At 40.5% G+C, this 144,179-nt stretch overlaps 2 protein-coding genes across 2 annotated transcripts in view; one reads left to right on the plus strand and one right to left on the minus strand.

The window, feature by feature from the left end:
- Positions 1-18,824: 18,824 nt before the first annotated feature.
- Positions 18,825-119,017, plus strand: LOC118836223. Its single transcript, XM_036743567.1, is given in 14 exon segments — positions 18,825-18,948; positions 19,874-20,149; positions 21,888-22,187; positions 22,912-23,211; positions 23,660-24,158; positions 24,850-25,035; positions 68,943-69,022; positions 69,972-70,247; positions 71,384-71,683; positions 71,996-72,295; positions 74,679-74,966; positions 117,081-117,380; positions 117,828-118,109; positions 118,950-119,017. Coding segments are annotated over 14 exon segments (3,579 nt in total).
- A 20,929-nt stretch (positions 119,018-139,946) lies between these two features.
- The window catches only part of LOC118836224 (immunoglobulin superfamily member 1-like), a 4,764-nt gene continuing 531 nt past the window's right edge, over positions 139,947-144,179 (minus strand). The window contains exons 3-6 of the mRNA XM_036743568.1: positions 142,982-143,281; positions 142,373-142,672; positions 140,497-140,784; positions 139,947-140,080 (exon numbers count right to left, since the gene is read on the minus strand). Of these exons, the coding sequence (XP_036599463.1) occupies positions 139,947-140,080; positions 140,497-140,784; positions 142,373-142,672; positions 142,982-143,281 (1,022 nt within the window). The remainder of the gene's footprint in view (positions 140,081-140,496; positions 140,785-142,372; positions 142,673-142,981; positions 143,282-144,179) is intronic.

Raw genomic sequence — 144,179 nt, forward strand, 5'->3', positions numbered from 1 at the left:
CATCTGCCTTCCTTTCTATGATCCCACCATTTATATCTTCTTCCTCCTTCTTTCCTGGGGGTTAAGATACCCAACTGAGTATGTATGGTATTCCCTCCTCAGGTCAAATCTGATGAGGGGAAAATTTACTCATTTCCTCTCACCTGCCTTCTCTTCTCTTCCTACACAACTACTTTTTCTTGCCACTTTTGTGTGAGATAATTTACCCCATTCAATCTCTCCCTTTCTTCCTTTCTCAATATATTCCTCTCTCATCCCTTAATTTGATTTTATTTCTTTTAGATATCATCCCTTCATCTTCAACTCACGTTGTGGTCTCTCTCTCTCTCTCTTTCTCTCTCTCTCACTCTACATATATATATATATATATATATATATATATATATATATATATATATATATATATATATATATATATACACACACATACATATATACACATACATATATACATACATACACACATATACATGTATATACACACACATATGCATGTATATATATAAACATATATATATATATAAATATATATATGCATATTCCCTTCAGCTACCCTAATCCTGAGGTCTCATGCATCAAACACATCATCTTTCCATGTAGGAATGTAAACAAAACAGTTCAACTTTAGTAATTCCTTTGCGATTTCTTTTTCTTGTTCTATTTCTTGATTACCTTTTCAAGCTTCTCTTGATTCTTGTGTTTGAAAGTGAAATTTTCTATTCAACTCTGGTCTTTTCACTGAGAAAGCTTGAAAGTCCTGTATTTTGTTGAAAGTCCATATTTTGCCTTGGAGCATCATACTCAGTTTTGCTGGGTAGGTGATTCTTGGTTTTAATCCTTGCTCCATTGACCTCTAGAATATCATATTCCAAGTCCTTTGATCTCTCAATGTAGAAGCTGCTAGATCTCAGGTTATTCTGATTGCGTTTCCACAATACTCAAATTGTTTTTTTTCTGGCTGCTTTCAGTATTTTCTCCTTGACCTAGGAGCTCTGGAATTTGGCAACAACATTCCTAGGAGATTTCTTTTTGGGATATCTTTGAGCAGGCGATCTGTGGATTCTTTCAATTTCTATTTTGCCCTGTGGTTCTAGAATATCAGGGCAGTTCTCCTTGATAACTTCTTGAAAGATGATATCTAGGCTCTTTTTTTGATCATGGCTTTCAGGTAGCCCAATAATTTTTACATTATTTCTCCTGGATCTATTTTCCAGGTTTTTCCAATGGGATATTCAAAATTGTCTTCCATTTTTCATTCCTTTGGTTCTGTTTTATAATATCTTGATTTCTCATCAAGTCACTAGCTTCCACTTCCTCCAATCTAATTTTTAAGGTAGTATTTTCTTCAGTGGTCTTTTGGACCTCCTTTTCCATTTGGCTAATTCTGCCTTTCAAGGCATTCTTCTCTTCATTGGCTTTTTGGAGGTCTTTTGCCATTTCAGTTAGTCTATTTTTTAAGGTGTTGTTTTCTTCAGTATATTTTTCAGCATTTTTTTTGGGTCTCCTTTAGCAAGTCATCCACTTGTTTTTCATGGTTTTCTTGCAACCTTCTCATTTCTCTTCCTAATTTTTCCTCTACTTCTGTAACTTGCTTTTCCAAATCCTTTTTGAGCTCTTCCATGGCCTGAGACCTTTTCATGTAGGCTTTTAGACTTTGTTGACTTCTTCTGACTGTATGCTTTGGTCTTCTTTGTCACCAAAGAAAGATTCCAAAGTCTGAGACTGAATCTGGGTGTGCTTTCACTGCCTGGCCATGTTCCCAGCCAACTTACTTGACCCTTGAGTTTTTCGGCATGGTGTGACTGCTTGTAGAGTTGAGTACTATGTTCCTAGTGTGGGGGGATGTGCTGTTGATTTCAGAGCTATTACAGCCAGCTCTGCCACACCAGCACACCTCCTTTCCCAAGAACCCCAACCTGGACTGGACTTAGATCTTCAGCAGGCTCTGCACTCCTGCTGTGATCCGCCACTTAATTCCTCCCACCAGGTGGGCCTGGGGCCTGGAAGTAATGGCAGCTGTAGTTCTGTAGCTGCCCCACCTCCACTGCCCCCAGGATAGTGGCTGAACCGAGAACTCTATCCCCCTGTCCCCAGCAGCTTTTCCCACTAACCTTCTCTGTTGTCTTTGGTGTTTGTGGGTTGAGACGTCTGGCAACTGCCACAACTCACTGATTCAAGGCACTAGGGCTCGCTCCACCCTGCTCTTGGTCTGCTCGGTCCGTGCGGCCCATGCTGGGCTCTGCTCTGCTCTTCTTACAGCTCCATGCACAAAAGACCTCCCCCAGCAACCATCCAGGCTGTCCTGGGCTAGAGCCCTGATTCCCTCAGATATTTTGTGGGTTCTGCAGTTCTAGAATTGGTTCAGAGCCATTTTTATAGGGTGTTGGAGAGACTTGGTGGGGAGCTCACGCTAGTCCCTGCTTTCCAGCTGCCATCTTGGCTCTGCCCCCCCAAATTTTCATTTTTAATGAAGTGTTTTCCTCAGTTAGCTTTTGCACCTCCTTTTCCATTTGACCAATTGTACTTTTTAAGGACTTTTTTTTTCTTCATTATACTTTTTATTTTCCATTTTGTGAATTGTGTTTTTTTAATTTTTTCTTTTACTGCTATTATATGACTTTTAAAATGCTTCTTGAGCTCTACCAAGAAGGCTTTTGAGGCTGGAGATCAATTCATATTCCCCTTTGAGCTTTTAGATGTAGGTCTATTGACCGTGGTATCCTCTCCTGAATGTGTGTTTTTGATCTTTTCTCTCACCAACATATTTCTCTATGGTCATTTTTTTTATTCTTCTTCCACGTTTGCCTCTTTTCTTGCTTTTTAATTTGATTTCTCCTTCTGGGAATGAGGGGGCACTGTCCCACTTATGCTGGGGGCTATGGGCCAAGTTACTGGGTTTCTGTTCTGAGGCCTCATGTACTTGCAGATGGATGTTGTAGTGCTCTGATTGTTTACCTGGGGCTGAGCTGAAGGTGGTGTGTGCCTGGTGTTGGTGCTAGCCTCCTACACCCTGGGGCTCAGGATCTTCTGTGGTCCACTTAGTTGGGGCTTGCTGCTAGCTTACAGGGATGCCTCCCACCCTGTAATGGTCTGCTTCATCCATAGCAAGAAGGAGCTGTCCCATTAATCCCCCTAGCCTCCCCAGCTAGAGCTAAATGATTGGTGTACCTGTCTTTCTGCCAGCTCCACTATTCCAGGATTTTTCTTGGAGCAATATTCTCTGGGTTTTTCAAGGTCGACAAGGGAGGCTGAGAGCAACTGACTATTTATTCTGTCATCTCGGGTCCTGGTAGTTTAAATTGGTGATTTTCAAACATTTGGTCTGTGGCCTGATAGCTCCAGCAGTAGCTGCTGTCAGTGCTGCAGGCCCTGCAGAGGACTATGCCTCTCTCTCACCCAGTTCCCACAGACCCCCCTCCTTATCTGAGATTTCTGGAAATTGCCACTGCTGCCAGTGATTCAGTCCTTTGTGGTCTTCTCCAACCTCACTATGATTGGGTCTGCGGTGGTGCAGACCATGTACTAGACTACATTCCTCTTCCAGTCCCCTGTAACAGATCCCTCCCTTCCACTCTCTAGGTTCTCTTGGACTGGAAATCTGCCACACTCTTGTCTCTTTGTGGATTCTGCCACTCTAAAATTTGTTCAGGTTCATTTTTTAGATGTATTTGAAGGAGTTTGTATGAAGGCTAAGGTAAGTCACTGCTTTCAAGGGACAGGTAGGGCCATAGTAATTAGTCAACACAGGAGAACATAGCCATGATAAAGTGGGTAACCTCACCTTCAGCCTCAATTTTGTGCAGGGCTCAGTGAGAGAGGTGGAGAAAGTGGGAGCACCGCCAAGCCCCAGGGTTTTCCCTCCTTCCGAGTCTTTATAAGATTGGAGGACAGGGTACTGGGAGGTGGCTCTACCACTTTTCCAAAGTTGGAGATAATCCTTCCTCCCAGTCCCTCCTGGTCACAGGCTGGGAAAGATGTGGGAGGCGTGGATCCTTGGGGCTTCCTCCGGGGGGGTGCCCTAAAGGAGCACTCCTTGGACCAGTGACCCTCCTTGTGGTATCTAAAGCAGGTTTCCCCACTGCCTAAGTCACCAGGATTCCTCCAAAGGGCAGCCCTGAAGGGGTGCTCCTTTGGTCTTTTCCTGGTCATAGCAGCAGCCAAGAATTGAGCATGTCCTCTGTCTCTAGACCTTTCCCTGCATTCTCTTTCCTCTGCTGCAACCAGGTCTCTATTGTTAAATACTACAAAGGCCACCCCCAATAATTGGGCCTGAGGTGTTTGGGGCCCCAGTGCCAATTTCTGCAGTTTCCTCCTAATATCTGGGGAAGCCTGATTAATGGAATACATGTTAAGGATTTCCATACCTTCTATAGAATGTGGATCCAAATTTGTGTACTTCTTAACAGCTTCTACTAGCTGATCTTGGAAAACAGCAGGATTTTCTTTTTCTCCCTGAGTAATTTCCTTAATTTTTTGAAAAATTATTTGCTTTTGAAATGCACTTCTTAGGACTTATAACAGGCAAATCACCATATGATATCTCTTTCCCCATCCTCACTCTTTGGTAATCTGATCCTGGGTGACTAGTAGGAACAGCAACTCTTCCTGGGGGATATTTTGTGGGGTCATTGCTAGCCAAATGAGACCCTCAATTTTTGGGCTTGTTCCCAGATTTTCCTCTTCACCTGGATCTATTTTCCAGGTCAGTGGTTTTTCCAATGAGATATTTGACATTGTCTTCCATTTTTTCACAGGCAGAGAAGAGGATATGTAAATCACCCCAAGAAAGCTTGAATTGTAGGGACAGATCCCTAAAACCCTCAGTAAATTTACTGGGGTCTTCTGAGTATCACCCCAGTTTCTCTTTAACCTGAATGAGATCCAAAATGGAGAACAGAACATGGACTCTAATTGTCTCACTGGGTGAGGCAGGCACTTCCTTCAGGGGAAAAAGATCTGAGGGTGCTTTGGGGACATGGGCTTGGGGAGGGAGACCTGGCTGATCAATATTAGACTAAAAGACTGGGGGATCCAGTTGGCAAAGGAGAAGATCATCTGGTACCTGAGGAGGGGTAGAGGTCAAAGGAGGAGAAACCGAAAATTGCTGTGGGGGTCACCTCAGAGAGAGGGGTCAAGGGAGGAGGTACTGCCATGGGGGCAGGGCCCAAGGCTAGAACCTGACTAAGCAGGGGTTGCCTCAGGGTTAGGGCCCATGGTGGTAGATACTGCAGGGACTGCAGTGGGGGAAGGCCATGAGGACAGAACCTGAGTAGGAATCCTTTGGGGGGAAGGGGCCAGAGAGGGAGGCACCCGAATAAGAACCATGACTGGGACCTGAGCAGGGGCCACCAAGGGGTGAGGGGCCATGGGAGGAGATGCAGAGAAGGAGACATAGACCATGAAGGAAGCAGGAAAAAGGGGGTCTGGGCTAGGGGAAAAGAGAAGGGAAACCAAGTGAAAGAGGAGATCGCCAAGGAAGGGGGAACACAGGAAACAAGCGGGATCGGGGAAAGTTGGGGAGCAAGAGAGAGAGCTGGGGGTGAAGCCCTGGGGCCCATGAGAAGGGGTTCACCCAAAATATCCTGTTGACCCCCATTGCCCCTTTGTGGAGGGGCTCTATCTATGAGTATCTAACAATCTTTTCTGAGAACGGGGTTGTGAGAGAGCTCGATGAAGGCCGTTATGTAAGAAATTTCTCTCTATTTTCCTTCTTGGGAGCAGGTCAACTCTAACTGTAAGAGAGTATTATATTGCAATGTCCCCAAAATGGGCCTTGCTTCATGGCCCTCTAGATGGCACTGAGGCCAAATAGTGGTGCAAAGGAACACCAGCTTTTTCTTTTTAAGTTCTTTAGAAAAACTATTTTTTTCCAATTTTGTAAAAGACAACCCAAACTCGAATTTTGGGGAATTGAAAAGGATTGACACATTACAGGCTTGGGGGCTGGAAGTCTCTCCCTCCACAAGGAGGATCTGGGAGTAAACTTCAAAAAGGAACAAAACAAGATAGAACAAGACAAACACAAAACGTCCCTGCGGTTTTCTCAATTTCCTAGGGCTGAGAGAATTGAGAAAATTGGGCATGCACTTCCCAATGGGACATTTGACCTTGTCCTCTATGATTCAGAAGCTGTGCCCAGCTCCATGGCCTTGGAACATAACTGCTGGACCGAGAACCTGAGAGCGTCAGACTGAGTATGAGACAGCCTTGTAGCTGCATGACCTAATGGGACGTGGAAAGTCAGACCTGAAAAGCACCTCCAAAATGGTTGGAAGGTGAGACGTGGATAGGGGTAGGGAGAGGCTTAGAGACCTTCCAGTTGTGGCTGGAGAAAAACTTGAGATTAGCAGTATTCCCGGTCTCAGCGAACCATATGTTGAGGTTAATGAAAATGATCAGGGTAGGGAAGCATAGGTTTTCAGGGGTGCCTGAGACCCCAAAACACTGACATGGAGGGTTCTGCCAAATACATTCTACTCAAGCCTTCTCAGCCAAGGAAAAACAAAGTTTATCAAAGATTCACCATAATGTGTACTCTTAAGAAATCTCATCATTTGTGATGCTTGTTTTCACAAACAGGCCAGATTCAATCTACTGAGCTAGATTGAATCTGAACCTATTAGTTTTCCTTTTGATATGATCAATAATGCTGATAGTTTGACCCAGACCCACATTCTTGGTAAAATTCCACCCAGTCATAGTGTTTTATCCTTGTGATTTATTGCTGTTACCTCCTCACTAGTTTTCTATTTTAAAATTTTGCATCAATAATCATTAGGGAGCTTGTTCTATGGTTTCTTTTCTCTTTTTGCTCTTCTTGATTTAGGTTTCAGCATCATATTTGTGATATAAAAACAATTTGGCAGGGCTTTTTAAAACTTTTTAAAAAAATTTATATAATACTGAAATTACTTATTCTTTCAATATTTGGTAGAATTCACTTGTGAACCCATTTGGCCCTGGGGATTTTTTCTTAGGGACTTCATTAGTGAAATGTTCAATATCGTTTATTAAGATATGATTATTTAGGTATTCTATTCCTTCTTAATATTTTTGTGAATATTCATCCATTTCACTTATATCATCAGACTTATTGTCATATAGTTGGTCAAAATATTTACTAATTATTACTTCAATTTCCTCTTCATTGGTGGTGAATTGACCCTTTTCTTTTTTGATGCTGGTAATTTGGTTTTCTTCTTTCTTATTTTAAGTCAAATTAACCACTGAGTTTTCCATTTTATCATTTTTTCATAAAGTCAGATCCTAGTTTTATTTACTAGTGCAATGATTTTCTTGCTTTCAATTTTATTGATCTTTCTTTTGATTGCTAGGATTTCTGATTTGGAGTTTAAGTAGGGATTCTTTAATTCATTTTTTTTCTATTTTTTTAGTTCCATGACTAATTAATTGATTTGCTCTTTTACTATTTTAGTAATATAATTATTTAGATTTATCATTTTCCTCTAAGTACTACTTTGACTCCATCCTATCAATTTTAGTATGTTCTCATCATTGTCATTCCTTTAAATTAAATCATTGATTGTTTCTATAGTTTGTTCCTTGACTTATTATTTAGGATTAGAATATTTAGTTTCCAAGTAATTTATCTTTCCATGGCCCTTTATTATGCAAAAAAGATGAATTTATATTTCTGTTTTTCTGCATCTGATTGTAAGGTTTTTATGCCTTAATACATAGTCAGTTTTTTGTGTGTGTTTAGGTGTCACATACTGCTAAGAAAAAAAGTATTTTCTTTCCTGTCCAATTCAATTTTTTTCCAGAGGCCTATTATATCCAACGTTTTAAGAATTGTATTCATCTCCTCAACTTCTTTATTTTTTTTTTGCTAGATTTATCTAGTTATGAGAGAGGAAGGTTGAAGTCCCCAGCTAGTATGATTTTACCATTTATTGCCTCTTGTAACTCATTTAACTTTTAATGCTATGACATTTGATGCATACATATTTAATATTCATATTATTTCATTTTATATGGTTCCTTTTAGAAAAATGTAGTTTTGTCCCTCATCTTTTTTTAAAGTAGATGTTTTTTTTTCTCCTGCTTTGAGATGGTGATTGCGCCTCCTTTTTTTTCCACTTAAGATAAAGCATAATATAGATTTTGCTCCAGTCCCTTACTGTTAGTCTGTGTCTCTCTCTGCTTCAAACATGTTTCTTATAAAGAACATCTTTTAGGATTCTGGATTTTAATATACTCTGCTGCTTCCATTTTATGTGTGAGTTCATCCCATTCACATTCATGGTTATGATTACTAACTCTGTATTTCCCTTTATCGTATTTTCCACATTCATCCTTCCCTCTCCTTTTCTCCTTCTAACCTATCAGTCCTTACCAATATTTTACTTCTGATCACTACTTCTCTCAATCTGCTTTCTCTTGTGTCAGTACCCTTTTTCTCTTATTCTCCTACCCTCCTCTTGCCCTGTATGGTAACTCATTTTTCTATATCCAACTGAGTGTGTATGTTGTTCCCTCTTTGAACCAGGTCCCTCCACTGTAATAGGTCTCTTGTGCCTTGTTATGTGAGATAATTTACCCCATTCCACCTCTGGGCCCCATTGTGCATGTCCTTTTCTACTAATAGTGTTTGCTTGCATGGAACTACTACTCAGGAACAATACATGTGTTCCATGTTGCCTTCCTTATTTTCCTTTGTTGTTCATTGTCTGACTCACTTATCTCTGATGATGGTTTCCTTGAGGGCTAGTTTTCCAAGCTTCCAACCTTCTCCTATAGTAGTTAGTTGATTATTCACCAGCCTAAGACTCTGCCCTAAATGAATTTTGGTTGGACAGAACTGGACCCAGCTAGATGCTGAGTTCTTTTCCTCAGTCACAGTGGAGTGTCATAATCCTCTTCCTCCTTCCGATACACAGTGACATGTTCCAGTGTCCTGTCCTGCTCCCTCTGTTCCTCAGTACTTTGGCACACCAACAGTATTCATTTTCTTCTTGTGATTTGGTTCTCCAAGCCTCTGGGATAAGGTGGGGAGTGGGATATAGTCTTGAGTTCTATTTCAAGCCCAGCCAATTGTCTTGTTGCTTTATCTCTGGCTCTCCTAAAGAGATATTTTGCATCACAGAATTCTATGCCCCCAAGAAACATTTTTCCCTGGAATGCTAGTGTGGTACTGACCTGTTCCCCATGGTCTCATAGTCTATGACAAACTCCTGCTGTTCACATAGACCAAGACCAAGAACTGCTTCTTGAAATGCTACTCAATGGGACACTTTGCTGCCTCTGATGCCTAACTTGGCTGAAACTCATGGCTATCTCCCCATCTATATAGTCTGTGGTGCCAGATCATCCTTCCATCTTCCCAATGCTCTGACCAAGGCCCTCTGGAGTTTTTCCTCTGTATTCCCTACTTCTCAAGGACAACGTTATTTCCCATAGGTTCTATTGTCATCTTTATGAAGATGACTCAAATGGGAAATAAGCAAAGATTATGAGGGAGTTGATTAAGATGTAAGATAAGAACAAGGGGAAAATATTAAATAGCAAACCTAACTTCCTAATCATGAAGAGAGGATTAAAATGGCGGGGGGGAAGAGAAAAGAAGAATAGTCTGAGGAGATGTCCTAGGGTTGTCCTTTGGAGGACTGGGGGATGACTGTACCAATTGTGGTAAATGAAAATGATGCAATGATAATGCAAAACAGGAAAATGTAAATGAAGTGACCTCAGAGAATCCTGGGAAATATGAACTTACACAGTGTGAAGGCAGAAGAAATGGGAGAAAAAATACAAAAGGACAACATTGTAAAGAAAAACAACTTTGAAAGTGTTAAGAATTCTGAACAATGCAATGAGAAATCACAACTGCAGAAGACCTCTGATGTAGCATGGCACACAAATCTTGACTGAGAGGTAATGGACGCAAAGTACACACACACACACACACACACACACACACACACACATACACACATATACACAAAGAGTACAAATATAAGTATGTATATGTGTTTTTATACATATGTGTATACACGTATACATACATTTATACTCATGTGTCTTTGTATATACACACATATACACATGTACATATACATGCATATGTATAAGTAATAAATATGACTACCATCTGAATTCATACTACTTTGCTAATTTGGTACAAGATTTCTTTTTTTTAATTTGGAGGTAGTCAGGGTAGAGTCAGGGTGAATAATAACAGTAACACTAAAAAATGTGTGTGCATTCATATAGTTTTTGAAAATAATGGCTGATAGTATAAGCAATTTGGGAGAGCAAGGAATAGTTTACCTATCAGATGTATAGGAAAGGGAACAATTCATGACCCAAGGAGAGATAGAGAACATTACAAAATGCAAAATGGACAATTTTGATTATGTTAAATTGAAAAGTTTTTGTATAAACAAAGCCAATGCAACAAAGATTAGAAGGAAAGCAGAAAATTGGGAGAAAATCTTTACAACCAGTGTCTCTGACAAAGACTTCATTTCTAAAATGCACAGGGAACTGAGCAAAATTTATAGAATACAAGTCATTCCCCAATTGAGAAATTGTCATAGGATATGAACAGGCAGTTTTCAGAGGAAGAAATTAAAGATATCTATAGGCATATGAAAAAATGCTCTAAATCACTATTGATTAGAGAAATGCAAATGAAAACAACTCTTAGGTACCACATTTCACCTGTCAGATTGCCTAACATGACAAAACAGGAAAATGACAAATGCTGGAGAGGACATGGGAAAACTGGAACACTGTTACATTGCTGGAGGAGTTGTGAATGGATGCAGCCATTTTGTAGAGTAATTTGGAATTATTGACTCAGCAATAAAAACTTCTACGGCTGTATCCCAAAGAGATCACACAAATGGGAAATGAATCCATATGTACAAAAATATTTATATCATCTCTTTTTGTGGTAACAAAGAACTGGAAATCAAGGGGATGACCATCAATTGTGGAATGGCTAAACAAGTTGTGGTATATAAATGTAATGGAATACTACTGTGCTATAAGAAATGGAGAAGATGCGAACTTCATAATAACCTGGGAAGACCTATGTGATCTGATGCTGAGTGAGGGCAGCAGAACCAGAACATTGTACACAGCCACAGTCATATTGCTTATGTGATGACTAACTTTGATAGACTTGGCTCTTCTCAGCAATACAAGGTTCAAAGACACTCAGAAGGACTCATGATGGAAAGAGCTATCTACATCCAGAGAAATAACTACTGAGTCTGAATGCACATTGAGGCAAACTATTCACTCTCTTTTGTTTCTCTTCTTTTTTGGTTTTGTTTCTTCTTTCTCATAATTCATTCCATTGGTCATAATTCTTCGTTACAACTTGACTGTATGTAGATAAGTTTAATGTGAAGGTATATGTGGAACATATATTGGAATCCATCCTGTTATGGGAGGCAGGGAGAGGGAAGGGAAGAAAATTTGGAGCTCAAAAACTTGTGGAACTGAGTGTTGTATACTAAAAATAAAAAAAAAACAACTCTAATGAAAACTCACAGAAGAGAATAGAATGAAGTTCCAAAGGAAGAAAATGGAACAGGGCAATTTTCAAACTAAAACTTGAAAGATCATTTCTCTCTCTCTCTCTCTCTCTCTCTCTCTCTCTCTCTCTCTCTCTCTCTCTCTCTCTCTCTCTCTCTCTCTCTCTCTCTCTCTCTCTCTCTCTCTCTCTCTCTCTCTCTGTGTGTGTGTGTGTGTGTGTGTGTGTGCATGTGTGGGTGTGTAAATATTTCAGGGAACAAGAATTAAGAATTTGAAATTTACAGATATATATATATATATATATATATATATATATATGTGTGTGTGTGTAATATTCTCTTCTGTTAGGCATATGGAAATGCCCTCTTTTTCATTTTAATTTAATTTATTTAATACATTTAGTTTTTAGCATTGGTTTTCACAAGAGTTTGAATTACGAATTTTCTCCCCATTTCTACCTTCCCACCAACTCCAAGATGGCGTGCATTCTGGTTGCCCCGTTCCTCAGTCAGCCCTCCCTTCTGTCATCCCACTCCCCTCCCAACCCCCTTTACTTTCTTCTCTTCTGGGCCAGATACATTTCTATGCCCCATTGCCTGTGTATCTTATTTCCTTGTTGCATGCAAAAACTTTTTTTTTATTTTTGTTTTTGAACTTCTGTTTTTAAAACTGTGAGTTAAAAATTCTCTCCCCTCTTCCCTCCCTGCCCACCGTCCCTAAGAAGGCAAGTAATTCAACATAGGCCACATGCATATCATTATGTAAAACCGTTCCACAATACTCATGTTGTGAAAGATTGACTATGTTTTGCTCCTTCCTAACCTATCCCCTTTTATTGAATTTTCTCCCTTGACCCTGTCCCTTTTTGAAAGTCTTTGTTTTTGATTACCTCCTCCCCCTATATGCCCTCCCTTCTATCATCCCCCTTTTTTATCTTCTTCTTCCTTCTTTCCTGTGGGGTAAGATACACAATTGAGTGTGTATGGTATTCCCTCCTCAGGTCAAATCCAATGAGAGAAAGATTTACTTATTCTTCCTCACCTGCCCCCTCTTCCCTTCCTACAGAACTGCTTCTTCTTGCCACTTTTATGCGAGATAATTTACCACATTCTATCATTCCCTTTCTCCCTCTCTTAATATATTCCTCTCTTATCCCTCAATTTGGTTTTTTTTTTTTTTAGATATCATCCCATCATGTTCAACTAACCCTGTGCCCTCTGTCTATATATGTGTGTGTGTGTGTGTGTGTGTATGTGTATATGTATATGTATATGCATATATACATACACATACATACATACATATATGTGTGTATATACATACACATATATACATGCATATATACGTATATATACATACACATATATACATATACATATATATACACACACATGTACATACATATACCCACACACATACATAGGCACACACCTATGTGTGTGTGTGTGTGTGTATATGTGTGTGCGTGTGTGTGTATATGTAGATATATAAACATACATATATACACACATACATATATACACACATATATATGCATATTCCTTTCAGCTACTATGATACTGAGGTCTCATGAATCATACACATCATCTTCCCATCTAGGAACGTAAACAAGATGTTTCAACTTTAGTAAATCCCTTTTGATTTCTCTTGCTTGTTTACCTTTTTCATGCTTCTCTTGATTCTTGTGTTTTAAAGTCAAATTTTCTATGCATCTCTGGTCTTTTAACTGAGAAAGCTTGAAAGTCCTCTATTTTGTTGCACATCCACATTTTGCCTTGGAGCACGATACTGAGTTTTGCTGGGTAAGTGATTCTTGGTTTTAATCCTAGCTCCATTGACCTCCGGAATATCATATTCCAGGCCCTTCGGTCCCTTAATGTGGAAGCTGCTAGATGCTGTGTATCCTGATTGTTTTTCCACAATACTCAAATTGTTTCTTTCTGTCTGCTTGCAGTATTTTCTTCTTGATCTTGGAGCTCTGGAATTTGGCGACAATATTCCTAGGAGTTTTCTTTTGGGGATCTATTTGAGGAGGCGTTGGATGGATTCTTTCAATTTCTATTTTACCCTCTGGCTCTAGAATATCAGGGCAGTTCTCCTTGATAATTTCTTGAAAGATGATATCTAGGCTCTTTTTTTGATCATGGCTTTCAGGTAGTCCAATAATTTTTAAATTATCTCTCCTGGACCTATTTTCCAGGTCAGTGGTTTTTCCAATGAGATATTTCACGTTGTCTTCCACTTTTTCATTCCTTTGGTTCTGTTTTATAGTATCTTGATTTCTCATGAAGTCACTAGCTTCCACTTGCTCCAATCTAATTTTAAGGTAGTATTTTCTTCAGTGGTCTTTTGGACCTCCTTCTCCGTTTGGGTAATTCTGCCTTTCAAGGCATTCTTCTCCTCATTGGCTTTTTGGAGCTCTTTTACCATTTGAGTTAGTCTATTTTTAGGGTGTTATTTTCTTCAATATTTTTTTCAATATTTTTTGGGTCTCCTTTAGCAATTCATTGACTTGTTTTTCATGGTTTTCTCACATCCTTCTTATTTCTCTACCCACTTTTTTCTCTACTTCTCTAACTTGCTTTTCCAAATCCTTTTTGAGCTCTTCCATGGCCTGAAACCAGTTCATGTTTTTCTTGGAGGCTTTGGATGTAGGCTCTTTGACTTTGGTGACATCTTCTGGCTGTATGTTTTGGCCTTCTTTGTCACCAAAGAAAGAGTCCAAAGTCTGAGATTATAACTGAGTGCCTTTTCACTGCCTGTCCATGTTCCCAGCCAACTTACCTGACCCTTGAGTTTTTCAGCAGGGTATGACTGCTTGTAGAGTAAAGAGTACTTTGTTCCAAATTTGAGGGGATGTGCTGTTGACTTCAGAGCTATTTCTATACAGCCAGCTCTGCCACACCAGCACTCCTCCTTCCTCAAGAACCACCAACCCAGACCTGACGAAAATCATAAGCAGTCTCTGCGCTCCTGCTCTGATCTCCCACTTAATTCCTCCCACCATGTGGGCCTAGGGCCAGAAGCAACTGCAGCTGTAGTTCTGTAGCCACAAGTTCCCCCGCTGCCCCCGGGTTGGTGGCTGAACTGCAAACTCTTTTCATTCTGTCCCACGCAGCTTTTCCCACTATCCCTCTCTGTTGTTTTTGGTGTTTCTGGGTTGAGAAGTCTGGTAACTGCCACAGCTCACTGATTCAGGGTGCTAGGGCCTGTTCCACCTGGCTCCTGTTCTGGTTGGTCCTGTCACCACCCAGGCTGGGCTCTGCTCCCCTCCACTCCATGTGTGATACACCTCATCCAGCGACCATCCAGGCTGTCCTGGATCCCTGGTTCCCTCTGCTATTTTGTGGGTTCTGTGGTTCTAGAATTTGTTCAGAGCCATTTTTTATAGGTTTTTTGGAGGGACCTAACAGGGAGCTCAAACAAGTCCCTGCTTTCCAGCTGCCATCTTGGCTCCACCCCCCGGAAATGCCCTCTTTCTTGTGTGGGTTGTGTCTGAGTTCCAAATAATTCAAAATACACAAGGAACCTTCCTTGAGTCCTTGATCCAAAGCAAACAAATAAATCAAAACTATTGACAATAGCAACTATCCAATGACAAGTAGAAATGTATTTGCAAGGACATGAGCAACAGATTTTCATAGATACTGACAAGAAGATTTGTTAAAGTCATTTGGCGGAGGGATGTTTTGTGCTAATTGTTCTTATTCTGCCACCTAAACAAATGTGATTTTCAGATAGCCAAATAACTCTACCTGATTAATTGATATCAAGTGATAATGTGGGGACACACTAATGCAGGCTCATTAGCAAAAGCCCTAGCATGCTTTCCCACTCATCCAAATCTCTGCACCAGTTACATTTTTCCCTGTCCCCTAAACTTTCTTATATTAAGGGAATTGGAATATTCCTTGCTCCCTTTTGCTAGTTCTAGATTTCCTCTACCATGACCACTCAGCAATTCTCCTCCTCTGAAGAAGTTCAAAATATTTAAATCTTCCACACATTTCAACTGTGGTTGACTTTAACTCTTACTTATCAAATTACCAAAACAAACCTTCCTCAAGAACTTTAGTCCTGACAGGTACCACCCCTTCCACAATGTTTCCCTTCAATGTGGGAATTCACCATATATTTTAATATTCATTCAAACACTCATTTCCTAGTTTCTTAATCCACTCAATTTGAAAGACTTCTTCCATTACACTATCTCCAATAAGCACCGAGATGGTCATACTTTTGATCTGGCTTTCACCTCAATTGTTCCACTTTCATATCGATGAACTGTCAAATTCTTTCATATGATCACCATCTTTTATCATTTCTTCTTCCACTATACTTTATGGATTTTAACCTTGTTCATTATCCTATTCATGGCCTCTATATCATCCATCCTTTAGTTGTTTTTCAGGCCACCCTAAGCCCTATATTGGTAATGCTATTTTCCCTCCAACATGGGTGAACCATTTAAGCTTTCACTATTTTTATTCTGGAATCCCTTACCTCCTTGTCTTATCACTTATCACACTTTCCCTAACTCGTGCATGGAATACTCATACCACCCGACCATACTGTCCTTAATGGGCAGCTTAACAGAGAAGGAGGAAATTATGTAACTATGAAGATTGGCTTTTAGCAATACATGTGAAAAGTGAATATTCCTGCCTGGGAGGAGACAAAGACAATTATGAAGTCCAGCCATCACAGGATATCCCATTAAAGGTGAAGGAAATAGCAAGGGAGCAATACAGGAATGCATGGGAAAAGTCTAAAATACCAGAGTTCTGAGGAGGAAGAAACGTGAGCTGAAATCCTTGATAATAAACATGAGAATTAATAGAAAAAAACTTTAGTAAGAAGAGGAAGATGATTTCCCAATCATTGAAACGAATCCAAACATTTTATTATATATTTCAAGCTAAAGGTAATTAAATTGACACTGTGAGTCAAGGGACACTGCGGATTGCCAAGAGAGCATTGATTCACACTTGGAGAGTCACACAAAGTGTTCTTTAAAGAAATCAGGAAGTATTTAAATAGGTAGAAAAAACATTTGGTGTTCATGTGAGGTACATCTCAACATAATGAAAATATGAATACTATGAAAGTAAACTTATGTTTTAATACAATCAGATCAGACTATCAAAGGAATGCTTCACAGAAGTCAAAAACAGTTAAGGAAAAAGGAGAAGAGATCCTCTAGTCTACTGTTCTGCAGAGGGTAGCTCCATGAGTTTGTTACATTGCACAGATTTTCAGACTTCTTTAAAGTATTGACTAGGTTTGCTACTTTTTCTCCTCTTTCTTCCTTTTTTTTATTTAAAAACATCATTAGTTTTATGGGAAGATGTTCTGGGCAGAAGAAGTACCACAGGCATACAGGATGCAATTCTAAGGAAGCAAAAACTATAAGATGTTAATTAACATTTATTCTAAAAAATAACGATGCCAAAGATACCCGCAGTCTTTTATTATCCAAGCTAACCTCCTCTCTTCTCCTCTCCTCTCCTCTCCACTCCTCTCCTCTCCTCTCCTGTCCTCTCTTCTGCTCTCTTCTCTACTCCTCTCCCCTCTCCTCCCAGTAATAGCACAATCACTACCCAAGTTCTCAACATGACTTCTCCAAATGCAGGTGATGATCTCATAAGTGTTTGAGATTGCTGTTTTACCACATTGTTTACAACTCAAGCTTTTAAGCTTTCCATTCACTAAAACCACCAGGTCTTCAGGTAAAAAACAGGGTGATATTTCTACAGTACTGATATATACATGTATGTGTATACGTATATGCATATGCATATGTATACATGTGTGTCTGTGTGTACATGTATGTATAAGTATATACACATGTGTGTGATGTGTGTATATATACAGTTTACAAAAATAATCATGTGGAAATACACAATTGCTAGGACTCTCTGTCATATCTATAATGCACCCCCCTCTACCATTCCCTCACAGGCTCTTCGCATTCTTTTAAGACACTGCTCACACATTCTTTACCCTAATGCCATTACTGATTCCTCGACTGTTAATGCCTTCCCTTTCATATGAATATTTATTTACTGACATACATATATTGATTTTATACTGATACTATATATATTTGTTCTGCACAAACATCCACCTGTGTACATGTTATCTCACATGAAAGAATAGAAGCTCCCTGAGAACTTTTCTAACTTTGAATCTTCAGCAGTCATCTTAGAGCCTGGCAACACTGGATGCTTAATAAATATTGATAATTGATTGCACATCAGACAGGACCAGTGACCATCTGGCCTGGCATTACACATGTCTGCTCAACTCCCTTTTCCATCCAAAGGGAATGAAATTTACTCAATCTCACTTTTTCCTGAAGTGAACGGCTGACTACCTACTACCCGGTGCCTCCACTCAGGATTCTGAGCCTTGGGATGCCCAGACCAAAGCTATCTTTTAGATCACCAGACTCCCTTATATCAGGCTCATCTATTTCAACTTAATTTCCCCATGTGACCGAGCCCACCCTTCTCTGCTCTTCCATTGTGCCCTCTAAAAGCCTTTGTCTATCATTAACAAATTTGCATTCTTGATAAGACTTTGCCTTCCACCCAAAAATCATTCTACATAAACATTTGGTATTGACATGTATTCTTAAGTATATTTTTCTCCTCACCAATGCTCCAGGTATAAGCTCCAGGTGGGGCAGTCCTATTTCTTTATTTTGTCTTTGCATTCCCAGCACCTAGGACAGGGAAGGCCATACAGCAGAAGCTTAATAAATGATCACTGAGTTTGAGCTGAGTCTTGTCTAGGTGGAAGACTGCTCACCTCATGGGGCTCTGAGCAATGGAAGTACTGAGTGATGATGTGCAAGGCACCCCAGAGCTTGCACTTGCAGCCATCAAGGCCTCCTGAGACTTCCTGGTTAAGGGACAATTTTATGAGGAGATACAATCTCTAACCAAATAGCAATCAGAGCTGCCAACACCATGGCTGGCCGTTCCTGGACTGAATGAAGCTCCCATTGTGGGGTCCTACAGAAGAGGCAGTAACTGAGGGGGTTAAATACCTGGGGGGTCAGGTGCCCCCAGACTGCAACCAATTGTTACTGTATCTGGTGCCAGATTCAGCACTTCAACTGATTTGGAGTCAGCAAGACCTGAGTTCACATCCTGCCTTAGACTCTTATTAGCTGCGAGAACCTGATTAAATAACGTCTGTCGACCATTGTTTATTTGTCTATAAAATGTAGATATCATAGAATGTACATCCCACATCATTTTCAGAATCAAAATAATAAAATACTTTTCAAGCCTGAAAGTGCTAGATAAATGATAACCATTGTTGTTCTTGGCGGTGGTGAAGACGAAGATCTTATTCATCTCAAGAGAGCAGAATATGAGACTGAAGTTTTACCAAACATGGAAGGTGTGCTCAATAACCAGCTGAGCAAGGGTGTGAGGCACAGTCTTCTAGGGCCCTGGCATTAGGCCTTTGTGCCCAATCTTGACCTTTTCAGGAGAAGGCTCCTATCGGTTGTCCCAGGCGTTGACGTGAAAGTCTTAGCATTTTTGTCCTCATCCTCTTCCGTGGTCTTCACTACTAGTTACCCACCAGATTCATTGGTTCTTGCCCAGCTATATGAACTTTAAGACACTCACATCCCCTGAGACCTAAGACATAAAGGACCATGGCCCCTCATTTATCAGTATGACAGCGGAAATTGTGGGGGCTGGTTCGGAGGGGTGTAATTCAGCAGGGCTGGCCACCACATCCTGGGACAGCTTCTACTCCACCTACCTTTTGCACAGTTGAGACTGGGCAGCCCAGGACAGAACTGAAGACCCACCATGAGCCCCACAATCACTTTCTTGATCTCCGTTGGTGAGTGTCCAGGGTCAGGTCTAGGGAGGGAGGGATATTGTGAAAAGTTCCATGGCTGGCTGACTCTGGAGGAGCCGGAGGAAGCCTAAAGAGAAGACAGAACCATTTGGGAAAGAGGAGTACAGTATCTGCTCAAAGGGCTCTTCCTTCAAGCTCTGACCAAAGCAGACTCAGAGATTCAGGGACTTTGGTGAGAGCTGGGGATGGGTCAGCATGGGCTGGAGGGGAGGCATCTATAACCTAAGCTTGTCTTACAGGGCTATGTCTGGGTTGGATGGTGAGGGCACACATGGGTAAGTCCTGTCCCTAACATTCTACTCTTTTCATTCCTTGTACTAGATTGATCCAGACATCTATTTGCATGATAATCAATGAGGGAAATGGGATGTTGTGATGAATGGATGGGGTGACTGAGGCAGGGCCTTCAGAATCTGGCATGGAAGAGACACAAGGTTAGGGAGATCACTAGGAATCTGTATTCTTGTTTCCTTCTCAGATCCCCTTCGCAGGCCCACCCTGTGGGCCATTCCCAGTCCTGTGGTCCCTAGGGGAGCAGATGTGACCTTCCGGTGCCAGGGACATCTGGGGAGTGACCGATTCCAGCTCTGGAATGATGGAGAGCTCAGAGATGAGAGAAATGCCTCCTGGCAGCAGGCAGAGTTTGTGCTCAGGAATGTGGATAACTTGAGAGATGCGAGAAGCTACAGCTGCCGCTCTGGGCAAGGGTCCTTTTGGTCAGAGCTCAGTGAGCCCCTGGCCCTGGTGGTGACAGGTGAGGGTGTGCTGATCTACAGCCATCTCTGGTGTGAAGGAGGCTGGTCTTGAGAGATAATCCCAGACCTCTGTCTGGAGATTCATTAACTAGATTCAGGCCTGACAACCTGCCTCCCCTTAACACTCACAGCTCCCCAGGCTCTTGAAACCCTTGGCCCTGGTGGTGACAGGTGAGGGGGTGCTGGTCTACAGTCATCCTTGGAGGTAAAGAGGCCAGTCCTGAGAGATGAGACAGGAGCCTGTAGCAGGTAGTCTCGAAGCCCTCCTAGGTCCTAGGTGGATAACCAGCCATCTGTTGACCATAGTTCCCTCTTCTCCAACATGAGGCTCACTGCCTGAATTTTCTAATGAGGTCATTTAAAAACAAACCTCTGTAATCTTTGGGCCTGTGAGCTCCCTGAGGACAGCTAGGGTGGTTTTTTTCTCTAAACCTATGAGACTTCTCCATTTTGGAGCAGGTGGTAACTGATAGTTGAGTGATGAATGAGAGTGGGAAAACCAAAGAAAAATGTAATTCCTCACAGAGGTGCCCAGAGGGAGTTTAAATCTACCTCTGCCACCCCATACCCACCCAGGGTCACAAACAGATCTGCCAGTCTAACTTTGGCTTCACTGAGGGGTGGGCATGGGTGGCTGCCAGGTACCCAGAACCACATGGCAGAACAGGGCAGTGAGTAGGGCCCTGGACCGAATCAGGGTGTCTGTCAAACCCCCCAAACATAAGGTTTGATGTAGGAAAGAGCTTTCTAACCATAAAAGTTGAGAAAAGTCTGCATTTGCCAGTGATGTTGCATGAGGACCCTGCCTTGGTACAGCAGGCACAGGCTATAGGGACATAACTGGGCTACTTGGAAGAGGTGGCAAGAGGAGCAGGTGGAGAGGGTGACCTCCTATGCCTATGTCCCTTCTCCTCCCAACAATCTGTGCTCCCAGAGTCTTGCTGGGCCCAGACCAGAGAGCCAAGTAATCGAACCATGAACAGGCATACAGGACTGGACTAAGGGACCTGGCCATGGACCATCCAGCCTCTTCTAGATTCAGTTTCAGGGAATGATTTGAGGTGATTGGGGTGAGAGATCAAGTCCCTAACTTTCTTCTTTCCTCCTTCCACAGGAGCCTTCCCCACACCCTCCATTTCAGCTTCACACAACTCCCCAATATCCCCAGGAACAACAGTGACCATCTTGTGCCAAATGTCACCACAGGAACCCTCTCAGGACTACAGTTTTGCCCTGCTGGAGGCAAAGAGCCTGGAGCCCTTGCAGAGAGAGAGCCCTGTACTTCCCCAGGCTGCTTTCTCACTTGAGTCGGTGACGGCTGAGGACACTGGGAGCTACAGCTGTATTTACTACAGCAAGACAGCCCCCCATAATGGGTCCCATCCCAGCAAGACTCTAGAGCTAGCTGTGCTTGGTGAGTGGAGATGAGAACCCCTCAAATCCCCAATTTCATCCATCCCATGGATCCCAAAGAGCTATGGTGAAAGCATACAATACCGCAAATTCTGAAGGTATGGTTTGGGGTGAATATGGAGGAGACACTCAGACCCCCTCCTGTTCTATATGGACTCAGCTTTGGGCCCCAAGATAGTAGGAAGTTCCCAGCTCAGGGCAGGCTCCAAACAAGAATGTAAGAATAGAATTTAAACTACTATTGCCCCTCTCATTAAGGGCTTAGGGAAGGGAGGCTTGAAGGGTCATCTAACCCTGACATTAAATGTGTCTCTTTCCCCTCAGGATTCCTCCCCAAGCCCACCCTCTGTGCTCAACCTGGCCGCGTGGTGGCCCCAGGGGCCAATATCACCCTCTGGTGCTCAAGGCCCAAGCTGTCTTCCCTTGGAGAGGTGACTTTCATTCTGTGGAAGGGTGGGACCCAGAAGCCTGTACAGCACCAGACCTCAGTGCATCTCTGGATTAGCTTCCTCCTCCCATCTGTGGGACCTGAGGACACCGGGAGCTATAGCTGTACTTACAGGAAAAGGACAGCATCTGCTAGAGAATCAGAAGCCAGTGAGGTCCTGGAGATGGTGGTGACAGGTGAGGGAGTGTGTGGGCCCCAGAATAACTCTAAGGATGATCTCTCTGATCTCTGGCCAGCCAGGGGCCTCAGAGAGAAAGGCCAGTTGTCTACATAGCCAGCTCTGCCCTGGGGCCTGGCAGGGCTCTGGGATCTTGGAAGACATGAGGTATTTGTATTGTGATCTAGAACAGAAATAAGAAATGTTTTGGTGGGAACAGAATTTGGAGTTCTGAGGAGAGTCACAGAGACCCAAAGCTTAAAGGTTCCTTTGAGGTACTAAAGGCCAAACACTACCCTTACCAATGAGCAATGTGTGGCCCAGAGAGAGGGAAGGATTTGTCCAGGGTCACACAACGAGTGACTGAGCCTGGAAATGAGTCTGAGCCTTCTTCCTTCTGGGCCAAGATCTGAAGCCAGGTTTTAGGCCAAGCCCTGGGCCTGTCTAGGTTAGCCATGATGGAAAGTGAGGAGTCATGACCTTCCCTTACAGGAGTCACTGAATACCCAAGCCCATAGGTTAAATGGGCACTGTGAAATGTGAAAGTCTTTAGATTCCTGAGCTGCTAGAGCAGGAACATCCTGAGAAATCTAGTCTAACCTCTCCACCCTCAAATTACAGAAGAGTTAACTGAGCCTCAAACAGGGCCAGTGAGTGGGCCAACATCACACAGGGACTCAGAAGCAGAGCAGTGACTTCACCCATATGTCCTGACTCCGAGCCCCATGTTCTCCTTCTCTCAGGATCCCTCCCCAAGCCTTCCCTCTCAGCCCTCCCAGGTCTTGTGGTGGAGCCCGGGATGCATGTGACTCTCCAGTGCCGGCAGCCCCCTCAGATATTCCTCAGTGGCCTGACATTCCTTCTGCTGAAGGTGGGAAAATCTCAGCCCTTGCAGAGCCAGAGCCCAGCTGGGACTTCGGCTGACTTTCCCCTCCTATCTATGAGGGCCCATGATGCCGGCAAGTACAGCTGTGTCTACCACAGGAGAATGGCTCCATACCAAGTGTCTGATGCCAGTGAGGTCTTAGAGATCTGGGTGACAGGTGAGCTTTTTTCCAGGTTCCCAGGGATTGAAGTAGAAAACTGCAAGTCAAGATTAAGAGGTAACCCAGGAAGTCTGAAAAGGCATATTGGGGGAGGGGCTGTTTTGAGCACCCAAGACATAAAGGTTGGGATAAGGGATCCTGGTGCCTATGGAAGGGAAAAGAAAAATGGCAGAATGGGCCAGCTTAGGTACTATTCCAAGCTTTAGAGACAGGGATGGAAGGAGGAACAACCTCCTTGTTCCTAGGTAGGCGAGAGAATGTCTGAGGCTTAGCATCCACCCCTCTCCAAGATAGGAGGTTTGGGGCAAAGAATGGCCCAAGAGCCAACGGAAGCAGGTGCCCATGGTCAGAGAGATCTTTAAGGCATTCAAAGCTCTTCCCCACCCCTCCCATCCCAACTGTGGAAAGGATGCTAAGATACTCTGGTCCTTATTTGTGTTCCCAGATGGTCTTCCCAAGCCTTCCCTCTCAGCCTGGCCTGGCCCAGAGGTGGCCTCAGGATTTGACATGATCCTCCTGTGCCAGGGGTCCTCAAGAGGTTCTAGGTTTGTTCTGTACAAGGAAGGAGAAGAGAAAAACCTGCCAAACATGGATACCTCTCAAGGTGGGGCCCAGTTCTTCTTGACACAGTTGACCACCAAGGACTCTGGCAATTATAGCTGCAGATACCAAATCAACACCAATGGAAGTCTCTGGACACAACAGAGTGACCCCCTGCAGCTCATAGTGACAGGTGAGAGGAAGAAGCCCCCAGGACCCTCTGGAGGGTATCAACAACCACTCCCTCCCTCAACTACTACAAGGAAATTGATCAGGGCCTTGGCTCTGGCCAAGAGACACAGTGTAAGAGACAACGGAGACTTTGACACTTTCCTCGATTCCAGGACTTTAGAGACTGAGGGCAGGAGCTGGGTCAAAAGGCTTTCTACTTCTCATAATTCCTGGTGACTCCCATATCTCTGTCCTGGTTTCTGGACTTTTCTTCCTGATTCCAAGGGATAAGCCCTCTCTGAACATGGTTTGTAGCCAACTGCTGAATACTGGTGGTGTTGTGGTGCAGTGGGGAATAAGAAGAGAAAATTCAGGGACAATTTTAGGATAAGGATTGAGTCCCCTCAGGACAGTGATTTATGAAGATTCTTCTCTCTCCTCCACCCCAGGTTCAGTGCCCAGTAACTACCTCATCATTACTCTCAGCTGTGTTTCCTTCCTCCTCCTCCTGCTTCTCCTCTGCCTTATCTTGCTGGCAACGCTCTGCCAACGATCCATCCCCGTGGGTGAGTGTGGCAAAGACAGAGTGAAACTCCTCAGTGTCTAAAGGAATAGAGGTGGTTTAGAACTAGGACCTCCAATTCCTCCTTTGAAACCTTCCTTGACCTTGCTTCTTCTCTTCCCATATCTCTCTCACCAGGGTCATCACAAGGAGATAGCCCATGGAGGTAAGGAGACTCAGCTCCCCTTACCATAGTCCCCTGTTCCTTCCTTCCCATGAAACCCTGGACTCTCTGCATTGAACAGAGTCCCTGGGGAGGAGAGGAATCGCACAGAGCCTCACAGCATGAACTCTGTGCCTATGTGCTACTTCCTACCTCTCTTTACAAACAGGTGCCTCTGTTGCCCTTGTCTTCCTTGCAGTACCTGCCTGCCACAGCACCCTGAGGCTGCTAGAGGAGAAGTCTTGTGTAAGTTACCTGGGCATGATTCTGGGGCAGACAGAGGCCGGGTGAAGGGGATTTCTGGTCCTGAAAGAAGGGAGAATGATAAAAGCTTGCATCCTCCTCAGATACAGAGGTGGCCAAGAAGAGACCAAGGGAACCATCGGTGAGTTAGCTCTGTCTTGTCCTCCCCCTAGAAGAGACTGTTTCATCCTGGACTCCAACTTTTCCCAATAAGCTTTACACCTATGTTTGGACCACTTCTTAATCACTTATCTATTCTTTCTCCTGCCATTAGAATATATCTGAACTGTGTATTCCTGAAATTACTATTTTTTTAATATTTCAATAACTACTTCAGTATCATTTATTTCCTTTTAATCCTATGGAGTTCATTTCATGTAATTAAAGGAATGAGACTGAGAAGGCATCCATAGCTTTCACCAGACAGGCTGACAAATCATCAATGACACACCAATAAATTAAGAACTCCTGCCCCAAAGCCACTCACTATTCCCTTAATCTTGTATTTCCTTACAGGTCCCCATGGTTGAAGGCTCGCAGGGAGTGACCTACACTCAGCTGAACAAAAAAAACCTTGAATAAGAGGAAAGCCAACCATGAGGAAACACCCACAGAGCCCACCCTCTATGACACTGTGGCCTTGAACTAATTTTTGAGGCACCATTCCCAAAAGAATTCTCTCTCTTCTCTTTGCCCATCTCCTCTCCTCTCCCTCAATCTCATCTCATTTGTTCTCTAGTACATTTTACCCAAGTTCCCATCACTGAGGAGCTGTGACAGTTATTAGGGATAGCCACTGGGGTCTACAGCTGGGCAAACCAAGTGCATCAGTCTACAACGATGAGACACATACAGACACATACAGAGTAGAAGGGGGTGATCATCTCAGTGGAGGTGTCAGTAGCAGCTGTGGAGACCAGAAAGGACTTTTTGCACTAGATGGGATTGGAGCCGAGTTTCAAAGGAAACCAGGCAAGGTAAGAGGCAGATTGGAGGAACGGTTACTAATTAAATATGAGGGACAGCCACCATGGAAGCCTAGAGTTAGGAGACTATTGTTTGCAAAGACAAAAAAATAATATCCCCCTGTGTAGCTGGTTTTTAAAATGACTAAAAGGAAATCTGGTTCAAGAAGACTGGAAAAGGGGGAAGCCACTGAGGCTCACCACTCAGTGCCATCCTCCACTGATCCCTGAAACTCAGCCCATGTATCCAGTGTGGGGTATATTCCTGTTTTGTCCACCTTCATACCATCTCTTCTATATGTCCTCTTCTCTCCAATCACACAGTGACTACCCTGGGTAGCACCCATGCCTGATTGATTGCAGTCACATGCTGGTGGGTGTACCTGCCACCAGTCTCTCCCACTCCAGTCCATCAACACCTCATCCATCAAACTGATGTTTCCAAAGTGCAGGTCTCACTGTGTCAGTCCTCTAATTAATAAACTCCATTTGCTCCCTATCAGCTCTAGGAGTAAAAATAAAATCCTGTCTCATTCAAAACCTCTTTGTAACCTTCCCCATGACCTTTCAAGTCTTCTCATATCTTATATATTCTCACACAATCTTGGTGGCTCAGACAGAATCAAAGTCTTAAGCAAAGGTCATCAAATCCATCAGGGCATTCCCATAATCACCCCTCTTCCACTCAGCTCATATTCATATTTTCAGTCTCTACCACAGTGCCTATACAGAGTAAGTGCTTAATAGATTTTTGTAGAATTTCATTGGGAACAAGCTTTGTCAAGCCAGGCCCAGACAGTCCTTCAAAACAGGTTTGATATCTGAAGGAACTTGTATATGTCTTCTATTGTGATCCTGAGAGTCTGCACAGATTCGATGGCTATGGAGTGCTTTTAGCAATTGAGTTTAATTGAGGTGAAAGATTAGAGACTCACAAAAAAGTAGGAGTCTCTTGGAATATGGGTTAGATGGAGAAGTCAGGAGGGACAAGAAATAATAGGGCAGAGATAAAAAAGGACTCTTAACTCTAACCCTGTTCTTGTAAAGAGATGGGCAGATTGGTGAGAATTGTTGACAATGCCTTTCAATATCTGCAGATTGTATCCTTTTAAATACTTTCCTACTGGTCACTAGGGAGTTGCCTTTGCGCACAGTTGTGCTTTTCTGTTTCTTTCTTTTACTATGGCTTCAAGACAAGATTGTTTGTATTTTTAAATTATTTGTAATTTAAACATGCACCAAATACCCTGGGCATTTCCACATGCCCAATGGAACATAAAAGCAGAGACTGCAAATTTGTATTTCACATACACACACAAATGCTCACACATACACACATAACTTCCATGTGTTGTTTTCAAAACCATTCTACTGCATGTACTTCCTTCTATACTTTCTTCTGTTGTCCTTCATATTTTTTTAAATATATAAATGCTTCCTCTTTTTTGGCATTCCTTCTGTTAATCCCACCTAGAGTAAAAAACAAAGCTTCCCAATTTTTTAAAAGGGAAAATAATCCTCATGACAAATGGAGTTAAGTAAAATTAATCCAGATGGTGTTCCTGTCAAAAATATATGTTTCTGCATTTTTTGTCAATTACTTTCAATCCAGAGTTGGGAACCATGCTTCCTCAGAGGTTCTCTGAAGGCATGGTGGGTGTTTGCCTTTTACAGAATTCTTAAGTCTCTCAAAGTTTTTTTTTTCCCTTTTACAACATTATTGTCCTTGCATAAATTATGTTCCTGACTATGCTCCCTTCACTCTGTGTCAGTCCATATTACCCAAGGTTCTCTGAAACAGTCTCATTTGCAGGTTCACATGAAGCAATGTTACCCCTTCATTTCCATTTCCTGCTAGTGAAGCCTTTCCACAATTGTCTACAGCACAATAGAGGACGCCCACTTATGTTCTTGGTCTTTTCTTTTCCCTCCTTGTCATTCTTTCTTCAAGATTGATAAAGGTAGATTTACTAACGAATATTCCTTCCTTAGTATTATTTTCCCCCTTAACCCATTGCACCCCAATTCTTGTTTCTTTCTTTATTGAGTCCGATATATTTTTAAACCAAGTTATTTATATGTGTGTGTATTTAACTCTTCTCTGCACATTGTATGGAAAGGTGAGAGTCATCTGATGCCCACTACCCCACTTCTTCCTACATGTTTATATACCCTTTTCCCTTGCACCCCAAATATGAGGAATAGCTGCCCTCCCTTCCTCACATCTACAGTAACATGTTACTTCTTTCCTCCTTTATTTTCTGCCTCTGCATCCAAGTCCTGTGATTTCTTATTAAACTCTGCATGTATCCTTTGAAGACATTAAGCTTCTGAAAGGGTACTTCTTTCCTCTCTATTTGAGTTTCAGCAAAGGCAGACTCAAGACAGCAGAGGGAGAGCCAGCAACTTTGTCTCAGCTCCCCCCCAAACCTCCACCACAATGACCGAAAAAGTGTGTCAAACCAAATTCTGAGAAACAAAACCAACCAAAAGTCACAGAGAGTAATTTTTTCCAATGCAGGAAGCATGAAATGTTAGTACTCCACTGTCATACAGCCCCTTCCAATTACTCAAGGAAATTGGCCTTCCCAGTTTTCTCTGGACATTTTTTTTTGCTACTCCACTGTTCCCGCTTTTTGATGTTGTCTTTAATCTCTTAGAAATGCTTGAAAGTTTTCTATAGTTTTAAAGGTCTCCATTATTTTTCCTTTATAGTTATATACTTAGCTTTACAATGTAAGTAATTCTGAGCTTTAAGATCATAACTTTTTGAATATTTTATTCAAAAGTCTACATCCATTTACAGTAGAAGCTCCAAGGTCTTTTGTGATCCTGACTGAGATTACTTAGTATTTGAAGATTCTCTTTCAAAGCCTTGATGAATTGTTTTTCTTTAACATGAGAGCTCTGGTGTTTGGAGTATGGAATTCCTCTGACTTTTGGGGGAGAGTCTTTTCCAGACATGATTGGTGTATTCTTCTGTATTCCCTTTGCCCTCTGGTTCTAGTAGAAGTGGATCTTTTTTTATGATTTCTTGAAATACAATGTATAAGGGAATTTATTTTTTTGGTCATGGATTTCAAAAAGTCCAGAGATTGTTGAAGTATCTCCTCTTGACCTTTTGTCCACATATGTTGTTTCTCTTATTGGCTATGTGCTTTTTTCAGTCTTTTGAATTTAAAATTTATTACTATCTCATGGAATCATTCATTCCTATTCCATATATTTTAGCATAATTCTTTTAAGAAATCCAATTTGTTCTTCTGAGTCTTTGCTTATCCCTGTTAAAGAAAAATTTCTTTTTTATCTCTCCTACTGTTATACACTGAGGCATGTGTATATAATATGTGTGTCTGCATGTTTACGTGTATAATACTGCTCTGTGGCTTTTTTTGGTTTGCTGATCTGTGCTGCATGAGTCTCTAACCTAAGACTGGGTTAGGGCCAGCCTCTGTGCTTTGCCACACTTGTGAGCAAGGTGAGGTGATCAACCCTGCTTAGTCTTACCCATGATGGCTATCTTCACTGACCTCTTCATCTTAGGGTTAAGCTTCGCTGAATATTTGAGACTCAGAAAACTGTATATGACGGAATCTTTAGAAAACCTCAGTAGAGAGCTCTAGTGACATCAGAACACTTGGAAATCTGCCAATAGAGTAGTATAATCTGCATTTTCCTAGTAGCTCCAGAATCACCACCCTGAAGTTTGGGACACCCTTGGGCTTTCTCAAGTGAAGTTTTACACTCTTGCAGCCTCTGGATACTGAGTCTTAGAGTTTGCCTGTGCCTCTGGCTTCAATCTGGCTGTGCTGTCTGTCAATCAGTCATAAACATTTTTCAAGCACCCACATGCCAGGCCCTATACCAAGTGCTGTGGATACAAATGCATATTCTCCTTTCCCTCAAGGAGGGTACAATCTAAAGTAGAAGAAAAAAACACAAAAGGAAGCTAAAAGCATGTGAAAGGGCAGCAAACATTATGGTACTCTTGTGGAGAGAGTACCAAAACTTGCAGGATGGTCAGTTTCCTGATGAGGAGCTTTCCTTACCATCTTATGGTCTCTAGTCCAAGGAGAACAAGCTGCTGCTGGGAGGACTCTGACTCTGGTCTTGGCTTTACTACCAGCCACTTTTCTAATTGTGCTAGAATTCTGTGGACTTTTTGTCCAGTCCTGCAGTACAAGTAATTTACTACTAGATTGTATTGCTTTATCATTATTCGTTCTGTTGAAAATTTTTTAAATTGTTGCTAAAGTAAGTATATGGGAACTGGGCAGAAGAACTACCCAGTGAGTGGATGTGTAGAATAAGAGAGACAGAGGAATCAGAGGTGGCACCAAGGTTTCAAAACAGGAAGACTGAGACTGCTGAGGCCTTGGACAACCATAGAGAAGTTTAGAAGATGGGAGGGCTTTTGGTGAGGGGAGCAGATCACAAGTCCTATTTTGGACATGTTGAGTTTGAGATGCCAACAAAATAAAATATGTCCATAGGCAGGTGGTGATGCAAAGCTATAGTTCATGGGGATTGACTGGAGCTGGGCACAGAGATGTGAAAGTCACCTGCATAGAGAGTATGTTTGAACCTGACACTAGAAACCAATTCCAAACCTCTCATTGAAATGTTTCTTTGTGTTTAATACATTCTAATTCTCATCCTAATTTTCCAATTTGGTTCAGATATTAAGTAATATGGGGGATTTGATCAGATACAAAAGTGCTTGTACCAAGGTACAAACACTTCAATGACTGACTATTAAATAAGCAAGAGGCATGTGTTTCTACAACATGAATTACCTAACTTCAGTTGTTTCTGTTAGTTATGGCTCAATATGGCTGACAGATTTATTTTTGAACATAAGTAAGTTGAAGAATGTCAATGTACCCATCATGAAGGAAGAACTGCCCATAGTCATTAAGACAGTGGTCAGTTTGGATGAGGAAGAGGATTTCAGACATGGGAGATGGTTAGAGAGAATGCAAAGCCGAGAGATGGAGTGTCCTATTTGTAGAGCAGCCAGGAGGCCATTGTCCCTGGATCAAAGAGGGTGTGTCAGAGAAATAAGAATGGAAAGGTAAGGGGGGATAGACTGTGAAGGGTTTGCAATACCATATAGAATATTTTAAATTTAATTCCAGCAGCTATAGAGAACCACTAGAGTTTATTGAGTGGGGGGGGGTAGTAAATGATCACACCTGAGCTCTAGGGATGGGAAAGTGAGGCCCATGGAGGGGAAGGGATTTGTCCAACATGACAGGGCCCGACAAAACAGGTTAGACCTGGGACTCACACTCAGGTCTCCATCCTCCAGATCCCTCTCTGGTCCTCACTTGCTCAGCCCGTCATTTTTTCTTTTATTCCTCCTCTCAAGGACATGCCATTTGATGAGTTAGACAGAGAGAGAGAGAGAGAGAGAGAGAGAGAGAGAGAGAGAGAGAGAGAGTCACCATGAAAAAGAAAAAGACAGACTGACAGACAGTTAATGGCAAAGAGAGAGAGTCAAAGAATGGAGCCTAAGTCAGATTTGAAGTACAGAGGCACACACACACACACACACACACACACACACACATACATACTCATACATGTTCAGTAGTGAGGAAGAAGGAAACATATTCCTTAGAAGGAAGGCAACCTGTCCAAAGGCATGGAAAAGGGATGTGACCCAAATGTTGTGTATAAGTAAGAACAGGGGAGCTGTTTTAACTCTGCCACAGAGCACAGTAAATTCATACTTAATTCCTACAAGACTGGAAATCAAAGTTGGAACCAAGATAAGGTGAGATTTTAAATGCCAAATGGAGAAAGCTGTATTTGTTCCTGGAGGTAGGGGGAGCTTCTGTAGTTTACCGACAAGTAGAATGTCAAGACAAGTAATTTTACAAAATGTCTTTGGTAGTTGTGGGGAGGATGGAGTGATGGAGAGAAAATCATGAGTTAGGGAGGCCATTGCAACAATTCAGAAAAGAGGGGGTGAAAGCCAAGATAAAGTTGGTACCCTTACCAAGATATAAGGGTCTTGAAGTTAGAGCTGTTATGGTTTTGAAGCAATGAGTATTGGTGACTGATTGGATGGGGGGGCAGATAGATTTGGGCATAAACAACATAGAATTCTTAACTGAATCCACGAGAGCTAATGAGATCAAGAAAAGCCAACGTAGAGAAGGGAAAAAGACCCAGTATTTGGCAGGAAACCTATCAAAAGAGGTGGAAGAGAGGTCAGATAATACCTCTATACCACTGACCCCCAAATCTATCTGCACAATGTAAAGACTTTGTACCCCTGGGACAATGCAGACAATAGTACTGTGTTAGCAGCATTCAAAGCAGTACAGCTTTCAAAAAGTATTCAGAAATCCTTGGACATAGTTACAGCACCTACACCCAGGTTTCATGTGGGGTCAAAGGAGGTAATCTATGTACAGGTTTTTTTGAAACTTTAAATTACCATATGAATGTGATAGTATGTGATGACCATTATTACAGTTATCATTATAATCAATAGATTTTCATTCAGTGAGAAAGGAATGGGAACAATCCTTTTCAACAGAAAGAAGTTAGTGGCTTTTGCTGCTTAATAGAGGACATGAACACAGCATCTTTCTCTGGTTGTGGAGAGTATTTCCCATCATAAGTCTTTTGTGATTATCATAGATCATTGTATTGCTGAGAAAGGTTAAGTCATTCATAGTTTATCACAGTACAATATTGCTGTTATTGTACACAATGTTCTCCTGGTTCTGCTCACTTCACTCAGCATCAGTTCATGGAAGTCTTTACAGGTTATTTTTTTCCCTGAAATTGCCTGCTCATCATTTCTTATAGCACAATAGTATTCCACTACATTCATATAACACAACTTGTTTAGCATTTCCCCAATTGAAGGGCATCCCTTCAATTTCCAATTCTTTGCCAACACTAAAAGAGCTACTATAAGTATTTTCGTATATATGGGTCCTTTTCCCTTCGTAATGATCTCTTTGGAACATAGACCTCATAATGATATTGGTGAATCAAAGGGTAGGCACAGTTTGCTTTCTTTTTGTTGCAGATAGTTCCAAATTACTCTGCAGAATGGTTGCATCTTTTGACAACTCCAGTAAGAATGTATTAGTGTTCTAGTTTTCCCACATCTTCCCTAAAATCTATCATTATCTTTTTTTGTCATATTAGTAGATGTGATAGGTACTACGTGGTACCTCAGAGTTGTTTTAATTTGCATTCCTCTAATCAGTAATGAATTAGAGCATTTTTATATGACAAAGACAGTTTTCATTTCTTCATCTGAAAGCTTCCTGTTCAGATATTTTGACCATTTATCAGTAGGGGAATGATTTGTATTCTTATATATTCGACTTAGTTCTCCATATGTTTTAGAAATGAGGGCTTTGTCAGAGACACTGTCTTCATCATTTGTTTTTGAGAGCTTTATGGCTGTTCTTTCCATGTGCATTGTTTTATTCAGTTAATATATTGTTCCTTTGGTTTGAGTTCCTTCCCTCCATGCTAGACTATGTGAATATTACCATTTTTCTTCACATTCATTTTTTTCCTAACCACTGTAAAATTCCATTACTTTTATGAATGCTGATTTAGTTAGCAATTTCCTAAATGATAGGCACATTACTTTGTTTTGAATTCTTCACTACCACAAAAAAGTGTTGTTGACACCATGGACTCTTAAACACTGAATGTTTACTAAACAATCCAAAGCAGGAATAACCTTCATTCACAAGAAGAAAAAAAATAACTAAAATATAATAGTATGGCTCTCATGATTAATGAGATGGAGGGCTGTACGTGTTTTATAATCCTACCACCAGCAACCCAAACCTCTCCAAAACAGAAATTATAAGTCAAAGATAAAAGCAGCTTCAGCTCTCTCCATGACTTAGGACACTTCCAACACAAAAGGGTAAAACACACAACAGAAAAAAAAAACATGAACTGATTTCTACCCTGAGCTCACTCAGCACACTTTCCCCACCTCCCATGCTACAGGCAGTGAAGTTACCTACTCAGCCAACCCAAGGATCTGACCCAAGGACTTGACACAAGCATTCACAACTAAACCCAACCACACACCCCCTTCTCCACCCTTATTTCCAGTGCTGTGGAGGTCCTGGATGCAAGCTATGGATGTTCACTCAGGCCACTATAGAATGTACTCCAAAGTCTTGGTGATGCCACAATGTCAGTGCCACACCTGCATTCCAGGGGTAGAAGGTTCCTAGGGATGGAAAAGATCTCAGCAGAAGAGGAAGAAAGGGGTAAGATACTTATCTGGGTTTTAAATAGAACTCAGTACCATCCCCCCTTCTCCCAGAGTCTTGGAGAACCAAATTACAGAAACCAACTCAATAATATCTGCAGCTATAGCTTTCTGCCTGCTGGTGCAGACCAGATAATTGAGGAACAAATGGGGAAGTGGGAAAAGATACTGGAACAGGTCACTATCTATGGAGAGGAACAGGGAGAATGAGTAGCAATCCACTACAGCTGAGGTAAAAAACTCAGCATGAAGCTGAGGTCAGTTGTTTTCACCCAAAAATCACTTCAGGTAAAAATCTGTGCTGGTAAACCATGAACTGCCAGGCATGAAAGGAGGCCAAAATGCTTTAGAGATTTGGCCTTCAAAGAAACCAACATAAGAAGAGACAGAGTCAAACAATTAATAATAGGGAAAAATAAGCAAAAAAAATTAAAATCACTAAAGATCTCTGGAAGAAGAAACCTTGAAGACCTTGAACATATGCAGATAAACCAAGAGGTAACATTTAACAGCAGAAAGAAATGATGCCTCCAGATCCAGGAAACAAATGTCAGCATTTGTTGATACTGTAAAACAAAGGAAAGAATCTAATATTTGCGGGGCAGAGCCAGGATGGTGCTGTGAAAGGAAGGAACTACCGAAGCTCTCTTACAAATTCTGTCAGATACACCTGAAAAAGTGAATCTGAGCAGATTTGGGAGAGTTAGAAGCCACTAGCAGGCTGAGAGGGGCAGGAGCGCTGGGCACACTCAAGGGCACCAGACCAAAGCAACTGGAAACAGCAGAGGAATCCAGGCAATGGGCAGTTCTGCAGGTCACTGGCTGAGTGAACCACTGGAGCAGGAACAGGCCTAGGGCAGAAGTACTGCCTATAGCCCCAGTTGAGCCCCAGGCCTCTCAGCCCAGGACAGGAGTCTGTCGAAGCACAGAGCCTGTGGCCACGGAATCAGCTAGCCTGAAGGCCTCCAACCCACAGCCTAAAGGTTTGAAACTCACCTTCTTGAACTCCCAGGAACCATGATGTGCAGGTACAACAGCTCTCATCCCTCTCTTGAATAAAGCCAGAGAATAATACCTCAGGAGAAACAGAGGAGCCAGAAGTGGTACTTCAGCAGCGAGAGAAGCTGGGGAAAGGGCTCTTCTTATGGTGGCAGAAGGAGACCAGTGCAGGAAGAGAGGTGATCCAGCATGTCCTACCTCCGCAGAACAGGGAGAGCTACTGAGCGTCAGGGGGAGGAGCTAACTAACGTCACAGCCAGGGGAAGTGGCAGACAGCAGCACAGAAAAGAGCTGTGATCACCCCTGTTGTAGAACAGTCTTGAGGAAAAGGAGACTCCCAGCAGCCAGATCAAGCCTCCCCCACACCTCACAAAACCAGAGGCCATAGCACATAAAGCTAGATCCCAATGCAAGAAACTTGGGACAGAGCGCCCTAGGCACCAGAAGCAGAGATCCAGTTCAGAAATCAGGAGGAAAAAAAACACCGTGAAAAAGAACAGTAAGCAACTTTCTTTTTTAAAAAATTTTAAAAATAACCTTTTACTTTTATTTTAGGTTCTCTTTTATCAGTCACTTATTTATAAATGCATAATATGTTCATTAATCATCTTTTTTGCTATTTTCTTTTTTTTTCTTCTTTTTCATTTTTTTTTAATTTTTAGTTTACGACACACGGTTCTACATAATTTTGAGTTCCAGATTTTCTTCCCTCCCTCCTCTCCTCCCTCTCCAAGACAGCATGGAATCCCATATAACTTCCACATATAACTTTGAATTGAATTAATTTACACACTAGTCAAGTTGTGGAGAGGAACTATGGCCAATGGAATGAATCATGAGAAGAAACAGAACCAAAAAAAAAACCACCCAAAAACAAAAACAAAAGAGAGAAAAGAAAAAAAAAAGGGGGGGGGGGAAGGCAAGCATGAAGTGTACCTCCACCTGCATTAATACTTCATAGTTCTTTCTCTGGATGTAGCTAGCATGTTCCATCATGAGTCCTTTGGAGTTGTCTTTGCACATTGTGTTGCTGAGAAGAGCAAAGTCTGTCAGGGTTAGCCCTCACAGAATTCATGTATCTGTGGTTGTGTATAATGTTCTCCTGGCTCTGCTCCACTCACTCAGCATTATGTTGTGTAGCTTTTTCCAGGTTGTTATGAAGTTCATATCTTCCCCATTTCTTATAGCACAATAGTATTCCATTACCTTCATATACCACAGCTTGTTCAGCCATTCCCCAATTGATGGGCATCCCTTTGATTTCCAATTCTTAGCTACCACAAAGAGAGCCACTATAAATACTTTTGTACATATGGGTCCTTTTCCCACTTGTGTAATCTCTTTGGGATACAACCCCAGAAGTGGTACTGCTGGGCCAAAGGGTATGAACATTTTTATAATCCCTTTGGGCAGAGCTCCAAATTGCTCTCCAAAATGGCTGGATCAGTTCACAACTCCACCAGCAATGTAACAATGTTCCAATTTTCCCACATCCTCTCCAACATTTATCATCTTCTTGTTTTCTTATTTTACCAATCTGACAGGAGAGATGTGGTATCTAAGAGTTGTTTTTATTTGCGTTTCTCTAATCAGTAGTGATTTCCAGCATTTTTTCATAATCCTATAGATATCTTTAATTTCTTCCTCTGAAAACTGTCTGTTCATACCCTTTGACCATTTCTCAATTGGGGAATGACTTGTATTCCTATATATTTGGGTCAGTTTCCTGTATATTTTAGAAACGAAGCCTTTGTCAGTGACACTATTTGTAAAGATTTTATCATAATTTTCTGCTTCTCTCCTAGTCTTTATTGCATTGGCTTTTTTTGTACAAAAACATTTCAATTTAACATAATCAAAATTATCCATTTTGTGTTTTGTAATACTCTCTGTCTTTTGTTGGGTCATAAATTCTTTTCATTTCCATAAATCTGATAAGTAAACTATTATTTTCTCTCCCAAATTGCTTATAGTTTCAACCATTATTCCTAAATCATGAATCCATTTTGACTTTATTTTGGTATATGGTGTAAGATATTGGTCGATGCCCAGTTTCTGCCCTACCGTTTTCCAGTTTCCCCAGCAGCATTTTGTGAAATAGTGAATTCTTAGCCAAGAAGCTTGATTCTTTGTGTTCATCAAAGAGTAGATTGCTGTTGTCTTTGACTACAACCTCTTGTGTACCTAACCTATTGCACTGATTCATGCCTCTATTTCTTAGACAGTACCAAGTAGTTTTGATGAGTCTTGCTTTATAATACAGTTTAATATCTGGTATGGCTAGGGCAGCTTCCCTAGCATTTCTTTTCATTAATTCCCTAGATATTCTAGACCTCTTGTTCTCTCAGATGAGTTTTGTTATTATTTTACACAGCTCTGTAAAATAATTTTTGGTAGTTTGGTTGGTATGGTGCTGAATAAACAAATTAATTTAGGTAAAATTGTCATTTTTTATTATATTACCTTGGCCTAACCATGAGCAATTGTTATTTTTCCATTTATTTAGATCTGACTTTATTCGCGTGAAAAGTGTTTCATAATTATGTTTATATAGGCCCTGGGTTTGTCTTCGCAGAGAGAGACCCAAATATTTTATATTGTCTACAGTAACTTTAAATGGAATTTCTCTTTCTATCTGTTGCTGTTGGGCTTTGTTAGTAATATATAGGAATGCTGAGGATTTATGTGGGTTTGTTTGATATCCTGCAACTTTAGTTTTTTTAAAATTATTTCAAGTAGTTTTTTACTTGATTATCTAGGATTCTCTAAGTAAATCATCATATCATCTGCAAAAAGTGCTAATTTAGCTTCTTCTTTGCCTATTATAATTCCTTCAGTTTCTTTTTCTTCTCTCATTGCTACAGCTAACGTTTCTAGTACCAAATTGAATAATAGGGGTGATAATGGACATCCTTGTTTCACCCCGATCTTATTAGGAATGCATCTAGCATATCCCCATTACAAATAATGCTTGTTGATGGTTTTAGGTAGATACTATTTATAATTTTCAGGAAGGCTCCATTTATTCTTATGCTTTCTAGTGTTTTTAATAGGAATGGGTGTTGTTTTTGGTCAAAGGCTTTTTCTGCATCTATTGAGATGATCATATGATTTCTGCTAGTTTTGTTGTTGATATGGTCAATTATGCTAATCATTTTCCTAATATTGAACCAGCCTTGCATTGCCGGAATAAATCCTACCTGGTCAAGGTGTATTATTCTGGTGATAAGTTGCTGCAATCTTTTTGCTAATATTTTATTTAAAATTTTTCCATTAATATTCACTAGGGAAATTGGTCTATAATTTTCTTTCTCTGTTTTGACTCTACCTGGTTTGGGTGTTAGTACCATACTTGCATCATAAAAAGAATTTGGTAGGACTGCTTCTTCACCTATTTTCCCAAATAGTCTACAAAGTATAGGAATTAATTGTTCTTTAAATGCTTGATAGAATTCACATGTAAAACAAATTGGCGCTGGAGATTTTTTCCTAGGGAGTTCATTGATGGCTTGCTCAGTTTTTTTTTTTTTTTCTGAGATGGGGTTATTTAGAAATTTTGCTTCCTTCTCTGTTAACCTGGGCAATTTATGTTTTTGTGGATATTCATCCATATATCTAAGGTGGTCAAATTCATGGGCATACAATTGGGCAAAATAATTCCTCATTATTGTTTTGATTTCTTCTTCATTAGAGGTGAACTCACCCTTTTCATTTTTGATACTGGTAATTTGATTTTCTTCTTTCTTTTTTTAATGAAATCGACCAAAGGTTTATCAATTTCATTAGTTTTTTCATAAAACCAGATCTTTGTTTTATTTATTAATTCTACAGTTTTCTTGGTTTCAATTTTATTAATCTCTCCTTTGATTTTCAGTATTTCTAATTTGGTATTTAATTGGGGATTTTCAATTTGCTCTGCAACAAAAGCAGTTCTTAGGGGAAGTTTTATATCTCTAAATGCCTACATGAATAAAATAGGGAAAGAGGAGATCAATGATCTGGGCATACAGCTGAAAAAGCTAGAAAAACAATAAATTTTAAATCCCCAATTTAATACCAAGTTAGAAAAACTGAAAATCAAGGCAGAGATTAATAAAATTGAAATCAAGAAAACAATTAAATTAATAAATAAAAATAAGAGTTGGTTTTATGAAAAAAAATAAAACTGATAAATCTCTGGCAAATTTGATTTTAAAAAAGTAAGAAGAAAATCAAATTTCCACTATAAAAAATGAAAAGGGTGAATTTACCTGCAATGAAGAGGAAATTAAAACAATAATTAGAAATTATTTTGCCAAATTGTAAGCCTATAAATTTGACAACCTTAGAAATATGGATGAATATTTATAAAAATATAAATTGCCCAGGTTAACATAAGAGGAAGGAAAATTCTCACATAACCCCATCTCAGAAAAAGAAATTGAGCAAGCCATCAGTAAACTCCCTAGGAAAAAATCTCCAGGGCCAGAAGGTTTTACATGTGAATTCAATCAAACATTTAAAGAACAATTAATTCCTATACTTTATGGACTATTTGGGAAAATAGGTGAAGAAGGAGTCCTACCAAATTCTTTTTATCACACAAATATGGTTCTAATACCTAAACCAGGAAGAGTAAAAACAGAAAAAGAAAATTACAGACCAATTCCCCTAATGAATATTGATGCAAAAATTTTAAATAAAATATTAACAAAAAGACTGCAGCAACTTAGCATGAGAATAATACACTATGACTACGTAGGATTTATTCCAGGAAGACAAGGCTGGTTCAATATTAGGAAAACTGTCAACATAACTGATCACATCAACTACAAAAGTAGCAGAAACCATATGATCATCCAGTAGAAGCAGAAAAAGCCTTTGACCAAACACAACACCCATTCCTATTACAAACACTAGAAAGCATAGGAATAAATGGAGCCTTCCTGAAAATTATAAATACCATCTACCTAAAACCATCAACAAGCATTATTGGTAATGGGGATATGCTAGATGCATTCTCAATAACATCATGGGGGAAACAAGGCTATCCATTATCACACCTCTTATTCAATTTGGTACTAGAAATGTTAGCTGTGGCAATAAGAAAAGAAAAAGAAACTGAAGGAATTAGAATAGGCAAAGAAGAAACTAAATTATCATTCGTTGCTGATGATTTGATGATTTACTTATAGAATCCTAGAGAATCAAGTAAAAAACTACTTGAAATAATTTTAAAAAAACTAAAGTTGCAGGATATCAAACAAACCCACATAAATCCTCAGCATTCCTATATATTACTAACAAAGCCCAACAGCAACAGATAGAAAGAGAAATTCCATTTAAAGTTACTGTAGACACTATAAAATATTTGGGTCTCTATCTGTGGAGACAAACCCAGGGCCTATATGAACATAATTATGAAACACTTTTCACGCAAATAAAGTCAGATCTAAATAAATGGAAAAATAACAGTTGCTCATGGTTAGGCCAAGGTAATATAATAAAAATGACAATTTTGCCTAAATTAATTTGTGTATTCAGCACCATACCAATCGAACTACCAAAAATTATTTTACAGAGCTGTGTAAAATAATAACAAAACTCATCTGAGAGAACAAGAGGTCTAGAATATCTAGGGAATTAATGAAAAGAAATGCTAGGGAAGCTGCCCTAGCCATACCAGATATTAAATTGTACTATAAAGCAGGACTCATCAAAACTACTTGGTACTGTCTAAGAAATAGAGGCATGAATCAGTGCAATAGGTTAGGTACACAAGAGGTTGTAGTCAAAGACAACAGCAGTCTACTCTTTGATAAACCCAAAGAATCAAGCTTCTTGGCTAAGAATTCACTATTTCACAAAATGCTGCTGGGGAAATTGTAAAATGGTAAGGCAGAAACTGGACATCGACCAATATCTTACACCATATACCAAAATAAAGTCAAAATGGATTCATGATTTAGGAATAAAGGCTGATACGATAACCAATTTGGGAGAGCAAGGAATAGTTTATGTACCAGATTTATTGGAAAGGAAAGAATTCATGACACAACAAGATATAGACAGCATTGAAAAATGCAAAATGGATAATTTTGATTATATTAAATTGGAAAGTTTTGGAAAAAAAGCCAATGCAACGAAGATTAGGAGGGAAGAAAAAATTGGGAGATAATCTTAACTAGTGTCTCTTATGAAGGCTTCATATATAAAATACAGAGGGAACTGAGCCAAATATATAGAAATACAAGTCATTCCCCAATTGAGCAATGGTCAAAGGATATGAACAGGCAGTTTTCAGAGGAAGAAATTAAAGATATCTATAGGCATATGAAAAAATGCTCTAAATCACTACTAATTAGAGAAATACAAATCAAAACAATGCTTAAGTAACACATCTCTCCTGTCAGATTGGTTAAAATGACAAAACAGGAAAATGATTAATGCTGGAGAGGATGTGAGAAAATTGGAACATTGTTACATTGCTAGTAGAGTTGGGAACTGAACCAGGCATTCTGGAGCACAATTTGGAACTATTTCCAAAGGGCTATAAAACTATTCATACCCTTTGACCCAGCAATACCACTTCTAGGGTTGTATCTCAAAGTGATTGCACAAGTGAGAAAAGGAATCATGTGTACGAAAAATATTTATAGCGGCTCTTTTTGTAGCAGCAAAGTATTGGAAATCGAGGGGCTACCAATTAATTGGGGAATGGCTGAACAAGTTTTGGTATATGAAGGTAATTGAATACCATTGTGCTATAAGAAATGGGGAAGATATGGACTTCATAACAACCTGGAAAAACCTACACAATAATAATGATGAGTGAGCAGAGCAGAACTAGGAGAACATTATATAGAACCACAGATATATGGATTCTGTGATGACTAACCTTGATTGACTTAGCTCTTCCTAGAAATACAAGGATCAAAGACAACTTCAAGGGACTCATGATGGGGAGAGCTATCTACATTCCAGAGAAAGTACTATGGAGTCTGAATGCAGATTGAGGCAAAATATTTGCTCTCCTTTTGGCTTGTTCTTTTTTGGTTTGGTTTGGTTTGGTTTGGTTTTGGTTTTGGTTCTTTTTTCTCATGATTCATTCTATTGGTCATAATTCTTCATTACAACTTGACTATTGTGTAAATAAGTTTAATGCAAAGTTATTTGTAGAAGATATATCAGATTCCATGCTGTCTTGATGGCAGTTGGGGGGGGGGGGGAGGGAAGAAAATCTGGAACTCAAAATCATGGGGAACTGAGTGTTGTAAATTTAAAAATAAAAAATCTTAATTAAAAAAATAAACATCATATATGTATAATCTCTCCAAACTACAGAAAAAGAATCTAATATTTTGGTGAGAGAGAAGTCCATGCATGTGAGGAAAACATAACCATAACATACTATTCCTGAGAGAATTAAAACAGAAATGAGAATTAAAGGGTAGAATATATGGTCTCCACAGGAAAATATGACAAAAACTCAACCCTTGGTCATATTTTTCACCAATATGAACAGTGTCTACTGAGGAAAATGAACATATAGGAGAAAACCTCACAAGAAGGAAAATAGTTGTTCCTATACAGAAAGTAGAAGTGTCATAAATCCCATAAGCATGGGGAAAATCTATGACTCTCGGTAGCTGGACTTCATAACCTTAATCTTTTCAGAAAATGATGTAAAAATTCTGGAAAGATGATGGAGTAGGTTAAAAATGTCAATGCTTTCCAAATTTCCTCCAAAAACAGGGAGAAAATCACCACAAAATGAATATAGAGCAGCAAAAATAAAGTAGTAACACAGTTGTCCTCCTAAAACAGTTTAAGAGGGTCTCAGAAAGACTCCAGGGGCTGAGGTTTGGCCTGGATGAAGTGTAGACACCTCCAGGCTGACTCAACTGAATCAACAATGGAGGAAGTTCCTGAGGGAATTATACGAGGCCTCAAGAAATTTCACCTCACTAACTTCCATCTAAAGAGGAGCAGACACTGAGTGGGAGAATATTGAAGGACTCTAGAACTTAAGGTGCTGACCACATGTGGTCCCAGGTTACAGGTGAAGAGGAGAGGTGTCCCTGAGATTGGGCCTCCAGATAGAATTTAGAAAACAACATAAGGGGGACTTAAGGCCTAGGACAACATTATCCAGAACTTCAGCTTAACACTTGATATTAATAATATTAAGCTGCAAAAAATGAAATAAGACAAACTAAAAATAAAATATGTGTTAGCAGTAGAAAAGAAACCTGGCTACTGCTAGCTACTTTATGCAAAAGGAAAATCTGGGTTCATATTTAGAGGAAGACAGCAAAGGAAAAAAAAGCCACTCCTTCCCTAAAGAGTAATATCAAATGGCCACAAGCCCAAAAAAGAAATTTTGGAAGCACTTTAAAAGGAATTCAAAAATCAAATAACAGAGAATGAGGAAAAATTAGAAAAAAAATGAAAGAAATTCAAGAAAATTATGAAAAGAAAGTTAATCAATTAGAAAAGCAGATACTAAACCTTAAGGAAGAAAACAACTCCTTGAAAATTAGAATTGGGCAAGTGCAATCAAATAACATTATAAGACGCTAAGATATAATAAAACTAGAAAAAAAATTAGAAAAGAACCTGAAACATTTCATTAGAAAAATAATTGATCTGGAGAGCAGATCAAGGAGAGACAATATAAGAATTGTCAATATACCTAAAAGGTATGACCAATAAAAGGATTTAGATACAATATCCCAACAAATTATTAAAGAAAATTGCCTGAAGTTCAAGAACAAGAATGTAAAATTGAAGTAGAAATAATCCACCAATCATCACCTGAAAGAGATCCTAAGAAAACTTAAAGGAATGTCATAGCCATGTTTCAGAATTCCAAGGCAAAAGAGAAAATGATGCAAGTAACAAGAAAAAAATAATTTATACAGTGTGGAAAAGAAATCAGGATTTCATAAAAGCTAGCACAGAGTTGGGTAACCTGCAGCCTCAATGTCATATGTGGCCCTCTTGGTCCTCAAGTGTGACCCTTTGACTGAATGCAAATTTCACAAAGACATCTAATTAATTTGGATTCAGTGAAAGGACTGCACTTGAATACCTAGAGGGCCACATGTGGCCTTGAAGCCAGAGGTTTCCCACCCCTCACTAGCAGCTTCTACAATAAAAGACCATTGTTTTTGGAAAATTGTATTTTTAAAGCCAAAGGAGCTGCAGTTGCATCCAAGAATAACATACCCTGAAAAATTGAGTATAATCGTAAATACAAAAAAGAAAACAACATTTCCTGAACTGAAACACTTACAGGTATTTGTAACAAAAAGACCAGAACTGAATGGAAAATTTGATATAAGATCGAGAAATAATCTAGTGAAAACATTAATTACTAATTGCAAAGCAACAATTAAGGTCAAACTGTTTACTTATGATATATCAAAATTTTATTAACATTAGTTATTATTAGTAGTAACAGTATTTTAAAAACTGTTATCATTAATAAGGTAGTTTGAAATAAATGTTGGGACTGAGTTGTGTATAATGAGGTGAAATCAACAAAGTCAAAGAGCCTACATCAAAAGCCTCCAAGAAAAACATGAACTGGTCTCAGGCCATGGAAGAGCTCAAAAAGCATTTGGAAAAGCAAGTTAGAGAAGTAGAGAAAAAAATTGGTAAGACAAATTAGAGTGATGCAAGAAAATCATGAAAAACAACTGAATGACTTATTAAAGGAGACCAAAAAATATACTGAAGAAAATAACACCTTTAAAAAATAGACTAACTGAAATGGCAAAAGAGCTCCAAAAAGCCAATGAGGAGAAGAATGCCTTGAAAGGCAGAATTAGCCAAATGGAAAAGGAGGTCCAAAAGACCCCTGAAGAAAATACTACCTTAAAAATTAGATTGGAGCAAGTGGAAGCTAGTGACTTGATGAGAAATCAAGATATTATAAAACAGAACCAATGGAATGAAAAAGTGGAAGACAATGTGAAATATCTTACTGGAAAAACCACTGACCTGGAAAATAGATCCAGGAGAGATAATTTAAAAATTATTGGACTACCTGAAAGCCATGATCAAAAAAAGAGCCTAGATATCATCTCTCAAGAAATTATCAAGGAGAACTGCCTTGATATTCTAGAGCCACAGGGTAAAATAGAAATTGAGAGAATCCACAGATCGCCTCCTCAAATAGATCCCAAAAAGAAAACTCCTAGGAATATTGTCACCAAATTCCAGAGCTCCAAGATCAAGGAGAAAATATTGCAAGCAGCCAGAAAGAAACAATTTGTGTATTGCGGAAACATAATCAGAATAACCCAAGATCTAGCAGCTTCTACATTAAGGGACTGAAGGGCTTGGAATATGATGTTCCACAGATCAATGGAGCTAGGATTAAAACCAAGAATCACCTACCCAGCAAAACTGAGTATCATGCTCCAAGGCAAAATATGGATTTTCAATAAAATAGAGGACTTTCAAGCTTTCTCAGTGAAAAGACCAGAGCTAAATAGAAAATTTGACTTTCAAACACAAGACTCAAGAGAAGCATGAAAAGGTAAACAAGAAACAGAAATCACAAGGGACTTACTAAAGTTGAATGTTTTGTTTACATTCCTACATGGAAAGATGATGTTTATGATTCATAAGACCTCAGTATTAGGGTAGCTGAAGGGAACATACGTATATATATATATATATATATATATATATATATATATATATATATATATATATACACACATATATATATATATATACATATATATATATACACATACATATAGTGTGGGTGCATAATATATATGTGTGTGTGAGTATATAAATATTATACATATATGTGTGTATATATATATACATATATATGCTATCTAAAGAAATTTCAAATTAAGGGATGAGAGAGGAATATATTGAGAGAGGGAGAAAGGGAGAGATAGAATGGGGTAAATTATCTCACATAAAAGTGACAAGAAAAAGCAGTTCTGTTGGGAAGGAAGAAGGGGCAGGTGAGGGGGAATGAATGAATCTTGCTCTCATCGGATTTGACCTGAGGAGGGAATAACATACACACTCAATTGGCTATCTTACCCTAGTTCTGACTCTACTAATTGAGGAGACAGGGCATCCTCTTTCAAAGGTGCTGAATAAAATTTCACAGTTAAGTGACTTAGGAGACTAGAGAAAAGATAAATTTCCTCAAGAGAGAAAAGTGAATAATCAGTGGATGCAAAGTCAGAATTTAGTGACAAGAAAAGCAATGTATATTGCTCTATTGATAGCAGGGGTAGATTTTGGAAGAATAGATGGTATTCCAACCAATGAGCTATGCAAAATGTACTGAGATAAGGGGCTTAAGAGCAGGTGGCCTAGAGAAGTAAGAACTGCCCCTACAGATCTTGAACCCTTGTATCCAAATGAGTCACACCTTCAGGGACACTAAGAAATAGACCGAACCCCAGCTCAGAATAAAGAAATATACAGACAGGATTACAGACCCATCTGTAATATATCTTCCAATATATCTGACCATATATTGGAAAAATGGATCAAATAGTGAAACTGAGGCATTAATAGATATGGGGGTGGAGGCCTGCCTTATATATTGAAATGCTGACAAGTTCAGGCATGGAACTCCTATTATTATCACAGGAACAGGAGGGACTGAAATATCAGCCAGACTAGTCAAACTAATGATGAAGATTGGACAATTGCCTAAGAAAGAATATACTATAGTCATTGTACCCATTCCTAAATACATCATTGGAATAAATATATTGAGAGGTATGATGCTGTATTTACCTGAAGAGAGATAGCAATTTGCAGTAAGGAAGACAGGAATTAATACAATTTTTAGTGGGAAAAATAAAAATGGACCCAATCACTTTACCTGAACCTTCTGAAATAATTACTTTGAAGCAGGATCATGTGTCAGGTGGGCAAGATGAAATTGCCAATACTATAAACGAATATGTTGTGGCAGAAGTGTTAGTCCCTACAGTCACCCTATTGAACAATCTCATCTGGCCAGTTTGAAAGTCAGATGGAACATGAAGAATGACAATACATTATAGTCAATTGAATAAGGTGAGTTCTCCCTTGTATGCTGCTGCTCCAGATACCATCACCATAATAGAAATGATATAGAAATATGATGGGACTTGGTATGTAATTACTGATCTAGGTAATGCTTTCTTTCAATCCCAATATACTCCAAACAATGGGACCAATTTGCTTTTACTTGGAAAAGGCAACAGTATATGTTTACATGCTTGCCACAAGGATATCTGCATAGCCCTACTATTTGTAATAGAATTGTGGCTGAACATTTGGATGAATTAAATCTACCCAGTGTACAGCTTACCCACTACATAGATGGTATCATGATACAGGGAGAAAATATTAAAGAAGTGGATAAGAGTTTGACACTTTTAATTGACCATATGAAAAGCAAAGGATGGGAAATTAACCCTGCAATGTTGTGACTATTGCCTTGCTGATACAGCTATAAGAAATGATTAAAAGTGCTTCTGCCAGCCAAGATGGTGGAGTAAGCAGTAAGCTACTCTCAATGTCCCTTATTGACCTCTAAAAAACTAGAAAATATCACTCCGGGAAAAATTGTGGGGCAGCAGAGCCAGCATAAAGGTGGAGTACAGCAGTCCTTTAGCCTGGGAGGCTTGGGGGATTAATGGAAAAGGTGAATCTCACTCTGGTGGAAGGGGAGCAATACTGGATGGGAAGCATCCCAGCAAGCCAGTGGTAAGCTCCACCTCAGCAAACCAGGCAAAGTTCCTGACCCCAGGGTGGTGGAGCAGACAAGCACCAGCGTCAGGAGCCCCACATGACTTGACACAGGCAGGGGAACCAGTAGACTCTAGCTCAGAAAACCACCATGTGTGCTGACTGGCAGACCTCTTCCAGCATCCAAACCTCCCAATGCTTCAGCACAACTCCAGGAAAAATAACTCCAGGTGGGCAGGCTTCCTCCAACAACCAAACCTTCCCCTGCTTCAGAGCAGCCAAGGTAAGCAGGTGTCCTCCAGTGGTCAGGCCCCACCCTGAGAGTTTAATGTAACCCCAGGGAAATGCAGCAAAAAACTCCACCTGGTCTCAGAGTACACCAGACACCACCAGTAGGACTCCAGCTCAGCACCAGGTAAGCTGCCACACCCCTACAGCATCCAGCTGTCAGCATCTGGAGCCCCAGCACAAAAACCTAGTGACTAGGCTCCTGGAGCCAGCAAAAAAATAGTTGGGGAAAGCAGGCCCTATTCTCCAGAAGGAGGGCTCAACATTAAAAGCAAGGAAATAAGCAAACACCATAAGCAAAAAGCAGAAACAGACAAGGACAATAGATTCTGTGGGGACAGGAAAAATCAGAAGAGGACAACATTGTCAATATACCACATCTGAAACCTCAAAGGGTAATATGAATTCATCTCAAGTCCAAAAAACCTTCTTGAGAGAGCTGAAGAAGAATTTTAAGTCAAATAAGAGAGGTAGAAGAAAAACTCAGAAAAGAAATAAGAGGTATGCAAGAGATATTCTGGACCTTTTTTCTTCTAAATGAATTTTGTTACTATTTTTTCTAGCTCTACAAAATATTTTTGGTAGTTTCATTGATGTGAAACTGAATAAGTAAATTAATTTATGTAGATTATTTTGTTGTATTAGCTCAACCTACCCATTAGCAACTGATGTTTTTCCAATTGGTTAGATCTGATGTTACTTGTATGAAAAGTGATTTATTGTGTTCATAAAGTTCCTGGGTTTGTTTTGGCAGGTAGACGCGCACATATTTTATAATGTCTACAGTAACTTTAAATGGAATTTCTCTTTCTGTCTCTTGCAGTTGGGCTTCATTAGTAATATGTAGGAATTCCAAGGATTTTTGTGGGTGCAACTTTACTTAAGTTTTTTTTTTATTTTGAGTAGTTTTTTTTTACTTGATTCTCTAAGTATATCATCATATCATCCGTAAAGAGTGATAACTTTGTTTCTTCTTTCCCAATTCTAATTCCCTCTATTTATTTTTCTTCTCTTATTGCGAAAGGTAACATTTCTAGTACCAAATTGAACAATAGGGGTGATAATAGACATCTTTGCTTCACCCCTGATATTATTGAAAATGCTTCTAGCTTATATCCAATACATATAATACTTTCTGGTGCTTTTTGTTAGATGCCTTTTATCATTTTAAGGAAGATTCCTTTTATTCCCATGCTCTCTAGTGTTTTTAATAGAAATAGGTTTTGTATTTTGTCAAAAGCTTTTGCTGCATCTATGGAGATAATCATATGGTTTCTGTTAGTTTTGTTGTTGATATAATCAACTATGCTGATAGTTTTCTTAATATTGAACCAGCCCTGCATTCTTAGAATAAACCCTGTCTGGTCATAGTGTGTTGTTCTTGTAATAAGTTTCTGTCATCCTTCTGATAATATTTTATTTAAAATTGTTGCATCTGTATTCATTGGCAAAATTGGTCTATAAATTTCTTTCTCTGTTTTGACTCTTCACAGTTTATGTATAAGTACGATATTTGGAAGACAAAAAAGAATTTGGTAAGACTCCTTCTTTCCCTATTTTCCCATAGCCTATGTAGAATTGGAAATAATTTTCTTTAAATGTTTGATAGAATTCACTTGTGAATCTATCTGACCCTGCAGATTTTGTCCTAGGTAGTTCATTGATAGCTTGTTCAATTTCTCCTTCTGAGATGTGGTTATCTAAGTATTTTATTTCCTCTTCTGTTAATCTGGCAATTTATATTTTTGTTAATATGTATCCATTTTCCTAAAATTGTCAAATTTCAGGGCATATACTTGGGCAAAATATTTCCTAATTTCCTCTTCATTGGTGGTAAATCCACCCCTTTCATTTTTGATACTGGTAATTTGGTTTTCTTCTTTCTTAATTTTTCAATCTAACCAAAGGATTATTTATTTTATTGTGGTCTTTTTTTTTGTGAAACAAGCTTTTAGTTTTATTCATTAGTGCAATAGTTTTCTTAATTTAAATTTTATTGATCTCTCCTTTGGTTTTCAGTATTTATAATTTGATATTTAATTGGGGATTTTTAATTTTTCTTTTTCTAGCTTTTTTTGCCTATCCACTTCACTTATCTCCTCTTTCTCTATTTTACTCATGGAAACATTCAGAGATATAATTTCCCCTAATAGCCACTTTTGCTGTATCCCATAAGTTTGGTATGTTGTCTCATTATTGTCTTTCTCTTGGATGAGGCAATTGATTGTTTCTCTGATTTGTTGTTTCACCCACTCAGTCTTCAGGATTATATTATTTAGTTTCCAATTGATTTTTAGTTTGTCTTTTCCTGGCCCTTTATTGCATATAATTTTTTGCATCATGATCTGAAAAGGATGCATTGAGTATTTCTGCCTTTCAGCTTTGGATTGTAAGGTGTTTATGTCCTGGTACATGGTCAGTTTTTGTGTAGGTGCCATGTACCACCAGGAAAAAAGGTATATTCCCCATTCAATTTTCTCCAGAGGTCTACCATATCTAACTTTCCTAAAATTTTATTCACCTCCTTAACTTCTTTCTTGTTTATTTTGTGTTTAGATTTATTTAATTCAGAGAGGGAGGGTGAGGTCCCCCATTAGTATAATTTTGCTGTCAATTTCTTCCTGAAATCTCATCTAAGAATCTGGATGCTCTACCACTTGGTGCATTTGTGTTTATTAATGATATTGCTTCATCGTCTATGGTGCCTTTTATCGTGATATGATATCCTTCCTAACCTCTTATAGTTTCATCTATTTTTGTTTTTGCTTTGTCTGAGATAGGAATTGCTATCCCTCCTTTTTTTTTTACTTTAGCTAAAGCATGATATATTCTATTCCAGCCTTTTATCTTTACCCTGTGTGTATCCCTCTGTTTCAAATGTGTTTCTTATAAGCAGCATATTGCAGGAGTATGATTTTTAATCTATTCAGCAATCTGCTTCCATTTTATTGGATAGTTCATCCCATTCACAATCAAAGTTACGGTAACTATCTGTGTCTTTCTCTCTATCCTCTCTCCTCTATCCGTTTATGCTTTTCTTTCTCCTTTCTCCCTTCCCCTCCTTACTAGAGTTTTGCTTTTGATCGCTGCTTCCCTCAATCTAGCCTCCTTTCTATCAGCCTCCCACCTTTTTGTTCCCTTTTCCCTTACTACTTCTTTCCTCTGATCTATCCCTCCCTAACTTTGCTTTTCCTTTTTCCTGTAACTGCCCATTGGGCAAGTTACGTTTCCATAGCAAATTGAGTATGTCATTCCCACCTTGAGTCAATTGCAATAAGAGTAAAGATCAAACAATGTTTGTCACCCTCCCTTCTTTCCATTATAATATGTCTTTGTGCCCCTTCATGTAATGTAGTTTACCCTTTTACACCTCCTCCTTTTCTCTTCTTCCATTACAATCTGTTTTCAGCATTTAGTTTTTTTTTATCATCACGTCAAAAGCAACTTAAACCCACTCTCTCTGTCCATGTATTTCCCTTTGATATAATGTAATAAAGATACATTTCTCAATAGTTGTAAGTATCATCTTCCCATGTAGATATGCAAACAGTTTGTCCTTACTGGATAATATGGTTTCTTCCCACCACCCCCTTCTGGTTTAACTTCTTGTGCGTCTCTTGAGTCTTATATTCAGAGATCAAATTTTCCGTTGATCTCTGTTATTTTCATCAGGAAAGTCCAGAAGTCCCCTATTTCATTTCATGTCTTTCTCCTCCCCTGAAAGATCATACTCAATTTCACTAGGTAGTTGATCCTTGGTTATAACCCAAGCTTCTTTGCCTTGTGGAAGATTATATCCCAAGGCCTCTGATCTTTTAATGTGAAGGCTGCAATGTCCTGTATAATCCTGACTATGGTTCCACAATATCCATATTGCTTCTTTCTGGCTGCTTTCAGTATTTTCTCTTTGATCAGATAATTCTGGAATTTTGTTACAATATTCCTTGGCGTTCTCAATTTGGCATTCTTTTCAGGAGATGATCAGTAGATTACTTTGATGACTATTTTATTCTCTGGTTCTAGAACCTCAAGGCAGATTTCCTTGGTGTTTTCCTAAAAGATGATGTCCAGGCTCTTTTTTTCATCATGCTTCTCAGGTACACCAGTAATTCCTAGATTATCTCTTCTGGATCTATTTTCCTGGTCAATTTTTCCAACTAAGTATTTTATGTTTTCTTCCTTTTTTCATTCTTTTTATTTTGTTTGACTGATTCTTGATGTCTCATAGATTCATTAGCTTCCTGTTGCCCAATTCTCGTTTTTAATGAAGTGTTTTCTTCAGTTGGCTTTTGCACGTCCTTTTCCATTTGACCAATTGTACTTTTTAAGGACTTGTTTTCTTCATTGTACTTTTTTCTTTTCCATTTTGTGAATTGTATTTTAATTTTTTTCTTCTACCTCTCTTATTTGACTTTTAAAATCCTTCTTGAGCTCTTCCAAGAAGGCTTTTGGGGATGGAGATCAATTCATGTTCCCCTTTGAGGTTTTGGATGTGGGTCTATTGACCATGTTATCTTCTCCTGAATGTGTGTTTTTAATCTTCCCTGTCACCAAGATATTTCTCTATGGTCATTATTTTTTTTATTCTTCTTACACATGCTTGCCTCTTTTCTGGCTTTCAAATTTGATTTCTGCATCTGGGCACCACAGGGCACTGTCCTAGGCTTCTTATGTTGGAGGCTATGGGCCAAGTTACTGGGCTTCTGTTCTGAGGCCTCATGTACTTACAGATGGATGTTGTAGTGGTCTGATACTTTACCTGCTGCTGAGCTGAAGGTGTAGTGTGCCTGGTGTTGGTGCTGGCTTTTTCCTACACCCAGGGACTCAGGATCTTCTGCTGGTCCACTGAGTTGGGGCTTGCTGCTGGCTTACTGGGATGCCTCCCACACTGTAATGGTGCCCTTCAGCCACAGCAAGAAGGAGCTGTCCTGTTAATCCCCCTAGCCTCCCCAGCTAGAGCTAAAAGACTGTTGCACCTGTTTTTCTGCCAGCTCCACTATTCCAGGATTTTTCTTGGGCAATATTCTCTGAGTTTTTCAAGGTCAACAAGGGAGGCTGTGTTGGTAATCAAAATGGGCTCCTTAGCACTTAGTTCAACAAGTGTCCTTAAAGAGTTTGGCCTTTGTTTCCTTTGATTAATTCAGTGTCTTTGATTGAGTCTCACTAGGTGCTAAGCCCCAGGCCCAAACCCCTATTAGGTGTAAAACCTTAGTGGGTGTAGATTGGCAACTAAGGTGGGGCCCAAGGTGGGGCTAACTCCAGGGAGGGCCTAGTTTACATGTGTGGGAGAGCAGAGGCTTTTAGACCACTTGGGTTTAAGTCCACCTCTTTGTGAAGATCCTAGGTCACGTGGGTGAGTCGCATGTGTGACTCACCCCTGACACTAAAAAAGATATAAAAACCAGGAGTTGGCTGTCTGTTCTTGGGAGTGGTGGCAAGCGTGACTAGGGGCCAGCCCTTGTTCCGAGCTCCCGGGCTGAACCTAGATGTTGGTAACTATGAATTGTATTGGGTCTGTCTGTTGATGTTTGTAATTTGTTTGTATTTTATTCTGAAGTTCAGAGTGCTGGCTTTTTCCCCTGAACTAAGTGAATGCTGTCTGTACGCTGAATTAAAGTAAGCTTGTCAACCCCTTCAACCTTGCTTTCCTTATTAAATCAGATCAAAAGAACCTGTGCTTTCCCAGTGTGCTGGCATCCTTCTGGGTGCTGGCTGTGGGTGGATCTTACACCCCCACAGAAGCTGCTAGCCAAATTGTTGAAACAGAGGCTGAGAGTGACTTAGTATTTACTCTGCCATGTTGGGTCCTTGTATTTTAAATTGGTGACTTTGAAACATTTGGTCTGTGAGCTGATAGCCCCAGGATTAGCTGCTGTCACTGCTGCAGGCCCTGCAGAGGACTGTGCTTCTCTCTCACCCAGTTCTGACAGACTCCCCGCCTGATCTGAGAATTCTGGAAATTGCCACTGCTGCCAGTGATTCAGTCCTTTGTGGTCTGCTCCAGCATCACTATATTTGGGTCTGCACTGGTGCAGACCATGCACTAGACTATGTTCCTCTCCCAGTCCCCTGCAGCAGATCCCTCCCTTCCACTCTCTAGGTTGTCTTGGATTGGAAATCTGCCACACTCTTGTCTCTTTGTGGATTCTGCCACTCTAAAATTAGTTCAGATTGATTTTTTAGATGTATTTGAAGGAATTCGTATGAAAGCTAAGGTGAGCCACTGCTTTCAAGGGACAGGTAGGGCCATAGGAGAAAATGCGAGCACTGCCAAGCCCCACGGTTTTCCCTCTTTCCGAGTCTTGATAAGACTGGAGGACAGGTACTGGGAGGTGGCTCCACCACTTTTCCAAAGTTGGAGATAATCCTTCCTCCAGGTCCCTCATGGACACAGGCTGGGAAAGATCTGGGAGGCATGGATCCTGGGGGCTTTCTCCAAGGGGGTGCCCTAGAGAGCACTCCTTGGACCAGTGACCCTCCTTGTGGCATCCAAAGCAGGTTTCCCCACTGCCTAAGTCATGAGGCTCCCTCCATGGGAGTGCCCTGGAGTGGTGCTCCTTGGGTCTTTTCCTGGCCATAGCAGCAGCCAAGAATTGAACATGTTCTCTGTCTCTAGCCCTTTCCTTGCATTGTCTTTCCTCTTCTGCAACCAGGTCTCTATTGTTAAAGACTCAAAGGCCATCTTCAATAATTGGGCCTGAAGTGTTTGGGATCCTATTGCCAATTTCTGCAATTTCCTCCTAATATCTAGGGAAAACTGATTAATGAAATACATGTAAGGATTGCCATGCCTTCTACAGAATCCGGATCCAAATGTCTGTACTTCTTAATGGTTTCTACTAGCTGCTCTTGGAAAAGAGCAGGATTTTCTTTTTCTCCCTGAGTAATCTCCCTAATTTCTGAAAATTTATTTGCTTTTGAAATGCAGTTCCTAGGCCTTCTAACAAGCAAATCACCACATGATCTCTCTTTCCCCTATCCTCACTCCTTGGTAATCCCATCCTGGGTGACTACTAGGAACAGCAACTCTTCTTGGCAGATATTTTGTGGGGTCATTGCTAGCCAAATGATCCCTCAATTTTTGGGATTATGCCCAGATTTTCCTCTTCTCCTTAGTGGTACAACACATAGAGAAGAGAATATGTAAATCACCCGAAGAAAGCTCAAATTGTAGGGACAGATCCTTAAACCCTCAGTAAATTTACTGGGGTCACCTGAGTATCTCCCCAGTTTCTCTTTAACCTGAATGAGATCCAAAATGGAGAATGGAACACAGAATCTAATTGCTTCACTGGGTGAGGCAGGCACTTCCTTCAGGAGAAAAAGCCTTGAAGGCACTTTGGGGACAGGGGCTTGGGGAGGGAGACCTGGCTGATCTACATTAGACTAAAAGACTGGAGAATCCAGTTGGCAAGGGAGAAGATCATCTGGTCCCTAAGAAGAGGTAGAGGTCAAAGGAGGAGAAACCAAAGAGACTGCTGTGGGGGTCACCTCAAAGAGTGTATTCCAGTGAGGAGGTACTGTCACGGGGCCCAAGGCTGTAACTTGACTTAGTAGGGGTTGCCTCAGGGGAACCACTGACCTGGAAAATAGATCCAGGAGAGATAATTTAAAAATTATTGGACTACCTGAAAGCCGTGATCAAAAAAAGAGCCTAGATATCATCTTTCAAGAAATTATCAAGGAGAACTGCCCTGATATTCTAAAAGCCACAGGGCAAAATAGAAATTGAAAGAATCCATCGATCACCTCCTCAAATAGATCCCAAAAAGAAATCTCCTAGGAATATTGTCACCAAATTCCAGAGCTCCCACATCAAGGAGAAAATACTGCAAGCAGCCAGAAAGAAACAATTTGAGTATTGTGGAAACACTATCAGAATAACCCAAGATCTGGCAGCTTCTACATTAAGAGATCGAAGGGCTTGGAATACGATATTCCGGAGGTCAATGGAGCTAGGATTAAAACGTAGAATCACCTACCCAGCAAAACTGGGTATCATGCTCCAAGGCAAAATATGGATTTTCAATAAAATAGAGGACTTTCAAGCTTTCTCAGTGAAAAGACCAGAGTTGAATAGAAAATTTGGCTTTCAAACACAAGAATCAAGAGAAACATGAAAAGGTAATCAAGAAAAAGAACAAGAAGAAGAAATTGCAAGTGACTTACTAAAGTTGAACTGTTTTGTTTACATTCCTACATGGAAACATGACATGTATGATTCATGAGACCTCAGTATTAGGGTAGCTGAAGGGAATATGCATATATGTGTATGTTTATGTATATATATATATATATAAGTTAATGTGTATGTATGTATATATGTGCGTGTGTGTGTATATATATGTATGTATATATGTATATATGTATGTGTGTATATATATATATATATATATATATATATATATGAAGAGAGAGAGAGAGAGCGGACACAGGGTGAGTTGAAGATGAAGGCAAGATATCTAAAAGAAATAAAATCAAATTAAGGGATGAGAGAGGAATATATTGAGAGAGGGAGATAGGGAGAGATAGAATGGGGTGGATTATCTCGCATAAAGGTGGCAAGAGGAAGCAGTTCTGTGGGAGGAGGGGAGAGGGCAGCTGAGGGGGGAATGAGTGAATCTTGCTCTCATCAAATTTGGCCTGAGGAGGGAATACCATACATACTCAATTGGATATCTTACCCCACAGGAAAGAAGAGGGAAGAAGATAAAAGGGGGGATGATGGAGGGGAGGGCAGATGGGGGTGGAGGTAATCAAAAACAAGCACTTTCGAAAGAAGACAGGGTCAAAGGAGAAAATTCAATAAAGGGGGATGGGTTAGGAAGGAGCAAAGTATAGTTAGTCTTTCACAACATGAGTATTGTGGAAGGGCTATACATAATGATACACATGTGGCCTATGTTAAATTGCTTGACTTTTTAGGGAGGGTGGGTGGGAAGGGAAGAGGGGAGAGAATTTGGAACTCAAAGTTTTAAAAACAGATGTTCAAAAACAACAAAAAAAGTTTTTGCATGCAACTAGAAAATAAGATACACAGGCAATGGGGCATAGAAATTTATCTTGCCCTACAAGAAAGGAAGGGAAAAGGGGATGGGAGGGGAGTGGGGTGACAGAAGGGAGGGCTGACTGGGGAAGAGGGCAACTGGAATATATGCCATCTTGGAGTGGGGGGGGAGGGTAGAAATGGGGAGAAAATTTGTAATTCAAACTCCTGTGAAAATCAATGCTGAAAACTAAATATGTTAAATAAATAAATTTAAAAAAAAGAAAAAAAATTTGCATCAATTCTCATTAGGGAACTTGTTCTATGGTTTCTTTTCTCTATTTTTGCTCTTCCTGATTTAGGTTTCAGCATCATATTTGTGATATAAAAGGTATTTGTTAGGTCTTTTTAAAACTTTTTTTAAAAATTTATATAATACTGAAATTAGTTATTCTTTGAATGTTTGATAGAATTCACTTGTGAACCCATCTGGCCCTGGGGATTTTTTCTTAGGGACTTCATTGATGGATTATTCAGTATCTTTTTTTTAAAGATATGATTATTTAGGCATTCTATTCCTTGTTAATATTTTTGTAAATATTCATCCATTTCACTTATATCGTCAGACTTATTGGCATATGGTTGGGCAAAATATTTACTAATTATTGCTCCAATTTCCTCTTTATTGGCAGTGAATTGACCCTTTTATTTTTTGATGCTGGTAATTTGGTTTTCTTCTTTCTTATTTTAAGTCAAATTAACCAATGAGTTTTCCATTTCATTATTTTTTCATAAAATCAGCTCCTAGTTTTATTTATTAGTGCAATGATTTTCTTCTTTTCAATTTTATTAATCTTTGATTGCTAGGATTTCTGATCTGGTGTTTAACTGGGGATTTTTTTAATTCATTTTTTTCTATTTTTTTAGTTCCATGCCTAATTCCTTGATTTGTTCTTTTCCTATTTTATTAATATAATTATTTAGATTTATAATTTTCCTCTAGGTACTACTTTGACTACATCCTATGTCAATATAATTATTTACAATTATAATTTTCCTCTAAGTACTACTTTGACTCCATCCTATAAATGTTAGTATGCCATCTCATCATTGTCATTCCTTTAAATTAAATCATTGATTGTTTCTATGGTTTGTTCTTTGACCTACCCATTATTTATTATAATATTTAGTTTCCAAGTAATCTATCTTTCCATGGCCTTTATTGAATATAATTTTTATTGCCTTATTATCCAAAAAGGATGAATTTAATAGTTCTGCTTTTCTTCACCTGACTGTAACATTTTTATGCCCTAATACACAGTCAGTTTTTTGTGTAGTTGTCACATACTGCTAAGAAAAAAATAGTATTTTCTTTCCTATCCCCATTTAATTTTTTTTTTCCAGAGGCCTATCATATTTAACTTTTTAAGAATTCTATTTATCTCCTCAACTTCTCTATTTTTTACTAGATTTATCTAGTTCTAAGAGGGGAAAGTTGAAGTCTCCAACTAATACAGTTTTACTATTTATTTCCTCCTGTAACTCATTTAATTTTTGATGCTATGACAATTGATGCATACATATTTAATATTTGTATTACTTCATTTTCTATGATACCTTTTAGCAAAATGTAGTTTTTAATTTAGATGTATTTTTTTCTTATGCTTTGAGATCATAATTGCCCCTCCTTTTTTTTCAACTTTAGATGAAGCGTAATAGATTCTGCTCCAGTCCCTTACTTTTATTCTCTGTGTCTCTCTGCTTAAACATGTTTCTTATAAACAACATCTTGTAGGATTCTGGATTTTAATATACTCTGCTGCTTCTATTTTCTGGGTGAGTTCATCCCATTCATGTTGACAGTTATGACTACTAACTGTATTTCCTTTTATTGTATTTTCCACATTTATCCTTCTCTCTCTTTTTCTCCTTCCACCCTGTCAATCCTTACCAATGTTTTACTTCTGACCACTACCTCTCTCAATCTGCTTTCTCTTCTGTCAGTACCTTCTTTTTCTTATTCTCCTACCCTCCTCTTTCCCTGTATGGGAAGTCATTTTTCTATACCCAACTGAGTGTGTATGTTGTTCCCTCTTTGAACTAGGTCCCTCCAATGTAATAGGTCTCTTGTGCCTTCTCATGTGAGATAATTTACCCCATTCCACCTGTGGTCCCCATTGTGCAGTTCCTCTTCTACTCATAGAGGTTGCTTGCATGGAACTACTACTCAGGAACAATGCATGTGTTCCATGTTGTCCTCCTTATTTTCCTTTGCTGTTCATTGTCTGACTCACTTATCTCTGATGATGGTTTCCTCGAGGGCTGACTCTCCAAGCTTCCAGCCTTCTCCCATACTAGTTAATTGATTATTCACCAGCCTAAGACTCTGCCTAAATGACTTTTGGTTGGACAGAACTGGACACAGCTAGATGCTGAGCTCTTTTCCTCAGTCACAGTGGAGTGTCATAATCCTCTTTCTCCTCCCAATACACAGTGACGTGTTCCAGTGTCCTGTCCTGCTCCCTCTGTTCCTCAGTACTTTGGCCCACCAACAGTACTGCTTTTATTCTTATGATTTGGTTCTCCAAGTCGCTTGGATAAGGTGAGGAGTGGGATGTGGTGCTGAGTTCTATTTCAAGCCCAGACAATTGTCTTGCCCCTTTCTCTCTGGATCTCCTAACGAGATCTCTTGCATCACATAATTCTATGTTCCAGGAAACTTTTTTTCCCTGGAATGCTAGTGTGGTACTGACCTGTTCCCCATGGTTTTATAGTCTATGATAAACTCCTGCTGTTCTCATAGACCAAGACAAAGCACTGCTTCTTAAAATGCTACTCAATTAGACACTTTGCTGCCTCTAATGTCAAACTTGGCTGAAACTCATGGCTATCTCCCCATCTGTATAGTCTGTGGTGCCAGATCATCCTTCCATCTTCCCAATGCTCTGACAAAGGCCCTCTGGAGTTTTTCCTTTATACTCCCTCCTTCTCAGGGACATTATTTCTCATGGGTTCTATTGTCATCTTTATAAAGATGCCTCAAATGCAAAATAAACAAGGATTATGGGGGAGTTGATTAAGAGGGAAGATAAAAACAAGGGGGAATATTAAATGGCAAACCTAATTTCCTAATCATGAAGAGAGGATTAAAATGGGGGGAAATAGAAAAGAACAATAGGCTAAGGAGATATCCTAGGTTGTCCTTTAGAGAACTGGGGGATGGCTGTACCAATTGTGGTAAATGAAAATGATGTAATGATAGTGCAAAATAGGAAAATGGAGATGAAATGACCTCAGAAAATCCTGGCAAATACAAACTTATACAGAGTGAAGGAAGAAGAAGTGGGAGAAAAAATACGTAAGGACAGCATTGTAAAGAAAAACAACTATGAAAGTGTTAAGAATTCTGAACAATGCAATGAGAAATCATGACTGCAGAAGACCTCTGACACAGCGTGGTACCCAACTCTCGACTGAGAGGTAATGGACACAAAGTACACACACACACACACACACACACACACACACACACTCACTCACACACACACACGTATATGCACATGTATGTATATGTGTATTATATATATGTATATACACATATACATGCATTTACACTTATGTCTGTGTCTTTGTACATACATACATATACACATGTACATATACATATATATGTATAAGTAATGAATATGACTACCATCTGAATTCACACTACTTTGCTTATTTGGTACAAGGGGTGATCAGGGTAGAGGCAGGGTGAATCATAACAGTAATGCTAACAAAGTGTGGGCATTCATACAGTTTTTGAAAATAAAGGCTGATAGTATAAGCAATTTGGGAGAGCAAGGAATAGTTTGTCTGTCAGATTTATGGGAAAGGGAAGAATTCATGACCCAACAAGAGATACAGAGTGTTACAAAATACAAAATGCATAATTTTGATTATGTTAAATTGAAAAGTTTTTGCATAAACAAAGCCAATGCAACAAAGATTAGGAGGAAAGTAGAAAATTGTGAGAAAATATTTACAAACAGTGTCTCTGATAAAGGCCTCATTTCTAAAATATACAGGGAACTGAGCCAAATTTATAGGAATACAAGTTATTCCCCAATTGAGAAATTGTCAAAGGTTTTGAATAGGCAGTTTTCAGAGGAAAAAATTAAAGATATCTGTAGGCACATGAAAAAAATGCTCCAAATCACTATTGATTAGAGAAATGCAAATCAAAACAACTCTTAGGTATGACATCTCTCCTGTCAGATTGCCTAACATGACAAAACAGGAAAATGATATATGCTGGAGAGGGTATGGGAAAATTGGAACTCTATTACATTGTTGATGGAGTTGTGAAGTGATCCAGCCATTTGGGAGAGCAATTTGCAACTATGCCCAAAGGGCTCTAAAAATATGCATACCCTTTTGCTCAGCAATACCACTTCTAGGGCTATATCGCAAAGAGATCACAGAAGTGGGAAAGGGATCCTTTTGTACAAAAATATTTTAGCAGCTCTTTTTGTGGTAGCAAAGAATCGGAAATCAAGGGGATGATCATCAATCAAGGAATGGCTACAAGGCATGTAGTGGAATACTACTGTGCTATAAGAAATAGGGACGATACGAACTTCTTGATAACCTGGAAAGTTATGATCTGATGCTGAGTGAGGGGAGCAGAATCAGGAGAACGTTGTACACAACCACAGTCATTGCTTGTGTGATGACTAACTTTGATAGACTTGGCTCTTCTCAGCAATACAAGATTCAAAGACACTCCAAAGGATTCATGAGGGAAAGAGCTATCTACATCCAGAGAAAGAACTACAGAGTCTGAATGCAGATTGAGGAAAACTACTTATTTTCTTTTTCGGTTTTGTTTCTTCTTTCTCATGATTCATTCCACTGGTCATAATTCTTCTTTACAACTTCACTATTTGTAGATAAGTTTAATGTGAAGGTATATGTGGAACATATATCAGATTCCATACTGTCTTGGGGGGCAGGGGAAGGGGAGGGAGGGGAAGAAAATTTGGGACTCAAAAACTTTTGGAACTGAATGTTGTAAACCGAAATTTTAAAAAATCTAATAAAAATGGACAGAAGAGAATAGAGTGAAGTTCCAAAGGAAGAACTTGGAAGAGGGCAGTTTTCAAAATAAAACATGGAAGATCGTGTGTGTGTGTATGTGTGTGTGTGTGTGTGTGTGTGTGTGTGTGTGTAAATATTTAAGGGAGTAAGATTTAAGTACTTGAAATTCACAGAGGTATATAATATTCTTTTCTGTTGGGCATATGGAAATGCCCTCATTCTTGTGTGAGGTGTGTCTGAGTTAAAAATAATTCAAAATATTCAAGGAATCTTTCCTTGAGTCCTTCATCCAAAACAAACAAATCAAAACTATGGACAGTATCAACTATACAGTGACCAGTAAAAAAGTATTTGCAAGGACGTGAGCAACAGATATTGACAGGTCCTGACAAGAAGGTTTGTTAAAGTCATTTGGGGGAGGAATGTTTTGTGCTATTTGTTCTTATTCTGCCACCTGAATAAATGTAATTTTCAGAAAGCCAAATAACTCTACCTGATTAATTGATATCAAGTGATAATGTGGGGACACACTAATGGAGGCTCATTAGCACTAGCCCTAGAATCCTTTCTCACTCGTCCAAATCTCTGCACTGGCTACATTTTTCCCTGTCCCCTAAACTTTCTTATGTTTAGGGAGTTGGAGTATTCCTTGCTCCCTTTTGCTAGTTCTAGATTTCCTCTACCGTGATCACTCAGCAATTCTCCTCCTCTAAAGTACAAAATATACAAACCTTTCACACATTCCAACTATGGTTGCTTTTATCTATTACTTACCAAATTACCGAAACAAACCTTCCTCAAGAACTTTAGTCCTGACAGGTACCATCCCTTCCACAATGTTTCCCCTTTTAATGTGGGAATTCACCAAATATTTTAAAATTCTTTTAAACACTCATTTCCTTGTATCTTACTCCACTCATTTTGCATGACTTATTCCACTATGACATGTCATATAAACACAGAGATGGTCATACCTTTGATCTGGCTTTCACCCTCAATTTTTCCACCTCCATGTTGATGAACTCTCAAATTCTTTTATATGATCATTTATTTATATTATCATTTCTTCTTCCCCTACACTTTTTGGATTTTAACCTTGTTCATTATCCTACTCACAACCTCTACATCGTCCACCCTTTAGTTGTTTTGCAGGCCACCCTAAGGCCTATATTGGAAATACTATTTTCCTTCAAACATTGGTGAACCACTTCATCTTTCACTATTTTCTATTCTTGAATCCCTTACCTCCCTGTCTTATCACTTATCACACTTTCCTTAACTGAGGCATGGAATACTCATACCACCTGACCATACTGTCATTAATGGGCTGCTTAACAGAGAAGGAGGAAATTATGTAACTATGAACACTGGCTTTTATCAATATGAGTGAAAAGTGAATATTTCTGCTTGAGAGGAGACAAAGACAATTTTGAAGTCCAGCCATCACAGGATATCCCATTAAAGGCAAAGGAAATAGCAAGGGAGCAATACAGGAATGCATGGGAAAAGTCTAAAAACACAGAGTTCTCAGGAGGAAGAAAACTGAGCCAAAAACCTTGATAATAAACATGGGAATTTATAGAAAAAACATTAGTAAGAAAAGGAAGATGACTTCCTGACCATTGAAATGAATCCAAACATTTTCTTATGTATTTCAAACTAAAGGAAATTAAATTGACACTGTGAGTGAGGGGACACTGTAGATTCCTAAGAAAGCATTGATTCACACTTGGAGAGTTATACAAAGAGTTCTTTAAAAAAATCAGGAAATATTTAAATAGGCAAAAAAAATTAGTGTTCATGTAAGGGACATGTCAACATAATGAAAATATGAATACTATGAAAGTTAATTTTTGTTTCAATACAATAAGATCAGACTATCAAAGGAATACTTTACAGAAGTCAAAAAATATTTCAGGACAAAAGGGGAGAAGAGATCCTCTAGTCCACTGTTCTGCAGAGGGTAGCTCCATGGGTTTGTTACATTGCACAGATTTTCAGACTTCTTCAAAGTATTGACTAGGTTTGCTGCTTTTTCTCCTTTTTATTCTTTTTTTTATTTAAAAACATCATTAGTTTTATGGAAAGATGTTCTGGGCAGCAGAAGTACCACAGACATACAGGATGTAATTCTAAGGAAGTAAAAACAGTAAGATGTTAATTAACATTTATTCTAAAAATAATGATACCAATTTAACTCCCAGTCTTTTATTATCCAGGCTAATTTCCTATCCCCTCCTCTCCCCTCCCCTCCCAGTAATAGTACAATCACAGCCCAAGTTCTCACCTTGACTTCTCTAAATGCATGTGATGATCTCTTAAGTGTTTGAGGTTGCTGTTTCACCACATTGTTTCAATCTCAAGTTTTCAAGCTTTCCATTTACTAAAACTGAGCTGGACAAAATAATAACAAAATTCATTTGGAAAAACAAGAGGTCTAGAGTATCTAGGATATTAATGAAAAGACATGCTAGAGATGGTGGTTTAGCCATACCAGATATTAAACTGTACTACACAGCAGCAGTCATCAAAACTGCCTGGTACTGGTTAAGAAACAGGGGTGTGGATCAGTGGAATAGGATAGGTACACAAGTAGGTGAAATCAACAAGTTTAGCAATCTACTCTTTGATAAACCCAAAGAAGCCAGTTTCTGGGCTAATAATTCACTATTTCACAAAAACTGTTGGGAAAATTGGAAAATGGTAGGGCAAAAACTGGGCATAGACCAATATCTTACACCATATACCAAAATAAAGTCAAAATGGGTTCATGATTTAGGAGTAAAAGTTGATACTCTAAGTAATTTGGGAAAGCAAGGAATGGTTTACCTATCAGATTTGTGGAAAAGTAAAGAATTCATGACCCAACAAGAGATAGAGAGCATTACAAAATGCAAAATGGATAATTTTGATTATGTCAAATTGAAATGTTTTTGTACAAAAAAAGCCAATGCAACAAGAATTAGGAGGGAAGCAGAAAATTGGGAGAAAATCTTTGCAACTAGTATCTCTGATAAAGGCCTCATCTCTAAAATATACAGGGAGCTAAGCCAAATATATAGGAATACAAGCCATTCCCCAATTGAGAAATGGTCAAAGGGTATGATCAGGCAGTTTTCAGAGGAAGAAATTAAAGCTATCTACAGGCATATGGAAAAATGCTCTGGATCGCTGCTGATTAGAGAAATGCAAATCAAAACAACTCTTAGATACCACATCTCTCCTGTCAGATTGGCTAAAATAACAAATCAGGAGAATGATAAATGCTGGAAAGGATGCGGGGAAATTGGAACATTGTTGCATTGCTGGTGGAGTTGCGAGCTGATCCAGCCATTTTGGAGGGCGGTGTGGAACTATGCCCAAAGGGCTATAGAAATGTTCATACCCTTTGACCCAGTAATACCACTTCTAGGGTTGTATCCCAAAGAAATCACGCAAGTGGGAAAAGGACCCATATGTACAAGAATATTTATAGCAGCTCTCTTTGTGGTAGCCAAGAATTGGAAAGCAAAGGGATGCCCATCAATTGGGGAATGGCTGAACAAGCTGTGGTATATGAAGGTGATGGAATACTATTGTGCCATAAGAAATGGGGATGATGCAGACTTCATAACAACCTGGAAAAACCTACACGACATAATGCTGAGTGAGTGGAGCAGAGCCAGGAGAACGTTGTGCACAGCCACAGATATGTGGATTCCGTGAGGACCAACCCTGACATACTGCGCTTCTCTCAGCAACCTAAAGGGGCAAGGACAACTTCAGGGGACTCACGATGGAGAATGCTATCTTCATTCAGAGAAAGAACTGCGAAGTTTGAATACAGACTGAGGCACACTACATGCTCGCCTTTTCTGCTTCTCTTTTGTTTTTGTTTTTGGGGTTTTTTTTTTTGTTTTGTTTTGTTTTTTGGTTCTGTTTCATCTTTCTCATGATTCATTCCATTGGTCAAAATTCTTCTCCACGACTTGACTAGAGCATAAATTAATTCAATGCGAAGTTATACATGACAGTTATATGAGACTTCATGCCATCTTGGGGAGGGAGGGGGGAGGGAGGGGAGAAAAACTGGAACTCAAAACTATGTAGAACCGTGTGTGGTAAACTAAAAATAAATAAAGAAAAAAAAAATAAATCAATTACTATTCACTATTACAGATCATGTTGGAAAAAATAATAAATGTTTGGATCCTTTGCAAAAGGTACGCCTGCAAAGCACTCAGTGTGAGTGACAACATTAGAGAGAGCCAGTGGTAAAGTGTCGTTGTTTAGTGATGGGCTCTTTGCTGTTTTATTTGCTGTTGTTGATAATCTTTTATGAATTCTAATATAAAAGGTCACAAAAATGTTGATTTCAAATAAAGAAATGAACATTAAAAAAAAAAACCACCAGGTCTTTAGGTAAAAAATTGAGGGTGATATTTCCACTATGCTGATATATACATGTATGTGTATATGTATATTTATGCATATGTATATATATGTGTGTGTACATATATGTACACACATATGTGCATGATGTGTGTATATAGAGAGCTTACAACAATAATCATGTAGAAATATACAACTGCTGGGACTCTTTGCTATATCTATAATGCATCCCCTCTACCTTTGCCTCACAGGTTCTTGGGGTTCTTTTAAGACACTGCTCACACATGCTTTACCCTAATGCTATTAGTGATTCCTCCACTGCTAATGCCTTCCCTCTCATATGAATATGTATCTACAGACATACATATAATTATTTTATTCTGATACTACATATATATATATATATAATAGACACACACACATACACATATATGTATATATATATATATATATATATATATATATATATATATTTGTTCTGTACCAACATCCACCTGTGTACATGTCATCTTTCATGAAAGAATGGAAGGTCCCCAAAAATCTTTCTGATTTTGAATCCTCAGCAGTCACCTTAGAGCCTGGAAATATTGGATGCTTCATAAATGTTTATAATGGATTGGACATCTGACAGGACCAGTGACCATTTGACCTGGCATCACACATGTTTATACAACTCCTTTTTCCATCCACAGTAAATAAAATTTACTCAATCTCACTTTTTCCTAAAATAAAGGCCTTACTACCTACTACCCAGTACCTCCACTCAGGATTTTGAGCATTGGGCTGCCCAGACCAAAGCTATCTTTCAGATCACCAGACTCTCTTATATCAGGCTGTGTTGGTAAGCAAAATGGGCTCTTAGCACTCAGTTCAACCAAGCGCCCTTGAAGAGTTTGGCTTTTATTACCTTTGAGTAATGAAATGAGTCTTACCAGGTTCTAAGCCCCAGGCCCAAACCCCTATTAGGTGCTAAGTCTATGTGGGTGTGAAGCTCCCCAGGTACTAAGGGGAGGTGCTAACTCAAGAGCCAATCATAGGAGCCTAAGTTCTGGTCATTCATATGACGTTTGATGACGTCTGAAAGGGTATAAGAAGACAAGACAGAGCTATTTGGGCAAGGCTGTCACTCTTGGTGGTGCACACTGATGTGGAGACTCCAGGCAGCTGTAGCTAAGAGCCCTCCAGCTCGTAAACCCGGATGTTGGGACTTTGTTAAATTCTGATGAATATGTATTGAGATTTGAATTAGACAAGGTCTGTCTGTCGATGTTTGTAATTTGTTTGTACTTGCTCCAAAGTTCAGGTGCTGGTTTTTTCCCCTGAAGTAAGTGAATGGTATTTGTATGCTCAATTAAACCAAACTGGTCAACCCCTTAACATCACTTTCCTTACTAAAGCAGATTAAAAGAACCTGGGCTTTTGCAGCGGGTTTTGGCAGCAGTCTTGTTGTTGGGCTTGTGTTGGTCTTTCACCCCCACAACAGTTGCTAGCTGGATTGTTGAAACACAGGGTCATCTATTTCAACTTAATTTGCCCATGTGTCCCAGACCCCTCTGCTCTGCTCTTCCTTTGTGCCCTCTAAAAGCCCTTGTCTATCATTAACAAATTTGCATTCACGATAGGACTCTGCCTTCCACTGAAAATCATTAAGCATAAATATTTGGTATTGACATGCATACTTCAGTATATTTTTGTCATTACCAATAGAATGTGAGCTCCGGGGGGGGGGGGGGGAGTCCTATTTCTTTATTTTGTCTTTGCATTCCCAGCACCTAGGACAGGGAAGGCCATACAGCAGAAGCTTAATAAATGATCACTGAGTTTGAGCTGAAACTTGGCTAGGTAGGAAGTGGCCTGCCTCATGGGGCTCTGAACCATGGAAGTACTGAATGATGATGTACAAGACATCCCAGAGCAAGGCAGTTGTTGCCACGAAAGGCTTCTGAGACTGCCTGGTTAAGGGACAATTTTGTGAGGAGGTACAATGCCTAACCAAACAGCAATCAGAGCTGCCAACACCACGGCTGGCGATTCCTGGACTGAAAGATGCTGCCATTGTGGGGTTCTACAGAAGAGGCAGTAACTGAGGGGTTTAAATACCTGGGGGTCAGGTGCCCCTGGACTACACCAAATTCCTACAGTACATGGTGCCAGATTCAGCACTTCAACTGATTTGGAGTCAGCAAGACCTGAGTTTGAATCCTGCCTTAGACTCTTATTAGCTGTGAGAACCTGAGTAAATAACCTGTGTCAACCATTGTTTATTTATCTATAAAATGTTTATATTATAGAATGTACCTCCCACAGTGTTTTAAGAATCAAAATAATGAAATACTTTGCAAGCCTGCTAGATAAATGATAACCAGTGTTTCTCTTAGTGGTGGCGGTGATGATGATCTTATTCATCTCAAGAGAGCAGAAAACGAGACTGACCCAGAAGTATTGCCAAACATGGAAGGTATGCTCAATAACCAGCTGAGCAAGGGTCTGAGGCAGAGTCTTCTAGGGCCCTGGCATTAGGCCTTTGTGCCCAATCTTGACCTTTCCAGGACAAGGTTGTCCCAGGTATTTCCGGTAAAGTCTCAGCATTTTTGGCCTCATCCTCTTCAGTGGTCTTCAATACTAGTTACCCACCAAATTCCTTGGTTCTTGCCCAGCTATAATAACCTTAAGACACTCGGATCCCCTGACACCTAAGCCTTGAAGGATCATGGCCACTCATTTATCAGTATGACAGCGGAAATTGTGGGACCTGTGTTTAAGGGGTGTAAGGCAGCAGGGCTGGCTACCACATCCTGGTCCAGCCTCTAGTTCACCTACCTCTTCTCTTGCACACAGTTGAGGCTGGGCAGCCCAGGACAGAGCTGAAGACCCACCATGAGCCCCACAGTCACTTTCTTGATCTCCACTGGTGAGTCTTCAGGGTCAGGTCTAGGGAAGGAGGGATATTGTGAAAAGTTCCATGGCTGGCTGACTCTAATGACCAAAAGGAAGCCTAAAGAGGAGACAGAACCATTTGAGATAGAGAAGGAGCCCAGTATCTACTCAAAGGGATCTTCCTTCATACTCTGACCAAAGTAGATTCAGAGGTTCAGGCATTTTGATGAGATCTGGGGATAGGTCGCTCTGGGGAGGGGAGGCATGTATAACCTGAGCTTGTCTTACAGGGCTGTGTCTGGACTGGGCAATGAGGGCACAGACGGGTGAGTCCAGTCCCCAATATTCCACTCTTCTCTCTCCCTTGTGCTAGATTAATCTAGACATCTATTTCCATGATAAGCAATGAGAGAAATGGGATGTTGTGATGAATGGATGGGGTGACAGAGGGAGGGGTTTCAGAATCTGGCTTGAAGGAGACACAAGGTTATGGAAATCACTAGGAATCTCTAATCCTGTTACCTTCTCAGAACCCCTTCCCAGGCCCACCCTCTGGGCCGTCCCCAGTCCTGTGGTCCCCAGAGGAGCAGATGTGACCCTCTGCTGCCAGGACCACCTGGGAAGTGAGCGATTCCAGCTCTGGAAGGATGAAGTTCTCAGAGATGAGAGAAATGCCTCGCAGCAGGAGGTAGAGTTCATGCTGAGGACTGTGGATGACATCAGAGATGCAAGAAGCTACAGCTGCCACTCTGGGCAGGGGCCCTTATGGTCAGAGCTCAGTGAGCCCCTGGCCCTGGTGGTGACAGGTGAGGGGCTGCTGGTCTACAGTCATCCCTGGTGGGAAGGAGGTCCTGACAGATGAGCCCAGACCTCTCTCTGAAGAGTCAATTACAAGAGAAGCAAACACTCAAGTCTGACAACCTGCCTCCCCTTTACATACACTCACACCTCCCCAGGCTCTGGGAACCCTTGACCCTGGTGGTGAGAGGCAAAGGGGTGCTGGTCTACAGCCATCCTTGGTGGTAAGGAGGCCAGTCCTGAGAGATGAGATGGGAGCATGTGGCAGATGGTTCCGAAGCCCTGCTGGGTCCTAAGTGGGTGACCAACTATCTGTTGAGCACAGTTCCCTCTTCTCTGACATGAAGCTCATGGGCTGAATTTTCTAATGAGGTCATTTAAAAACAAACCTCTGTGATTTTTGGCCCTGTGAGCCCCCAAGGACAGCTGGGGTGGTTCTTTCCCTAAACCTTTGGGACGTCTCCATTTTGGAGCAGATGGTAACTGATAGTTGAATGATGAATCAGAGTGGGAGAACCAGAGAAAAATGTAGTTCCTCACAGAGGTCCCCAGAGGGAGTTCATGTCTACCTCTGCCACCCCGTGCCCACCCAGGGTCACAAACAGACCTGCCAGCCTAGCTCTGGCTTCACTGAGGGGTTGGCAGGTGTGGCAGCCAGGTACCTGGAACCACAGGGCAGTACAGGGCGGTGGGTAGGGCCCTGGACAGTATCAAGGTGTCTGTTGAATACCCCACACAGAAGGTTTGATGTAGGAAAGAGCTTTCTAACCATAAAAGTTGAGAAAGGTCTGCATTTGCCAGTGGTGTTGCATGATGATCCTGCCTAAGTACATCCATCAGGTTCAGGCTATAGAAGCAGAACTGGGCTACTTGGAAGAAGAGAGAAGAGGAGCAGGTGGAGAGCATGACCTCCTATGCCAATGTCCCTTCTCCTCACATCAATCTGTAATCCCAGAGTCTTGCTGGGCCCAGAACATCTGGGGCCAGAAAGCCAAGTAATTGAGCCATGAACAGGCCTACAGGACTGGACTGAGGGGCCTGGCCAGGGACCATCCAGCCTCTTCTCACCTCAATTTCAGGGAATGATTTGAGGGGACTAGGGGAGAGATCAGGTCCCTAAATTTCTTCTTTCCTCCTTTCACAGGAGCCTTCCCCACACCCTCCATTTCAGCTTCACACAACTCCCCAATATCCCCAGGAACAACAGTGACCATCTGGTGCCAACTGTCACCACAGGGACCCTCTCAGGACTACAGTTTTGCCCTGCTGGAGGCAAAGACCGTGGAGCCCTTGCAGAGACAGAGCCCTGTAGTGACTTGGGTTGCTTTCTCACTTCTGTCTGTGAGGGCCGAGGACACTGGGAGCTACAGCTGTATTTACTACAAGAAGACAATCCCCCACAGAGGATCCAATCCCAGCAAGATCCTAGAGCTGTCTGTGCTTGGTGAGTGGAGATAGGAAGCCCCCAAATCCCCAATTTCATCCATCCCATGAAGCCCAAAGAGCTAAAGCATAAAATCCTGGAAATTCTGAAGGGATGCTTTGGGAGGAGTTTGGAGGAGATGCTGGGACCCAGTCCTGTTCTACACGGATACAGCTTTGGGCCCCAGAATAATGAGGGGTTGCCAGCTCAGGCTCCAGACAAGAAAGTGAGAACAGAATTTAAATTGCTGTTGTCCTTTTCATTAAGAGGTTAGGGGAGGGGGGCTTTAAGGGTCATCCAACCCTGACATTTGGTTTCTCTCTTTCCCCTCAGGATTCCTCCCCAGACCCACTCTGTGGTCCCAAACTAGCCTCGTGGTGACCCCAGGGGCCAACATCACTCTCTGGTGCTTAAGGCCCAAGTTGTCTTCCCTTGGAGAGGTGACTTTCACTCTGGGGAAGGCTGGGACCCAGGAGCCCTTACAGCAGCAGATCTCAGCACATCTCTGGACTAGCTTCCTCCTCCCATCTGTGAGCCCCGAGGACACTGGGAGCTACAGCTGTACTTACATGGAAAGGACAGTGTCTGCTAGAGGATCAGAGCTGAGTGAAGCCCTGGAGCTGGTGGTGCCAGGTGAGAGGTGTGTGTGGGCCCCAGAATAACACTGAGGATGATCCCTCTGCTCTGTGCCCAGACAGGGGCCTCACAGAGACAAGGCCTGGTGTCTACACAGCCTGCTCTGCCCTGGGGCCTGGCAGGACTCTGGGGCCTTGGAAGACATGAGGGATTTCTATTGTGATCTAGAATCTGGGGAAGAAAAGTGATGGTGGGGACTGAGTTTGGAATTACGAGGAGAGTCACAGAGACCCAGAGCTGAAAGGTTCCTTAGAAGTCCTGAAGGCCAAACCCTTCCCTTATCAATGAGCAATGTAGGACCCAGACAGAGGGAAGGACTTGTCCAGGGTCACACAATAAGTGACTGAGCCTGGTAATGAGCCTGAGCCTTCTTCCTTCTGGACCATGATCTGAGGCCAGGTTTTAAGCTGAGCCCTGGGCCTGTGTGGCATAGCCCAGATGGAAAGGTGTATCAGGAGGGCAGAGTTTATAATCTCAAAGAGGATCATAAACATGTCTGAAAGGTTCGGAACCGCCGGATATAAGAAACTCTCAAAGTAGAAGGCAGAAGAATCAAAACATTTATTTAGGCTCCACAGTAACCAACCCATGAACCAGCAACCCCATTTTGATATATTGATCAAAAGCTTCCAGGCCCAATAAGTACGCCTTGAAAGAGTAACCAGGAGGCTACAGAGAAGCATGATTGCGTAAAGCAAAATCATGTTTCCCCCTCTATGGTAATAAGATTACCCACTGGCCTGAAGTCTTTGTTCAGCTTCCTCCCGTAGGTCAGCTCTGCTACTGGCAGCTCCTGCTTCAGCTGTGTCTGTGGCTGTGGCTGTAACTGACGTAACTGTCGTAACTGCCTCTGTAACTGCCTCTGGCTCCAACTGTCGCTGTAACTGTCGCTGTAATGGCCTGAAGTCTTTGTTCAGCTTTCTCCCGTAGGTTAGCTCTGCTACTGGCAGCTCCTGCTTCAGCTGTGTCTGTGGCTGTGGCTGTAACTGACGTAACTGCCATAACTGTCGCTGTAACTGTCGCTGTAACTGTCGTTGTAACTGTCTCTGGCTCCAACCGGAAAAGGAAAAGAGAGGATCTTCAAGCTGTCCTCTCCCCTCTTATAGAGTTTTTGACATCATCAAGCACCGCCTGAACGACCAGGGCCGATTGGTTCTTGACTTGGCCCCTCCCCCTAGCGTAGCCGTTAACACCTCCCCTCAGCCAGCCCCATGACTCATCACACAGGAAGTTGTCTGCTTCCTGGAATGCTCTTTGGGCTTCCTGCCCCGGAAGAGCAAGCCACAGTGTCCAGAGGCTCAATGAGGTAAGCTGAGTCATTCAAAGAAAACAAAGGCCATTCTGGCTACAAAAGGGAGGGGTCATGATCTTCCCTTACAGGAGTCACTGCATGCCCAAGACCATAGGTTGGATGGGCACTATCAAATGCGAAAGTCTTTAGATTCCTGAATTGCTAGAGCAGGAACATTCTGAGAAATCTTCTAGTCCAACCTCCCCCACAAGAATTACAAAGGAGTTAACTGAGCCTCAGATGGGGCCAGTGTGTGGGGCAAGGTCACACAGGGACTCAGAGTCAGAGCAGTGACTTGATCCACGTGTCCTGACTTCCAGACCCATGTTCTTCCTCTCACAGGATCCCTCCCCAAACCTTCCCTCTCAGCCCTCCCAGGTCATGTGGTGGAGCCCGGGATGCATGTGACTCTCCACTGCCAGCAGCCTCCTCAGACATTCCTCAGTGGCCTGACATTCACCCTGCTGAAGGTGGGGACCCCTCAGCCCTTGCAGAGCCAGAGCCCAACTGGGACCTCTGCTGACTTTCCCCTCCTCTCTGTGAGGACCCAGGATGCTGGCAAGTACAGCTGTGTCTACCATGAGAGGATGGCTCCATACCAGGTGTCTGAGGCCAGTGAGGTCCTGGAGATCTGGGTGACAGGTGAGCTTTTATCCAGGTTCCTAGAGAATGAAGTAGAAAACTGGAAGTGAAGATAAAGAGGTAGCCCAGGAAGTTTGAAAAGGCATATGGAGGGAGGGGCTGTTTTGAGCATCAAGAGGTAAAGGTTGGGATAAGGAATCCTGGTGCCTATGGAAGGGAAAAGAAAAATGGCAGAATGAGCCAGCTTAGGTATTTTCCAAGCTTTAGAGACAGGGGTGGAAGGAGGAACAACCTCCTTGTTCCTAGGCAGCCCCAGAGAATATCTGAGGCTTACCATCCACCCCTCTCCAAGGAAAGATGTTTGGGGCAAGGAGTGGCCAAAGAGCCAATGGAAGCAGGTGCCAATGGTCAGGGAGACCTTTTGGACTTTCCAAGCTCTTCTCCATCCCTCCCATCCCAACTGTGGAAAGGATCCTGAGATTCCCTTCTCTTTATTTGTGTTACCAGATGGACTTCCCAAGCCTTCCCTCTCAGCCTGGCCTGGCCCAGAGGTGGCCTCAGGGTCTGACGTGACCTTCTTGTGCCAGGGGCCCTCAAGAGGTCCTAGGTTTGCTCTGTACAAGGAGGGAGATGAGAAAAACCTACCAAGCATGGATACTTCTCAAGGTGGGGCCCAGTTCTTCTTGACTCAGGTGACCACCAAGGACTCTGGCAACTACAACTGCAGATACCAACTCAGCACCAATGGAAGTCGCTGGACACAACACAGTGACCCCCTGAAGCTCATAGTGACAGGTGAGAGAAAGAATCCCCCAGGACCCACTGGAGGATGTCAACAACCACTCCCTCCCTCAGCCCCTAGGAGTAAATGAATCCAAGGGACACACTGTAAGAGGCAACAAAGACTTTGACCCTTTCCTCAATTCCAGGACTTTAGAGACCAAGTGTATGAGCTGGGTCAAAAAGCTTCCCACCTCTCAGACTTCCTGGTGACCCCCATATCTCTGTCCTGGTTTCTGGGCTTCTCTTCCTGATTTCAAGAGATAAGCCCTCTCTGAGCAGGGTTTGTGTCCAACTGTTGGATGCGGAGGGTGTTGTGGTGGGGAGGGTAATAAGAAGAGAAAATAAAGTGACAATTCTAGGGTAAGGAGGGAGTCCCCTCAGAACAGTTATTTATGAAGATTCTTCTCTCTCCCCCACCCCAGGTTCCGTGCACAATAACACCCTCATCATCACTCTCATCTGCGTTTCCTTCCTCCTCCTCTGCCAACGATCCATCCTTGTGGGTGAGTGTGGCAAAGACAGAGTGAAACTCCACCGTGTCTAATGGAATAAAGAGGTGGTATAGGACTGGGACCTCCAGTTCTTCCTTTGAGACCTTCCTGACCTTGCGTCTTCCCTTCCCATGTCTCTCTCACCAGGGTCTTCACAAGAAGATAGTACATGGAGGTAAGGAGGCTCAGCTCCTCTTCCCATAGTCCCCTGTTCCTTCCTTCCCATGAAATCCTGGACTCTCTTCATTGAACAGAGCTCCTGGTGAGGAGGGGATGCTCACAGAGCCTCCCAGCATGAACTCTGTCCCTATGTTCTACTTCCTACCTCTCTCTACTAACAGGTGCCTCTGTTGCCCTTGTCTTCCTTGGAGTACCTACCTGCCACAGCACCCTGAGGTTCCTAGAGAGGGAGTCTTGTGTAAGTTATCTGGGCAGGATCCTGGGGCAGAGAGAGGGCAGGTGAAGGGGATTTCTGGTCCTGAAAGCTGGGAGAATGATAAAAGCTCCTGTCCTCCTCAGATACAGAAGTGGCCAAGGAGAGACCAAGGGAACCATTGGTGAGTGAGCCCCATCTTGTCATTCCCCTGGAAAAGCCTATTTCATCCTGGACCCTACCTTTATCCCTGGCTTTACTCCCAGGGTTGGACCATTTCATAATCACTTACCTATTCTTTCTTCTCCTCCACAACAGAGTACATCTGAACTGGGCATCCTGAAATTATTGGTTTTTTTAAATATTTCAATAACTGCTTCAGTATCATTTATTTCCTTTTAATCCTATGGAGTTCATTTCATGTAATTAAAGGAATGAGACTGAGAAGGCATCCATACCTTTCACCACACAGGCTGTCAAAGCTTTCATGACACACCAATGAATTAGGAACTCCTGCCCCAAAGTCACTCCCTTTTCCCTTAATCTTGTATTTCCCTTCAGGTCCCCATGGCTGAAGGCTCCCAGGGAGTGACCTACTCTCAGCTGAACATAAGAACCTTGAATAAGACGAAAGCCAGCCCTGAGGAGACACTCAGTGAGCCCACTCTCTAGCCACTGTGGCCTTGAGCTAAGGTTTGGGGCACCATTCCCAAAAGAATTCTCTCCCTTCTCTTCACACATCTCCTCGCTTCTGCCTCATTCTCATCTTATTTGTTCTCTAGTACATCTTACCCAGGTTCCCATCACTGAGGAGCTGTGATGGTTATTAGGAATAACCACTGGGGTCTATAGTTGGGCAAACCAAGTCCATCTGTCTACAATGATGACACACATATAGACAAGGAGTAGAAGGGAATAATCATCTCAGTGGAGATGTCAATAGCAGTTGTGGAGACCAGGAAAGACCTTCTGCACTAGATGGGATTAGAACTGAATTTTAAAGGAAAGCAGGCAATCTAAGAGGCATATTTGGAAGAATTATAAACTACGTATGAGGGACAGCCACCATGGAGGCCTGGAGTTTGGAGACTATTGTGTGCAACAACAAAAAATAATATCCCCCTGTGTGGCTGGCTTATAAAATTACTAAAAGAATATCAAGTGCAAGATGATTGAAAAAGGAGGAAGCCACCAAGGCTCACCCCCTTAGTGCTGTCCTCCACTGATCCCTCCAACTCACCCCATGTATCCAGTCTGAGGTCAAGTCCTGTGTTTTCCACCATTATACCATCTCTTGTATATGTCACCTTCTCTCCAATCACACAGCGACTCACCTTGGACCCACCTCACACCTGATCAATTGCAGCTGCCTGCTGATGGGTCTGCCTGCCACCAGTCTCTCCTACTCCAGTCCATCATCCACTCATCCATCAAACTGATGTTTCCAAAGTGTGTCAGCCCCCTAATTAATAAACTCTATTTGCTCCCTATCAGCTCTAGGAGTAAAAATAAAATCCTGTGTCATTCAATACCCCTTTGTAACCTTCCTCATGACCTTTCAATTTTTCTTATACCTTATGTTCTCTCACACAATCTTGGTGGCTCGGACAGAGTCAAAGTCTTAAACAAAGGCAATCAAATCCATCAGGGCATTACCATGATCACCCCTCTTCTATTCAGCTCATATTCATATGTTCAGTGTCTACCACAATGGCTTATACAGAGTAAGTGCTTAAATGATTTTTGTAGAATTTTATTGGGAACATGCTTTGTCAGCTCAGGGCCAGACAGTCTGTGAAAACAGGTTTGAAATCTTAAGGAACTTGTATATGTCCTCTAGCTTGATCATGAGAGTCTGTACAGATTCATTGGCTATGGTGTACTTTTAGAAATTGAGTTTCCTTGAAGTGAAAGATTAGAGACTCACAAAAAGTAGGAGTCTCTTGGAGTATAGGCTAAATGGGGAAGTCTGGGGTTGGGGGAGGGCCAAGGAATGATGGAGCACAGATTAAAAAAAGAGAACTCTCCAGTCTCCCCCTGTTCTTGCAAAGAGATGGGCAGATTGGTGAGAATTGTCTGGTGTCCCTTTCAATATCTGCTGCTTGTATCCTTTTAAATATCTTCTTACTGGTCAAGAGGTAGTTGCCTTTGTGCACAGTTGTGCTTTTTTGTTTCTTCCTTTTAGTATGGCTTCAAGGCAAGATTCTTTGTATTTTTAAATTATTTTTTATTATAATTATTAAATTCTAAATTTCCATATATATGTAGAGAGAGATGTTACTTCAAGAACCATGTTCAGTGATATTTAAGCAAAGAGACTGACCTATGTGAATGTCACTGAACACATTTGGAGGGAAGTATCCTATGATATAAATCAGTTACTCTTATTATCTCCTTTAATGAGTTTCTTCAACAGCTCAGTAACATCTCCAAGATTACCTGGTCTTTTGCATAGCCAGGGCTTCCCACTATTTATTTTGAGGGCCAGATGAGCTGCTTGTGCTTTAGGGTTCCGTTGTTTCCTTCCCCATATTGTTTTCGTCTTTCTTTCCCCGAAGCTCTTGAATAGTCTGTAGCTGAGCCTGGAGTTTGGACAGGATGTGGAGATGCATGTGTGGCCATCATAGTAATCTTCACTAAAGAAGCAAGATCTCGTGACTGGCTTTAATGGACATTGGCAGGACAGTAGAGCTAATATTAAGAGAAAGTTCCCTGAGGATTTTTTATTCATGTGCTGTCAGTGCATTCACGGTAATTCATAAGCAGACCATTTAAGGAGAGACACTTGATGTGAAAGGTGATGATTTTATTAACTCCTTGTATTCAGGATGACCCTAGAATGAAAAGGGATTTCCAGCGGGGGTAGCAAAACATACTGAAAATCTTTGCATTCGTTTTGGTTGTTGTGACACTTTATAAACCATCACTAGCACAGTATTAAATGTTGCTTGTGGCACAGAAAATAATACAAATGTGCCTAATATACATCCAGAAGTTAATTTAGTAACACATAAAATTGCTTCCCCCCCACAAGCACACACATTTATAAACAGAAAATGAGTTCTATAACATTTGAATTTATTTCTAAAATAAATTGAATGAATAATCCCCATTTCCACCTTGGTATTATTACCATCAATTTTATATTAAGACTGTAGGCACCCATGGCCAAGACCATTTTAGTTCATGTTGCATGATTATGTGTCTAATTTTTTTTAAAAGTTGAAAAAAATATTGATCCCAATTATTTTTAGAGACACCAGAAATTTCTGAAATGGAATAAAGATGAAGGAAAACAACAGGAAAGGTTCCGTTCACATAAGCAGAGATCAAAGAGGTGTATGTTGATGGAGTGATTTGAGGGGCTGCACCTCTTGGGGGCTCTTTGGCTGCCACTTCTCCTTTACCTCCGTAGAGTTTGTCTATGCTTGTTCCCACCACACCAGAGGTTCCCAACCTTTTTAGGTGCTTTGTGGGGGCCTGCTTTAATAGTCTCCTAAAGTCTATCATTCCCTTCTCAGATTGAGATTTTTAAATGCATAAATTAAAATATATAGCATTAGAAAGGGAATTAATTACATTGAAATTTAGTTGTCAGAGTTTTTTTCTTAATCAAGGGCTTCAGTTTAAGAATCCTTGCTTTATAGTATTCTGTTATCTTTTCCAATCCCATGCTTTCAATTCTCACTCTGAGAAAATGACTTCTGAATCCTTTTCTCTTGCTCTCATTCCTCAGCTCTAGAACCCAATTTCTGAAGACATACTTAACACCTCTAACTGCATGTTCTACCAGCACCTCAAACTCAACATGTCTAGAACTCAGCTTATCACCCCCATTACTCTGTTCCCCTCTGAACTTCCAGTCACTTCAAATGTGCACCTTGACCTAATTTTTCCTGCCTCCTTCTTTCCCTCAGATTACATTCAGTCAGTTACCAAAGACCCCGAGTATTTCCACATGCCCAATGGAACATAAAAGCAGAGACTGCAAATTTGTATTTCACACACACACACACACACACACACACACCCAAATGCTCACATATACACACATAACTACCATGTGTTGTTTTCAAAACCATCCTGCTGCATGTACTTCCTTCTAAATTTTCTTCTTTACTTCACATTTTTTAACATATAAATACTTCCTCTTTTTTGCATTCCTTTTGTTAACCCTATCGAGAATAAAAAAATTCCCAAATTAAAAAAGGAAAAAAAAATCCTTGTAACAAATAAAAAGAGTTAAGTGAAATTAATCCAGGTGGTGTTCCTGTCAAAAATATATGTTTCTGTATTTTGTGTCAATTACTTTCAGTCAAGAGTTGGGAACCATGCTTCATCAGAGGTCCTCTGAAAGCATGATCAGCGTTTGTCTTTTTCAGAACTCTTAAGTCTCTCAAAGTTTTTTTTCCCCTTTTACAATATTATTGTTCTTGCATAAATTATGTTCCTGATTATGCTCCCTTCACTCTACATCAGTTCATATTGCCCAAGGTTCTCTGAAATCATCTCATTTGCAGGTTCACATGATGCAATGTTACCCCTTCATTTTCATTTCCTGCTGGTGAAGCCTTTCCACAATTGTCTACAAGACAATAGAGGACACCCACTTATGTTCTTGGTCTTTTCTTTTCCCTCCTTGCCATTCCTTCTTCAAGATTAATAAAGGTAGATTTACTAATGAATATTCCTTCCTTACTATTATCTTCTCCCTTAACCCATTGCACCCCAATTCTTGTTTCTTTCCTTATTGAGTCTATTTCTAAACCAAATTCTTCATATATGAGTGTATTTAACTCTTCTCTGTACACTGTATAGAAAGATGAGCTTCATCTGATGTCCATTACCCCACTTCTTCCTCCATGTTTGTGTACCCTTTTCTTTTGCACCCCAAATATGAGAAATAGCTACCCTCCCTTCCTCACATCTGCAGTGATGTGTTCCTTCTTTCCTCCCTTATTTTCTGCCTCTTAAAATGCTTAATACAATCTGCATCCAAGTCCTGTGGTTTCTTATTAAACTCTCTATGTATTCTTTGAAGACATCAAGCTTCTGAAAGGTTATTTCTTTCTTTCTTCTTTATTTGAGTTTCAGCAAGGCAGACTAAGTATAGCCGAGCAAGAGCCAGCAGCTTTGTCTCAGTTCCCACCAAACCTACTACACAATGACCAAGAAAATGTGTCAAACCAAATTCTGAGAAACAAAAGCAAGAAAAAGTCACAGAGAGTCATTTTTTTTCCAGTGCAGGAAGCATGAAATGTTAGTACTCCACTATCATACAGCCTCCCCCAGTTTTCTCTGGACATTTGTTTTGCTACTCCACTGTTCCTACTTTTTGTTGTTGTCTTTAATCTCTCGGAAATGCTTGAAAGTTATCTATTGTTTTAAAGGTCTCCATTATTTTTCCTTTATAGGTATATACTCAGCTTTAAAAATGTAAGTAATTCTGAGTTTTGCAGTCATAGCTTTCTGAATATTTTCTTCAAAAATCTACATCCAATTACAGTGGAAGTCCCTAGGTCTTTTGTGGTCCTGACTGAGATTACTTAGTATTTGAAGATTCTCTTTCAAAGGCTTGCTGCATTGCTTTTCTTTAACATGAGAGCTCTGGTGTTTGGGATATAGAATTCCTCTGACTTTTGGGGGAGAGTCCTTTTCAGACATGATGGGTGTATTCTTCTGATATTCCCTTGGCCCTCTGGTTCTAATAGAAGTGGATAATTTTTACGATTTCTTGAAATACAATGAACAAGGGGATTTTTTTTGGTCATGGATTTCAAGAAGGCCAGAGTTTCTTGACCTTTTATCCACATATGTTGTTTTTCATATCAGATATGTGATTTTTTCAGTCTTTTGAATTTAAAATTTCTTACTATGTCGTGGAATTAATCATTCATATTGCATAGATTTTAGCATAATTCTTCTATGAAATCCAATTTGTTTTTCTGAGTCTTTGTTTATCATTTTTAAAGAAAATTTTTCTTTTTTTATCTCTACTACTGTTACATACCCAGACATGTATATATAATATGTGTGTGTGCATGTCTATGTGTATAATATTGGTCAGTGGCTTTTTTTTTTGTTTGCTGATCTCTGCCGCATGAGTGTCTAACTTAAGACTGGGTTAGGGCCAGGCTCTGTGCTTTGTCACATTTGTGGACAAGGTGAGGTGATCAACCCTGTTTAGTCTCACCCAGGATGCCTTTCTTTGCTGACCTCTTCCTCTTAAGGGGTTAAGCTTCCCTGTATATTTGAGACTCAGAAAACTGTATATGAAGTAATCTTTAGAACACCTCAGTACAGAGTTCTAGTGAATCAGAACACTTGGAAATCTAGGCTGCTCTGAACATTGCCAATAGAGTAGTATAATCTGCATTTTCCTACGGGCTCCGGAATCACCACCCTGAAGTTTGTGACACCATTGGGCTTTCTAAGGTGAAGTTTTACACTCTTGCAGCCTCTGGATACTGAGTCTTAAAGTCTGCCTGTGCCTCTGGGTTCAATCTGGCTGTGCTGTCTGTCAGTCAGTCATAAACATTTTTCCAGAATCTTCATGCTAGTCCCTATACCAAGCACTATGGATACAAATACATGTCCTCCTTTCCCTCAAGGAGGATACAGTCAGTAGTAGAAGAAAAAAACACAAAAGGAAGCTAAAAGCACAGAAAAGGGCAGCAAACATTAGGGTAGTGCTGTGGAGTGAGTACCAAAACGTGCAGGATGGTCAGTTTCCTGATGAGGAGCTTTCCTTGGCATCCGCTGGTCTCTAGTCCAAGGAGAACAAGCTGGTGCTGGGAGGATTTTGGCACTAGTGTTGACTCTATTGCCAGTCACTTTTCTCTTTGTGGTAGAATTCTGTGGACTTTTTGTTCAGTCCTACAGTAGAAGTAATTTACTACTAGATTTTATTGCTTTATCATTATTCATTCTGTTGAATATTTTTTTAAATTGTTGCTAAATTAATTATACGGGAACTGGGCACATACTAGAAACAAGAACTACCCAGTGAGTGGATGTGTGGGACAAGAGAGACAGAGGAATCAGAGGGGGCACCAAGGTTGCAAACCAGGAAGACTGGGATTGTCGATGCCTTGGACAGCCATAGAGAAGTTTAGAAGACGGGAGGGGTGTTTCTTGGGGGTGGGGGAGATCACAAGTCCTATTTTGGACGTTTTGAGTCTGACATGCCTACAAAATAAAATATGTCCAATAGGCAGGTGGTGATGCAAAGCTATAGTTCATGGGGACTGACTGGAGCTGGGCACAGAGATGTGGAAGTCACCTGCATAGAGAAGGCATTTGAACCTGACACTGGTAACCAATTCCAAACCTCTCATTGAGATGTTTCCTTGTGTTTATTTAATACATTCTAATTCTGATCCTAACGTTCTGACTTGGTTCAGATCCTATGTAATACTGGGGATTTAATCAGAAACAACTTCATTGACTGTCTACTAAATAAGCAATAAGTTATGGCTTGATATGGCTGACAGATTTATTTACTAACATCAGTAAGTTGAAGAGTGTCAATGTAGTTAACTGGCACCTATCATGAAGGAAGAACCCGTTGTAGTCAGGAGGACAGTGGTCAGTGTGGAAGAGGGAGGGCATTTCAGACATGGGGGATGGTTAGAGAAAACGCAAATCCGAGAGATGGAGTGTCTTATTTGTAGAGCAGCCAGGATGCCAGTGTCCCTGGATCAAACAGTATGTGTCAGAGAAGTAAGAATGGAAATATAAGAGGGGATAGATTGTGAAGGGTTTGGAATACCAAACAGAATATTTTAAATTTAATTCCAGAGGCTATAGAGAACCACTAGAGTTTATTGAGTAGGGGAAGAGTAAATGATCAGACTTGACCTCTAGGGATGGGAAAGTGAGGCCCATGGAGGGGAAGGGATTTGTCCAACATCACAGGGCCCGACAAAACAGGTTAGACCTGGGACTCACACTCAGGTCTCCATCTTCCAGATCCCTCTCTGGTCCTCACTTGCTCAGCCCCAGTCATTTTTCCCCTAATTCCTCCTCTCAAGGACATGCCATTTGATGAGTTAGAGAGAGACAGAGTCACAAAGAAAAAGAAAGACAAACTGACAGACAGTTAAAGGCAAAGAGAGAGAGTCAGAGAAAGGAGCCTAAGTCAGATTTGAAATACACACACATAACACACACACACACACACACACACACACACACACACACACATACATAAATGGTTAGTAGTGAGGTGAAAGGAAGCATATTCCTTGGAAGGCAGGCAACCTGTCAAAAGGCATGTAAAGGGATGTGACCCAAATGTTGGGTATAAGGAAGAACAGTGAAGCTGTTTTAACTCTGCCCCAGAGCACAGTGAATTCATACTTAATTCCCACAAGACTGGAAAGAAAAGTTGGAACCAAGATAAGGAAAGGCTTTAAATGCCAAATGGAGAAAGCTGTATTTGATCCTGGAGGTAGGGGGAGCTTCTGTAGTTTACTGACAAATAGAATGCCAAGACAAGTACTTTTAGAAAATGTCTTTGGTAGTTGTGGGGAGGATGGAGTGATGGAGAGAAAATCATGAGTTAGGGAGGCCATTACAATAATTCAGATAAGAGGGGGTAAGATAAAGTTGGTGCCCTTACCAAGATACAAGCATCTTGATGTTAGAGTTGTTACAGATTTAGAAGCAATGAGAATTGGTGACTGACTGGATTGGGGGTGGGGCAGGTGATAGAGAGAGGAGTCAAGAATGAATCCAAGGACATGAATGTGGTGGATTAAATGGATGGAGATGCCTGGGGCAGAAATGGAAATTTCAGAAAAGGGTTTGTTGAACTAAGTGCTAAGAACCCATTTTGCTTACCAACACAACAGTGGAGGAAGTTCCTGAGGGAAGCATATTAGGCCTCAAGAAATTTCACCTCACTAACCTTCATGTAAGAGGAGCAGACACTGAGTGGGGGAATATTGAAGGACTCTGTTGTATCTAGAACTAAAGGTGCTAACCGTACATGATCCCAGGTTATGGGTGAAGAGGAGACATGTCCCTGAGATTGAGCCCCCAGATGGAATTCAGAAAACAACATAAAGTAGACTTGAGGCCTAGGACAACATTACCCACAACTTCAGCTTAAAACTTGATATTAATAATATTAAGCTGCTAAAAATGAAATAAGACAAAATAAAAATTAAAAATGAGTTAGCAGTAGAAAAGGAACCCGGCTGCTGCTAGCTACTTTACTGATGTAAAAGAAGATCTGGGTTCATATTCAGAGGAAGACAATGAAGTAAAAAAAAAGCCACTCCTTCCCCAAAGAGCAATATCAAATGGTCACAAGCCCAAAAAGAAATCTTGGAAGCACTTTAAAAGGAATTCAAAAATCAAATAACAGAGAATGAGGAAAAATTAGAAAAAAAATAAAAGCAATTCAAGAAAATTATGAAAAGAAAGTTAATCAGTTAGAAAAGCAGATACTAAACCTTAAGGAAGAAAACAACTCCTTGAAAATTAGAATTGGGCAAGTGCAATCAAATTACATTATAAGACGCTAAGATATAATAAAACTAGAAAAAAAATTAGAAAAGAACCTGAAACATTTCATTAGAAAAATAATTGATCTGGAGAGCAGATCAAGGAGAGACAATATAAGAATTGTCAATATACCTAAAAGGTATGACCAATAAAAGGATTTAGATACAATATCCCAACAAATTATTAAAGAAAATTGCCTGAAGTTCAAGAACAAGAATGTAAAATTGAAGTAGAAATGATCCAGCAATCATCACCTGAAAGAGATCCTAGGAAGAAAACTTAAAGGAATGTCATAGCCAAGTTTCAAAATTCCAAGGTAAAAGAGAAAATTTTGCAAGTAACAGTAAACAATATTTTAAACACTGTGGAAAAGCAATCAGGTTTTCATAAAACCTAGCACAGAGGTGGATAACCTGCAGCCTCAACGTCACATGTGGCCCTCTTGGTCCTCAAGTGTGGCCCTTTGACTGAATCCAGATTTCACAAATACATCCCATTAATTGGGATTCAGTCAAAGGGCTGCACTTGATTACCTAGAGGGCCACATGTGGCCTCTAAGCCACAGATTCCCCACCCCTCACTAGCAGCTTCTACACTAAAAGACCATTGTTTTTGGAAAACTATATTTTTTAAAGCCAAAGGAGATGCAGTTGCATCCAAGAATAACATACCCGGAAAACTGAGTATAATCCTAAATGAAAAAAAAAGAAAAGAACATTTGATGCACTGAAAAACTTTCAGGTATTTATAACAAAAAGAGCAGAGCTGAATGGCAAATTTGATATGAGATCGAGAAACAATCTAGTGAAATCATTAATGACTAATTACAAGGCAATAATTAAGGCCAAACTGTTTACTTGTGATACATCAAAATGTTATTAACATTAGTTACTATTAGTAGTAACAGTATTTTTAAAACATTTATCATTAATAAGATAGTTCGAAATAAATGTTGGGGCTGAGTTGTGTATAATGAGGTGATTATAAAAAACAAAATTGGGTAGGAAAAGGGTAAAAGGAGAAGTTATCTCATAAAAACAGGTCGTGAAAGGAAGAATCAATATAGAGGAAGCAAGTAGGAGTGGAGGGCTGGTAATATTGGAACCTAACTCTCATTTGAGTTGAAGAGAAAACAACGTGTAGATAGGTAGAGGTGTAGAAATCTGCCATACTGTTAGAGAGGTGAGAAAACTGGAGGACAGACTGGGGGAGGGACATTTAGAAGGGTGTATAGAGTAATATCAGGAGGATGGAATGAATAGATAAGGAAGAGATTTTTAGAAGGGTTAGTAAAATATGCAATAAAAGGGTCATGGAAGAAGATACGGTAATGGGGATAGGTTGAAAACAGGCTGAGAAGGAAAATGGTGAGTAAAAATAAGATTGAGGGAAATTAACAAATAGTAATTATAACTGTGTGAATTAAAAATTATAACAAAATTCATTTGAAAAACACAAAAAGTCAACAATGTGAGAGGAAAGATTAAAAAAAAGGTAAAGAAGGAGAGTTAGCAATATCAGAGTTAAACCGTATTATAAGGCAGCAATTACCAAAACTACCTGGTACTTGCTAAGAAATAGAAAGGTAGATCAGTGAAATAGGGTAGACATACAATTTACAGCAGCAAATAAACATAATTATCTTGTATTTGCCAAATAAAAAGACTTTAGATTTTGGGATAAAAATTCATTATTTGGCAAAAAATAAATGTTGGGAAAACAGGAAAGTAGTATAGTAGAAACTGGGCATAGACCAATATATTTTTATAGACCAATATTTCACACCATTTACCAAGATAAAGTAAAAATGGATACAATACATAGATATAAAAAGAGATGTTACAAGAAAATTAGAACATAGAACATTATTTATACAACTTAGAGATAGGTGAAGAATTTATGAATACATAATTTGTGAATAAATAAATAAATAAAAAATGTTAGGCATAAAATGGAATATTTTGATTACATTAAATTAAAAAAAAATTTATACAAATAAAATCAATGTAGCCATGATCAGAAGGAAAGCAAAAATTTAGGGCAAAATTTCTGTGGACAATTTATCAGATACAGGTCTTTTATCTGAAATACATAAAGAACTTTGTCAAATCTAAAAGAATATAAGCCATTCCCCAATTGGTAAGTGGGCAAACTATATGAACAAGCAGATTTCTGATGCAGAAATTAAAAAATACAGACATATAAAACTCTCTAAATCATTATTGAATAGAAAAAGGAAAATTAAAACCACTTAGAGATATCATTTTACACTTACCAGATTGGCTAAAATGATAGAAGGAGAAAGTGACAGATACTAGAAAGCATGTGGAAAAATTGGGAAACATTGGTGGAATTTTGTACTTATCCAATTATTTTGGAGAGCTATCTGGAATTATGTCCAAAGAGATATTAAACTACTCTAACCTTTGACCCAGCAATAACACTACTTGGTCTATTTCCAAAGCTAATTAGAGAAAAAGGAAAATAACCTGTATGTTCTAACACATTTATGGCAATTCTCCTTGTAGTGGCAAAGAACTGGAAACTGCAGGAATATCCATCACTTGGGGAATAATTGAATAAGTTGTGGCCTATGATTGTGATGGAAGACTACTATGCTATAAGCAATGAAAAGCTCAATGATTTTTTTATAAAAAATGTAGAAAGACTTGCACAAAATGATAAGAGCAAAATGAGCAGAACCAAGAGAACATTGTATACAGTAATAGTAATGTTTTTAGAATGATTATGAAAGAATAAGTTACTGTTACTATTGTAAATGCCCAAATTAACTATAAAAGACATATAAAAAGATGCTATTTCCATCCAGAGAATGAACTGATAAAAATATGTATAAAATAATTTTACTTAAATATGTGTGTGTACATGTGCTGTGTCAGTAATTAAGGTGGGACTTTTTTTTACTGTTTCTCTTTTAGCATGTATTTAACCAAGTGCCCTTGATGGGTCTAGCTTTTGTTTTTTGATTAAATTAGGAATCTTTCTTCAAGGGAAAGCCTAGTTTACATGGCTTGAATCACATGTTGTGATGTCCTTTGACCCTAGAAAGGATATATTAACTCAGAGGCTGGCGTTTTTCCTTGGGGCTCTCACTCACTGGAAGAGTGGCATGTGACTCTGGGCAAGCTATTGTAACAGCCCCCTGGCTATGCTAACCCAGATGCATTGGTTCTTCTCTGGTAACTATTAATTGTGATTTGGTTTGTTTAGATTGTCTCTGTTTGTAATTTGTTCATATTTGCTCTGAAGTTCAGGTTGCTGGCTTTTCTTCCTGAACTAAGTGAGTTTATATATGTATGTTTGATTAAAGTGAGATTATAAATCCCTTAGAGTTGCTTTCCTTAGAAAAGCAGATCACAAAATCCTGTGCTGGAAGCTCTTGTTGTTGGTCTTGTTGGGTCTTACCCCTCAACAGCTGCTGCTAGCCAAATTGTTGTTACAAAACTGACATGCTTTGATTAGTAAAGTCCCAAAGCAAACACAAAAAAGTCCAAATAAAATTCTCTTGGAGGTCTATTCTTTCCACACTGTTCCAGTCTCCACTTCCAAATCCTGAGGGGTGGCTGGGCAATAAAGTCAATAGGGTGGGGTCCTGGGGGGTCCAAAGAAACTTCCCCCCCAGCAGAGACAACTCCACCCCTCCCTTCTGGGTCCCAAACCATCCTAGGGGAAGGCAGAAAAAAGCACACTCAGCACCTTGCCGCAGTTTTCATCTTGCCCCAAGGCTGACTTCCAAGCTCCTGGGTTCCTGGTCATCCAGCTCCTTCTGGCCACTCTGGCTTCTGCTGAAATCCCAGTGTAGGCAGTTCTCCATCTTTGTGCTCACTTCACCAAAAACAGTTCCAAGGCAGCTCATCACTCTCACCTTTCCAAAGTTCTCGTGCATGCAGTCTTCTACTCCATTTGGGTTAATATTTTGGAAGCCACCATCCACTTCTTCTCTCTCCTCACCAGCCATTCCCACAAAATCTGCAAGAAGGCCATTCTCCACTCCAAAGCCATTCTCCATTCTTGTTTCAAAACTGCACATGCAATACAATCTCAAGACATTCACTCTTCCAACAGTCCTTTGAAACCAGGCTTATCAACTTAAGCCCTCAGTTGGGCCATCCAACCCTCCCTCAAGACTCTGCTTGTTTTCCTCCCACAGCCTCTGCTCTGGCCTGGCTCCTCTTGAGTGCTAGTGGGGTAGGGACAGAGAAGTAGCAGTTATCTCCCAGGGCCCCTAACTCTGGGCTCCTGGGAAACCACTCCCATCACTGCTACTTGTCTGTTTTCCCTCAGGCCTCTGGGACTCCACAGAACCATAGCCACCACAAGTACAAAGAGCAGCCCAATAGGTGGGAAACATTCAAACCAGAATTCAACCAAAACTCCATACTTTCCTTTTAATCTGCAAATCCTGCATGACTATGCCATTTTGTAATAACAATTCGTCTAGCAGCTCTTGTTGCTGGTCTTGTTGGGTCTTACACCTGAACAGCCACCACTAGCCGAATTGTTGTTACATGTGTATATGTGCATGTATATATATACATACACACACACACACACACACACACACACACACTCATACAACTATTTGTGCCTAATGGTAGCCATCTCTAGGGTGTAGGATGGGAGAAAGTGAAGAAAAAAGGAAATTTACATGATAATTTCATTATATACTCAAAAGGAATAGCAAGTTGTGCATAGCAGATTTGCAGTTTCGTGTATAATCATCTTTTTTATTGTGCTGTACTATGGAAATGTTTATTTTATTCCATAAATTAATAAGAAAATTTAAAAAGGAAATTATGTAAAGCAGTAGTGTCCAACGTCAATAGACACAAATTCCAGAGTATTAAAGTTTTCCCAATTACATTTTAATCTCATTCAGACCACCATCAGTAGTTTGGAGGACCACCTGCGGCAGTGAGTTGGACCCCTTTATTGTGAAGTATGTGGGTAAAGTAGAGGTTTGGAGTTATTTTATTTTTTAATTTATTTATTTTTAGTTTAAAACATTCAGTTCCACAAGTTTGAGTTACAAATTTTCTCCCCCTCCCTGCCCTCCCCCCTCCCCAAGATGGCATGAAATCTGATATAGGCTATAAATATACATACACATTCAACGTATTTTCACATTAGTCATGTTTCAAAGAAGAATTATAATAAAAGGAATGAAACACCAGAAAGGTGAAACAAAACAAAACAAAAAAGAGAGAGAAGAGATAGTATTCTTTGATCTGCTTTCAGACTCCATAATTCTTTCTCTGGATGTAGATAGCATTTTCCATGATGAGCCTTTTGGAGTTGTCTCAGAACCTTGCATTGCTAAGAAGTGCCAAACCTATCAAAGTTAGTCATTACACAATGTGACTGATACTGTGTACAATGCTCTCCTGGCTTTGCTCCCCTTACTCAGCATCAGTTCATATAAATCTTTCCAGGCATTTCTGAAGCCCTGCTGCTCATCATTTCTTTTTTAAAAAATATTTTTTTTAGTTTTAGTTTGCAACGCCCAGTTCCACAAGTTTTTGAGTTCCAAATTTTCTTCCTGTCCCTCTCCCTGACTCCCAAGATGGCATGTAATCCAATATAGGTTTTACATATACCTTCATATTAAACTTATTTTCACAATAGTCAAGTTGTAAAGAAGAATTATAACCAATGGAATGAGCCATGAACCACAAAAAAGAATAAACCAAACCAAAAGAAAAGAGAGAGAGAGAGAGAGAGAGAGAGAGTAAATAGTTTGCTTTGAGCTGCATTCAGGCTCCATAATTCTTTCTCTGCATATGGATAGCTTTTCCCATCATGAGTCTTTTGGAGCTGGCTTAGAACCTTGCATTGCTGAGAAGAGAGGAATCTATCAAAGTTAGTCATCACAGATACCGTATGTTTGTAATCATGTATAATGTTCTTCTTGGTCTGCTCCCCTCACTCAGCATCAGTTCATATAAATCTTTCCAGTTTTTTCTGAAGTTCAACTGTTCATCATTTCTTATAGCACAATAGCATTCCATAACAATCGTATACCACAACTCGTTTAGCCATTCCCCAATTGATGGACATCCTCTCAATTTGTTTGGAGTTATTTTAACCTACAATTCTCTTGTTATTAGTTACTTAAAACCATTTTAATGTGGCTGCTGATGGTTTAGATCTCATTAAGAAATTTAAATTCATACATTTCAATTTTTTTTCTATTAAGAAATGGCTCTTCAGAACCAGGAGAACATTATACACAACCACAGATATATGGATTCTGTGAGGACTAACCCTGATAGACTTTGCTCTTCTTAGCAACACAAGGTGCAAAGACAATTCCAAAGGACTCACGATGGAGAATGCTATCTACATCCAGAGAAAGAACTATGAAGTATGAATGCAGATTGAGGAACACTTTATGCTCACCTTTTTTCCCTTTTTTTCACTCTTTCCTTTTTGTTTTGGGGTTTTTTTTGGTTCTGTTTCTTCTGTCTCATGATTCATTCCATTGGTCATAATTCTTCTTCACAACTTGACTAGTGTGTAAATAAGTTCAATGCGAAGTTATATGTAGAAGATATATCAGATTCCATGCCATCTTGGGGAGGGAGGGGGAGGGGGGGAAAATCTGTAACTCAAAATTATGTAGAACCAAGTGTTGTAAACTAAAAAGAAAAAAAAGAAAAAGAAAATAAAAGGAAATGGCCCTTGACCTTTCGTGTTTCTGTTGATTGTTCATATGTATTGGATAACAGTCTCTTACCTGCTATTCCTAGCAGAATTGATTTGGTTTGTACAAGGCCTTTTCACTTGCCCCAGTGAAGTCTTTCCTGTGCTACAGTACACCTCTCCAAATGTCTTCTCCAGTGTCTAGTGGCCTCTCTGTTATTTCATTTCCCCTATTTACTTTGGAATACTATGTTCAAATGCCATTTGGGTATAATTTTATTCTATTGTGTTCAGTAAGGCATAAACTTATTTTTGTTTATTTTTCTGTATTTGTTTATGTAAGTTTTAAGCTCTCCCACATCTCTAGTCTGTTTAAGGCATTATATGTAATTGGACAATACATATATTCTTTCTATTCATATTCAGCATAGATCTATCATATACCTTCTCTGAAATCCTATATAGGTCCTTAAATTCTTTCCTAGTCATTGTGTTGTTGTGTGGTTTTTATATTCATATAGTTCTGAAAATAGCACAGCAAAGTCACCAATTATTAGAGTTTTCCTTTAGTACATAGATACCATGCTATTTCGTGCACATATATCAAACTCTGCTTATCTCTTACAACCATGTACAATTATATTGTTACCTTTCCTGACATCATGGCTATTGCCTTGTTTTTTTTTCTAGAAACAACACATTCTGCCCAGGCAATCATTTGGACTTTATGTGACTCTATCATGTTTCAAGCAGGTATGGTATAAAGAACAGTAATAGTGCATTTCCCTTGAATCAGTCAATGACTCCACTTCACCTCAAAGTCACTTAAAATATTTTTCCTACCACAAAATTTAGCTGCCAAAAATGAGGCAACAATCACCTTCTCATCTTCTTTTTTTCCAAGCCACCATATTTACTGTTGGTTTTTTTTATTTTTTTTCTTTTGTATTTTTTATGAAGATATTTTTTTTATTTTTAGTTTACAACACTCAGTTCTGCATGATTTTGAGTTACAGATTTTCTCTCCCCCCTCCCCAAGATGGCATGGAATCCTATATATCTTCTACATATAACTTTGCATTGAACTTATTTACACAATAGTCCAGTTGTATAGAAGAATTATGACCAATGGAATGAATCATGAGAAAGAAGAAACAAAACCGAAAAAAGAAAAACCAAACAACACAAAAATAAAAGAGAAAAAAACGAGAGCAATCAGTTTGCCTCAATTTTCATCCAGTCTCCATAGTTCTTTCTGTAGATGTAGATAGCTCTCTCCCTTATGAGTCCTTTGGAGTTGTCTTTGGACCTTGTATTGCTGAGAAGAGTGAGGTCTATCAAGGTTAGTCATCACAGAATCCATATATCTGTGGTTCTGCATAATGTTCTCCTAGTTCTGCTCTGCTCACTCAGCATTATATCACGTAGGTTTTCCAGGTTAGTATGAAGTCCATATCTTCCCCATTTCTTATAGCACAATAGTATTTCATTACATTCATATGCCACAGCTTGTTCAGCCATTCTCATCTGCTATGTTAGGTATGTACACAAATTATCACAAAGATAAACTAAATAAGCAAGCCATCAGAATAAAAAGATCGAGAGCTAGAAAGGAAAATTTTTTTGCTTGTGGAAAGAAGAAAATGACAACTGAGGTAGATGTTAGGCAAATACTTACATCATCCCTGTATATGCTAAAGAATGAAGACAGTCCAATATGGCTGAGTGGTATCACATCATTGTATTTCAATACAACAAACAGGATGACTCTAAGCCAGTAGGACAGATCTGACAGTTATGCTTGGAGTCCCAAAGAGGCTCTTTCTAACCTGTAACACATTGGTCACTTAATGTACTAATCAGTTTTACTGAGTTTAGGATATTTGTCATTTCCTTATATGCACACACTTTAATGATTCCTATCCTACAAACTTAGGGTTCTCTAGAGTGTAAGATACTGTGAATGACAGGAATATTTTAATAACACACATATAAGCGGACCTAGAGATAGTGGCATAACAGATGCTCACCTACTTTTATTGGCTAAAACACTGACTGCAAAAAAATATGCAATGGAGAGATTTTAATTTTCTCCTTTCCACCTCCCTGTTCATTTCTGCTGCTTTCATTTTTCTGAATTGCTTCCCACTAATTCCTTTATTTACAAGTGTGAAACCAGGAAGCAAAGGTAATAGAAATTTTAGCTGTAGGCTACTTGTAAGCCCTTTGCTTAAACTTTTAATAATGCCAAAAAGTGTTAACAGAAATACTCTTTAGTAATTTTCATCAAAAAAGTGAGCCAATTACTTTAGAATCAATGTCCAGAACTTAAGCCATGTGGTCTCCCAAAACAAATGTTGAAAATCACTTTTACATGCAACTGGGAAATAAGCTATTCAGATAATGGGTACAGAAATATATCTTGCTCTACCAGAAAGTAAGAAGGAAGTGGATTACAGGAGAGGGGATAGAAGAGAGGGCAGACTGGTGGAAGGGTTAATCAGAATGCATGCCACTTTGGGGTTGGGGGGAGGGGAAAGATGGCGAGAAAATTCAGAACTCAAAATCTTATGAAAATGAATGTTGAAAACCAAAAATAAATAAATTTATAAAATGTGTGGAAAATTATAAAAAAAACCTTACAAAAAATAAAGTTACTGTAGACATTATATGTAGACATTTGGGAGTCTGTGCCAAAACCAAAGCAGGAATTCCATAAGCATAATTACAAAACACTTTTCAAAGAAATAGAGTCAGATCTAAATAAATTAAAAAACATTTGTTGCTCATGGATAGACCTAGCTAATATAATAAATGTGACAATTCTACCTAAATTAATTTACTTATTCAGTGCCATACCATTAAAACTACCAAAAACTATTTTATAGAGCTAGGAAAAATAGTATCAAAATTCATCTGGAAGAAAAAATCTTCCAGAATATCAAGGGAATTAATGAAATGAAATGGTAGGGAAGGTGGCCTAGCCATATCAGATCTTAAATTGTACTAGAAAGAAGTAATCATCAAAAGTACTTGTTACTGGCTAAGATATAGAGTGGTAGATTAGTGTAATCAGTTAGGTGCACAAGATACAGTAATCGATGTTTATAGTAATCTACTGCTTGATAAACCCAAAAACCCCAGCTTCTTGGCTAAGAACTCACTATTTGACAAAAACTGCTGGGAAAAGTGGAAAATAGTATGGCAGCAACTGGGCATACACCTTCTGATACCATATACCAGAATAAAGTCCAAATGGGTACACAATTTAGAAATAAAAGCTGATACAATAAACAGATTACGGGAGCAAGGAATAGTTTACTTGTCAGGTTTTTGGAGAATGGAGGACTTTATGACCAAACAAAAGATAGAGAACATTATGAAATGCAAAATGAATAATTTTGATTACATCAAATTCACAAGTTTTTGCACAAACAAAACCGATGCAACCAAGATTAGGAGGGAAGCAGAAAATTGGCAAATAATTTTAACAACTAGTGTCCCTGATAAAGCCCTCATTTCTAAAATATATAGAGAACTGAGTCAAATTTACAAGAATATAAGTCATTTCCCAATTGCTAGTGGTCAAACAATATGAAAAGGCAATTTTCAGTGGAAGAAATTAAAGTTATTTGCAGTCACATGAAAAAATGCCCTAAATCAATATTGATTAGAGAGATGAAAATCCAAACAACTCTGAGATACTCATTATACATATCAGATTGGTTAACATGACAAAACCAGAAATGATAAAATGTTGGAGAAGATTCGGGAAAGTTGGAAAATTAATTTATTGTTGGTGGCACTGTGAGCTGAGGATTTTGGAGAGCAATTTGGAACTATGCCCAAGAAGCTATAAAAATGTGTATACCCTTTGACCCAGCAATATCACTTCTAGGGGTGTATCCCAAAGCAATCATAAAAGTGGGAAAAGAACCCACATGTGCAAAAATATTTATAACAGCTCTCTTTGTGGTGCCCAAGAACTGAAAATTGAGGGGATGCCAATCAATTGATGAATGACTGAACAAGTTGTGGCATATGAATATAATGGGATACTGTTGTGCTAGAAGACAGGATGAACAGGTAGACTTCAGACAAACTTACAAAATTTTATATGAAGTGATGCTGGATGAAGTGAGCAGAACCAGGAGAACATTGTACACAGTAACAGCCACAGTGTGCAATGAATGATTTTGATAGACTTAGCTTTTCTCAGCAATGCAAAGACCTAAAACAACTCCAAAGTATTCATGATAGAAAATACCATACACATCCGGAGAAAGAGCTATGAAGTCTGAATGAAGAGCAAAGCAGACTATTTTCTTTTTCTTTTTTGCTTCGTTCATTTGCTTTGCTTTGTTGTCTTTCTCTTGGTTATTCCCATTCATTATAGGTAGCAAGAACATTTGCAGGACAGTGTGGCTGAAGCCCTAATTGTGCCTTATGGGAGAAGGAGAAGAGTCCCAGAGGATGAGCCCCTAGACAGAATTCAGGAAACAATAGTAAGGAGGGTCTGAAACCTTGGACAACATTACACACAACTAGGCACTAAAACTTGATTATAATAATGATAATATTTAAGTGCTAAAAAATAAAACAAAATACAAAATAAAATGAGTAAGTGAAAGAAAAAGGACCCTACCATAGATAGCAACTTTGGTGTCAGAGAAGATCTAGGTTCATAATCAGAGGAAGACAGTGAGAAAAAAAAGAATCACTCCTACACCAAAGAGTAACATTAAATGGTCACAACCCCCCCCAAAAAAACTGTTTGAAAATCTTTAAAAATAATTCAAAAATAAAATAAAAGTAATCTAAGAAGATTATGAAAAGAAAGTTGAAAATTGGAAAAAGATATACAAAATCTTAAGGAAGAAAATGACTCCTTAAAAATTACAATTGGGCAAGTGTATTGGCAACCGAAAATGGGCTCCTTAGCACTTAGTCAACAAGTGCCTTTGACTAGTTTGGCTTTTTCCCCTGAACTGAATGCTGTTTGTATGTTGGACTGGAGTAAGCTTGTCGGCCCCTTCACCTTGCTTCCCTTGCTTAAGCTGATGTAAAGAACCTGTGCTTTCCCCGGCGTACCTTACACCCCCGCAGAAGCTGGATGGTTAAAAGCAGCTCCCGTTGGAGCCAGAGGCTGCTACAGCCACAGCCACAGCCACAGCCACAGCCACAGCCACAGCCACAGCTGAAGCAGGAGCTGCCAGTAGCAGAGCTGACCTACGGGAGGAAGCTGAACAAAGACTTCAGGCCAGTGGGTAATCTTTTTACCATAGAGGGGGAAGCATGATTTTGCTTTACGCAATCATGCTTCTCTGTAGCCTCCTGGTTACTCTTTCAAGGCGTACTTATTGGGCCTGGAAGCTTTTGATCAATATATCAAAATGGGGCTGCTGGTTCATGGGTTGGTTACTGTGGAGCCTAAATATATGTTTTGATTCTTCTGCCTTCTACTTTGAGAGTTTCTTATATCCGGCGGTTCCGAACCTTTCAGACATGTTTATGATCCTCTTTGAGATTATAAACTCTGCCCTCCTAATACAGCAAGTTTGTATAAGACACCAGGAAATGATAAAACTAAAAAAAATAGAAAAGAATCTGAAATATCTGATTAGAAATATAATTGATCTGGAGAACATATTAAAGAGAGACAAAATGAAAATTGTCAGCCTACCTGAAAGTTATAAAAAAGAATTTGGATACAATATTGCAAGAAATTATTTAGGAAAATTGTCCTGTAGTTCAAGAACAAGAGGATAAAATAAAAAAAATCTATCATTCATAATTTGAAATAGATCCAAGGGAAAAAAATTCTAGGAATGTCATAGCCACGTTTGGAAATTCCCAAGTTAAAAATAAAATATTGCAAGCAACAAGAAAAATGAATACTGTGGAGAAACAGTCAGGATTTTACAAGACATCACAGCTTCTTCACTAAAAGACTGTAGGACCTGGAACACTGTATTTTGAAGAGCAAAGGACCTGGGGTTTCATCCAAGAATAACTTATTCAGAAAAGTTGACTATGATACTGAATGATAAAAAAATAGACATTTGACAAACTGAAAGACTTTCAGGTATTTGTAAAAAAGAAAAAACAAATAAGAAAAAACAGAGCTGGTCTTTTTGGAAATGGAAAAATTACACACAAAAGAACCAGAAAAAATATAAGGAAATCATTAAAGACTAGTTATAAGGCACTGATAAAAGCCAATTAGAAGTACTTATAAGTGCAAGTACTTATAATACATGAAAATGTTATCACTATTTTTAAAATGGTTAGCATTACTAAGGTAGCTTGAAAGAAAGGTTGGAGTGAGTTTTGTATGAAGCAGTAATTCTAAAAAAAAACAAAATTGCATAAGAAAAAGTAAAAAGGAACAATTATCTCATTAAAAAACAGGAATAAAAGAAAGAACTAATAGAAAAGAAGCAGGTAGGAGTGGAGGGCTAGTAATGAAACCTTACTTTCATCCAGTTTAAATAGCAAACAATGTATACATCTAAAGAGGGTTAGTTTTCTGAACTTCTACAGAGATGAGAAAACTGGAGGATAGGATGAGTTAGGGACTTTTGAAGGGTGTATAGATTAAGATTAGGAGAGTGTGGGGAGAAAATAATAGAGGGCTTTTTAGAGGAAAGGGTAAAATAAGCAAGAAGTAGCTAAGATGAGAAGATAAGAGAACAGGGATAGGTTGAAAAGAGAGACTGAGAAGGAAGAGTGAGTAAAAATAAGATGGAGGGAAATTCACAAATAGTAATTATAATTTCGAATGTAATGAGAACTCACCATAAAAGAGATGGATAGGGGAACAGATTAAAAATAGGAATCCAACAATATGTTCTTTATAAGAAACACATTTAAAATGAGAGAAAAACATAGAGTTAAAATGGAGGGTTTGAGTAGAATTTATTATGCTTTACCTGATACAAAAAAGTAGGGGTAGTGATTATTGATCTCAGACAACATTATGGCTAAAGTAGATTTAATTTAAAAACATAAAGAGGATAATTAAATTTTGATAAAAAGTACCATAGACAATGAAGCAATATCAATACTGAACCTATATGCCACAAATACAATAGCATCTAAATTGTTTTTAAAAAGTTAAATAAATTACAATAAATTACAAGATAGATAGTGGTGCTATTATAGGAAGGGATTTTAATCTTCCCCTCTCGGAACTTGATAAATCCAAGAAAATAATTAAAGAGAAGTTAAGAAATAGAATAGAATTTTAGATAAGCTATATATGACAGATATTTGGAGAGAATTGAATGGAAATAGAAAAGAATACACCTTTTTCTCAGCAGTTTATGGTACCTTCACAAAGATTGACCATATATGAGTACATAAAAATTTTTATAGTAAACAGAAAAAAAGAAATATTAAAAATATCCTTTTCAAATCGTATAACAAAATAATATTTAATAAGGGGCAAAGGAAATGGATTAAAAACTAATTGGAAATTAAATAACCTAATCTTAAAGAATAAGTGGCTTAAAGAACAAATCACAGAAACAATCAATAATTTCATACAAGAGAATGACAATAAGGAGACAACATATCAAAATCTATTGGATACAGCAAAAGCAGGATTAGAGGAAAATTTGTATCTCTAAATTTGTACTTCAATAAAATAAAGAAAGAACAGACTAATGGATTGGGTGAGCAATTAAAAAAAACTAGAAAAACAACAAATTAAAAATTTTCAATTAAACCCTAAATTGGAAATCTTAAAAATTAAAGGTGAAATTAATAAAATTGAGCATAAAAAACAATTGAATTAGCAAGTAAAGCTAGAAACTGGCTTCATGAGAAAAAAACAAATAAAATAGACAAACAATTGGCCAATTTGATTTAAAAGGAAAGAGAAGAAATGCAAAGCACTGGTATAAAAAATGAAATACACAAATATAGCAATGATAAAAATGAAATGTAAACAATTATAAGGAGTGATTTTGCAAAATTATATGCCATTAAATTTAACAATTTAAGTGAACTGGAAGGGTTTTTTTTCTTTTTCTTCCATTTTTTTTATTTAATATATCTAGTTTTCAGCATTGATTTTTACAAGAGTTTGAATTACAAATTTTCTCCCCATTTCTACCCTCTCCCCCACTCCAAGATAGCAAATATTCTGGTTGCCCTGTTCCCCAGTCAGCCCTCCCTTCTGCCACCCCACTCCCCTCCCATCCCGTTTTCCCATTCTTTCTTGTAAGGCAAGATAAATTTCTATGCCCCATTGCCTGTGTATCTTATTTTCTAGTTGCATGAAAAAACTTTTTTTTTGCTTTTGAACGTCTGTTTCTAAAACTTTGAGCTCCAAATTCTTTCCCCTCTTCCCTTCCCACCCACCCTCCCTAAGAAGTCAAGCAATTCAACATAGGCCACATGCATATCATTATGTATAACCCTTCCACAATACTCATGTTGTGAAAGACTCACTATATTTTGCTCCTTCCTAACCTAACCCCCTTTACTGAATTTTCTTCCTTGACCCCTGCCCCCTTTTGAAAGTGTTTGTTTTTGATTACCTCCACCTTCATCTGTCCTCCCTTCTATCATCCCCCCCCCATTTTTTTATCTTCTTCCTCCTTTTTTCTTGTGGGGTAAGATACCCAATTGAGTATGTATGGTATTCCCTCCTCAGGTCAAATTTGATGAGAGCAAGATTCACTCATTCACTCTCACCTGACTTCTCTTCCTACAGAACTGCTTTTTCTTGCCACTTTTATGTGATCCCCATTCTATCTCTCCCTATCTCCCTCTCTCAATATATTCCTTTCTCATCCCTTAATTTGATTTTATTTCTTTTAGATATCTTCCCTTCATCTTCAACTCACCCTGTGCTCTCTCTCTCTCTCTCTCTCTCTCTCTCTCTCTCTCTCTCTCTCTCTTTATATATATATATATATATATATATATATATATATATATATATATATATATGTGTGTGTGTGTGTGTGTGTGTGTATATATATATGTATATATACACATATATACACACACATACATATATACATACATTCATATGTATACATATATACATAAACATATACATATATATATGCGCATATTCCCTTCAGCTACCCTAATACTGAGTTCTCATGAATCATACACATCATCTTTCCATGTAGGAATGTAAACAAATCAGTTCAACCTTAGTAAGTCCCTCGCAATTTCTTTTTCTTGTTCTTTTTCTTGATTACCTTTCCATGCTTCTCTTGATTCTTATGTTTGAAAGTCAAATTTTCTATTCAGCTCTGGTCTTTTCACTGAGAAAGCTTGAAAGTCCTCTATTTTATTGAAAATCCATATTTTGCCTTGGAGCATGATACTTCAGTTTTGCTGGGTAGGTGATTCTTGGTTTTAATCCTAGCTCCATTGACCTCCGAAATATCGTATTCCAAGCCCTTCGATCTCTTAAGGTAGAAGCTGCTAGATCCTGGGTTATTCTGATGTGTTTGCACAATAGTCAAATCGTTTCTTTCTGGCTGCTTGCAGTATTTTCTCCTTGATCTGGGAGCTCTGGAATTTGGTGACAATATTCCTAGGAGATTTCTTTTTGGGATCTATTTGAGGAGGTGATCAGTGGATTCTTTCAATTTCTATTTTGCCCCGTGGCTCTAGAATATCAGGGCATTTCTCCTTGATAATTTCTTGAAAGATGATATCTAGGCTCTTTTTTTTTTGATCAAGGCTTTCAGGTAGTCCAATAATTTTTAAATAATCTCTCCTATTTCTTGTTCTGCTAATCTATGCTGTCAGTGGTTTTTCTGATGAGATATCTGACATTGTCTTCCATTTTTTCATTCCTTTGGTTCTGTTTTATAATATCTTGATTTCTCATCAAGTCACTAGCTTCCACTTGCTCCAATCTAATTTTTAAAGTACTATTTTCTTCAGTGGTCTTTTGGAGCTCCTTTTCCATTTGGCTAATTCTGCCTTTCAAGGCATTCTTCTCCTCATTGGCTTTTTGGAGCTCTTTTGCCATTTGAGTTAGTCTGTTTTTTAAGGTGTTGTTTTCTTCAGTGCATTTTTCAGTATTTTTGGGGGTCTCCTTTAGCAAGTCATTGACTTATTTTTCATGGTTTTCTCACATCCTTCTCATTTCTCTTCCCAAGTTTTCCTCTACTTCTCTAACTTGCTTTTCCAAATCCTTTTAGAGCTCTTCCATGACCTGAGACCAGTTCATGTTTTTCTTGGAGGCTTTTGTTGTAGGCTCTTTGACTTTGTTGACTTCTTCTGTCTGTATGTTTTGGTCTTCTTTATCACCAAAGAAAGATTCCAGAGTCTGAGATTGAATCTGGGTGTGTTTTCCCTGCCTGGCCATGTTCCCAGCCAGCTGACTTGAACCTTGAGTTTTTTGTCAGGGTATGACTGCTCGTAGAGTTAAGAGAACTATGTTCCAAGCTTGGGGGGATGCACCAGCTCTGCCACACCAGCACTCCTCCTTCCCCAAGAACCCCCAACCTGGACTGGACTTAGATCTTCAGCAGGCTCTTCACTCCTGCTCTGATCTGCCACTTAATTCCTCCCACCAAGTGGGCCTGGGGTGGGAAGCAACTGTAGCCGTACTTCTGTAGCTGCCCCACCTCCGCTGCCCCCAGGGCAGTAGCAGAACTGCAAACTCCTTCCACTCCCGCAGCTTTTCCCACTAACCTTCTCTGTTGTCTTTAGTGTTTGTGGGTTGAGAAGTCTGGTAACTGCTGCAGCTCACTGATTCAGGATGCTAGGGCATGCTCTGCCCAGCTCCTGGTCTGGTTGGTCCGAGCCGCCCATGCTGGGCTCTGCTCTGCTCCGCTCCCAGCTCCATGTGGGACAGACCTTACCCAGAGACAATTCAGGTTGTCTTGGGCTGGAGTATTGCTTCCCTCTGCTATTTTGTGGGTTCTGCAGTTCTAGAATTGGTTCCGAGCCACTTTTTATAGGTTTTGGGAGGGACTCGGCAGGGAGGTCACTCTAGTCCCTGCTTTCCAGATGCCATATTGGCTCTGCCCCCGAACTGGAAGGGTTTTACAAAAATTTAAATCGCATAGATTAGCAGAACAAGAAATAGAATATCTACATAGACCTATTTTGAAAAAAAAAATTGAATAGGTCATAAATGAGCTTCCTAAGAGAAAAGAAGCAGTACCAGATTGATTTACAATTGAATTCTATGAAATATTTAAAGAACAACTAATTCCAATATTAAATAAATTATTTGGAATAATAGATAAAGAAGGAATCCTGCCAAATTCCTTTTATATCAAATATGATACTGATACCTAAACCAGGAAAAGATAAAAACAGAAAAATAAAATTATAGATGAGTTTCATTAATGAATTTGGATGAAAAAGTTCTAAATAAAATACAAAGGCCTCCACTGCATCCTGGGCCATCTGCAGTCATCCTGATGAATATCTGTCTGCTGGACCCCAATGGAGGAGAAACCAAGACTGGTAACCTTACACAGCCCTCCCTCACTCAAATCCAAGTCAACTACAAGCCATGTCATCATCTCCCTGATGTCATGGTCCTCTTCTGGAATGAAGGACAAGCACAACAACAACAATAACAACAAGAGCAGCAACAACAACATCTCTCAAGCATACAGAGAACTGAGTCACATTTGTAAAACAAAAATAAAAGCCATCCCTCAATTGATAAATGAACGAAAGGCATGATTAGATTTTAGATGAAATAATCAAAGCTACCTATGACCATTTGAAAAAATACTCTAATTCACTAATGACAGGAGAAATGCGAATTAAAACAATTCTGAGGTGCTACTTCATAGCCATTAGATTAGCAATTAGGACAGAAAAGGTAAATGATAAATGTTGGAGGAGATGTGGGAAAAAGAAGACATTAATGCACAGTTGGTGGAACTGGGAACTGATTCTATCATTCTGTAGAGCAATTTGAAGACATATCCTTTTGCCCATATGGGCTGCTTTATCTGTATCTCAGTAAATTCAATATGGTTATTTTAACATCTTCTTTTGTGTAATTATTGTTTCTCTGGTTTCTTTTTTGACTCCTCATTGTTTAGGGTTGCCTTGGCAAGCATGTATTTGAGTCCGTGTCTTTTGTGTGTAATTCCTGAATTGATTTATATTTTATATTGTTATGGTCTGTAAAGAATTTATTTTCTACTTCTACATTTTGCAAGTGTTTCCAATATATCTTGGGATTAATACATAGTCATTTTTTATGGTACACATATGTATTAGCAGTCTCATTTAGAAGATACCATAAGTATTTTAGCTATAGTTTCTCCAGCAATTATTCAGTTCTATATTTTCCCTTTTGTTTGACATTCTTTTCCATGTAACCAAAACTAAGAGATAGTACAATTTCCTGTCATAATATTTTTATCACCTATAAATTCTCATTGCTCAATTAATATTTCTTTTATTAATTGAGATGCTAAATCTCTTGGAAAATATAATTTTAATATTGATATGGGTTTTTTGCCTATAAGTTTCTTTCAGTGTAATGTAGTTCCTTTGTTTGTCCCTTTTCATGATTTAAATGGTTGTTCTTGATATTTCTTATGGCATGATAGCAGCTCCTGCTTTTTTGGATTCACTTAGTGGACAGTGATTTTTGCATCCCCACGTTTTTACTCATTTTTTTTAATATGTTTCTTCTAAGAAATAAATTGGGAGTGGGCATGTCTTTATAGATCTGATCTCTCATTGTGTCTTCATTTTCTTGAAGTATCACCACCTTTCCATTTAAAATTCTGAGATTTCAGCTTATGTATTTTTTTCCTTTTCTCTTTAATATTTTGTCCAAATAGAATTGTGACCTCTTCAAAAATATAGGATAATGTATATTCAGTTATTTCACTTTAATCTATTTGAATGTAATACACTTTTTACCTGTTCCCTTCCCCTCAGCCTCAACACCTACTTCACTACCATGAACAAATGTTAATGCAATTCCCTGGTTTTATAATTTTGCTTTTTATTTACCTTTTCTTCCTTGCTTTTGTCTAATTATTTAATTTTTTCATCTCTTTTCCTCTCAGCTAAGTAATTGATGTATAACTCATTATTCTATTGACTTTCATTTTTTTCATTACTTAAAATCCATTTTCTGTATTTTTTGTAAAATATGATAAATTTATCTCATTCTCTTCATAATTTAATTATATTTTCTGCCTCCTCATCTTGGACACATGAAACTGTAATATCAAATTTGGATATTTTAATTTACTTCCTACCAGTAACCCTGGAATATTAGTGACAGTTGACAGTGATCATTAAGAGCCCATGAATTCCCGGGACACACTAAAAGAAGGGTAGCATGAGGATTTATCAAGGATCCGGGAAGAAAAGCAATTTAATATCTATATGAATACTCCTCAAATAAAAAAAGTACTTCTGTTAACTGGGAACTGTATTACACATTTTAGTATATAGGCTCTCTCGTCTTGAGTCCACTTTCCACTGGACTCTGCGTATATTTATGAGAGGGTCTGTCAAAGACATTTGGGGGTATAGCGATGCTTTATGCAAATGTTCCTACTCTTTCACCTGAATAAATACAGTTTTCAGAAAGCTAATTACCTTTACTTATCTATTTGTTATCAACTGATATTATAGGGGACACAATGATGAGGATTCATGAGCAATAGTAAAAGAATCCTATCCCCACAACCTCACCTCTGCACTGGTTACATCCCCCAAATTCTCTGGTAACATTTAGAGACTTGAAATATTTCTTGCTCTCTTTTTTATTCATAGATTCTCCTCCTCTTCCACTGAGATTCACAACATCCAAATCATTTTCTCAATCCAACTCTGGTTTTCTTCTCTACTAATTTAATTACCAAAACATTATCTTTCCTCAATGAGGTTTTGTGACAGTCTTCCTCCTTAGTCCAATTTCTCTAGAAAAAAGTAAAAGATGAGAAGACACCCTTTCCCACTCCTCAGCAAAGGAGAACTCTATGAGTTTTGTGTATCGCACATATTTTTAAACTTCTATTATGTATTGAATGGATGTGGTACTTTTCCTCTTCTTTTTCTATTTTCCCTCAAAATACCATTAGTTTTATGGGGAAATGCTCTGTGAAGGAAATGTACAAATGGTATACTGGAAGAACTTCTGAAGAAGCAAAAATTCAAATATATTAATAAAAAGCTAATTTAAAATAAAGATACCAATGATGTAACCCAGTCTTTTATTACAGGCTAAATATATCTCAGTTCTTTTAACCTATCCACAGATGGAATGATCTTCCAGCATTCATTATGTCACTAAAATTCCCAGGGCCTCAGTTTCTTCATCTGTAAAATGATTGGATTAGAATAGATCACTGATGAGTTACTTTCTATCAGTAGATCTATGATCATTGAGATCACTCCACACAAGACTTTCTTCAGTTTAGCCACATTTATCCTACAGGATCACACTTACCACTGACCACAGTACTCTGAATGTAGTCTGATATAGGCACGATGCAGTGCCCCTATCACAACATTCATTCTCAGCACCACTTCTAGAACTGCAGGTGACAATATCTGCAGTGATTGGAGTTATTGCCTCACCACATTATGGGTCACTAAACCCACCACATCCTTAGATGAAAAACTGAGGGTGATATTTTTCACTAAACTGTCACATGTGAGTGTAAGTATACACATGCATATGTGTCTATATAGGGATATATTTTGTTTGGACCATCCATCATATCTATAATGCCAATTCCCCTGACATTTCCCTCATAGGGTCCCTCTATTCATTGAAAACACAACTCACACACCATCTTCAAGATAAAATCTTTGCTGGGAAGTTCCCATGCCAGGACGGTGGAGTGAAGAAGGAACCCTCTGAAGCCCTCCCAAATTCCCCTCCACATAGTTAGAAAACTACCTCAGAATCAATCTAGGATGAAGGAAGCAGCTTACAAGAGCAGACGCAACAGCCAGCCTAACCACAGGGGGCCTACAGCAAGCTTCCAGTTTTTTCCTTTCTCTTCCCATTCAATTTTTTCCAAAGATCTGTCGTATCTAATTTTTCAATGATTTCATATACCTCCTTAAGGTCCTTCTTGTTCATTTTTTGATTAGATTTATCTAGTTCTGAGAGGGCAAAGTTGAGGCCCCCACTATGGTTTTATTACCTATTTCCTCCTGTCACTCATTCAACTTCTCCTTCAAAAATTTAGATGCTACACCATATGGTACATATACACTGACAGGACTTCATTGTTTATTGTGCCTTTCAGCAAGATGCAGTTTCCATCTTTATCTCCTTTAATTTGATCTGTTTTTGCTTTTGCTTTGCTTGAGATCATGATTGCTGCCCCTACTTTCTTTGCTTCAGCTGAAGTATAATAGATTCGTCTCCAGCCCTTTACCCATACCCCATGGGCATCTCTTTTCATATCATAATTCAACAAAATTATATTTAATAAGGTTAATGGAAAGAGAGATTAAAATTAATTGGAAATTAAATAATCTAATCCTAAAAAATAAGGGGATCAAAGAACAAATCATAGCACGAATCAATAATTTCAATAAATAAAATAACAACAATGAGACAACATGCCAAATTTATGAGATGCAGAGAAAGTGGTACTGAAGAGAAAATGTATATATCTAATTGCTTACACCAACAAAATTGAGAAAAATGACTCTACACTGAGTCATAACCATATTTACTATTTACTGACCTTTCTAACGTGTGTCCCACACACAGTATTTTGTCTAACAAGACACTAGATGTGAAACTATTCCCCTTTATCTCCCATCGATAGTGAACTCAGTGACATTTCACAGTAAAAACCGCACCCCTAGTAACCCTACTCTGGGCTATTTCCTAAAGAACTCTGGGTAATATGCCTGCATAGTAGATACTAAATGTGCATATTCCTTTAAGAAATAACCACTCCTTAACAACACCTTAACCACTCCTTAATCCCACCTCCAAACACCTAAATGACATCCCCCCCCCTTTAATCCACTATTAACTTCTACAAAAATTGCCTCTGCACCTCTTTACAGTTTCAGGTTCCCCAAGAACCCTTGCCCACTGTAAAGTGTAACGAATCTTTGCCTCCTTGACTTAAATAATGCTTGGGTCCACAAATTCATTCCAGGTGCCCTCACCCTGGGAACTTTGGTTTGGGATCCCTGCATCCTTGAGTTTCATTTCCCCCTCAACAGCAGGATACAAAATAAACCCACATAAATCATCAGCATTTCTATATATTACCAACCATGTCCAGCAGCAAGAGATAGAAAGAGAATTTCAATTTAAAATGACTGTAGACAATATAAAACACTTGGGAGTATACTGTCAAACAAACCCAAGAACTATATGAACACAAGTATAAAACACTTCCCACAAATAAAGTCTGATCTGAACATTTAGAAAATGTTAATTGCTCATTGGTAGGTTGAGCCAATATAGTAACAATGAAAATTCTACCTAAATCAATTGATTTATTCAGTGCCATACCAATCTATCAAAAAAAAATATTGTATAGAGTTAGAAAAAATAATTAAATTCATCTGGAAGAACAAAAGATCAAAGATTTCAAGGGAATCAATGAAAAAATTGTGAAAGAAGGCAGTCTAGGTGTATGTAACAATAATATGGCTAGCAGCTGTTGTGGGAATGAAAGACCAACAACAAGGGCACACAGGAAGGCTGCTAGCACAGGTTCTTTGATCTCCTTTTCTAAGGAAAGCAACTTTAAGGGGTTAACAATCTTACTTTAATCAAACATACATATATCATTCACTTAGTTTAGGGGGGAAAGACAGCACTCTGAACTTCAGAGCAAATACAAAAAGAAACTACAAACAGATTAACGGGCTTTTTCTGATCAAGACATCACATGCATAGTTACCAAAAAGAGAAGCACCAATATCTGGGTTTTCAAAGCTGGGGGGCTCTTAACAACAGCTACCCAGAGTCTTCTCTGGTCAAATCACACAACACTCTTCCAGTAAGTGAGAGCCCCCAAAACAAAACGCCAACCTCAGATCTTATATACCTTTCTCAGGATCAAAGGGCAACACAACCATGTGACTCAAACCTATGTGAACTAAGGTTTTTTGTGTTTTGTTGTTGTTGTTTTTTAAGCAGGTCAAAGACTCTTGATTCAATCAAAGAAACAAAAGACAAAAAAAGTCCACTTTGCTTGCCATTACATTTGAAAGGCAAGACTCATCAAAGGTATTTGATTACCTTAGGATCCTAAAAGAGAAAACAAAAAAAAATCCCACCCTATTTACCATAATAGTGTACCAGAACCCAAGCTGTATTATAAAGTGAAAATTATCAAAACAATCTGGTACTAGCTAAGAAATAGAGTGGTGGATCAGTGAAACAAATTAGGTACAAATTATATTATAGTGAATGACCATAGTAACCTATTATATGATAAACCCAAAGATCCAAGCTTTTGGAACAAAAACTCATCATTTGAAAAAAAAAACTCCTGAGAAAACCGAACAACGTTATAGCAAAAACTAGGTATAGACCAACATTTCACACTGTATATGAAGATAAGGTCAAAATGAGTACACAATTTACATATAAAGGATGATACCATAAGCAAATTAAGAGAGCATGGAATAGTTTATCTGTCAGATACATAGATAAGGGAAGAATTTAGGATGAAAGAAGGTATACATTGCCTTAGAAAATGTAAAATAGAAAATTTTAATTGTATAAAATAAAATAAAAAGTTTTTGCACAAAGAAAACTCATGTAATGCAAATTAAGAGAAAGGCAGAAAACCGGGAACAGTTTTCACAAGTATTGCTGATAAAGGCCTCATTTCTCAAATATATAAATAACTGAGTCAAATTTATAAAAAAAAAATACAAGTCATTCCCCAATTGATAAATGGTCATAGGATATGAACAAGCAGTTTCAGATGAAGAAATTGAAGCTCTCAGTAGTCATGGGAAAAAAAATCTCTAAATCACTCTTGGTCAAAGAAATGTAAATTAAAACAACTCCGAGGTACCACCTCGCACCAATCAGAGTGGCTAATGTCACAAAAAAGGAAATTGTTGGATTTTGGAGGGGGTGTGGAAAAATAGGGACACTAATGCACTGTTGGTTGTGTTATGAACTGATCCAAGCATTCTGGAGAGCAAATTGGAACTATCACACCAAAGGACTATGAAACTGTCCATACCCTTTGATCCAGCAATACCATTGCTAGGTCTTTATCCCAAAGACATCCAAAAAAGGGGAAAAGAACCATTTGTACAAAACATATTCATAGCAACTCTTTTAAGGGTGTCTAAGAATTAGAAATCAAAGGGATCCCCATCAACTGGGGAATGACTCAACAAGTTGTATTATAAGATTATGGTGGAATATCATTATACCATAAGAAATGACAAGCAGGATGATTTCAGAAAAAATGTGGAAAGGCTTACACAAACTGATGCATAGTAAAGTGAACAGAACCTGGGGGACATTGCACACAGTGAAAGCAATATTGTTCAACAAAGAACTGTGAATGACTTAGCTCTTTTCAGCAATGCAATGATCCAAGACAATCCCAAAGGACTAATGATGAATGCCTCCAGAGAAAGAAATAATATTGAGTGAACATAGACTGAAGCAGGCTATTTTTCACTTTCTTTCAATTTTTTTTCTTTCCTTTGTCTTTTTGTACAAAACGACAAATATGGAAATGTTTTACATAATTTCATAGGTATAATGTATATCTGATTGCATAACCATTTCATGGAGAATGAGTTTAGAGAGGGAGGGAGGAATCAAATTTGGGATTCAAAATTTTAAATAAAAATGTTAAAAAAATAGAAAAAAAATCTTTTCTGATTCCCCAGGCACTAGTGCCTTCCCTCTCAGACAAACACATATCTATGCACATGCATATATTTATTTTCTATTCACCTGGTATAAAGTTATTCTGCATGATCATACCCCAGCGTACATGTTGTCTTACCTCAGAGAATGGAAGCACCTTGAGATGCCTTTTGTCTGAATCCTCAAGGGTGAACTTAGAGCATGGTCAATATTCGATGCTTAATAACTGTTGACGTTTGATTGCACATCAGATAGGACCAGTGACCATATGACCTGCCATCACACATCCATATTCATCCCCCTTTTCCATCCACAGGGAAGGAAAATTAAGTCAATCTTACTTTTTACTGAAGGGAAAGGCATTTACTCAATGCCTCCTCTCAGGATCCTGAGCCTTGGGCTGCCCAGGAGAAAACTGTCTTACTCTTCTATCATGCCCAATTGTTTCAATTTAAGTACCTCTTGTGTCCCAGCCCATTCTCCCCCACTTTTCCTTTGTGCCTTCTGGAAGCCTTATTCTATCACTAAAAAAAATCCATTGAAGACAGAGCTGTGCCTTCCCCCTCCCCCCAAAAAAACACTGTTATCCATAAATGTGTTGTGCTAGGTATATATTTTTTGTCCTCATCATGAAAGTTTAAGCTCTGTGGGGGCTGTTCAATTTCTTTTTTTTTTCTCTTTGTATTCCCAGCACCTAGGACAGCACAGATCTTGTAGAAGACTAGCAAATGACCATTGAGTTTCAGGTGAGTCTTGTCTACGTGGGAGGCTGCCTGGGTCACTGGGCTCTCTGACCCAGGGATGTACTGAGTGATGATGGTCAAGCCAGCCAAGACCTGGCAGGCGTTGTCCTCAAGGGCTCCTGAGAGGTCCTGGTCAAAGGTGAACTTTCAAGGTAGGTGCCATGCCTGAACGAACTGTTAGCAGAGCAGCTAACACCATGGGCTGGCCGTTCCCGGGTTGAAAGGTGCTGCCATTGTGGGGTCTTACAAAAGACGCAGTGACTGAGCCGTTTAAATAGCTCAAGGTCAGGGGCAACAAATTCCTGCAATATTTGGTGCCAGATTCATGATTTTAACCCATTTGTAGTCAGGAAAACATAAGTTCAAAACCTGCCTTAGACACTTATTAGCTGTACAAATCTAAGCAAGTGACTTAACCTCTGTCTACCTCAGTTTTCTCATCTAAAAAATGGTGATACTGTAGAACCTACTTCCAGTGTTGTGAAAAGGATCAAATGAGAAACTATTTGTAAAATATTTTGCAAAACTTAAAGTGCCATATAAATAATAGTTGGTGTTATTTTTGATGACCCTAAGAGAACAGAAAATGAGATGTACCCAAAAGTCACATGACACATAGAACATGTGTCCTCAACCAGCTAATCCACGGGACTGAGGCTGTGTCTTCTGGGGCCATGGAATTAAGCCTTTATGCCCAGTCTTGGTCCTTTTGGGGTAAGGCCTTTTATGGGGTGGGGCAGTCATAGTAGGGCAAGTCTCAAAAATTTTGGCTCTGGTCCCATTCAATGATCTTCAGTGCTAGTTACATCAGAGCCTTTGGACTTGCCTTAACTAAGCTTAATATATGTTAATCCCCAGAGAACTAAACCTTGAAGGACAATAGGTCTGCTTTCATCAATATAAGAGCAGAAATAGTAGGGCTTTGGTTTAGGGGGAGTAAGGCAGCAGGGCTGGCCACCACATCCTGGTCTAGGCTCCGGTACACCTAGTACACTTTTCCCCTCTGCACAACCAAGACTGGGCAACCCAGGTCAGAGTTGAAGACCCAACATGAGCCCCATAATCTCTTACCTGCTTTCTATTGGTGAGTCTCGAGGGTCAGGCCTGGGGAGGCAGGGACATTGTGACAAGATCCTTAGTTCCTGCCATTGAAGGACAGACAGGAAGCCTAAGGAGACAGAACCATTCGGAGCCTAACAGGAGCCCAGTGTCTGTTCAAAGGGCTCTTCCTTCAGATTCTGAACAAAGCAGTCTTAGAGGCTTTAAGGGAGAGCTGGGGATGGGTCAGCTTGGGCTGGAGGGGAGGCATCTATAACCTGAACTTCTCTTACAGGGCTATGCCTGGACTGGGCAGTGAGGGCACTGACAGGTGAGTCTTGCCCCCAACATCTCACTGGTCTCTTGACCCTTTTTGAGTCAAATCAATTCAGACATCTATTTCCAGGATAATCAAGGAGGGAAATCAGGGACATTGTGTTGAATGAATGGGTGACTCAGGGAGGAGCTTCAGAATCTAGTGGTAAGGTAGACGTAGGGCCAGAGGACTCTCTGGGAATTCAATTTGTTTCTTTCTCAGACCCCCTTCATGGGCCCACCCTCTGGGCCGTCCCCAGTCCTGTGGTCCCCAAGGGAGCAGATGTGACCCTGTGGTGCCAGGGCCACCTGAGGAGTGACCGATTCCAGCTCTGGAAGGATGGAGAACTCAGAGATGAGAGAAATGCCTCCTGGCAGCAGGCCGTGTTCATGCTCAGGAATGTGGATGACTGGAGAGATGCAGGAAGCTATAGCTGCCACTCTGGGCAGGGGCCCTTGTGGTCAGTGCTCAGTGAGCCCCTGGCCCTGGTGGTGACAGGTCAGGGGGTACTGTTCTACAACCATCCCTGGTGGGAAGGACGCTCATCCTGAGAGATGAGGCCAGATAAGCCCTCTCTGGGAAGTCACTGACAAAGGGCACAAACCCTCAGGCTTTACTACCTGCCTCCCCTTACTACCCCCACCTCCCTCAGCTTTGAGAATGCCTGGCTCCCAAGCTCACGTGTTGGGGGCAGAGAGAAGGTTCTGAAATGTTTCCCCTCAATAACCCTGTGAGGAGGAGAGCATATGAACCACGGTTTCCATTTCAATGATGGAGAAACTGAGGCTTAGAGGGGAGGTAAGGTGGCTTGAGGTCAGAGGGTTGTTTAATGTCAGGCCCAGGATTTGAACCTACATCTCTCAGCCACAAACCCAGGGATCTTTCCCCATCTGGTCAGTGTCCCTTGGTGACCTGGCCAGGAGAGCTGGGCTGCTCCTCCCTCAGAGGAGACATAGCAGCCTTTGGGAGAAGGGCCACACAGCTTAACCAGAGCAAACTTATTCTAGAGAAACTTTTCCTGTCTCTTCTCAGGCCCAAATTGGCAACATTCAGCCTGTCCAGGTGTGTCTCCCCTTGTTCCTTTTTGCCCTCATTTAATTCCTATCAGCCTGTACAGATGACATCACATCTTCGTATCCCACCATTCTGCTGTTGCCCCTGCCTAGGATGCCCTTCCCATCTTCATCCATCACTTTCCTTCACATCCTTGAGGCCCAGCTCAGATTATGGCTGCTCCAGCATGCTTTCTCTATTTGTAACCCGTGGCAATATCCTGGCCCTCCCAGCATGGTTCCTTCATGTATCTAGAGCACTCAATCTAGAATCAGGGTTCTTCCCACCAGCCCAGGCTGCTGTCAGTCTGGCCTGTGTTAGAAGGTACTCTGCTGAAGGGAGGAGCCTGAGCTCAGGGCCCTGCAGCAGGAGATTGAAATGTCTGCCCCACCCCAGGTCCTAGCTGGGTGACTGTGGGCAAGTCCCTGACCTTCTGTGGATCTTGGTTCCTTCTTCTATGACATAAAGCTCATGGGGCTCGACTGTCTAATGATATCTCTTGAGTTAAAACCCCAGGGATCCCTAGGACTGTGAGCTCCTGAGAGCAGCAGAAGTGGAGTCTTCCCTAACCCTGGGGGGCTACCGCATCACTGAGCAGGAGGCACCTAATACATGGGTCATCAGTGACGGCAGGAGAACTGGACAAAAGAAAATTCTACACAGAACTGCCCAGAGGGAGCCCCCATTCTCCTCCGTCAGCTCCTGCCCACCCAGGGACACAGACAGCTCTGCCAGCTCTGCTCCGGCTTCACTGATGGCTGGGCAGAGGGAGGCAGGCAGTGACCTGGCACCAGGTAGCAGCATTGGAAAGTGGGAAGGGCCCATGCCTGGGAATCTGGGTTTCCATCTAACACCCCCCAGTCATAGGAAGACAGAGCTTTGCAAACCTCAAAGCTTAAAAGAATTTGCCAGTGATGGAGCATTAGGATCCTGCTTTGGTCCAGCAGGTTTGGCTGGAGGGCCAGAGCTGGACCCCTTGGAGAAGGTGAGAAGAGGGGCAGGTGGTAAAGGCCAACCTTCTCCTCCAGTCTCTCTGTACATCCACAGCCTTCCTGGGCCCAGAACATCTTTTTGAAGGTGACCCAGGGAGCCCAGTTAGTTGGCCATGAACAGACCTACAGGACTAGACAAAGGGTCCTGGCCAGAGATCCTCAGCCCACCCTCCCTCTTCTTGGATCTGTTTCAGTGACTGATTTGAGGGCATTAAGGGGAGAGATCAGGTCCCTAACTTTCTTCTTTCCTTCTTTCCCAGGATCCCTCCCCAAACCCTCCATTTCAGCCTCACTTCACTCCCCAATATCCCCAGGGACAACAGGGATCATCTGGTGCCAAATGTTGCAACAGGCACCCTCTCAGGACTACCGTTTTGCCCTGCTGGAGGCAAAGAACCTGGTGCCCTTACAGAGACAGAGCCCTGTGGGGACCCAGGCTGCTTTTCTCCTTGTCTGTGAGAACTGAGGACACTGGGAGCTACAGATGTATTTACTATAGGAAGACAGCACCTCATAGAGGGTCCCATCTGAGCCAGACCCTGGAGGTGACTGTCCTTGGTGATTGAAGTTGGGAGCCCCAGGGATCTACAAGGCTATGGGGACAGCACAAAATCCTGGAAATTCTGAAGGGATTGTTTGGGGGGATGATGAAGGAGACCCTGGGACCCCTTCTTGTTCTAAAGGCCTCAGTTTAGGGGCCCAGGATAGTGCAGGTGTTCCCAGCTCAAGGCAGGCCCCAGACAGGAAAATGAGGAGAGAAGCAAGATTGCTATTTCCTCTCTCACTAAAGGTTTGGAGAAGGGGCCTTGAAGTATCATCTAGCCCTAACATTTGGTGTCTTTCTTTCCCCTCAGGACGACTCCCCAGGCCCACTCTGTGGGCCCAGCCTGGCCTTGTGATGGCCCCAGGGGGCAACATCATTCTCTGGTGCTCAAGGCCCAAGGTGTCTTCCTTTGGAGAGGTGATTTTCACTCTGTGGAAGGCTGGGACCCAAGAGCCCTTACAGCGCCAGACCTCTGCAGATCTCTGGACTAACTTCTCCCTCTCTTCTATGAGCCCAGAGGACACTGGGAGCTACAGCTGTGCTTATATGGACCAGACAGCATCTGCTAGAGGATCAGAGCCCAGTGAGGCCCTGGAGATGCAAGTGCCAAGTGAGGGGGGGGGTGGGCCCCAGAATTATTCTGAGGATAATCCCTCTGCTCTCTGCCCAGACTGAGGCCTCACAGAGACAAGGCCAGGTATCTACACAGCCAGCTCTGCCCTGGGGTCTGGCAGGACTCAGGGGTCTTGGAAGACATGAGGCATTTCTATTGTCATCTAGAATCTTAGAAAGAAAGGCAATGGTTGGGCCTGAGTTGGGGTTAGGAGGAGAGTCACAGGGATGCAGAGCTGAAAGGGGACTTGGAGGATCTTGAGGCCAAACCATCCTCTTATCAATGAGCAAAGTGAGGCCCAGAGAGAAAGGACTTGTTCAAAGTCACAAAACAAGTGAGTAAGCCTGGAAAAGACCCTGAGCCTTCTCCCTCCTGGACCATGATCTGAGCCCTGGTTTTAGACTGGGCCCTGGGTCTGTCTGGCATAGCCCAGAGGGAAAGGGAGGGGTCATGGCCTTTCCTCCCAGGAGTCATCAGAGGCCCAAGACCATAGGTTAGGTGAGTTCCTTCAAACATAAACATCTCCTTATATTTCTAGCCAGCTACAGCTAGAAATGTATGAGTGATATTCTGGTCAAACCCCTTGTTTACAACTGAGGCTCATGTGCAGCTACATGGCTCAGTGGATAGAATGCTGGGCTTAGAATTAGAAACTCTCCCCTTCCTGGGTTTGAATCTGGCCTCAGACACTTACTAGCTGTGTGACCCTGGGCAAACCGCTGAACCCTGATTGCTTCAGTTTCTTCATTTGTAAAATGACTAGAAAAGGAAATGGCACATCATCCCAGTATCTTTGCCAGGAAAACTCCAAATGGATTCATGAAGAGTCAGACATGGCTGAATAATAACTGAAAAACTGAAGTCAGACTCAGACGGGGCAAATGAATAGCCCACGTCACACAGAGACTCAGAGGCAGAGCAAGACCTTGACCCAGGTGTCCTGACTCCCAGCCCCATGTTCTTCCTCTCACAGGATTTCTCCCCAAGCCTTCCCTCTCAGCCCTCCCAGGCCTTGTGGTAGAGCCCGGGATGCACATGACTCTCCACTGCTGGCAGCCCCCTCAGACATTCCTCAGTGGCCTGACCTTTACTCTGCTGAAGGTGGGGACTCCTCAGCCCTAGCAGAGCCAGAGCCCAGCTGGGACCTCGGCTGACTTTCGCCTCCTCTCTGTGAGGGCCCAGGATGCTGGAAACTACAGCTGTGTCTACCATAGGAGAATGGCTCCATATAAGGGGTCTGAGGCCAGTGAGGCCCTGGAGATTTGGGTGACAGGTGAGGGTATATCCAGGTTCCCAAGGCATAATGTAGAGGTTTGGGACTCAAGCCTGAGGGGAAGGCCAGACATCCAGAGAAGGCATAATGTTCTGGGCTCTTTTGACCGTTATGAAATAGGTACAAGGGGTGAGGGTCCCTACAAAGGGGAGAACAAAGGTGGAAGCATGGACCATCTCAGGTACTGATCCAAACTCAAGGTGCAAAGAGGAAAGGAGGAAACACCTTTCTGTTTCTAGGGGGTCCAGAGAACTTCTGTGCTTTAATATTTATGCCTCTCCAGGGAAGGAGCCTTTGGGCAAGGAATGACCAAAGAGCCAAAGCAAGTGAGAGCTGTTGGTCAGGGAGTTTTTCAGGGACTTCTCAGCTCTTATTTCCCCTAGACCCCACCTCCATTATAACTGTGCAGGTCCCCTGAGGGTCTCTGGTCTCTGCTTGGTTTTCCAGATGCACTTCCCAAGCCTTCCCTCTCAGCCTGGCCTCAGGTGTTATCAGGAGCCAACACGACCTTCCTGTGCCAGGGGCCTTCATGGAGTAGTAGCTTTGTTCTGTACAAGGACAGACACAAGAAAATCCTGCCGAGCATGGATAACACTCAAGATGGGGCCAAGTTCTTCTTGACTCATGTGACCCCCAAGGACTCTGGCAATTACAGCTGCAGCTACCAGCTTGGCACCAATGAAAGTCTCTGGACACAACACAGTGACCCCCTGCAGCTCTTAGTGACAGGTGAGAAGAAGAAGCCCCCAGGACCCATTAGAGGGCACCGACGAACACTCCCTCCCTCACCCCACCAGGAAATGTAACCAAGGTCTAGGCTCTAGCCAAGAGACACAGGATAAGAGACAACAGTAACCTTGACATTTTCCTCAATTTCAGGCCCACAGAGACCAAGGGTGTGAACTGGGACATGAGGCTTCCCCCCATACTTCCCTGTGATCCACATATCTCTACCCTGCTTTCTGTGTTTCTGAACCTAGTTCTAAGGGATAAGCCCACTCTGAGCAGCATTTGTGGCAAACTGTTGGATGCTGGTACTGATGGGCATCTCTGGAGGGAGATGAGGAGAAAACACAGGGGCAATTTCAGGGGCAAAGTGAGGGTCCTCTAAGGACAGTGATTTATGAAGATTCTTGTCTCTCCACTATCCCAGGTTCGGAGCCCAGCAACACCCTCATTATCACCCTCAGCTGCACTTCCTTCCTCCTCCTCCTCCTCTGCCTTCTCTTGCTGGCAATCCTCTGCCAAGGATCCATCCCTATGGGTGAGAGAGAATTGTACACCTCAGTGTCTTAAACAATAGAGATAGGTAAGGACCGGGACCTCTATTTGCTGCTTTGAGACTTTCACTGACTTTGTTTCTTCCCTTCCCATGTCTCTGTCCTCAGGGTCTTCACAAGGAGAGAGCCCAAGGAGGTAAGGAGACTCAGCTCCTCTTCCCATAGTCCCCTGTTCCTTCCTTGCCATGTAACCCTGGACACTGTGTACTGCACAGAGTCCCTGGTGAGAGAGGCTCCCAGGGTGAACTCCATCCCCCTGACCTATTTTCTCCCTCTCTCCCTGTCACAGGTGTCTTTATTGCCCTTGTCTTTCTCGGAGTACCTGCCTGCCACATGAAGCTGGGACCCCCAGAGTGAAGACCCTGTGTATCTTATCTAGGCAGGAAGAAGGTATGATAACAGGTCAAGGGGAGGGGATTGTGCAGCAGTGTCCTGGTCCTGGGAGCTGTGGGAATGATGGAAACTTCCCTCTACCTCAGATACAGGAGCGGCCAAGGAAAGACGAAGGGAACCATTGGTGAGTTAGCCCATCCTGTCCTCCATCCTTGACCCTGACCTTTCCTGACAGGCTCTAGGCCCAGATTTGGACCACCTCTTAATCACATTTTTTTTCTTCTACTCACCCAATGTGAGGCCTCTGCCCTGGGAATTCTTTAGCTTATTGGGGTAATTTGTTAACTATTCCAATCACTGTACTTCAATATGATTTATTTCCCTTAAATTTTATGCAGTTCATTTTCATGTAATTAAAGGAATAAGACTGAGAAGGCATCCATAGCTTTGGCCAGACAGACTGTCAAAGCATTCAGGACACACCAATAGATTAAGGAGTCATGCTGTAAAGTCACTCACTGTTCCCTCAATATCGTATTCCTCCTTCAGGTCCCCATGGCTGAAGACCCCCAGGAAATGACCTATGCTCAGCCGAATATTGAATGAGAGGAAATCTAATCTCATAAAGAAACCCACAGAGCCCACCATCTATGCCACTGTGCCCAGGGACTGATGGTTTGGACACCTTTCACAGAAGAAATTCTCTCCTGCCATCTCCTCTCCAATCTTCTCTTCTTCCATCTCCTCTCCTTTCCATCACTCCTATTTCATCTGTTTTCTAGTATATTTTCCCCATGTTTACATCACTGCAGAGCCATTATGCATATTCAGGTTACCCATTTCTAGATTTGTGCAAAACAAGTGCATCCATCCATCTACGATAATGAGAAACATACAAGATACATGCAGAGTAGAAGGGGGGCAATCATCTCAAAGGGGAAGTCACTAACAATTTTGGGGACCAGGAAAGGCCTTCTGAACTAGCCTGGATTGGAGCTGAGTTTTAAAGGAATCCAGGCAAGCTAAGAGGCAGATTGGAGGAAAGATAGCATTCCAGGCATGGGGGACAGCCACCACAGAGGCATGGAGCTAGGAGACTATTGTGTACAAGGACAAAAAAAATTGATCATTGTATCTGGTTCATAGAGTAAGTGGAGGGAAATTAAGTGTAAGAAGACTAGAAAAGTAGGAAAACACTGAAGCTTACCACCTCACTGCCATTCTCTACTCATCCCTCAGAATCATCCCATGTATCCAGTCTGGTGCTGGGCCTGTGTTTTCCACCTCCATAACATCTCTGTCCAATCGCACAGCAACTACCCTGGGACTCACCTTGTACCCAGTCTACTTCAATCACCTGCTGGTGGGTCTGCCTGCCACCAGTGTCTTTCACTCCAGTCAATCATCACTCAACCATCAAACTGATGGTCATCAGCCCCCAGTCAATAAATTCCATTTTCTCCCTGTAAACTGTAGGATTAACTTTCTTCGTGTCCTTTTAAGTCCTCTTACACCTTATATCCTCTCACAAACTCTTGTTGATCTTTGGATCCTATACTGGTATTCAGGTGGTCCAGCATCACTCCCCAACCAACCATTATGAAAGATATTAGTACCTGAGAGGACAATTAATACCACTTTTGTCTACTTACATGTGGTGAAGATCAACATAAAGACTCCCAAACCTATCCATATCAGCTTTGTTTATTTCCCCAGCTATATGTACCTGTTGTTTTTTCCTAGAGAATTTTCAAGAACGAGAGCAGGGGCTGTTGTGTTTTGAGTCTTCGTATCTCAGTGACTAGCCAGATAACTGGTAAGCACTAAACATTCAATAAACATATGATTGACATTTGATGTCACTGGTCATTTTCTTTTAAAGAATTCAATGAGATATTTAGTTTGAGACCTCCAAAAGTCTTACTACTCACTGGCTACCTAGATAAGGGAGTCACCTGCTTATATCTCAGCCACATCCCAAATTAAGAAAAAGAAAGAAACTTGTACCAAATAAAGTTAAGGAAAATAATCCGGGTGGTAATCATGTTCATATATACATTATGTGTGCACACCCACACCCATAACCACATATATATATATACATGTATATTTATGTTTATCTATGTACATGTATATATATACACATATTATTTGTGTATAAATATACTTTAAATATGTATATTTTATATATGCGCATGTATACTTTGTGGGTGTGTATATATATATATACACACACACTTGTACTTCGTGTGTGTGTGTGTGTGTGTGTGTGCATGTGTGTCTGTATTTTGTGTCCATCACTTTTCAGTCAAAAATTGGATTCCCCGCTTTATCAGAGGTCCTCTGAAAGCATGTTTAGTCATTATATTCAAAGTTCTTAGGATTTTCAAAGTTGTTCTTTTAACAATATTGTTTTTCTTGCATAAATCATTCTCCTGATTTTGTTTCCTTCACTCTGTATCAGTTCATATTCCCCAGGATTCTCAGAGATAATTTATTTATATTTTCATATAGTGACAAATGATTCCACTATTTTTCATTTATTGTAATTGGTGCAGCCATTCCCCAGTTGTCTAAGGGACAATCTAGGGCACCTCTTTAGATTCATATTCCTCCCCACCCCTACTTTTTAAGCCCTCTCTTGATGATTTGGAAATTAGGTTTGCTATTCAGCATTTCCCCACTTTGCTCTGACCTTCCCTCTAATCCAACTCCACTCCAATCTTGCTTATTTCCCAATTAAGTTACTTGCATAAAAATGATAATTGAAACCAGGGGAGCTGATGTGGACCCTGAGAAGGAGGAATAATAGAGACAAAAAAGTAGAAGGCCAAGATGAGAGCACAGCAGAGATAGAAGGGTGATCTGCCACAGTAACCTACCTATATTGATGGATAGCCATGAGTTTCAACTAAGCCAGATATTGGAGGCAGCAAAAACTGAAGGTGAGTAGTTTTTAACCAAGCTGAGCTTGGAAGAGTCAATGTGGGCAGCAGAGGAGTTTGCCATAGACTATGAGATCATGGGTAACAGGTCTATCCAGCAGATGCTATGAAATCACTGGCCCCAGTGGGAGCAGCAAAAAATCAAAAACAAACAACAAAACCACGCTTAGAAGATCAGTTTCAAAAACTACAGGAATATGCTCCTGCTCCTACTCTTGAGGATTCAGCAATGCCAGCCACCTCACCCACCCAGAGATATTTCAGTTCCTATCACAGTGCAAGAGTATGTGTGAATGTAAAGCACACTTTGGGCTGCTCCCAAGAGGGAGGCTACTACATTTAGGTGACAGGCTTGGTTCATGGGTCTGCACTCCATACTACTACAGCTCATGAGCCCCTACTGGTGTGCTTCTCCTCTAACAGTTAACTAAATATAAAAGTAAGCTTAAGGAAAAGGGATTTTCTCAAATGACAGACCAACAACAGTAATTATAAAGCATTTTCCTCATAGTCCTATGGAATACTTTTGCACAAACATATCCACAAACCACATAACCCTATCCATGGGAAGAAGAGCAAAGTGAGCAGAATGAAGAGAACATTGTATACAGTAACACCAATATTGTTTTAAGAACAACCTTGAGCATATAAGTTATTTTTTCTATTATACATACCCAAATTAATCGTAAAGGTCATATGAAGAAAACCACTATCTGAATCCAGAGAAAGAACTGATAAATAGAAGTATGTATAGAATAATTTTACATATATCAACATGTACATATACATATGTATGTGTATATATGCATGTGTGTGTGAGTGCGTATACTACTTCTGCCTAACAGTAGCCATCTCTAAGGTGGCAGTATGGGAAGAGGGAAGAACAAAAGAAATTTATATGATAATTTTGTTGTATATTTGAAAGGAATAGCAAGTTGTACATAGTAGATTTGCAGTTTCACATCCAATCATCTTTTTTATTGTATTATGTTATGGAAATGCTTGTTTTATTCAATAAATTAAAAAGAAAATAATAAAAAAAGAATTAGATTTGAATGGAAGTGAAGCACTCATGTGAAGAGCATATGTGGCCAAGGCTATTTATTCTTCTGATGCTGGCAGGCCTCCAAGTACATCCAAGGGTCCATTAATTAGGTACTCCTACCCCTCACTGAATCAACGTAATGACAAGCAGGGTGGGAATTTGCTATTTTTTGGTTTGAGTGCTCCTCAGCACTAAGGCATTCAAGTGTCTTTGATTGAGTCTTGCCATTGTTTCAATCAAGAGTCTTTGAACCAGGAAACTTTGATGACTTGCATAAGTCACAAGAAAGCCTAAGTTGCATGAGTTTGAGTCACATGGTATTGATGTCCTCTGAACTTGAAGAAGTGTATATAAATTCTGAGATCAGAATTTTCCTTGGGGCTCACTCACTGGAAGAGTGTCATGTGATTTGAGCAGACAAGTGTGATTTGGCCAGATGAGATTCTGGGTAGCCACTCCCCCAGCTTTGAAAGCCCAGATGTTGGTGCTTCTCTCTCTGGTAACTATTTATTTTGGTTTGGTCAGACATATAGAAGCCTATCTGTTGATTTGTGTTATTTTGATCTGTTTATAATTCCTGTTTGTAATTTCTGTTTGTATTTTCTCTGAAAGTTCAAGGTGCAGACTTTTTCCCCCTGAACTAAGTAAATGATATATGCATGTTCAATTAAAGTAAAATTGTTAACCCCTTAAAGTCATTTTCCTTAGAAAAGCAGATCAAACAGCCTGTGCTAGCAGCCCTTCTGTGTGTTGGTCTTGTTGTTGGTCTTATACCTCCACAGCAGATGCTAGTAACATTGTTATTGCAATCAACAAAACAATAATTTCCTGCAGATTTTATTTATGCTCAGAGTGCAGGCTTGACCACCTGGTAAAATCAGAGAGCCTAACCATAGATGATGAAGTAATATTAACATCTTATGAACCAAGTTGTATAGCATCCAAATTCTTAGAGGAAAAGCTAAGGGAGTTACAGGAAGAAATAGACAACAAAACTATATTAGTGGGGGACCGCAACCTCCCCCTCTCTGAACTTGATAAATTTAAACTCAAAATAAACAAGAAAGAAGTAATGGAGGTGAATAGAATTTTAGAAAGGTTAGATATGATAGACCTCTGGAGAAAACTGAATGGGAATAGAAAGGAATATACCTTTTTTCTCAGCAGTACATGACACATACTCAAAAACTGACAATGTACTAGGGCATAAAAACCTCTCAATTGAGTGCAGAAAGTCAGAAATACTTACTACATTCTTTTCAGATCATGATGCAATAAAAACATTTGTGATAAAGGACCATGGAAAGATAGACCAAAAATTGATGGGGAACTAAATAATCTTATGCTAAAGAATGAGTGGGTAAAACCAGAAATCATAGAAATGATCAATAACTTCATTCAAGAGAATGACAGTGAGACAGCATACCAAAACTTGTGAGATGCAAAGAACTCATTTCTTATGGAAAGTTTTATATCTATGAATGCTTATGTGAATAAAATAAAAAAGAAGGAAATCAACGAATTGGGCATGCAACTGAAAAAGGTGGAAAAAGAACAAATTGAAAATCCCCAATTAAATACCAAATTAGAAATACTGAAGACCAAAGGAGAGATTGATAATGTTGAAATCAAGAAAATAATTAGACTAACAAATAAAACTAAGAGCTGGTTTTAAGTAAAAAGCTACTAAAATTGACAAACCTTTGGTCAATTTGATAAAAAAAGAAAACCAAATTACTAGTATAAAAAATTTAAAAGCATAAATTCACCTCCAATGAAGAGGAAATTAAAACAATAATTAGGAATTATTTTGCCCAATTGTATGCCCATAAATTTGATAATCTTGGGGAAGTGGATGAATATTTAAAAAAAAATATAAATTGCCATATCAACAGAAGAACAATCAAAATATCTAAATAACCCCATCTCAGAAAAAGAAATTGAATAAACCATCAATGAACTTCCTAGGAAAAAATCTCCAGGGCCAGATGGATTTACAAGTGAATTCTATCAAACATTTAAAGAACAATTAATTTCTATACTTTATAGACTATTTGGGAAAATAGGTAGGGAAGGAGTCCTACCAAACTCTTTTTCATGACACAAATATAGTATGAATACCTAACCCAGGAAGAGTCAAAACAGAGAAAGAAAATTGTAGACCAATTTCCCTAATGAATACAGATGCAAAAATTTTAAATAAAATATTAGCAAAAGATTAGAGGAACTTATCACAAGAATAATACACTATGACCAGCCAGGATTTACTCCAGGAATCCAAGGCTGGTTCAATATTAGGAAAACTATGAGCATAATTGATCATATCAACAACAAAACTAGCAGAAACCATAAGATTATCTCAATAGGGGCATTAAAAGCTCTTGGCAAAATACACCACCTATTCCTATTTAAAACACTAGAAAGCATAAGAAGAAATGCAGCCTTCCTTAAAATGATAAGTAGTGTCTACCAAGTATTATATGTAATGAGAAGAAGCTAGATGCATTTCCAGTAAAATCGGGAGTGAAACAAGTATGTCCATTATCATCCCTATTATTTAATTTAGTACTAGAAATGTTAGCTTTAGCAATAAGAGAAGAAAAAGAAATGGAAGGAATTAGAATAGGCAAAGAAGAAACTAAGTTATCGTTCTTTGCAGATGATAATTATGATTTACTTAGAGAATTCTAGAGAATCAAATAAAAAACTACTTAAAATAATAAAAAAAAACTTCAGCAAAGTTGCAGGACATAAAATAAACCCACATAAATCCTTCGCATTCCTATATATTACTAACAAAGCCCAACCGAAAATGATGGAAAGATAAATTCTTTTTAAAGTTACTGTTGACGTTATAAAATATTTGAGAGTCTACCTGCCAAGACAAACCCAGGACCTCTATGAACACAGTTAGAAAACACTTTTCACACAAATAAAGTGACATCTAAATAAATGGCATAATATCAATTAGACTGAGCTAATACAATAAAAATGAAAATTTTACCAAAATTAATTTACTTATACACTGCTATACCAATCAAGCTACCAACAAATTATTTGATAGACCTAGATAAAATAACAAAACTCATCTGGAAGAATAAAAGATCCAAATTATCAGGTGAATTAATGAAAAGAAATGCTGGGAAGTTGGCATAGCCATAACATATATTAACCTCTATTATAAAGCAGCAATCATCAAAACTACTTGATAGTAGCTAAGAAATAGAGTGGTGGATCAGTGGAATAGTTTGGGCACACAAGAAAGAGTAGTTGACTACTACAGTAATCTACTCTTTGACAAAACCAAAGAGTCCAGCTTCTGGGATAAGAACTCACTATTTCACAAAAACTGCTGGGAAAACTGGGAAAAAATATGGGAGAAACTGGGCATAGACCAACATCTTACACAGTATTCCAAAATAAAGTAAAACTGGTTCATAATTTAGATATAAAGGCTGATACTATAAGCAATTTTGGAGAGGAAGGATAGTTTACCTGTCATATTTATGGAGAAGGGAAGAATTTATGACCAAACAAGGGATAGAGACCATTACGAAATGCAAAATAGGGGTGGAGCCAAGATGGTGGTTGGAAAGCAGGTATTTTCCTAAAGCTCTCCCCCAGGACCCTCCAAACACCTATAAAAATGGCTCTGAACAAATTCTAGAATTTCAGAACCCACGAAATAGCAGAGGGAAGTAGGGCTCCAGCCCAGGATATTCTGGATGGTTGCTGGGTAAGGTCTGTCGCATGGAACTGGGAGCAGAACAGAGCCCATCATGGGCCGCACCCAGACCAACCAGACCAGGAGCCCTGCAGAACAGGCACCAGCACTGTGAATCAGTGAGTCGTTGCAGTTACCAGACTTCTCAACCCACAAACACCAAAGACAACAGAGAAGGTTAGTGGGAAAATCTACTGGAACAGAGTGAAAGGAGTTTGTGGTTGGCCACCACCCCAGGGGCAGCGGAGGTGCTGCAGCTCTAAGGCTGCTTACAGAGCTACAGCTGCAGTTGCTTCAGGCCCCAGGCCCACCTGGTGCAAGGAACTAAGTAGTGGATTAGAGGGGGAGTGCAGAGCCTGCTTAGATCTGAGTCACGTTCCAGGTTGGCAGTTCTTGAGAGAGGAGGAGTGGTGGTGTGGCAGAGCTTGCTGTGTAGAAACAGCTCTGAAAACAGCAGCACAGCCCCTCAAGTACTCTCTACTCTTCAAATAGTCATACTCCGACAAAAAGCTTAAGGGTCAAGTAGTTTGCTGGGAACATGGCCAGGCAGTGAAAATGGACTCAGATTCAGACTCAGACTTTGGAATCTCTCTTTGGTGACAAAGAAAACCAAAACATACAGCCAGAAGAAGTCAACAAAGTCAAAGAGCCTGCATCAAAAGCCTCGAAGAAAAACATAAACTGCTCTCAGGCCATGGAAGAGCTCAAAAAGGATTTGGAAAAGCAAGGTAGAGAAGTAGAGGGAAAGTTGGGAAGAGAAATGAGAGTGATGTAAGAAAACCATGAAAAACAAGTAAATGACGTGCTAAAGGAGACCCAAAAATCCTGAAGATAATAACACCTTAAAATAGACTAGTGCAAGCTTGTGACTTTATGAGAAATCAGAAGAGAGCTGATGATACATTCCAACCCCAGTACATTTATTACTATTTTGCAAGGGGATCCTTGAGTGTAGTATATTGAACATATTTTCAGACATTTTTCATATGATGATTCTTTTTGTTGTTGTTTTTTAAATATAGTTTACTTTATGAGATGACTCTCTGGAAGGATGAATGGTAGGAAAACTGAAAGGAACTTTGTTGATATTGAAAAAAATTAAGATTGCAATAAAATTTATATATTTTACATTTTAATACTTATTTTTCCCAATTACATGTAAAATATTTTTTAAGATCTGTTCATTAAATTTATGTTTTCAAAGTTCTCTGTCTTTTTTCTTCCTCCTCCAAGACTGAGAAGGCTAGCAATTTGATACAGGTTATTCAGGTGCAATTGTACAAAATATATTTCTATATTAGCCAAAGTGTGAAAGAAGATACAGACCAAAAAAATGAAGAAATGTTAAAGAGTTTTCTTTGACCTTCATTCATATTCCATCAGTTTTCTCTCTAAAGGTGGATAGCATTTTTATCATAAATATTTCAGAATTTTCCTTGATCTTTGAATTGCTGAGAATACCTAAGTTATTCACAGTTTATCCTCGTACAATATTTCTATTACTGTATACAATGTTCTTCTGGTTCTACTCACTTCATTTCACATCATTTCATGTGAATATTTCCAGGCTTTTCAGAAAAGATCCTGTTCATTTCTTTTAACATAATAGTATACCACCAAAATCCTGTATCACAACTTATTCACTTGGTGGGCATCCTGTTTTATTTCTAATTTTTGCCAGTACAAGAAGAGATGATATAAACATTTTTGTACATATAGACACTTTTCTTTTTTTGCGTCTTTTTGGGATACAGACCTTGTAGTGGTATGGCTGGGTCAAAGGGCATGCTCAGATTTATAGCCCTTTGTGCATAGTCCCAAATTGATCTCCAGCCTGGTTGGATCAGTTCATAACTCTACCAATAGTGTCCAACATTAGTGTCCCAATTTTCTCACATTCCCTCCAAAAGACAAGCACAGAGAATGATTGAACAAGTTGTAATATATAAATGTAATGTAATACTACTGTGCTATAAGAAATGATGAACAGGTGGATTTCAGAAAACCCTAGAAAGACTTATATGAACTAATGCTGAGTGAAATGAGCAGAACCAGCAGAACATTGTACACAGTAACAGCAACATTGTGCAATGATCAACTATGATAGATTTAACTCTTCTCAGCAGCACAATGATCTAACTCAATTCCAAAAGACTCATGATGGAAAATGCTATCCACATCCAGAGAACGAACTATGAAGTCTGAATGCAGATCAAAGCATACTATTTTTGCCTTTTTTAGGTTTTTTTATTTTTTCTTTCTCATAGTTTTTCTCTTTTGTTCTAATTCATTTTTCACAACATGACTAATGTGGAAATATGTTTAACATGATTGTACATATATAACATATTTTGGATTGCTTGCTACCTTGGGGAGGAGAGAGACAAAGGAAGTAAGGAGAAAACTTTGGAATTCCAAATCTTACAAAAGTGAATGTTGAAAATTATCTTATTTTTTCTCTCTTTTTTATTTTTTTTAATTTTTTTTTTAAGTTTTAGTTTGAAACACTCAGATCCACAAGCATTTGAGTTCCAGATTTTCTCCCCCTTCCTCACCTCCCACCTCCAAAATGGAATATAATTCGATACAGGTTCTACATATACCTTCACACTAAACTTATGCAGACTGAGGCAAACTATTTGCCCCCTCTTTCCCTTCTTTTTTTGCTTTTGTTTCTTCTTTCTCATGATTCATCCCATTGGTTATAAATTCTTCTTTACAATTTGACTACTGTGAAAGTTATCTTTACATGTAATTGGAAAGAATGAAATGCTATTAAGCATAAAAAGACAAGCACAGAGACTCCAAATTAATTATCTTGCCTAGTCTTTGTCAGAATTGAAAGAAAATACTTTCAATTCATAGTCTTTTTCATTTTTATGCATTAAACTTGTTATTTTGTCAGTTTTCATGTTGAATACCCTGCACATCACTATGTTCTTTTGATGGAATGATTCAAATTATTCTCTTTCACTAAACATGTAATCTTTTCTTTGATAATTTTTCTTTATCTCTCCTTTAATCCTAGACTTTGGAACACTAGTTAGTTTTCATTATTCTTTGCAATATCGTATTCTAATTGTGCTTTAATTTTTTGTAACCACAGAGTAAAGTTATGTTAGCCTGATTGGAATTAAAAAATTCATTTTCCTTGCCTGAAAATTTAATCATCAATATTTTAGCTTTGAAATTTGAGTTCTGTGATTCTTAATGACTTAATTTTGACATTTCTTCTTTATTCATTGGCATTCTGTGGGCTTTATATGTCTTTTCTTGTCATCTGCTTCAAACATTTCAGGCCAAATTTTCTACAAGATTTCTTGGGGTATGACATCGAAATTTCTTTTACATGACATTTTGCAGAATATCTGTAATCTCTACATTTTTCCTGAGCATCCCACCTCTCAGCTATGTTTTCATATTTTGAAAAGTTATCAATTTTTTTACATTTTTATTTAAAATATTCTGTTATTTTCATTTGTGCCTCTGATTTTGCAACCCAATTCAGTTATTCTCTCTTTCAAATATTCTATTGTTCTGTAATGTGGACAATGCCTCTGTCATTCTAAGTTTTTCAGTATTGCTTTTTTAAAAAAGTGTCCCCAGTGCCAGTTATGTGGTACATTTTAAGTTTCTTTTGCTAAATATTTTAATTCAGTCAGTCAATCTTAGAAAGGCAAATAGAATGGCACATCCATTCATTTCAATCCAATGAACATTTATTAAGTGCCTACTATGGGTCACATACAGTGCTAAGCACTGGCGATACAAATAAGAAAAAGAAACATAGCCCTTTCCCTTATATTCTATTAGGAGAAGACAATACACAAAAGGAAGCTGAAAAATAGGATGAGGTATAGGAGGAGTACCTAATATGGGGGTTGATATTCTCTGGAGTTGAAACCAAGTAGAGCTGCTGGTGGAAAGTGGAGAGCATTTATTACGTACTTACTCTGTGCCAGGCACTGTGCTAAACACTGGTGATACAAAGAGATAAACAGGACTGTCTGCATCACACTCTGCTTGGAGGAGACAAGATGCAAATGAAGGCTTAGTTGTGATACAGATTTAAAGGTCCTGAAGTCCTGAGGATGCAGCAACATGGCCAACAGCAGGGCCAAATGTCAATCATGGCAAGATCTGGATGGCCAAGATTAAGAGCAAGGCCATTGTGGGAAGTTCCCATAACTTTCTGTTGGGTGCTTCCCCATGGTGGTACCTTAATGGGCAGTGCTTAGTCTGGGGAGGTTGGGGGACAGACCACACCCATCTTTTGGGCACTGCCCTTCCCTGACAGTAAAGCACAATGCCTGGAACATAGTACTTAGCAAATTCTCATCCCTTCCCCTCTTCTATATAATCAGGAAGACCCAGAAGCAATACCCATTTCACAGAGGTGATGGTCATTTCCACATCTTGAGTATATAAAGGATCTGGTTGGTCATTAGGGATCATCACATACAGAAGCCAAACAATGAAATAAAATAGTTCTTTGAGATTCAGGGGAGTTGATGCTCAACCATACCCACAGAGGTACTATAAGTTATACTTTGGTAGTGAGTTGTGGCCCTGAAGGAGAGCCTTTACCTGAGAGCCAGAATGATGGTATTACCATGCCTATGTTACACATCCCAAAAGACTGTTTTACAAATAACACGCTAAGCAGTGCTTCCCTGGTAGTCAGAAGAAGTGATACAAAAACACTCTCAAGATATCTCTGGACAACTTTGCTATTGATTGTGAGACATGGGAGATACTTGCACAGTATATTCCAGAAGGATGTGCCTGTATCAAGGCACTGTGCTCTATGAGCAAAGCAGATTTGGGCTAGCTCAAAAAAACATGAGAAGCACAAATTCAGAGCCATCTCTATACCAAATGGTCATACAAGACAATTTGTGCCCACTCTGGTAGAGTCTTCTGAGCTTGTATTGGTCTGATCTGGAGGGGGGGGACCTGTGGCCTCGAGGCCACATTGGGCCCTCTAGGTCCTCAAGTGTGGCCCTTTGACTGAATCCAAACTTCACTGAAAATATCTCCCTAATAAAAGTATTTGTTCTGTAAAACTTGGACTCAGTCTAAAGGCCACACCCAATGACCTAGAAAGCTATATGCAGCCTCATAGTGTCATGTTCCCTACCCCTAGGTCTGATAAGTCAGATCCTGAAACACTGTACATTGACCTTGAAATTGTGATGTTATTTTGTGCCTCTTCATGCATGAAGGACAAACAACAACTGCTATCCCAGATATATCCCAGACATCTCACTTGGAGAAGGTAAAATTGCAGTTTAACCTTAAAGGTTTTATTGTCTTTTGGAGCCTGAGGTGTAGTGAACAGAACTAGGAGGATGGAAAAAGTTCTTCCACATACAAGACCAAGATTGAGTGCAGAGGAAGAAAGGTCCCTATGTCTTTCAGGAGCTGAGAGAAGAAGGAGAGAGACTCTATATTCCTATAGCAGCTTTTCCCATGTGCACAGGAAGTTCTCTTACATGAAGGTGCCTGGAAGAGGTCTTCAGTTAATGGAAGCTCAGGGATGGTCTGAAAGAAACAAAGAACACTAGAACTTGTGGGGACTGAAACTTAAAAAATTCTTTGGACTAGAGTTGATTTTGCTTCATAAATGACATTCCTTTCCAAGTAATTAATCAGTGACCAAGGGATGCTAGTCAGAAAGGCCCACCAGAGATGGGCAAGGGATGGGTAATCTGATTCAGAATTGTGAGATGGGCAACACCTGCAGCAGTAAGGCATTGTTCAGGAAGAAGAGCAACAGGAACATCCTAGCACTGGAACACTGAGAGTAGGGCAGAAAATCAATGGCCCTGCAGTCCAGAGTACGAGAACTATAGGTCTGTCCTGGTGCATGGGGATAGAGATGGCTACTAAAATTGGAGAAGCAGAAGAAGTGAATTTTTAGGTCTCAGGTTGTCAAAGCAATAATTCAAATGTTTATTTCTTGAATAAATACAGCCTTGATTTTTGCAATGACAAGGATGTTTATAGCAGTAACAAGAATTGGGCACAGTTGGTTTCTGACTCATTCATGGGTAGTACAGAGGACCAGAGTGTCTAGAGATGTCTGGGATACTGCAGAAGCTAGAGCCTGGGACTAAGAAAAGACACTTTTACCCACCCATTTGACCTGGTTCTAACTCCCCTTCTCTGTAGAATGCAATTTTCCAGGCTTTGAATTGAGAAAAACACCAATTTCTCTCCAGAAGTCTCATTCTGACTTTTAAGACTGGACATGATATGGTTAGCACAGTCCATCCAATAAGAAAGAGATTCCTTATTCCAGTATGCCAGGTCTGGAGCTACTTTCTAACTGTGGAGAAGAGTTCTTCAGTCAGTCAGTCAACACACATTTATTAGATATGTATCCGGCAGTACAAGCCAGGTACTGAGCTTCTCAGACGCTGTAACTAGAGCCTTGGAGGTCTGCTCTAAGAGTGTATTTGTAAGGATGGAGCCTTTTTAGATGACCACCACCAAGGTGAACTTTGCTGGCCAGCAATGGGTTCGAGTCCACAAGGTCAACATCCATTACTGACCAGGAAAGACACGTGTTCAGAATCCTTTTTCTGAGAAGTTCATGTAGCACTGAAGTTCAGATGATATGTGGAGAGGAAGGGAAAGGTCGATGTAAGACCCAAGAAGTTGAAGTGCAAACATGTGATAGTGTGGATGGATGTTTAGGACTTCCACCAGATGGCGTGCTAACAGCACAATGAGCCACCCCATTTAGCTCAGATGCCTGCAGATTACTGGCAAGGAAAACAGATGACTGATGAAGGGCTCTGTAAAATAATAAAAGGTGGTCATGTCAAAAGACACAAAAGCCGGTCCCTTAAAGGCATCTTATGGTTGATACAATAGCCAAAATGGGAGCTGTACCAACCAGATTTTCATTGATCCTTCCCATGATGTCATATAGCTGTTGATACTGTCCAGGGATGATCCTCTGTAACCACAAAAGCACTACATGATGACTTTAAACATTTGACTTAATGGAAACGACTCTGTGATGACTTAGAAATAGTTTTTCTATTGGCCAAAGATTGCCACAGATGTCCCTAAGGAACATGAGATGTAGAGGGTATGTGCAAAGCAAAGTCTTACCACCTGGGGCTGCATTTTTGAAGATTATCATGAGGAATTGTTTAAGACTTGTCTGACTTGGCTTTTTTTTCCCTTTTGAAGGAAAGAGCAAGAAAATGGGTCACAAACCAATGGTAACTGACCACTTCGCTGACAATGTACACATAGGCTTAACTAATTAGTAAGCAAACAGCTTCCATGGATGCCAAAATATTTTGGGAGAGGTATCTCTCAACATCTGTATTTGTTGCCTTTTTCCATTTGGGTCAATGCAGAGACTTTGAAATCATGATGTTCAAAGAAATGTTATCTTTGTTTGGCATGAAGAATTCTAGAACAACACCTTATTTGCGGGAACATAACCTCAACATTTCAATCACATCCTGGTGAATACATGACAAACAGATTGGGGCATGTCACAGTCAGGCACACTGAGAAAAGGACAACAATTTCAGTGGAGCAAAGCTATGGCTTTCCTGGTACCTGAATACAACTTTACCCAGAAGGTGTTTGGACAGAAGGCATATGGACTTGTTGATGTCTGAGTCTCTGAAGATATAGAGACTGCAGAAACCCACTATCAGTTCATCTCTCTGCTGAGAGAGAAGGTAAATGATGCTTACTACCTATCTCAGCTGCAGCCCATAGAAGTCCTGAAAGAAACAATGCTAGGATGCCCATATCTGCTGTCACAACCTTCAACAAGGTCATAAATTCTGCTGGGCAATCTTGGTGTTCATGGGGGACACAGAGTAGGAGATGCAAGGCCCAGTCTCTATTAGTAGTGGAGACACAGGTCAATTTGTTCATTTAGAAAATAGTCTGAGGGATCAGTGGGAATGCTTCAGAGGTGATCCATTTATTGCAATCATTGATTGCCAACAGGTGAGACTTTCTGTTGAGGAAGTTGAAAGTGATGGACACTCATGTCAGTGAAATCTGTCCCATAGAGAGAATAAACATTAATTAAGTGCCTACTGTATTCCAGATACTATGCTATGTGCTTTACAAAGATGATCACTTTGATATCATAGCACAGTTAACTTGTAAATCATACAAAGTCTGCCTGAGCCAGAGAGTGCCTCAGAAACAGACATTTCAAATGATCGACATTGGACACACTCTACCCCAAGACCTAATAACACTATGAAGCAGCTTGGGCCCACTACAAGTTCTGGTCTAGGAAGGCAGGACATTAGTTTTTATGAGATGGATAATCAGCCAATCCCGTGGACAAGCCTTGATCCAGGGCACATGGGTCAGAAGGTCACAGGAAAGCAAGGCTTGCCTGAGCAGAGACCAAATTGCCTTATGATGCCCCAGGTGAAATTGGGAAATCAGTTATCTATGTGACCAATGCTCACTAAGGACTAGCTCACTAATGCATAGGATGCCTTGTATGAAATTATATTTTGAATTGATATTCACATTAATTACTCCACACTCCTTTTGAAATGTGTTCTCTCGGGGGGGGGGGGGGCAGAGCCAAGATGGCAGCTGGAAAGCAGGGGCTTGCATGAGCTCCCCACCAATGTCCCTCCAAAAACCTATAAAAAATGGCTCTCAACAAATTCTAGAACTGCAGAACCCACAAAATAGCAGAGGGAAGCAGGGCTCCAGCCTAGGACAGCTTGGATGGTAGCTGGGTAAGGTCTATTGTGCATGGAGCTGGGAGTGGAGTGGAGCAGAGCCCCGCATGAGCTGCGCCTGAACAGACCAGACCAGGAGCTCCACGGAACAGGCACTAGCATACTGAATCAATGAGCTGTGGCAGTTACCAGACTTCTCAACCCACAAACACCAAAGACAACAGAGAAGATTAGTGGGAAAAGCAGCTGGGGGCAGAGGGAAAGGAGTTCATGGTTCAGCCACCACCCCAGGGGCAACAGGGAGGGGTGCAGCTACAGAATATCAGCTGCAGTTGCTTCCTGACCCAGGCCCACCTGGTGGGAGAAATTAAGTGACCGATCAGAGCAGGAGTGCAGAGCCTGCTTAAGATCTGAGTCTGGTCTGGGTTGGTGGTTCTTGGGGTGGATGAGCGCTGGTGTGGCAGAGCTGGCTGTATAGAAATACTCTGAAAACAACAGCACAGCACTTTAAGCTTGGAACAAAGTACTCTCTACTTTACAAGCAGTCATACCCCAACGAAAAACTCAAGGGTCAAGTAGTTGGCTAGGAATATGGTCAGGCAGCAAAAACGGACTCAGATTGAGAGTCCGACTTTGGAATCTTTCTTTGGTGACAAAGAAAACCAAAACATGCAGCCAAAAGAAGTCAACAAAGTCAAAGAGCCTACATCAAAAGCCTCCAAAAAAAAAACATTAACTGGTCTCAGGCCATGGAAGAGCTCAGAAAGGATTTGGAAAAGCGAGTTAGAGTGTTACACCTAAATTGAAGCCTTTATATTCCTGTCTTTGTCTCTGCCCTACACCCTGAAATGGCTTGAAACTGCTTAAGGGATAATTCTGGGTATTGCCCAAGGCTAGTCCCCTCACCCCCACTTCCTCACGATTCAGCATTCTGTATATTCTCTCAATATCAGCATTATCTGCAAAGATCATTTGCTAGGGTAAGGTATGGGTTTATTTTGGGGAGGAGCCCCCTGGTTACCAGATGGCCCCACACACTGGGTTATGGTGCAGCTATTCTGCTGGCCAAGCCAGGTCCCTCTACCCAGACCATAGCTTATCAAGTAGAGGTTATTTTCTGGGAAATTCCACCCTGAACCCTCCACCCAGTTATAGGAAACCGATTATGACCTAAGAGGGTCACCCATTCTAGGAAACTGGCCACCATGTGTCACAGGATGATCACACCCCTGAATCTTGCCGTATTTCCAAAATAGTTCTGAGCTGCCTCTGCTTCTGCTAGTGACCTTGCCTGATTGAAAATCCATATTTTGCCTTGGAGCATGGATTTTCAACAAAATAGAGGACTTTCAAGCTTTCTCAGTGAAAAGACCAGAGCTGAATAGAAAATTTGACTTTCACACAAGAATCAAGAGAAGCATGAGAAGGTAAGCAAGAAATAGAAATCACAAGGGACTTCCTAAAGGTGAACCGTTTTGTTTACATTCCTGCATGGAAAGATGAAGTGTATGATTCATGAGACCTCAGTATTAGGGCAGCTGAAGGGAATATACATATATGTGTATGTATGTATATATATATATATATGTGTGTGTGTATGTGTGTGTGTGTATTTTATATATATATATATATATATATATATATATATATATAGAGAGAGAGAGAGAGAGAGAGAGAGAGAGAGAGAGAGAGAGAGAGAGACAGAAGGCACAGGGTGAGTTGAATATGAAGGGATGATATCTAAAAAATCAAATTAAGGGATGAGAGAGGAATATATTGAGAGAGGGAGAAAGGGAGAGATAGAATGGGGTAAATCATCTTGCATAAAAGTGGCAAGAAAAAGCAGTTCTGTAGGAAGGCAAGAGGGGGCAGGTGGGGAGGAATGAGTGAATCTTGCTTTCATCGGGTTTGACCTGAGGAGGGAATAACATACGCACTCAATTGGGTGTCTTACCCCACAGGAAAGAAGGAGGAAGAAGATAAAAAAGGGGGGATGATAGAAGGGAGGGCAAATAGGGGGAGGAGGTAATCAAAAACAAACACTTTCAAAAAGGGACAGGGTCAAGGGGGCAAATTCAATAAAGGGGTATAGGTTAGGAAGGAGAAAAATATAGTTAGTCTTTCACAACATAAGTATGTAGAAGGGTTTTACATAATGATATGCATGTGGCCTATGCTGAATTGTTTGCCTTCTTAGGGAGGGTGGGTGAGGGAAGAGGGGAGAGAATTTGGAACTCAAAGTTTTAAAAACATGCTCAAAAAAAAGTTTTTCATGCAACTAGGAAATAAGATACACAGGCAATGGGGCATAGAAATTTATCTTGCCCTACAAGAAAGTAAGGAAAAGGGGATGGGCAGGGAGTGGGGTGACAGAAGGGAGGGCTGACTGGGGAACAGAACAATCAGAATATATGCCATCTTGGAGTGGGTGGGAGGGTAGAAATGGGGAGAAAATTCGTAGTTCAAACTCTTGTGAAAATCAATGCTGAAAACTTAATATATTGAATAAATTTAAAAAGAAAATAAAAAATAAACCTAAAAAAAGAAATGTGTTCTCTCTTGAACATTTTTTATTAGTTAGAATCATGTATTTATTGTATAGTTGGGTAAATATCCTGAAGTTTGAGTTTACAAATTAAGCTGCCTATTTTGCATAACACATTAATTTAATTATTGAATGACCCAGGCTGGTATGCACAAGAGGTGGGAGGAGAGAGTTGCCCCTAACAGGAAGGGTGAGGATAAAGAGCAGGCCCTTGGAAAATGGGGCTGAGAGAAGCTTTGGGGTTCAAGTGGGGAATGAGGAAGGACCCTGGCAGGAAGGCCTCCTAGGAGCAGGTTGGGGCAATCAACAGCTGTGCTGTCTGCACACTGAAGATGTGAAATGCATCATCCTCATGTCTTGCTCCACTATTTAATCAATAGTTCCCTGAGTTTCTAATACAGTCAGTTTGGGAGACATAACATATGCCTGAGCCAGGGGAGCCAGAGCATGAGCATAAGTGGGTGGCAGCAGCAACAGCAGGAGAGAGAAAGAGACAGAAACAGACAGAGAGACAGAGAGAGGAGAGAGGTCACCTTCCTTGAACCCAAAAAATCTGCAGTTTGATCTACGAGAGGCTGAGAAAATCTCATTTTCTTTCAGAATTTAGAGGCTATCTGAGGACTTCTGCCCATGTGATGGGATGAGAAAAGACTAGCAACAAAAGGAAACCTTCCAGTGACCCTGATGGAAGGGGTGCTGCAGGAGGTTTAGTAAATTACCCTAGGGGTGGCCCAGCCCAAGGTCCATGCCAACACTTACATTGTGATTCCTCAAGGGAGACTTCTACTTAACTGGTCAATGTGAAATAGAAAGGAGGGAACCCATCCAAGAGAAATGCCAAAGAAGGTGCTCAGTGTCCAGTCAACCATTAAATTCCATTAGATGAACATTTATTAAGAACTTGCAGCACTTTGGGAAGGACAAGACAGATGCTCGATATACATAAACTGGAGGCTGGGTCTTCGAAGAACCAAGTGTCTCCTGGGGAGACCAGCTGTGACCTCAGGAAAGCACAATCTTGGCACCGGGGAAGTAGGGATGATACTGGGATCTCTGGGATGACAGGAGTAAGATCAAAACCCTGAGTATCAAGGCTTGTTGTCTCACTCCTCAAAGCCTGGAAAGTGAATCCAACTGCATTGGGCTCACTCTTCCATTCACTGACATCCCACGGGCAAAGCCCAGTTAGGCCTTGGCCACAAATCAGTGTTGCAGGAGATGCGTGGGCCGAGGTCAGAAAGGAGGCACTTTGTTCATAGAATTCTTACCCCAACTGGACATCCCCAACAGGCATCATAGCTGCTCAGTGATGGTGACCTGAGTACAATGTGTCAGAGGTCAGATGAAATGGGGCTGAGGGAGAGGAGAACTAAGGGAGGGGAGGGAGTGAGAGAAGAGAGGGAAGTCTCTTGCTTATCTCTCAGTCCAAGGACACAGGGGCCTAGAGAGTGAGCTCTGAGGATGTCTCCCCAGTGTCTGCCTCCTATTCAAGGTCCTTATATTCAGCTGAATATGGGCCACTCCCTGAGGGCTCCACCATTCCCCTGGCCCTCAGGGCCAGGGCTGCCCTCTACCACCCCCTCTGCTGCCCCAGGATCATGCCAATTTCCTTCCCAGATCACTTACATGGGGCCTCCTCTTGGGGGCATCAGGCTGCTGGGGGAGGCAGATACCCCGAGGACGACAAGGGCAGCAGAGGCACCTGTAGGGAGAGGAGGAGGACATAGGGCTGGGGGACAGAGGTCCCTCTGGGAAGCTCTGGGAGCATCCTTTCCTCACCAAGGACTTTGCTCATGAAGAGGATCCAGGGTTACATGGCAAGGAAGTAACAGGGGACTATGGGAAGAGTAGCTGAGTCCTTACCTACTAGAGCTGTCCCTCTGCAAGGTCCCTGGGGAGAAAGAAAGATGGGAAGGGAAGCACAATCAGAGAGGATCCCACAGGAGCAAATGAAGGTCCCAGTCCTCAGCCATCTCCTTTTTCCTTCAGACCTCAAGGGCTTCACTCTTTCCTCCCCCACTCACCCATAAGGAAGGATCCATGGCAGAAGAATGCCAGCAGAAGGAGGCAGAGGAGGAGGAAGAAGGCGGCCACACAGCTGAGGGTGATGATGAGGGTGTAACTGAGTTCTGATGCTGCAGTGGGGGAGAGAGAAGAATTGTCTTGAATTGCATCCACCCAGAGGAGATCCTCATCTGACATCTGCAATTGTCCCTGACCTTCCTCCTCCTCCATAGCTCCCCATCAGCACCAGCATCCAATGGTTTGGCACAAACCATGTTTAGAGAGGATTTATTCCTTCAAATTAGGGATAGAAGGCCAGAAAACAATATGGGGAAGGGTGAGATACAGAGAAGTGTGGGTGAAGCCCATGTTCCAGCTCACACTTACATCCCCATGGGCCTGGAATTGGGGACAGTGTCACATTTTTTCTTCTCCCTTATCCTGTGTCTCATGGCCAAAGCCAAGGCCTTAGTTACATTTCCTTATAGGGAAGGAGGGAGGGAGTGGCCCTTGGCACCTCCAGGGGATTCCATGGGCTTCTTCTCACCTCTCACTATGAGCTGAAGGGGCTCACTGTGTTGTTTCCAGAAATTTCCATTGGTGACAAGCTGGTAGCTGCAGCTATAACTGCCAGAGTCCTTGGGGGTCACCTGAGTCAAGAAGAACTGGACCCCACCTTGAGAAGTATGCATGCTTGGCAGGGTTTTCTCTTCTCCCTCCTTGTACAGAACAAACCTAGAACCCCATGAACGTCCCCAGCACAGGAGGGTCACGCTGGACCCTGAGGCCACCTCTGAGCCAGGCCAGGCTAAGATAGAAGGTTTAGGGAGTGAATCTGGAAACACAAAGAGAGGTTAGGGCTCCTCAAGACCCCTCCACAGTTGACTTGGGGGTAGGGAAGCAAGAAGTGGGAGCTCCCGAAAGATCCCCTGACCATCGGCTCCAGCTTCCATTGGCTCTTTGCTCATTTATTGCCCAAAATCTCCTTTTTGGAGAGAGATGGAAGCTAAACCTCAGGTGTTCTCTGGAGCTGCCCAAAAACAGCAAGGTTGTTCCTCCATCTGTCCTCAACCCTTAAACTTGGAGCAGTACCAGAGTTTGTCCATCCTGCCACATTTGCCTCCCCTTCCTTATGGACCCCCAGGCGTTGTCCCAAACTCTACCTCATGATGTCAAAAGAGCCCAAACAATATGTCCTCCCAGATTTCCTGGGCTGCCTCTCAGTCCTGACAACCCTCTGCTCTGTGCCTTGGGGATATAGACACACCCTCACCTGTCACCAAGATCTCCAGGACCTCGCTGGCCTCGGATACCTGGTATGGAGGCATCCTCCCATAGTAGACACAGCTGTAGTTGCCAGTATCCTGGGCCCTCACAGAGAGAAGGGGAAAGTCAGCTGAGGTCCCAGCTGGGCTCTGGCTCTGCAAGGGCTGAGGGGTCCCCACCTTCAGCAGCACAAATGTCAGGCCACCAAGGAATGTCTGAGGGGGCTGCCGGCAGTGGAGAGTCACGTGCATCCCGGGCTCCACCACAAGGCCTGGGAGGGCTGAGAGGGAAGGCTTGGAGAGAAATCCTGTGAGAGGAAAAACAGAGGGCTGGGATTCAGGACACCTAGGTCAAGGTCCTGCTCTGCCTCTGAGTCTCTGTGTGACCTTGGCCCAGTCACTGGCTCTGTCTGAGTCTCAGTTTAGTTGTTCAGCTTTTTTCAGTCATCTCTGACTCTTCATGACTCCTTTTGGGGTTTTATTGGCAGAGATAGTGAGTAGTGTGTCATTTCCTTCCATAGTTCATTTTGCAGATAAGGAAACTGAGGCAGACAGAACCAAGTGAATACCTCAGGTTCAGAGAGCTAAGAACTATCTGAGGTCAGATTTGAACTCAGGAAGATGACTCTTCCTAACTCCAAGCCCAGCATTCTATCCACTGAGCCATCTATCTGCCCATGCACCTCAGTTATCTCATCTGTAAATGAGGGGGTTGACCAGAAGATTGCTCATACTTTTCTAAAACCTAAAATCAGGGCTCGGATCATGGTCTGGAAGTGGGACAGGTCAGGCTCATTTTGAGGCCAAGTCACTCAATTGTTGTATGACCTTGGGCAAGTCCTTCCCTCTCCCTTGTGTTTCATTTTGTTCATTAGTAAGGGGAGGGTTTGGTCTCAAAAACTTCCAAGACCCCTTTAGATTTTGGGTATCTGTGATTCTCCTCCTAACCCCAAACTCAGTCCCCACCATCACCTTTCTTCCCCAGGTTATAGATCACAATAGAAATGCCTTGTGTCTTCCAAGGCCCCTGAGTCCCACCAGGCCCCAGGGCAGAGCTGGCTGTGTAGACACCTGGCCTTGTCTCTGTGAGGCCCCTGTCTGTGCAGAGAGCAGAGGGATGATCCTCAGAGTTTTTCTGAGGCCACACACACCCCTTACCTGGCACCACCAGCTCCAGGGCCTCACTGGGCTCTGATCCTCTAGCAGATGTTGTCTGGTCCATATAAGTACAGCTGTAGCTCCCAGTGTCGCTGGGTCTCACCGATGTGAGGGGGAAATTACTCCAGAGATCTGCAGAGGTTTGGCGCTGTAAGGGCTTCTGGGTCCCAGCCTTCCACAGAGTGAAAATCACCTCTCCAAGGGAAGACAGCTTGGGCCTTGAGCACCAGAGAATAATGTTGGCCCCTGGGGCTACCACGAGGCTGGGCTGAGCCCAGAGTGTGGGCCTGGGGAGGAATCCTGAGGAGAAAGAGAGACACCAAATGTCAGGGTTGGATGTAACTTCAAGGTCCTTTAATCCTTTGATGCGAGGGGAAATAGCAATCTTGCGTCCATTCTCACTTTCTTATCTGGGGCTTGCCTTGAGCAGGGACACCCTCACTATGCTGGAGACCAAGGTAGAATCCATGGAGAGCAGAAGAGGGTCCCAAGATCTCCACCAGCCTCCCCCCAAACCATCCCCTCAGAATTCACAGGATTTTTGCTGTCTCCATCACTCTGTGGGCCCCTATGGGGGGAGGTGGAATGAGGGATTTGGTGGTTTCCCACCAGGCACAGTCAGCTCCAGGGCACGGCTAGGAAGGGACCCCCTATGGGGGGCTCTCTTCCTGTAGTAAATACAGCTGTAGCTCCCAGTGTCCTCGACCCTCACAGACGCAAGTAAGAAAGCAGCCCGGGTCCCTGCAGGGCTCTGTCTCTGCAAGGGCTCCAGGCTCTTCGCCTCCAGCAGGGCAAAACTATAATCCTGAGGGGATAGGTGTAGTGGTATTTGGCACGAGATGGTCACTGTTGTCCCTGGGGATTTTGTAGAGTCAGGTGAGACTGAAATGGAGGGTTGCGGGAGGGCTCCTGTGAAAGGAGGAAGGAAGAAAGTTAGGGATCTGATCTGTCACCCTAATGCCCTCAAATCATTCCTGAAATGATGCTGAGAAGAGGAGCATGCCTGAGATAGGGGTAGGCACCATGCCGGGATGGCCAAGGGCTAGGACATTGGCATTTGACTAAGTCAAGGACAGAATCTTCAAGCAGCCAGGATCTGAGCCTTAAGGATGTGAAGGAAAGTGATGGATGAAGGTGGGAAGGGCATCCCAGGAAGGGGGAACTATGTGAGCAAAGGTAGAATGGTGGGACATGAAGACCTGATGTCGTCTGTCCAGGCTGATAAGAATGCAATGAGGGCAGAAGGGAACAAGAGGAGACACACTTGGACAGACTGGATGTTCCCAGTTTGGGCCCGAGAGGAGACAGGAAAAGTTTCTCTAGAATAAGGTGACTCGAGCAGGTCAATGAGTTGTTTAGTGTCAGGTCGAGAATTTGAACCCACATCTCCCAGCCCCAAACCCAGGGATCATTCCCCATCTGGTCAGTGTCCCCTGGTGACCCAGCCAGGAGAGATGGGTTGCTCCTTCCTCAGAGGAGACACAGAAGCCTTTGGGAGAAGGAGCACACAGCTTTACCAGAGCAAACTTATTCTACAGCCTCTCCAGGCCTCAGTTTCTCCATCAATGAAATGGAAATCATGGTCCATATGCTCTCTTCCTCACAAAGTTATTGAGGTAAAGGATTTCAGAACCTTCTCTCTGCCCCCAAAATGTCAGCTGGAGAGCCAAGCATTCAGAGCCTGGAGAGGTGGGCATGTTAAGGGGAGGCAAGGAGTTAGGCCTGAGGGTTTGTGCCCCTTATAGGTCACTCCTCAGAGAAGGGTCTGGGCTCATCTCTCAGGACCAGCCTCCTTCTCACTAGCGAT

The sequence above is a fragment of the Trichosurus vulpecula genome, chromosome 2 (assembly GCF_011100635.1).
Source record: "Trichosurus vulpecula isolate mTriVul1 chromosome 2, mTriVul1.pri, whole genome shotgun sequence".
In the NCBI taxonomy this organism is placed as follows: Eukaryota; Metazoa; Chordata; class Mammalia; order Diprotodontia; family Phalangeridae; genus Trichosurus; species Trichosurus vulpecula.